This window comes from Molossus molossus, unplaced genomic scaffold (assembly GCF_014108415.1).
Source record: "Molossus molossus isolate mMolMol1 unplaced genomic scaffold, mMolMol1.p scaffold_m16_p_13, whole genome shotgun sequence".
NCBI lineage: Eukaryota > Metazoa > Chordata > Mammalia > Chiroptera > Molossidae > Molossus > Molossus molossus.
The window spans coordinates 33,916,575-34,028,361 of NW_023425348.1; the positions used below are offsets into that span (position 1 = coordinate 33,916,575).

Below are 111,787 nucleotides of genomic sequence, written 5' to 3' on the forward strand. Positions count from 1 at the left end.
ACCACAATGGGACCCCATTTCACATTCACCAGAATAGCTATAATTTAAAAAGATAGAAAATCAGTTGTGGTGAACATTGAAACCTCTACATCTGGCAGGACTTTTGTCTTCTAAACACAATGAGATTAAGGGAGATTTACGTCTGTCTTTTAAGTCTGCAATCTAACTCCCCAGCCTCTCACATAGTCCCAGAAGTCAGCAAGTATTTAGAACAGTGGAAGTCGTGGTTGTACCCCCCAGGTCCCTCTTCGAGTCTGAAACGCTCATTGCACCCTCTGCCAGGAGTACCATCAGCTGAAGGCTCACAGATGCGTCCTCCTTCCCTGGGAATTGTACTTGACCAGAGGAAGATGCTTCATCCAAGATTACACCCTCATCCCCACGGACAGCTTGCATTCGATGACTAGTTGATTGAAGACCAAAGGCCCAACCTCTTACCTCAATTGGGGACATCTCTAAATAGTCATCCCAGTTTCAGAGCTCCCTGCAAGACGGGCTGAGGCACTATTGCAACTATATGAATCAGCACTCGACTTCTGCCACATCCTGGTTTTCTTGCTCACTCACAGATGTTGTTGCGATGACTCCCCAGTAAACCCCCAAATGCAAATCTCTGATACAGTATCTGTTTTCTGAGACACTCATCTTGCAACACATGGAGGAAACTGGAGAAGCCTCTGGATTTTCCAATCTGTTGCACCACCCCACATGACCACCAAAAGCCTTGCTGGGTTTCTCTTTCTCTCCGTAGAGACCCTCTGAATGGACCAAGTCCAGGATCAGTAAATGCTGCCAGCGAACAAATGGCCACTCACCTCAGGAGAGCGCCTCCTCTCTGGAATTCCTCTTCACCTAGTCCTTGTTGCTTTTGTAGCTCTCCTGTGTCTTTAAACATAGGACTTTTTAAATGTATCTGTACTTTTCTGGTTGTTGCAGGGTGAGTGTTGGGCTTCCATGACCTACTACATCCTATCTAGAAATGGAAGCCTCTAAATATAGATTTTTAAAAATTCCAAATACATGAATATTAACTTGTCTGAACTTAATTGTAGTCAGAAAAGGTGTTTGTAGTATTCAAATATTTTTTAAAATTGTTTCCTTTATTGATTTTAGAAAGAGAGGAAGGGAGAGGGAGATAGAAACATCGATAAGAGAGAACATTAATTAGCCACCTCCTGTATACCCTCCATGGGGGATTGGGCCCACAACCTGGGCATGTGCCCTGACCGGGAATCGAACCAGCGTCCTCTTGTTACATGGGTTGATGCTCAACCACTGAGCTACAATGGTTGGGCTATTCAGATATTTTTTAATTTGCTGAAATTTTTATGGTTGTCTGTATAGTCAAATTCAAGAAAATATTTCATGTGCCCTGGCCAGTATGGCTCAGCAGTTAGAGCATCAGCCTGCGGTCCGGAGAGGCCCGGGTTTGGTTCCCGCTAAGGGCGCGTACCTTGGTTGCAGTTTGTCCCCGGCCCTGGCTGGGTGATGCGGGTGGCAGCCACTCAATGGTCTCTTTCACGTCGATGTTTCTCTCTCTCTCTCTCTCTCTCTCTCTCTCTCTCCCTCCCACTCTATCTGAACAAAAAATGGAAAAATGTCAGGTGAAGATAAAAAGAAATAATAGTATTTCATGTACTTTGAAAAGAACATGGATCCTCACTGTTGAATGCAATGCCCTTTTTGGGTTTGTGGGATCAAGCTTGTGCATTGCTCTTTTCAAATTTATGTTCTTACTGATTTCTGAGGTAGTAAAAATTCCTACCACTGTGGAAAACTCGTTCTTCTCTCCATATTTGTTTTATATATATATTGGACCAATGGTGTTGGATGAAAAAAGTTTAGAATTGTTATGACTTCCTGGTGAACTGAGACTTTAATTTTTTTTTATCTTTAGTAATGCCTTTGCTTCTACTTGTACTAATATTAACACAGCTGTACCATCTTCTGCATTTCATTATTTTTTTTAAATGTTTAAGCTCTTGTACCAGCTGGTGAATGTGAACAATGACAAATCAGTTCTCCTGCAGAACTGTATTTCCAGACAGAATGAATAGATGGTTAAACTGACATTAAACATATCCCCATTTTATCAATTATATAATAAAGTATAAAGTACCCAAGTATTACCTTAACATAGTTCAAAGAGCATGTGAAATGTCTGATCAGTTCATTGGAAGAAACCCACTTTTTTTTGGTTGGGAAGACAAGAAAAAATATCACATTTCAAACAAAAATAATAGTTAATAAACAACTTCTAACAGGTATAACAAAAGAAATACAAGATTTTCAGAAATTTTTAATTAAAACTCTTTTAGCTACAAAGCATCTCTACCTTTAAAAAATGTTTACTAAGCCCTGGCTGGTTGCCAGCTCAGGGCACATGCCTGGGTTTCAGGCTCCATCCCCAGGAGGGGTTGTGCAGGAGGCAGCCGATCAGTGTTTCTCTCTCCCTCCCTCCCCCTCTTCCTTAAGTCAATAAAAACATAGTTTTTAATTTACCAATATGAATTGTTATACACAGTCAGGCAGATAGAAAATATTTATTATGACATTATTCATTACAGATGAAGAAAAGATATCGTGTGTTTCACAAAGTCACAGGGGAGTGGCAGGGCTGGGTCAGCAGCACCCCCACAGCCAGAACAAAGCTGGATCCCATCCCCAGCCCCAGTGGCAGTGGGGTACCACGGGTATGGAGGGAAGACAGGAGGGGAGAACCTGTCTACATGAATTCAATAAGCGGCTAAAAAAGCAAGCTCCTCCCAAAAGCACCCAAACCGTGTAACACAATTTTTCAAACATTAAAAATATAAAAACTGGCTCCAGGAAACGCAGGTCCAAACTCTGGGGTCACACAAACAGCCGGGACCCCCGCAGGTACTTGTTCAGTGGCCACAGGTTGCTGTGGCCCACGTTGGAGGTGCTCCTCTGGCACTGCTTGCAGCGCTGGTACTTCTCACACTGGTCCAGCAGGAACAGCTTGTCTGCGGCCCTGGGGAGGGGTCAGGAGGAGCAGCCGTGAGCGCACGGTCCCGGAGTCCTTGCTCAGGGCCTGGCGTGGAAGCCAGGGCAGTGGAAGGGATGCAAAAGAAAAGTAATACCTGGACCCCCGCCCTCCAGGAGCTTACCACCCACCTGTCCTCTCCCACGTGCAGTCTCTCCCCCTCCACACTGCCACCTGCAGTTCACCCCAGCATGGCCTCTCCTGCTTCCAGTCCTCTGCCAGCTCCTCATTCCCCAGGAAATAAAAGGCTCAGGTGCCTGCACAGTACTGACCCGGCCCTCCTCCCCAGCCACGCCCCCCGAGACCCTCAGAGAACACAGGACTGGCCCAAGGTCACACAGCCAGCTGCATGTGCCTCAAAGCCCCCATGTTTGCTGCTTTGCCCTGAGGACGCACTGTTACCCGGCAGGCTCCCCAGAGACAGAGACCGAGAGGGAGATCAGGCCATCAAACTGCTGGTTGACAGTTAACACCGCAGCACGGTTAAGAGTACACTTGCAGTGAAACATCACAGGAGGCCAGGGACCTCTGGAGAGTTAGGGCAGGAGAGGGGAATGGAGACGAGGAGGACACAGGAGGCTCAAAACAGATGAAGAGAGGGACATGCCAGCTTCCCACTTCAATATCTGCTCTTGATCATGCAGGGCATGCCCAGTGTGTTGCCCTGTGCTACAAAAGTTTCTACATGGGTGAAATTCTGTAAAATGCAGCATCAAGGGCAGCCTTAAAATGAAAAGGCAATCTTGGCAGTAGGCAGGGGAAGGCCTACCTGGCTGGCCTTGGCAATGGTATGGAGCATCATGCGCTCACTGCAGACATCTGAACCTTGTGTTTGCTTTCGCCTTTTCTCTTTCAAACCAACCATTTCCTTCTTCCTGCCTGCTGCCTGCGGGCGTCCCTGCCCACACTTGACCTAAATCTTCAGGGCAGAGGTCTGCTCTCTTCCAAAACCCAGCTACAGTGATCCCTGTCCTTAATCTCTCTGCCTTTTACCTGCTTTCCCCAGCACTGAGGAGGTTTGAAGTCTCCAACTCCCCTTGCCCTTGCTCTTTCAAACAACCAAACACCCCCACTTCCCTTTGGAACCTATTTCCCATGTCATCCCTCATACTTCATTGTCACAAAATATGGGTTCTACTCATTACAAAAACAGGCCAAAAAAAAAAGGCCTTAAAAGAAAATCTAAACGAAAAAGGAGAGTTTCAGATCAAGACCCATTACAACAATTTTTTACCCATGATAACAGTTAGTTGATAATTGGCAATTTAAAATATTTTGGTAGCCCTGGCCAGTTTGGGTCAGCGGTTAGAGCGTCAGCCTGCGGTCTGGAGAGACCCGGGTTCAGTTCCCGCTAAGGGCATGTACTTCGGTTGCAGTTTGTCCCCGGCCCTGGTTGGTTGTGCGGGTGGCAGCCACTCGATGTGTCCCTTCACGTCGATGTTTCTCTCTCTCTCTCCCTTCCTCTCTCTCCCTCCCACTCTATCTGTACAAAAAATGGAAAAATATCCTCGGGTGAGGATAAAAAATAATAATAATAATAAAATATTTTGGTATATTTAGGTTTTTATAACATTTGATCGTATATAGGCTTGGGTATGTTTTTTTTTTCCCCCAAGTTTTTAACGTTCTATGAAATCATACCTTACATTGGTAAAGAGTTTTAATTTTTTAAGAGTAGTGCTTTTCCACCTCCTCATTTGATCCCCCAAAACACCTGTGTTAGCGAAGTCAGGCAGATGTCTACATTCCATCTTACACATAAGAAAATGCTAGCTGCCTCTCCAAAGTTAGTGTTAGTTTTCAAAGCCATGAGTGGAGTCCCTGAATCTAGATTGTAGAGAGATCGCTGCAGAGAGGGAACAGGGATACGATAGTACATTTCAGGAAGATGTTTTCGGTTGGTTCCATAGTGGGTTTCGTACTTTTCCAGTTGCCCATCTTACCCACAACCCCTGGACTCTGCCCGAAAATGATCATGCTGTAAGCCTTGGCTGTGTTCCGGTGGAAACTCAATCTCCCTATTTCCAAAGAGAATTCCCGCCCCCTCGCCCCAAGCCTCCCCACCCTCCCCCTAAAAAGAAAATAAAGCCACCCTGTGCAGAGGCAAGGATTCGGCCAGAGAGGGCAGCTGAGTGACACACGCCCAACAGTCTCCAATCCCATATTAGCAGCAGACGTGTCTCATACTCGGAGCAGCTTTTCTCACTGAACCCAGAATTCTCTTCTCTACGAAGTTCCACAGGCGGCCACTACTAACCAGCTGGAGTCGGCCCTTGAAACCTATTTGCCATCCCATGATTAGAGGAAAGTAAACAAGGAGCAGAGGGGATTTAATTTGCAAATAAAGAACATCTGGTTCAAATCAGGTATTACCGCTCGAAAGCCTTCTCCTCCAGGTCCCGCTGCCTCTTCATTTCAGCACTCCGTTCCCAGTCCTCCTGTAAGCTTTGGTTCATCCTGTTCACTCGCTCCAGCTCAGCATTCCTATCTGCCAGGTGCCTGGAGAGAACAGAATAGTCAGGTTCCCTTCACAATGCTGGGAAGGGCATGCACCAGCCTCGGGAGCCCATTCCTTTTATGGTAAATTAAACAAAAACCTTCTGGTTTTGCTCACTACTCTTTGAAATGTACTAAGAGACATGAACACTGGGGAAAAAAATAGCGAAACTCCTAGCTCTCAAATAATTGATGGGTTTAGGACCTTTCATCTTCAATCCTGGTTTAAGTTAGCAGGATTGAAACCTGTTTCCAATGAGCAAATTCAGCCTTTATAGCTATTGATTTCCTCTGAGGCTCTGAAGAATCATCTCAAATGGATTTCCAATACTTTATATTTTGTTCCTTTTATCCCAGCCTCTCGGCTGTCAGCAATCAGCCTACCAGTTGCTATAAGCATTTTACAAGATAAAGTAGACAGGTGTACAAAGGGGAAAAAGAAACAGAAGTGACTAGGCAAAAGAAAATGAAGTTGAGAAAATATCTAACATTGTAAAGAAAGTAAAGCAAAAAAAAAAAGGAGTGTTTGGTGAAGGTCAAATCTTCATAGAAGTGACTGCTGTATAATCTCTTCAAGAACTATGTTCCAATATTCCCAATGTTAAGTGCTTCTATTACAAGTCTCCAAATGTATAGTCATTGCTATCATGAATCACTTTAAATCTGGTTCAAACTATTTATATGTGTCTATTTCTTGCCAAACAAAAACGCTTACCATCAGCTTTCAATAAAGTCTAGAAGGGACTTCACTCTCTGTGACCTTGATTTAGCCTGCTCTCAAGGGCTTTGTGTTACAGGGAGCAACCACCACTAGGTGTCAGGACCCACCAATAAAAATCAATAATGTGCTCTGTGCTCATTCACTTTTCCTAACAGCATGGCCACATTTTCCTCTAACAAGCATTGGTTCAAGCACTCATAAAGATTAAATGAAATACACAGAAAGTACCAATGACTGTCACACGATGGGAGCTCAATAACTGAATGGTACTTACAATACGTATTTTTATAACCTTTTTTATAGCTATTTTAATTGTAGTAAAAAATACATAACATAAAATCAAGCATCGTAACACCACTTGTAAGTGTCCAGATATATAGTGTTAACTATATTAATATCATTATGCAACCAACATCCAGACACTTTTCACCGCATAAAAAATTGAAACTCGCCCTGGCCGGTTTGGCTCAGTGGTTAGAGCGTCCGCCTGCGGTCCGGAGAGACCCGGGTTCGGTTCCCGCTAAGGGCATGTACCTCGGTTGCAGTTTGTCCCCGGCCCTGGTTGGTCATGCGGGTGGCAGCCACTCGATGTGTCCCTTTCACATCGATGTTTCCCTCTCTCTCTCTTCCTCTCTCTCCCTCCCGCACTGTCTGTACAAAAAAATGGAAAAATGTCCTCCGAAAGAGGATTAAAAATAATAATAATAATTTAAAAAAAAAAAAGCCCTGGCCGGTTTGGCTCAGCAGTTAGAGCGTCGGCCTGCAGTCCGGAGAGACCCGGGTTCGGTTCCCGCTAAGGGCATGTACCTCGGTTGTAGTTTGTCCCCGGCCCTGGTTGGTCGTGCGGGTGGCAGCCACTCGATGTGTCCCTTTCACATCGATGTTTCTCTCTCTCTCTCTCCCTCCTGCTCTATCTGAACAAAGAATGAAAAAGTGTCCTCGGGTGAGGATAATTTAAAAAAAAAAATTGAAACTCTATACTCATTAACCAACTCCCCATTTCTCTCCCCCTCTGGCAACCACCATTCTACTTTGTTTTCAAGAATCTGACTACTCTGAATATCATCTATAAGTGACATCATATAGTATTTGTCTTTTTGTGACTGACTTATTTCACTTAGCCTAATGTCCTCAGGGTTTATCCATATTGTGACATCACAATTTCCTTCCTTTTTAAGGCTGAATAATATGCCATTGTATGTGTATAACTACATTTTGTTTATCCATTCATCTGTGGTTGACCATTTGGGTTACTTTCATTGCTCACCTATTGTAAATAATGCTGATATGAACAGAAGTGTGAAAATATCTCTTCAAGATTCTGCCTTCAGTTCTTTTGAATTCAAATCATATTATAATTCCACTTTCAGTTTTTTAAGGACTCGTCATACTGTTCTCCATGGTGGATGCACCATTTTAAATTCCCACAACAGTGCGTAGGGTTCCTATTTTTCCACACCCTTGCCAACACTTATCATGTTCTGGCTTTTTCATAGTTGCCATCCTAATGGGTGTGAGGTAGCCTCTCTCTCTCTATCTTGGTTTCCTTTATTTTTCCCCTTTACATCATATTTGCATTTTAGTGGTTTTGTTTACCACAAAGTAGACAGTTTTCTTCCTTTCTCATCTTTTGAATAGTTTAAAAGAAGTGCTTCTTAAATGTTTCACAGTGTGTGTGGTTGTAAGGAAAATCTGTAATTGTTCTTGATTTGTATATTTCACAAGGCAATCCAACCACAGATCTTATAATCCAAGATAAACAATAGCACATCTTATCTTTGCATTTATAAAAAATTATTATACTGTTCAGCAAATGTATAAATGTTTTCTTTTCATAAAGCCCTAGGAAAATTAAGATAGCCGTCTTATATGTATACATTATACTGATATACAGATACATCTTAAATAGTGAAATACTTTTTCCTACAGCTACGTAAGTGACTTGCAGGGGAAAACATGAACAATTTGCTAACTGCTTATTCCAGTCAGAACTGCCATAGAGATACATATATATGATTGGAATTAAATTTTTTAATTGTATAATATAAAACACATATTTTAAACCTTACCTTCCTACCTTGCCATCTTGTTCACTGGAGTGAAGAATCACTGTATCTGAGGTTCACATAAGTAAATATTCAACAAAACATGAACTATTTCTTATCTTGGAAAGGCAAAAGCTGAGTTAAGTGCTACATGACCTCTGTTTCAAACAGAGCAGACGACGAGAGCTGATGGTCGAACAAGGCTCACGGTGTACGATTCAGGGAATGTGGAAATTGTTTGTTAGTGAACAGCTAGCTCATTGTGGTTTTCATTTGCATTTCCCTAATAATAACATAGATATTATTCTGTTCTCCACATTAATGATGTTGAGCATCTTTTCATATGCTTTATGGCCATTATTATATTATCTTTGGAAAGATAGATTAAAAAGTTGGTTTAATTTAAATGCCTAGAAAGAAAATGAAGTAGGGTTCGAGGGGAGGCAACTAGTGTCCTCACAAGACTGCTGGTGGATGCAAACGGCTGCACCTTTTTTTTTACAAAGCGAACTGTGAGTACCTGGTAATATTGAAAGCGTTCCATATGCTTGATCTAGCAAGCCCAGTTTTAGAAATTTATCCAATAGGAACCAAAAAAAGTATAAATTATATGTAAAACCAGAACATATTGAAAATGTTTAAGGCAGCCTGGCTGGGTTGCTCAGTGATTGAGCATCCACCCATGCACCAGGAGGTCGCTGGTTTGATTCCTGGTTAGGGCACAGGCTCAGGTTGTGGGCTAAATCCCCAGTGGGGGGCATGCAGGAGGCAGCCAATCGATGTTCTCTCTCATCAATGTTTCTATCTCTCTGCCTTTCCCTTCTTCTCTCTATAATTGATTTTTTAAATGTTTTTTAAATAGAAATGTTGAAGGCAAAATTGTTATAGCAAAATATCTGGAAACAAAGTGAATGTTCATGAATAGTACAAAAGTAAAATTGCAATAATCTATATTATAGATAGTATTCTTTTATTAAATTAGAACAATGAATTTTATATATATGTACCAACATAAATATAAATTAATGACACATTATAAGATTAAAGCCCTGGCCGGTTTGGCTCAGCAGTTAGAGCATCAGCCTGTGGTCCAGAGAGACCAGGGTTTGGTCCCTGCTAAGGGCATGTACTTAGGTTGCAGTTTGTCCCCGGCCCTGGTTGGGTCGTGTGGGTGGCAACCACTCGATGTGTCCCTTTCACGTCGATGTTTCTCTCTCTCTCCCTCCCACTCTATCTGAACAAAATATGGAAAAATGCCCTCAGGTAAGGATTAAAAAAAAAGATTAAAGACAGGTTAGGTTGTAATGTATGAAAGCTCATAGGTATCACTTTCATTTACAAAAATGGAAGGAAAATCATATGTGCACATTGTTTTAATATATTTGTAAAAGATAGGAAAAAATATAAAAGTTTACATATTAACCTTAACACTGACTACTTGGACGGGAGAAATTATTAATATGTTTTTTTAATCTCTCCACCAATTAACATTTTAATTAGCATGAATTGTGGGTTTTTCCCCCAGATGGGGGGGGGGGAATCGACGGGAAAGGGACACATGGAGTGGCTGCCACCCACATGACCAACCAGGGCCGGGGACAAACTGCAACCAAGATGCGCGCCCTTAGCGGGAACCAAACCCGGGTCTCTCTGGACTGCAGGCCAACGCTCTAACCGCTGAACCAAACCGGCCAAGGCTATTATATTTTTTTAAAAACAAACACAGAAAAGATTTTTTAAAAAATAAAACAAGTAAAAACGACCTTAGCAAGCCTGTTGGAATTACACAGACTAAATGATCCCCGGGAAGCAAATGGCCTTCTATTTGCCGCACACAGCCCTGCGCTCACATCTTGATGAACCAGAGGGCGGGGAGTTGGGAGAGACGAGACGCGAGACAAACGGAGTAACAAGGGTCTGAGCTGCACAGAAAACAAGATCTGAGACCACGGAGACAGCCAAGCGAAGACCACGGTTCGTGTGTGTTCAGAGCTCTGCGGTTTCCACACGTGCTCCCACACGCGATCTCGTGACCCTCTTAGTAAGGACAGGCAGGGCAGCGGGGACTGTCCTCGTCTCTCAGGAGGAGAGGAGCCCTCCGAGACCGCGTGTGCAGTCCGGCTCAGGTCAGGCCGCTTGCGGGCCACAGGGTTCACCCTCCTAACTCCAAGCGGGGCAGACCAACTAGAGAAGCCAAGGGCTCAAAGCGGAGGAGGAAACTGCAATGATCCCTGCAACAAGTGCCGAGGGTCCCGGCACTGGCTGTGACAGCACGTGTGGAAAGGCAGACCACCATGGGACAAGAAGAGACAGAAGCTGTCCACAAGAACGATTTCATTTAATCCTCAACCACCCCTAACAACTGATAAGGAAACCAGTGCCCTAGGAGGTGTGTAACGTGCAATATCCCACCAGTGAAATGGCAGAACCACATCCATCCATCAGAACGGACTGGACGTGGTCTTGGAGACTCCAGGTATTCGTGCATGAGGGGAAAGGTCTGGAGAGGGGATGGGGCGATCCCAGGGAGGGCGGGGCAGCAAGGGTGCATGTGTGGGGCTTGAGGCAATAGCTACTTTTCAAGAAGTATAAAAATGTTTCAATATTTTAGCAAATAATATAGACATACAAATATATATTGTCCTGGGCAGATGCACAACTATCCCACATGTGACTTGACTCTCAAAGCCATGCATTTAACTACTCTTAGCTCTCTCTACTAAGCCAACCTCACCCTTGTCACTAGACACTCCTTCTTCAACCTACTGCTCTATTCCTATTTCCGTGTCTGAGCCTACCTGGTACTTAGAACATAAAGATCTTTGCATCATCCTACTGCACATTTATAAAATTTTAATAAAATAACTTCTCTTCTTGTGTGAGTACAACTGCCTTCTAAAAAGAGGAGATTCCTTTGGCCCTGGCTGGTTGCTCAGTGGTTAGAGCATGGGACCCATACACTGAAGGGTCACTGGTTTGGTTCCTGGTCAAGGGCACATACCTCAGTTGCAGGTTCAATCCCCAGCCCTGCTGCATGGATGTTTCTCTCTCTCTCTCTCTCTCTCTCTCTCTCTCTCTCTCTCAATCAATGGAAAAAAATATCCTCAGGAGAGGATTAACCCCCCCAAATTTTTTTCTTAAATAATGAAAAGAGGAGACTCCTTTGAAGAAAAGTCCATTTGGAACTCCTGAGCACTTTGATGATTTTATAAGACTCCCCATTGGTGGAATAACTAATTAGGCCTTTTAAGAAACTAAGTGGTGTTTGAATTTAAAGGTACTTGCACTGATATGGCATGAAGTCCTCCTCTGCCCAACTGGTCACCTTCATCACCCCTCCCCAGAAATCATCAGTACAGCTTTCTGTATGCTCAGTTCTTTGAGGGAAGGGGGTTTAGTGGGTTTACTTTGATAACTTTTCTTCATAGGGTGAATTGTGAGGATGAAATGAGATAAAGCATGTAATAAGCTTAGAACAATATTTTGCACATAGTAACTCCTCATTGTGTCCACTATTGTTATTGTGTGTCTGCTCTTGGGGGGGAGGGGTGGATCAGGGAGAGGAGGAAGGGAGGAGGAGGAATGATCTGGGGTCTCCTACTCTTTCTGTGTGTTCTGAAGCATCAGCAAATCCCGCCTCTGGTCCACCAGTTGGTCCAGGATGGCTTTCCTCTTGTGCTTAGCAGCTGTCTCCAGCTGGTGCTTCATGTAATTCTGTTCTCGCTTTCGCTTTTCTACCCACAGGTCATCCTCATTCTCACCAAAGATGGGCTCGAAAGAGTCTGGCTCAGATATGGGCAGCTGGGGGAATTTGTTCTTTATCTGAAACAGGGACACACATAATGCAGATTAGTTATACCAGGGAATAAACTTTATGCACAAGGCTGGAGCACAGTAAAATACCCAACACCTTACAGGAAGGAACAGGGGCCTCAAAACCACCAAAGGGATAACTCACATTACAGTATTCATACATATTTTTAGAATGCTATTGAAGCACTGCACATTTTTTTAATTTTTTAAAAATTTATCTTTATTGTAGAAAGTATTACAGATGTTCCCCTTTATCCCCAATTGTTTCCCTTCTCCCCACCCACCCCCACTTTACTGCACTATTGTCTGTGTCCACAGCTTATGCATATATGCACATAAATTCTCCGGTTTCTCTCTTCCTGCACCCCCCTTCCCTCTGACGTTCACCAGTCTGTTCCCTGCTTCTATGTCTCTGGATCTATTTTGTTCATCCGTTTATTTTGTTCATTAGATTCCACATATAAGTGAGAGCACCGCACAATTTTTAACTTAATAATGTTCCCTTACCTGTGCATCCAAAGCTCTCTTATAACACTCTGTTTCTTTCATCTTATCTTCTATATATTTGGCTCTTTGTGCAGCAAGTCTAGCAGTAAAGGATAAGAGAAGGTGGGGGCAGAGTTAGTTACTGAGTCTTTTTTAATACAGATTAACATCATCAAACATGTCTAATAAGTATTAATAGGAATAAGAGCCTGATAAGTAAAAAGTAATATTTTCCTACAGGAGCTTTCAGTTTTAAGAAAGAAAATCATAATTTAAATCCATATGCTAGTGGACAGTGTATTGAGCACAGGACAGACTAGACAGGTACAAGCAGGTGACCAACCATACTATACAAAGGCACTACTACTAAGACAGGCACTTTTCCTTGCCCCAAGCTTTAAAAAATTCTGATAGAAAAGGAGAAAGTGTCTATTCATTCTATAAAATGATTCATCATAAGATTCCTTTTAAAGAAAAGTGATCTTTCCTATTATAAATTATGATTCTTTTTATATGTAACGTCCAGGGAATGCACATGAGTATAACAGAACATTCACATTTTATGAGAATTTTTTGGTCCCAGAAATTAGTGTATTTGTTTTAGAACTCTCTCACTCTGGAGCGGCCTTCTTAATTGCTTTCCTAACCTCGGTAGCAGAAGCGTGGCCCCTTAGGCATGTTTGAATGTGGCCCTGATCCTATCCTGGGCCCCCGAGAATTCAAACGGGACTAGTCAGATTCCCTTGCCTGAAAATTTGGAATTGAGACTGACATTCATTCACATTTAAACTGGAATAAAGATAACTAAAGACAATGTCATTTAAGGAGCTGCGGGCGTGAGCAGAGGGAAAGCTTTTATGACATGGCCTTTAGTCCCATAGTTCCTGTCCTCAGGTTCCATGGGACATCCCTACACACTTCTAATAAAACCTCAGTTTTGCCTTGAGATCACCTGGGAAGAGCTGGGAGTGATGCCCCGCTCCAGACACGTCCCTTCTTCCATCTACCAGTATCAGTGATCACAAAACGAAACAGAGTGAGACTCTACAGTTAAAGTAATTATACATGGGCAATCATTACTGTAATGATCATTATACTAATATTGGGTTTTTCATTTTTCTAATGAAATGTTATGCTGGCAACTAGCTGGGTTAGTTTGCTCATTTGGTTACAGTTGTGCTAAACCACCAATGCTGAGTCAATCCCATAAGCTTCACATGAAGTTAGCTTCGCGTGAAAATTCCCGCTCCGTTTTCCGAGCGTGTCCAGCTACACTCACTCCTCTGTGAGCTGCACTTGCTCCAGGCGTTCCATCAGCTCTTTGTTTTCTCTCTGGTTTAGTTCCTTCTTCCGTCTATTATCCATTTGTTTCAGGAGACTTTGGAAATGTTCCTCTCTCTTTAAAGCCTTAATCTCAGGACTGAATGGCCGTTTATCAAATAGGAAGGATTTCTAGAATGAAAGAGAAGCAATCTATTTTTTCTAGAATACCAAAGAGCAACAAAGAATAAATGTAATTCAGGAGGCTAAAATTAATCAGGAAGTATTTATATTTCTAAATCCCCAATGTATTGACTAGCTAGTAACCCACAGAATAATAGGAATGTGCTTAAGGATAAATCCGAGCAGAACTGAACAAAGCCCAGTATCACAGAGAGAGATGAAAAAAAAAAAAGACTTCATGGAGTAGGTCCGGAGCCTGTACCTACAACACAGAGCAGGAAAGAAGAAGGGATTCTGAGAGTGCAAAAGCATGAGCAAGGACAGAGAAGAGGTGGGAAGAGGGAGGACTGAACACTCGCTCTGGGCCTGGCCATTCTAGACACTGAGGGTTCAACAGTGACCCCGAACGGAGACCCAGCCCTGCCCTCATGGAGCCTGCATCCTGGAGCAGGAAACAGACAGTGAGCGAGTAAACAATACATCAGATCATTTAAGGCCGTGACAAATGCTATGAAGCCCTTGTCATAGCGTGTGACTGGGTGGAAACAGAATTCAGTTGGTTGGTTATTAGGGAAAGCTTTTCAATGGAAATGATTTGAATCACCTTCATTGCAAATATCAGAAGACCTATGTCCCATACAGAAGGAACAGCGAGTGCAAAGACCCTAGTTGAAAACAAGCTTAGCCATGTTTAATATGCAGAAAGAAGGTCTATGTGGCGGAGGCATAGTGAGCAGGGGAAAGTAGAGGTAGATAGATCAAAGTTGGTTTATATTTTATTTTAATGCAATGGGAGCATTAGATACGCTTTGGTTAATCATTTTGAAAGGTCACTGTGTGGACAATAGGTTGTAGAAGGACAAGAAGGCTAATAGCAAGCCTGATTAGGGTGCGTATTGCAGAAGTTCAGCCTTATAGGGTGGTAACACTGAAGATGAAGAGATCTTAGATACATTTGGAAATAAAGGCAACTGGACTTGCAGACGCTTGGATATGGGGGGCAGAGGAGAAGGAATCTGGAATCAGGTGCATGGAACTGTTTGCATGGTGAGGTCACTTACTAAAATGGGAAAACTGAGAGAAGAACAGGTTGAGAAAGTGAATCAAGAATCAAAGTTCTGTTTTGGTCTTTTTAAGTTTAAGATGTTTACAGATATATCAAAGAAGAGATACTAACTAGGCAGTCATAAATATAATATGCAACGTATTAAGAGGTCACAGAGATCGTGCCTAAATCTCAAAAGCTCTGTGTTCTCCCTCCCTCCCTCCCTGCCACCCCTGCCTGGAAGGTTCTTGTTCCACTCAGGTCATCTCCTAACTCCAGTATACCAGGGAGTCTTGCCCAATCTCTGGTCTGGGTTAAATGACTCTTCTCTTTGTTCACTTAGTGCCATGTTCAAAGACTTACCAAAGCATTTAGTACACCACACTCTTGTCGCTCAATTTGAATCTGTCTCCCCCACTATCTTCTTTAGCAAGGAACCCTGTCTTACTCATCTTTGTATTCCTAGCCACCAGCACAGCAAGCACACAGAAATGCACTGATAAATGTTTGACGATGAATAAAGAAAACCGATTTTATTGGCTGTATATCCAGAGTGTCAGACTACCCCTAGATGGTAGGTAAAAGCAGAAGGATTCAGGCAGAAGTAAGGGTAGGCACATAATGATTAAAAACATTAAATCCATGACAGAGCAGGTAGTCCGCCTCCATCTGAAGCTGGGTTTCTCAAACTTTAATGTGCCCACAGATCACCTACGTATCTTACTCAAGTGTAGATTCCCATTCTGGAGGCCTGGGTGGGGACCTTAGATTCTGCATTTCCAACGAGCCATCAGGTGATGCTCGTTCTCTCTTTAGACTAGCTGTTCCTACCGCCCACCACAGCTCCCGGTGGGGAGTTTCCATCATGAACAAGCACTGCAGTGACTAATGGGACCTGCACTGGGAATGTGCAGTGTGGAGGCAGCACCACACCCCTCCCGCCCTGGAAGTGTAATCTCGCACAACCCACTCTGCCCCTCTGCCAGTTAAATCCTGCACTACAGTGTAAAAGAGAAAGGGGGCCAGACCCCAGACTGACAAGCTCCCGGGGGGGGGGGCACACGGCAGGCCTTACACACTCCGTGACCAAAAGGAACCACACAGGGTGATCTGACCACACATTCCTAACTGGGCAGGTCACATAGCAGGTAGTCACCTCCCAGACCTACACCTTCCTTAGCAAAGGCCAATTACCATAAGTGAGCTCTGTCCAGCGTCCTTCCGCGTCTAGGACAGCAAACCTTTGAAAGGCCAGAGGAACTTTCTTTTCCTGTTCCTCAAAGGCCCAGTGCTGGCCCCAGAGCACGAGACCATCAAACCCCACAGTGTTACCTTGTTACTTACATACCATCTTATGTATTTTAATTTTAATTAATTTAATTTAATAATCTAATTTTAATCTCTCTGTATGTTCATTGTTAGCTATCCTGTACCCACAAATGTAAAAGAGACATATGTTCCTCTATTTTGATGTTTTTTTTATCCAATCCCAGAGATTTACTCACTTTGCTTTCTCTCACCTCCTTAATCTACCACCAACGGATTTCATGTAACTTCCTTATGTTCTCTCCTTTGATTCTAACATAAAATAAACTGCAAAATTGCCCATTCTCCGGAGCATTTTCGCAATCCTTTGAGATTTTGCCCCCAGGCATGTCTTCAAAATTTTGATTCAAATAAACTCTTCTAACACTTTTCTATAGGCTGGACATTCTTTTGCTGACAACAGAGTGTGAACCCAAACTTCACACATGAGGCAGGTATTCACAATAAAAATTTTGAAAAGACTCACATAAAATTCAGGTTTCTCATTCTTGTGGATTCTCATAGCTTCAGCAACTCCAAGATTATAGGCAGCATTTTTTTGATTCTGTTCTCTACTAGCCAGATTTCTCATCTTCAAGGGGAAAAAACACATGGAAATACAGCCTTTAAAAAATGTAATTCTATTACATTAAAATAATCCAACCAAGGTAGAAACCTGCCTTTTGAAGGCAATGGGACTTTCCGATGTCTTCATAGATTTATAACAGTGGGTTGGAGACGGTTTTTAATCTCCAGTTCTTAGGCTTCAAGCAACCCCTCTACAGGGACCATAAGAAGGGATGGGTCTGGCTGGTATGGCTCAGTGGTTGAGCATCGACCCATGCACCAAGAGGTCGCCAGTTTGATTCCCAGTCAGGACACATGCCTAGGTTGTGGGCCCGCTCCCCAGTGGGGGGCATGCAGAAGGCGGCCAATCGATGATCTCTCTCATCGATGTTTCTATCTTTCTCTCCCTCTTCCTTTCTCTCTTTCTAAAATTAATAAAGAAAAAAAATTATTAAAAAAAAAAAAAGGGGGGATGGAAGATTCCATAAGTGCTTACCTGATATCACAAATGCAGGAAAGGGGAGAGGGTCAGTTATTGGAGACCACAGACCAATTATTGACAAATGCAAAAGTGTCATTCTGTCTTGATTTTTGAGAAAGGCCATGAATTTGAAGAAAAAAGCCTTGACCAGGATTGTATTTGACCAGAAATAAAAAATAAAGCCATATAAACCCACGAATTCCACCTTTAAAACTCAGTCCTTGTTGGGAGAAGAGGGGAATCAGTGACATGTGCAAACATTCAGCTGCTTGAATGTTCACCCCACTGTCATTTATTATCAGTGAAAAGTTGGACACAACCTAAGTTTAGTTCTTCAGTGTGTAAACAATTAAGTGTGTTACAGTACAGGCGTATGATAGAATATTTTAAATGGCATTTTATAATCATGTTCTACGGTCCCACATTCAATAAACACTTTCATCGAGGAGTTGAATTACCTGGTGTTTGAAGAAAGTCTCTTGATCTTTCAACATTTGATACTGCTGTAGGAGTCGCTCATCTTCTGTCTCTCTCCTCTTCCTCTCCTCACTGTAGTACAACGGGGAATTCCGCTGGGCCCGTTGCAAACAGACGTAACACATCTCCTACAACACCAAGTTTCACGACAAATTAAGTTTTACCTTTTCCTTTTTTCCTGCACAAGCTCTCCGAAGGCTGGGTGTATCAAAAAGCATGTGTTATAACAAGATATGTTAACCTTAATTAGCAAAATAAGATTTGCAGAGTGGGCCCCTATTCAAGAGGATTTACTGAACTCTCATTTGATCAGAAGTGCCTATAGCAAATGAAAATTAGTAAGAGATTTCTCAACCCTGTTTCTAACTAGTTGGTTGACTAGTAGAAAGATTGATCATGGCCCAATCACATATTACAGAGTGATTCCCAGACCTCTCACTGAGAAACAGAAGTCAGAGGAAGATTCTGACTGAGTTTTATTTGAAGACACTGTACCTGTCCTGCCTTATTGTGATCCCGGCAAGCAGTGGCTGGGGGAAATTTAGTTTTCATTTCATTGTCATTTTTCAGACACCGTGGAGATGATAAGCTATAAAAACAATGCAACATTAATTATTGTTTAATACAGTGTGACATCAAGAGCAATGAGAATTTTAGAGGCAAGTATAAATATAAAAGAAAGAATAAATAAATATCTGAATAGTTTTCTTCAAAGCATCTGTATGTATAGAGTTTAAGAGCCTATACTTTATGTCAGATAAATGTGGTGTTGACCAGATTTTTTTGCTTACAAACTAACTGGCATTAGACAAGCTGGTAGTCTTGCAAAGTCTCAGTAACCAGTTCTGTGAAATGGGGATAAACGTTGTTGATTCTACAAAAATGTATTGAGTGCTTACTATGCACATTGCTCTCAACATGAGAAATGCAGTGAAGAACAGCGCGCGCGCACGCACACACACACACACACACACACAGATCCTTGTCCCCATGGAATTAACATTCTGATGGGAACACACAGCCAGCCAATAAACAAGAAAAATAAGTAAACTATATAGTATTTTTTATGGTGATAAGTGCCATGCAATGCTGGAGAAATAGAGTATTAAACCATAAATACAATGGCCTGGGAAGTTCTCACCGAGAAAGGGACATTTGAGTAAATACCTGAAGGAAATGAGAAAAAAATAATGCAGCTACCTGATGAAAAGTGCATTCTAGGCAGAGCAAATGAGTGCAAAGACCTTGAAGTAGGGGCACACTGTGTTCAGTGCAGCTAGAGGGAGATCAGAGATCAGGCAGCATCCTGCAGGCCATAACAATGCCTTTGGCTTTTGTCCTGGGTGAAAACGGGATGCCACTGAGGGTGCAATGACCAGCATCAGCAAAGCTGTTGAGAAGACAGCAGCCCCTCATATTGTAGCTACTAGGAAGGCAATTTGACGCACATCTTTTTGAGGATAATCGTAATGGGCAGCAAAGGCTTAAAAAATGGTCTCCTCCCTTATCTCTGAAATTTCACTTTAACATTTTTATCCTATCCAATACTCAATGTGTGCAAGGAATTATGTGTAATTATATTTATCACAACATTATTTTAAAAAACTAAAACTCATCTAAATATCCATTAGGAGATTGGTTAAACAAAGGTGTAATCAATGAGATGATATGCAATCATTTGTTCATGTTTTAGAATATTTAAAGCCATGGGCGTCTTCACTACTTACTGTTCGGTGTATCAAAGTGTTACAAGTGTTCAGATTATCTCAGTTTTATTTAAAATGTGTATATATGCTGCAAATATAAATATATGTATATAATGGATATAAATTAAAATGAAAACTATAGTGGAATTGTGGGTGATTATTTAGCTCTCTTTTCTCATTTCTTTTTCAAAAATGTTATGATAAACATGTGTTACTTTAATAATCAGCACAAAAGACATTTGTTGGTCAACTTCTATGGGAAACCTTCACTAACAATCCCTAACAATTACTTTCCCCTCTGCAGTCTCTGTACTTGTTGGTTGTCTTCATCGCATATATTATTTCTTTGGTATCTAAGTAGGTTTGTATGTCTTTCATATGTCATATATCTCTGTATCTTCAGCGACTAGAAACTGCCTGGCACATGATAAAGCTCAGTGTTTTTTGGATTGAACTAAATTACAAAGTACTAGACATTGAACTTTCAATTATATTTCATAACAGTGAGATTATCCCACACAAGCATGCTAGGGTTTTGAACATGACTTTAATAACCCAGAAAGTACATACATTGCACACATGATAGCTGATACATTGTGACACATTCATAAATTGAAAGCTGACAGCACAGTACAAGGCACATACGTACTCAATAAATCCTTGGATATGATTGACTGATTTGAGATCTTAAAAAGAATCCTACTCAAAGGAAGAAGGAGAAAATAGAAAATTTTTGACAGAAGAAAAAGACACAGCCATCCTAAGTTGCAATACATTCATTCATTCACTCAAAAAACATGATTACTGAGTGCCAGCCACGTATGGCAAAACTGCTTTCCAATTTGATCTAAATGTGAAATGGTGTCATGGCATAATATCCAAGAGCTCAGAAAACAACAAGGGAAGTTTTCACAAATCCACCAAGAAAGTTAGATGTTCCCTCCTCTGTGCTATTTTGTTTCCACTTATGTCATAGCATTTAACCTACTGAATGTATTGCTCTTTGTATGTCTGTCTGTCTTTCCCACTAGATCATGAGCGCTGATTGTCTCTATTATCCCCATTACCTAGTATATAAATTGTACTCAAGAATACTGGATGAAGGAATGAATGAATACTTACTTAAGTTCCCTGCATCAAGAACAGACTCAATGCCTTGGCCAGTTTTGCTCAATGCTTAGAGCCTTGGCCTGTGGACCAAGGGGTCACAGGTTCAATTTATGGTCAAGGGTGGGTACCTGGGTTGCAGGTTCGATCCCCACCCAGGTCAGGGTCATGCAGGAGGCAATCAATCAATGTGTCTCTCTGACATCGATGTTTTTTTCTCTCTACCCCCCCCCCCCCCTTTCTTCCTCTCCCACTGTAAAAAAGGAAAATGGAAAAATATCCTCCAGGGAGAATTAACCAAAAAGAGAAAAGAAAAGACTCAAAACTATATTTAGTAAAGTGTAACAGAAAAAATGTCAATGCATTACCTTTTGGGTTTCATATTCTTCCCCCAACTCCCACTCTGCTCAAACCTGTTTGGCAAGTTGACCCCTTTCTCTTTGCCAGAGGGGATAGCTTTTCTATCTGGAAGTTTCTTCGGTGACAACCTCTCTGTAGAATGAATAAAAGTAAGTTTTCCTTTCTACTTTAAATGGGTGGTTTGTACTTAACACAGATTTTTAAACTTATAATTTTACCAGGGAAAATTTTCACATGAGATACACTTTATCTTTAATACATTTTATCTTTAAATTATTGTCCCTTGCCCTAGTGTGGTTTAAAAATACCGGGTAGGGCAAAAGTAAGTTTACAGTTGTGAGTACATGAAACACAGAGTTTATTCTTGTATTATTATTAATTATTATATTAGTTTCCATACAAACAACTGTAAACCTACTTTTGCCCCACCTGGTATACATTTTTTCTGTATACTTATTACATGCAAAGAACTGACTGGGCACTTTAGAAACTACTAGGAGTCAAGTCTTCACCCTTAAAGATCTTTCAATAAGTAGTTGGAGAAAAAAAGTAAGATACAAACACAAGATATAAGAACTCCCATTTGTGGAGGCCTTACTACAAGCCAACAGTGCTGAGAGCTTTATATACATTGCGTAAATAGCTACTCAGGACAATGAAGCAAACTGTCTAAATCCCAAACAAATAGTGCAGTCTTTAAGGTCTGACATGTTCAGGGAAGAGAGAAGCTACTTCAGAACCAGCGATGAGAGAAGTGTTCATGGGGCACAGGAGATGTGAAAAGTGTGCTAAGAGGTATATAGGATTGGGATGTGTTGTAAGATAAGGAAGGACATTCAAGGCAGGGGGAAAAGTGAACAAAAGCATGACATCAGGGGAGGGTAAGGCATGTTAGAAGAACATGACTAGACAATGTTGCTCAAAGGAGTCTGTTGGGAACAGTGGCAGATGAGGCTAAGAAATGGAAGCATGTGAATATTAGGCTAAGGGTTTATATGTTATCCTGTGGGCCACGTTACAAAGCCAGCATCTCCAAGCCAATGTTCACCCATTGATATGGGTTTTTTGGGTCCAATCAGCCTTTTTTGTTTCAATGTCAATTCGTTGTCAACATTTAAAATCAATAGATTTTAGGATCTCTGCTTCTCTTGAAAACTCAGAAAATTTGATGACACTTTCCACAAATCAACAATCTGATAAAGGAATGGTCCTCTATCATCTGGCAACCCCTGTGGATCCCTAGGACCCTTTTGAAAAGCCTTTGAAGTTCTAGTTTTTTGTTTTTTTTTTCATATGTTTCAACCAAAACAATGCATCACAACAGATTAAATGAAGGCACAGATATGAGAATCCACTATCTTCTATTCGGCCAGATATGAAAGATATAAAATTGCCATTCTTCATTTTTCATAAAAACTATTATTGATGCTAACATGTCTCCCTATCACGTTGTATCCATCCCACTTGATGCATTTATGTTACCTGCCTGGACCCTGTAGGCATCTGAGTTTTGACCCCTGTAAGCAATGGGGAGCCAGCAAAGAGATCATAGTCTAAGAGCCTGAGCCATAAAGTGCTTAAAATAAGATACGGATTCTAGGAATAAGAGATGTTTGAGAGAAGAAGACCGTGATTATTCATGAATCTAACTTCATTTGCTTTTGGAATAAGAGTTTCTAAGCAATATGGTTGGGCTCATTAAACAGTAAAAAGTGACAGATTAGACCACTGGCGTACCTCTGATGCCTTCTTTGTCTGTCCAGTTTTTTAACTTGCATGTCCTTGGTTTATTCTTCCCACCTTCTTCTACAATGGTCTCCATGGGTGGTTTGTTCTCCATCTCCTTGAGCTCAAGCCTAGGAATAAGCCAAGATGTTTGTCCACCTGGACCTGGAGAGGTAACTGTGTGGATCCTCAATTCTGAGAAGCAACCCAGCTAGCTTGCTGATTCTGAAATAAGCCCACTGCTCTCAAGGGGGTGAATGCTTTGGTTTGCTGAGTACAAATCAACTGCTCACTCTCTTTGAAGCTAAGTCTGAGAGCTGACCAGAACCTTCCCCCTCCACACTGAGGGCTCAAAATCAACTCTTATATAAATAAGTAGCTTTAAAGGCCTGGATTTACATTTTTGGTTTTGGTTTCAGTTTGAATTTGTCTGTCTTTACCAGTTCTGTAACCAGATGTCATAGGGATGATACAGTACAAGCTTGAAGGCAAGGATTCATGGCCTGGTAGGCAGAGTATGCCCAGAAATAACCATTACACCCCACCTTCTTTCTCCTCCCCATTTCTCCATCCTTTCACCGGGCAAAACTGAGGGACCTGCAAAGGCACAATGGGAGAAGGAGTCTGTTCAGTTTGTGTGAGTAGTTATAGATTTTCTTTGGTCTCAAGTGCAGAGTGTTGGGTTCAAGTCTGAGTAAATTTACCTCCAGTACATTCAGAGGCCAAACTTCAGGTCAATCAAACACCTATAATTATTGTGAGTATTTGTGTCCTTGTGTCCATTTCTAGGATTTCTAATTGCCCTTGACTCAATGATTTCCCTCCTGGAATGCGTCAGCCAAAATACCTCCAAGGGGACCCGAATTTGCCTTCCAAAATATAGACATAAAGTGACTTGGAACCCATTGACTTATTTTTAATGAGTAGGGCAATGCGGTGCAGTAGAAACAACACGGGGACAGTCAGGAGCCAGGCTTTATGTCTGGCATGGGCCCTGATTAGTTGTGTGGCCATTTCGTCTGCAAGACGAGGGGCTGACTAACGAATCTCTAAGGCCCGCTCTGGCCTGCACACTGCTTTTCTGAGTGTGTGTCACACAGTCCTGCCAAGAGGGAGCTGTTCCAAACCAAGAAACACATGTCACAGACTCGATGAAACACGAGAAAATAATATTCTGGGAAGCTGGTTGTTATTCCCCAAACTTTCTCCACCTGAAATGCACAGTAGTTAATAGCAGAGATATTAAGAACACGATTAAGAGCACACAATGAGTGAGCGATGGCCAGAATGGAAATAAAACCCAAGTCTCCTGACTCTCACTCCAGTGTTCTCAATATGTTCCACTTATTTAAAAAATTAAATAAAATTGTAATTAATTTTTGACCTCTATAGAATGGGTGAAATTATAATATATATCTGAAATAGTTGAAATGGAGATGAAATACAATAATATTTAGAAAGTGCTTTATAGTACCTGGCATCTAGTAAGGGCTTCATAGATGATAACTAGTACTATTATTCATTATTATTATCATTATATAATCATTGTCAGCAGCAGCCACCACAACACCTACCCCACTGCCATCTTGGGGTAAGGCTCTTACAAAAAGGAGCATGAGCTACGAAAGGTGGAGCATCACCGCCCAGTGAAAACAGCAGAGCTGCAAGGAAGCTGGTACCTGGAGGAGCCGAGGACCAAAGCACTGACCTCGGAAATGCAAGCACATTGTTAGGCTGCTCCCTGGGGTTCTCCCTGCTGGACAACACTGAGTCCACAGTGCCAGGCCGCTGGAAGACAGGGACAGAGAAGGGTTACACCGGAGCTGTGGAGCAGGACACAGACCAGTCAAAACTACAGGGTCTCTCAGGCAAGGCTGCCATGATCCTCTTTCCTGTTATTTTCATTTAGTGCTCAAAGTCTAGAGCTTAAAATCCAACGAGGAATGATCTCAGTTATCAAAATTGCCACCCTGGGGAGTCACATAACAACTGCAGCGAGGCTGCCTTTTCTCAAGCCCTTTCCTCTTTGGAAACTGCCTTCAGAGGGGTGGCTTCTTTGACACATCTTTCAGAGGACAGCCGATTATTAAAACTCTCAGGAAAATGAACAAAGGACTAATTCCACTCTTGACCCAGCTAACTCTAAAACTGGGCTATGGGTTTTAAAAGAAGAGTTTGGCCCTGGCCGATTTGGCTCAGCGGTTAGAGCGTCCGCCTGCGGTCCAGAGAGACCCGGGTTCGGTTCCCGCTAAGGGCATGTACCTCGGTTGCAGTTTGTCCCCGGCCCTGGTTGGTCGTGCGGGTGGCAGCCACTCGATGTGTCCCTTTCACATCGATGTTTCCCTCTCCTCTCTCTCTCTTCCTCTCTCTCCCTCCCACTCTATCTGTACAAAAAATGGAAAAATCTCCTCGGGTGAGGATAAAAAAATAAAAATAAAAAATAAAATAAAAAAAAAATAAAAGAAGAGTTTGGATTCAGGGGGAGTCATATTCAAACCCCCACACTGCTAACAGCTATGTAGCCCTAGACCCCAGATATCTGGGGATAATAATTGGGCCTAATTTATAGGATTTTTATGAAGTACTCTATGGAAGTGACCAGCACAGAGTAAGCACTCAACAAACAGCAGCTATTACAATTCTCCTTACATTATAAAATGATCACAGTATTACATTATACTAGTATAAAGTTATTCTTTCAGAATGATGATATAACTCACAACAGGCTTTGAAGGAATTCCCAGAAAGAGGTTTTTTAAATGTTATAAGCAAAAGCAACATCCCTGAAATAAGCAGACAGCTGACTCCCAAGGGAGCTACCAGAAGGCTAGTGCTCGGGTTCAGGAATAGGACATTTGGGGGAAAATAATCGCTCCCACCACTTTACAGTAGTTTCCCAGTGTGTGTTTTAAAGATGTTAACGAGTATTGGATTCACCTAAAGTTCCATGATTAAAGACATTCAGACAGGTCAAGAGGCTTCCTTCCAGCCAGACCTCTCAGATCCTATACCGTGCTCTGGCCATGAGGGGATACGTGCCGCAGCTCCCCATCCGCTGTGGCCTCCGAACCCTTTCTCAGAGAATGTCTCTCAGGACTCGTTCTTTAAGAAAACGCCCCTTAAAAAGTACATCTGAGAGTGCGGCAGGCCAATTAAAACGTGATCCTCTCCGTTACGCATCTATGGAGGCTACCGCGTTCTGTAGAACCCCTGAAGGTTGGAGATGGGCCAGTGCTTTGGCTTTGCTTCTGATTTTGCAGGTCCTGCCTTGTATGTTCATGGAAAAGAGAGGGTGGTAGCTGTGTGTGTTTCCACTTTCCACACACAGGCGTGGCATCCCTCTTAACAATCCGTGTGAAGCCAGATTGTGGAAAGACACTGAAGCCTCAACTACGCACAACTCCGGCTCCTAACCCTGCATTCCTGAGCGTCATGAAAGCAGCAAGTAAAGGGCAGATTTAGACCGTATTTATAGCCTTTCATTTTATAGACTTTTCCATTTAAAAGTCAGGCTTTTGCTCTAGGCAGACGCAGGATTATATAATATTTGCGATGATCCAATTCATTCACAAGAAATATGTCAGTTCCCAGAGGTGCCCCTAAAGCACTAAGCATTCAATTAGTCCTGTGGATTGACTATTTCGCTGCCTCCTGAAACCCTATACACAGCTCAACGTGAGGGCCACACCAGCACTTCATGGTGAACCATGATGGGGTCAACTATAAAATTTCTTCGCCAACATGGCAAATTAAAAGCTAAAGTTCCATCTGTATGACTCGAATTAGATTTCATTGTAGAGATTCATTAAAATAAAATAGTATAACCAGGAAAAAGAGTGATTAGAAAGTCTGGGCTTAAATTTCGTTCTACCACTTATCAGCAACCCGCCTTCAAGCTTCCCAAGCGACCTCTCAGCTCTCATTTTTCTCATTTGTAAAATCAGGATAGTGATTAATGCTGGTTTTATAACATTTTGGGACTCAAAATAACATATGTGGGAAAACTTTTTAAGCTATAAGATACCATAAAACATTCAGAATTGTAAGAGTTTTTTTATCCTATTTATATTTTTAGATAGTATTGACTCAAAACTTGGTTTCAAGTTATTTCACCCTTCTAACCTTTTTGTCAGAGTTATCATCTATACATAAGCACTTTTTTGTACTTGAAGTAATTGCCATTTAAAATATGTCAACCTGGATTTCCCCTAATGATGACACCCTTACGGGTGATTCAGAGCTATGCGGGGGAGAGGGTTGGGTGAAGAGAAATCTCCATTTACATTTGCTAGGGCTTTTGCCAGAGCCCCACTTCCATCCATTGTGCAAAGAAAGTCCCTGAAAAACCTCATCTTCACCCTGCCGTCTCTGATCACCAGGACCCCGATTCCTTTGAACGTAAACTCCACGTTTTGTTTGATGGAAATAGATCGTGACAAAAAAAGCAGCGTCTCCTTCACACATCCTTCCACTGTATCCCTGTGAAACAAACTCTCCAGGGAGATCACGACAAAATTAAGTGGAATAATTGGGATATCACCTAGAGAAGAAAAAGACAATTGGGGTGGAGGAAAGGAAGTGGAAATTACAACAAGGACACATGACATACACTTACAAATAATCTTCTGATTCTCAATGCTCAAAAACAGAATTGTCAATGTTCACAGAATTGTGAAGCATTTGGTTGTACCCAATGTAACATTATTCCTACAACTAACAACTCGTTACTAATAGATATTAATCGGGCCCTGGCTGGTTTGGCTCAGAGGTTGGAGCATCGGCTTGCGGACCAGAGTGTCCTGGAGTTTCCACTAGGGGCACATACCAAAAAAAAAAAAATAGATATTAATCGGTACAATTTCCCCTTTTTTTAAAATCCTCATCTGAGGACACTTTTGCATTTATCCTGAGATAGACAATGAGGGAGAGAGGAAGGAAGAGAGAGAGAGAGAAACATCCTTGTGAGAGAGACACAGAGTGGTTGCCACCCACACGGTCCAACCAAGCCTGGGACAAACCGCAACCGACGTACATGCCTTTAACAGGAACTGAACCTGGGACTCTCTGGTTTGCCGGCCAACGCTCTAACTGCTGAGCCAAACCGACCAGAGCCAATTTCCCTTAAAATGTAATCTTTTTTGCTCAAAATAAGAACAATTAGCTTTCTAAACAATACTCCAGAAACATTTTAGATTTTATCTGGGAGATACAGTAATAAATGTTTCTCATCATCAGAGGATTTTCTGAATTTTTCAGCCTCCTTATCTTTTAGAACATGCTACAGCAATATGTGTCTCTCCCCTCCCATTATCATACGATTTTAGACATCTTTTTTTTTCTTTACTGATTTTAGAGAGAGAGGAAGGGAGAGACATAGCAAAAACATGTCCAAAAGCAAACCCATTATTATATTTGCCACCACAACCTGCCTTTCCTGCTCCATGTCCTATGGCAGTTGATGGCATGAGTATCCATCTATTCTCCAAGAAATCTGAGTCATCCTAAATACCTTGCTATCTATTGCTACCCAATACTCCAATTGGTAACTGAATCTCATCAGTTTTACATCTGAAATGTCTCATGAATAGATTCCCTCATCTCCCCGACTGCCACTGCCTTCTCTCAGACTTTTACCATATTTCACTAAACTGCAATTAAAAAACCTATCTTCCTAAACTATAAACTGGACCAATCCAAATAATCGCCTGCTCAAACACTTCCAATGGCTCCTCAATGCCTACAGGATGAATTCCAAAGTCCTTCTCACACCATTCAAGGCCCCTCAACATTTGATGCCCACCGACCACTTTTGTTTTACCTCCCTCCACTTGCCTCCACAATCATATGCCCTGGTCACAAGGACACCTAAACAGGTTTAACTTTCCCCCTTATTCTTGAATCGTCCAGACTGTTCCTGAAATATCTTCCACAGCTTCTCTACCAACAAAGTCTAGTCGTCCTTTAAGATCTCCTCCTATGTCTTCTTCCTAAACCTCCCCAAGCAGAGTTAGGCAATGACCAATGCTGCACGTAACCATTTTGCACCATTTGCTTCTATCTCTCTCTCTCCATGCTGGATTCTGAGTTATTCAAAGCACGGACCATGTATTAATAATAATTTTTAAGAATCAATAATGTTTGATTAGAAACATAGTTAATTAATAATGAAGAATCATAACCCCAAAGCTAAACTGTGGACAGAATTGTTTTTATGAACTAATTCAGTCATACACGTTTAATTCTGAAATTTCCTCAACCTTGTGAAGATAATTATAGACCTAACCTACTTTTTTGGAGTACATTAGACACAAGCTGGAAAATAAGCTCTAATTCTAAGGCACAAATGTTTTTGCAAAAAAAAAAAAGAAGAAGAAAATTGGCTTTATTATTATTTCACTTTGTAGGCTTTTGATGAATTAAGATATTTCTTCTGTCATAAAACTGCAGGTGAAAATGGCTGAAACTATCAAACTCATCGGACTGAATATATGCACAATGAATTCTAAGTATAGTGTATGTTTTTTCAATATATAATTTTTTTTGGTGGAAAATTACTCTGAAATTTTTCAGGAACTTAACCTAAAGGTAAGTTTCAGTGTTTCGCCTGCCGACATCGTTGGTAGGCGGTCTCTCGTCATCCGCATATAGTCTGAAGCGGAAGGGGGTGATCAGAAGGGTCAAAAGAAACACAACCAGAAATCGGGGAGGAGAGCCCAAGGCCTGGAAGCAGCCAGGGCAGGTTCACCAAGTGCACGCAGCTGGCGTGTAAGTGTCCTGTGGCAAGCAGCGCGTCCGTTTTGTTGCCCACTAGACCTCAAGCACCTGGAACCAGGCCTCACACAGAGTTGGCCCTCAGTAAATATTAGCAGAAGGAAGGAAGAAGGGAAAGAAGAAGGGAAGGGAGGGAGGGACCGGGGAAGACTTTAGGGTGTGAGACATATACAAAGTATTCATTAACTTCTACTTCCAGGTGATTCTGGGAGGACATGCATGAAAGGGAACAGTGAAAGGCGGAAGGGCTCCGGGTGGAAAAGCAACAGGAGAGAGCGGAGGCGGAGCTCTGCTTTGAGAAAGCACTGAGCCAAGGCAGGGCTGCAGCTGGCTCACTGAGAAGTCCGAGAAGGGGCCTTGCAGACAGGACGGGGGCAAGCCGGGGATGAGCTGTCACTGCCCACTGCTACCAGGGTTGCTAGGCTCACGGGGACCCTTAGAGTTTAGGAGAGAAAAGTACGATGCACGCCTGAGAGGGAAGAAAGCCCCTACCTCTTTAACTCTTTATGGAATTATTAACTTTCTAAATTTCACATTTTACTCATTTAGATTATGTATATAATAGATACACAATTAGTGATCTTTTTCACAACCGATACTCCCAACCAGAGACCCTAATTACCTCACTCTACTTTGTAACCATTGTTAATTTTCTAGGGTTCTGAAATATAAGTAAAGCCTGAATCACACTGTGACATAGCTTTTATATAAATTCACCTTAATGTCACACCGGGTCTTCTCAAGCCTGCCTCCTTAAACTACCGAGGTTTAACATGGCCTGCAGGAAGACTGGGTATAAGTTTCTACCTTAGCCCCTCCCTCTGCCAAAGGTACCACGTGAAAAGTGAACACCAGCTGACCACGCTTTGCCCTTTCATTTTCATCCCCAGCCCAGTCACCCTGTGGGAAAATCTTAAATATTATATATATTTACCAGGAGTAAACACTTTGTTTTGTTTGAGTCCATGGAGCTGTACCAACTTTTCCGCCATGATAAAGACAGGCCTCTGAAACAGAATGAACCTGCTGTTTCCCACTTCAATTTTTTGTCTCATGAAAGTGAAAGTTCCAAGTCCTGGAATCTGAACCCCCTGTAAGGAAAAAGAGGGGGGAAAATAGCAACAATTCACTGAAGGAGTGAAGAAATATAATCCTTAGTACTGTTACCCAAAAAACATGAAGAGAAGTAACCTTAGCCCTTAAAGATTCAATGATCCTACAATCCTTTACAGCTACAGCATTTAGTAACTCTACATTTTCAATAAAATGTAATACATCAATCCATGATGCTTTTCTGCCAGCAGAAACCTTACCTCCATGTCATTCAGAAGCTGTGAGGACTAAGAAAACTTGTATGGATGTTATCACCACTCTTAATCTATATCTAAGATTACTCTAGTCCTAAACTGTGGGACATTTTTTAATATATGTTTTTATTAATTTTTTAGAGAGAGAAAGGGAGAGAGAGATAGAAACACTGATGTGAGAGGGAAACATCAATCGGCTGCCTCCTGCACACTCCCCTACTGGGGATGGAGCCCACAACCGTCAACCCAGGCATGTGCGCTGACCGGGAATCAAACCTCTCAGTCCATGTGGCAACACTCAATCTACTGAGCCACACCGGTCAGGCAACAGTGGGACATTTTAAATTTTAATCACTTGCCATTGGAGGGAGAGAATTTAAGGGTCATAAGAATTTCTGCTTTCCTGGTCCTTCTTTCAAATGTTCTGTCCCTTACTTGAAATCAGACAACCCACCACCCATGGCACACGCTGCAGGGTGGTGATCTCTGCCGATGGAGAGAAACAAGTACTTTGGGCTCTTAAACTGGGTCTCTGTCTCTCTGGAAATATCATACGTCAAGGTTTACAAACTCAAATGCCTACAGGGGCCAAGAAAGGATGCAAGTGAAGGAGTGGAGGTGTGCAGTCAGAGAATGTGATGGCCAGAGAGTGCATGCCCATCGAAAGGGGAAGCCCATTGCCAGCTCCAGCCAAGTGTCACACACACACAAATGAAAACTGGTAATGTCAAGTCTGATTTTTTGGAAAAAAAAAAAAATCCAAAACTTAATATAAATTCTCTCAGTTGTAAGTGGTAATGTCTAATTCAAATGATCAGACCAAACAAAATTGGTTTGAAGGATGAATTCAGCCCACGGGCTGTCATATTGGGACCTCTGGGTAGGGTATAAAAGTCCCACAACCTCCCAGCTCCCTCCAATCTTCACAAATCTCTGTCAGGAGGAAATAGTCCAGCCCTGAGAAAAGTTTCTCATTTTTGGCAAGTTGAGTTCAGTCCCTAACTGTCTTCTTATATTTCAATTAAAATCCATTCCCTAGAAAGAGACAAGACAAGAAGCATTACATTCTTCTTGAGCTAAGCCAGGAACTGTCAAATCACAGAAAAGCAGAATTCATCTAGTTGCTCTCCACACACACAAGCTGATCAGTGATATACTATGTATTCTAGAAGAGCAGAACTTACAAATGTCTACAAGTCGTAAGTATGAGCATCATAAAATCACAGGACGGAAAGTTAAACTGGGTGGCTCTGAAGTCAGCTTCCTGATCCCAGCAAAATTATATGAGACTAAAGTGGAAAGATTCTTTGGACTCCTACATTAAAAGTAAAATATGAATCCTACCTTGTGTAGGGATAGCTGCCGTTCTATAAATGCTGATACATGCTCCCAAATATTACAGACTTCTGCAATTCAAAAGAAACCAAAAATAATTTATTTAAGTACCTATATGTTAGTATCTTAGTGCTAATAAATAAAAGTAAATATTAAATGCAGAATCAAATAGCCATAACTCCCAGTTAATTATAATTAAAAAAATAATAATTATAATAAATTTCTGAAGAAAATCTTTCTAGAATAAAGGGAACTCTGTCACACATTTCTACTTATGCTATAAAATTAACCAAGTATAATCTACCCTTTTCTTGATGACCCATTCCACAAACAATTGTCTACTCTGTGCCATCTAATTGATGTGAACATCATTCTTATACCATTCTACAACACAGGAACAAAGCCAAGAGCCACTGTGCTGACTGGGTAGCTCAGGTGGTTAGAGCGTCATCCTGATATGCCAAGTTCAGGTTCGATCCCTGGTCAGGGCACAGATAAGAATTAACCAATGAGCCCGGCTGGTGTGGCTCAGCAGTTGAGTGTCAACCCATACAACAAAAGGTCGCCGGTTCCATTCCTGGTCAGGATACATGCCCAGGTTGTGGGCCCGATCTCATTGATGTTTCTATCTCTCTCTCTTTCTCCCTTTCTTTCTCTCTAAAATCAATAAAGGGGAAAAAAAATAAACAATCAACCAATGAGTGCATAAAAAAGTGGAACAACAAATCAATGTTTCTCTCTCTTAAATCAATAAATAAAAATAAACGAATAAAGCCAAGGGCTACTAAGGCATGAAAGGCTGTTGTCTGTACATTAACTTTCTATACTTTTATTTTTGCTTAAGTCTTGACTCTGCTCTTCATTCTCATTCGTCTCCATGAGACTACCAGCTGTCCCTTCTCTACTACCAGCCCTCTGCAGCTCCCCTGCCCAGTCCTAATTCACTGCTTCTGTTCGGCTGTGTTCTTGATGTCAACAAATATATTAATATTATGGCTAAAATAATAATTTTTAAAACCAGATCTTTGGGTAGGATTGCTTAGGGCTTTGGCTTTATTTTGAATCGGTGCATAGTCTTTGCACTGCCTGCTTTGAATGATCAGAGGGAGGCCTTCTCTGTTTATGTTCTTGATCTGAGCTGTGTTTGAAAAACACTCTGGTAGAAAAATGAGTTGTTGCCAATAACTAAAGTGTTGATGTATGATATGAAGCTATATGCTAGATGTAACTAACATTTGGAATACAGAACATTATGTCTGTGTTGACATCTCCATTCCAAACCTAATCATGTATATTAAAGATACTTTTCAATCAGGAACTCTTTGCAAATCAAGAGTATGTTTTGACTTCCGGTCAAGATGGCGGATAGGTAAACGCGGTATCGTGTCCTCCCACAACCACATCAAAGTTACAACTAAACTACAGAACAACCATCATTCAAAACCACCTGAAATCAAGCTGAATGGAAGTCCTACAACTATGGAATTAAAGCAGCAGCCACATCGAGACTGGTAGGAGGGGCGGAGGCGCGAGGGGCAGCGGCAGCGGCGCAACGGGTTGGTCCCACACCCACGTGTGGCGGATAAAAATCAGGAGGACACCTCGGCTGGGAAGGTCCTCTCTGAGGATTGAGGGGTCCCGATCCCACACCAGGTGCCCCGCTCAGGGTTCCAGTGCCAGGAAGAGAGTCCCCATAACTTCTGGCTGGAAAAACCAGCGGGAACTGAGGCTCAGGGAGGCTGAGGCGGCTGGAGCCCCAGGCAGCTCCTTAAAGGGCCCGCGCACGGACTTATCGGACTCTCTCCCTCTAGGCTTGGAGGGGAGGCAGCTCGAGGGGCACCAGAGACATACAGGGAAGAACTGAGCTGTTTGGCACTGGAGCGAGGGCTGGAGATGGGGCTTTCTCGGGGACAAACGTGCTGTAAGAGGCCTTTGTTACTTTGGTGAGCCCTTCCCTGGGGCCGCAGACAGCCGCCATATCTGAGACTCCAGCAACCTGGCTCACACTGGTAGCCCCGCCCTGGTGATTCCCTGAGGCCCTGCCCCACCCAACGTTCAGGTCCAACCAAGCTGTTGCCAGTTGCTTAACCATAGGATTGGCCTATCTTGGATCCTGCTTCAGGTTTTTCCTAAATTCTTTCAAACAAGCAGCATCTGGTCTCAGCTAGCCCCATACGGCTCGTTAAGTAATACACAGAAACAAACACAGGGAGGCAGCCAAAATGAGGAGACAAAGAAACAGGTCCCAAACGAAAGAACAGAACAAAACCCCAATAAAAGAACTAAGCGAAATGGAGATAAGCAACCTAACAGATGCTGAGTTCAAAATACTGCTTATAAGGATGCTCAATGAACTTAGTGAGAACCTCAGTGAACTTAGGGAGGGCCTCAAGAGCATAAAAAAGGACCAGTCAGAAATCATAGATGCACAGTTAGAATTGATGGAGGCATTAACTGAAATAAAGAATAATTTACACAGCTTCAATAATAGAGTACGTAAATCCAAGGAGCAAACCATCGATTTGGAATATAAGGAAGCAAAAAATGCCCAAACAGAACTGCAAAAAGAAAAAAGAATCCAAAGAAATGAGGAGAGTGTAAGGAGCCTCTGGGACAACTTCAAGCGTGCCAACATTCGCATCTTGGGAGTGCCAGAAGGAGAAGAGCGAGAACAAGAAATCGAAAACCTGTTTGAAACAATATTGGCAGAAAACTTTCCTAACTTGGTGAAGGAAACAGACATACAAGTCCAGGAAGCACAGAAAGTCCCAAACAAGATGAACCCCAAGAGGCCCACACCAAGACACATCATCATCAAAATGCAAAAGGTTCAAGACAAAGAGAGAATCTTAAAAGCAGCAAGAGAAAGGCAGCTAGTTACCTACAAGGGACTTCCCATAAGGCTGTCAGCTGATTTCTCAAAAGAAACTTTGAAGGCCAGAAGGGAGTGGCAAGAAATATTCAGAGTGATGAAAAGGAAGAACCTACAACCAAGATGACTCTATCCTGCAAAGCTGTCATTTAGAATCGATGGCCAGATAAAGACTTTCCCAGACAAGAAAATGTTAAAGGAGTTCATCACTACCAAACCGTTATTATATGAAATGATGAAGGGTCTTTTGAAGAAAAAGATAAAATGTATGAACAAACAAAATGGCAATGAATACATATCTATCGACAATGGAATCTACAAACAAAATGAACAGGTAGAACAGAAACATTCTCATAGATACAGAGAACATTGTTGGTTGCAAGATGGGAGCGGGGTTGGGGGAATGGGTGAAAAAGGTGAAGGGATTAAGAAGTACAAATTCATTGCTAGACCGACGAACCTCAAAGGGAAAGGGGTTGGGGGGTGGGAAGAAATAAACCAAAGAACTTATATACATAACCAATGGACACAGACAATAGTGTGGGAAAAGGCGGGAGTGGGGCGGGAGTGGGGAGGAGGGGGTCAATTGGGGAAAAATGTGGAATATCTGTAATACATTTTACATTCAACAATAAAGATTAAAAAAAAAAACCAACTGGTTACAATGTCCAGATCTTATTTGGATCCTATTTCAAACAATAAACTATAGCCCTGGCCGGTTTGGCTCAGTGGTTAGAGCGTCCGCCTGCAGTCCGGAGAGGCCCGGGTTCGGTTCCCGCTAAGGGCATGTACCTCGGTTGCAGTTTGTCCCCGGCCCTGGTTGGTCGTGCGGGTGGCAGCCACTCGATGTGTCCCTTTCACATCGATGTTTCCCTCTCTCTCTCTTCCTCTCTCTCCCTCCCACTCTGTCTGTACAAAAAATGGAAAAATGTCCTCGGATGAGGATTAAAAACAAAACAAAAAAAAAACAATAAACTATAAAAAAAATATATATTCATGAGATAATTGGAATAATTTCAACATTGGACATTTATGATATTAAAAATTATTTTCTGAGATTAAAAAAAAAAAGAGTATGTTTTAATTCTCAAATTGAAGATCAAGAACAGTGACATTTACCAGATTGCCACTTTGGGACAGAGATGCAATTGGTGGCAACAAAAGACCAATTTTTTTCCCCACTTTGGAAACTGCTTGGTTTATTGGTATCACTTTTTTTTCCCTGGTGGTTTAAACCACTACCTAAACCAGGGAAATTGTAGTCTTTAATTCCAGGATATCGGGGTTATACATATTTTTATTCATGTGCCAGAGAAGAAGCAGGTTAGGCCATGAGAAGTAGCAGTGACTCTCATGGGCATCTGAGAACAACTTGGGTGATGGAAACTCATTCACTCACCAAGGAAACGAGGGCTACACGCTTCATCGAGCTGAATGTCAAGATTCTGCCCTTTGCTCTGCACCATGGATACACAGTTTACTGTAGTCAGGTATTTCCTCTCTTCTTCCCACCCTATTGCTTTCCCCACTCCTCCCCATCGCCATGGAAAAAATAATTTTACTATTGGCTACTAAGAACCAAAGTCTTTTACCCAGTCCCAACTGTATACTGAATTAAAATCATCATGACCAAAAACATCATTAATTCATTAATGATGCAGAAACTCAGTATCCAGAGTTACACGGAGACCTTTCGAACTATAAAGTCAAAACTGTCAAGTCTTTCACCTAGACTTCTGATACGCAGCTCAAATTTCAGGAAAACAATCTACAGCAAAAGGAAATGATTTAATTAGGGTCAGGAGAAACGATATAGCCTGTAACCAAACCCTAGTGAAAAGACTTGACTGAGTTTAATTGGAAATTGGAGGATAGGCTCGCTTCATTTGGATGATACACTTGAGTCCACCGTGTTGCTTTACACTATAAAACCTCATAGGCAAGGTTACATAGGAGCAGAGTTTATTATTCTAAGCTGAAATTTGCTATTTCTCATTGAAGAAAAAGAAAAACAGGCAAATCATCCCTCTTAGATAGTTTTGGTCCCTGCAATTTAATTGGGATAGATTTGGAAATTTTACAGACTATGAGTTCTGATTTTTCTGGCATCCCAAAGTATCACAGAAGGCATCACTAAAGCTCAAAACAAAAAGCATTCTTCCAAACACCCAGTTTTTTTTATGATCATCTCACTTTCTTTACACAACCCCAAGACATCAAGGGCAACAAAAGTAGCTGTGTTTTTGCATGAACTCTGAGAAAGATCCGTTTTGGGGTGGTTGTTATAAGTCAAAATTTATTGAGCAATTACTTTGTGCTAGTCCTGGAGCTAAGTGCTGTATATATGTTATCTTGTTTAATCAAAGCCCTTAGCTGGCCCTTGCCCCTTATTTATTTATTTTTTTTAAAGCTTCTTTTTCTTATTGATTTTAGAGAGAGAGGAAGGGAGAGGGAGAGATAGAAACATCAATGAGAGAGAACATCGATTGGCCACCTCCTGCATGCCCCCCACTGGAGACCTGGCCCACAACCTGGGCATGTGCCCTGACCGGAATCGAGCTGGGAACCTCTAGGTGTATGGGTCCATGCTCAACCACTGAGCCACACCGGGCCCCGCCCCTTATTATGACAATAAAATTATCTCTGGGCATCCAGCCTGAGCCTGAGGTAATTACCAGCTGGTTGCCAACGTGACACGGCCACTGCAGGTGATAGAGAAGGAAGTCTTTCACTTGGCCCCCAACAAGCAGATAAAGGTTCAGTCCTGGGGCCCCCATCTCAAGTCGCTTACCCTCCTGACTCAGCGAGGGCAGTGTGGGCAACACATTCTTGCCCAGGTCCTGCAGCGAAGGGATGATGGTGTCCAGCATCTCCAGGCCCCAGTCGGCTCTTGCTGGGTCCTCAACGGTTTTTTTTCTTCCTCCCTTATCTGGAATTTATACAAGTGATTTCACCACCCTCCAGTCCCCTCTCACTGGGACTTTGACCCTTAAATTTAAAAATTACCAAATATTGACAAAGTTTCTTAAACGTTTTTTTCCCACTGTGCCTCCCCCTGCTCTGGCTCTCCCTGAGCGCCTTCCACCTCTGGAAACCTGAGAGCTCAAGGGCACCAGAACCAGACTGTCTCATCCAAGCACTGTGCACCCCGAGAGAGAGGCGGGGTGAGAAGTGAGCGGCAAGGAGGGACAGGCCGCAGGTAGGCCCCAGGGGTGGGAGGGGCGCGTTGCTCGGATGCAACAAAGGGTCGTCCCGTTGCTAGGGCCTCGGCCCCGCCCCCTAAGGTGGGCCCCCGGTGTCCCAGTGATTTCCTGGGCTCCAGACAGTGAGGTTGGGAAGTAACTTAACGTTTTTTAACCTTGTTTTTTCCTCCTCTCCTTAACCTGGGCAGCAAAGAGATTCGGTCACTTTTGTCATCATCTTATACAAATCCGGGAATACCTTCTGCCCCGAGGGATGGACATTTGAAGCTCCTGATTTGTTTGAGGGTTTAAATTACAGTTGGAATTTGTTTTTCAGGTTTGTTTTTTCCTGGGCTTCCCTCCTGGGAAATGGAGGGCTGGAGGATTGAGGAGGGAGCTGACTTTTTAAAAATTACAGTCATTTCTTTTCCTTCCCCCTACACTTTATGAATCTCATCCTGCAGAACTGTCTTCATACTCTCCCTGTGCTGCCAATGAATTATCACAAAGTGAACACGTGTAAACCCCACCAGGTCCAGAACCAGAGTTCTCTCAGTACCACAGAAACACACCTCATTCTTCCCTCTCCAGGCATTATGCCGAATAATACTAGAAATTTATTTTGCCTGTGTTTGAACTTTTGGGATCATATGTGTGTATTCTTTTGTGTGTGGCTCAACATTATGTTTGTGAGATTCCTCCATGGTTTCTGTAGTAGCAATTTGTTCATGTTCACTGTTGCATAGTATCCCTCTGTATGATTATGCCACACTTTCTTTATCCGTTCCATTGTTGAGGAGACATTTGAGTTGTTTCCACTTGGAGCTATCAAGAATAATGTTGCCCTAGCCAATTTGGCTCAGCGGTTGGAGTGTTGGCCTGTGAGTCCTAGGTTCAGTTCCCGCTAGGGGCACATACCAAAAAAAAAAAAGAATAATGTTGCTGCAAACATTCTTTTTTATTGAATTTATTGGGATGACATTGGTTAATAATATTATATAGGTTTCACATGTATAATTCTCTAATACATCATTTGTATATTGTATGTTCCATCCTAAGTCAAGTCTCCTTCCATCACCATTTATCCCCCGTTTACACTCTTCTACGTGACCCCATCCCTCTTTCCCTCTGATAATCACCATACTTTTGTCTGTGTCTATGAGTTTTTCTGCTTAATCCCTTCACCAGTGTCACCCAACCAACCCCCGCTGTACCCCCCCCCACACAGTCTGTATGTTTTCTTTATCAATGAGCCTGTTTCTATTTTGTTTATTTTGTTCATTAGATTCCACGTACAAGTGAGATCATATGGTATTTTTCTTCCTTTGACTGACTTATTTCACTTAGCTTAATACCCTCTAGGTCCATCTGTGCTGTCATGAAAAGTTAAGATTTCTTTCATTTTTATAACCCCATAATATTCCATTATGTAAATATACCACCACTTTTTTATCCACTCATCTACTGATGGACACTCGGGCTGCTTCCACATCCTGGCTATTGTAAATAATGCTGCTATGAACATAGGGGTGCATATATTCCTTCAAATCAGTGTTTCGGGTTTCTTTGGATATATTCCCAGAAGTGGAATCACTGGGTCATAAGGCAGTTCCATTTTTAACTTACTGAGTTATCCCCATACTGCTTTCCACAGTGGCTGCACCTGCGTGCATTCCCATCAACAGTGCACAAGAGTTCCCCTTTCTCCAACACTTGTTGTTTGTGAATTTATTAATACTAGCCATTCTGACAGGTTGTGAGGTCATATCTCATTGTGGTTTTAATTTGCATTTCTCTGCAAACATTCTTGAACAAAACTTTTGATGCACATATGCACTCATTTCTGGTGTGTATATAACTAGAAGTAGATCACTGGGTCATGGGAAATGCTGATTTTAACAGATAATGCTAAGCAGATTTCCAAAGTGCTTGGTTGTCACAATGGTGATGAGAGAGACAAACTTCTGGCACTTAGAAACCAGTGATGCTCAACAGCCCACAGGACAGATCCGCACAGTGAAGATTATTATTCCACCACATTCTGTACCATTTTTAACATCTCATCAGACTTCCATGTAAGAAAAAAGAAAAAGACTGCTTATAAGCCTAGAAAAAAATCCACTTTATGTATACATACAAAGATGTTTTTGCTCAATTTCAATATCGCTTAATTTACTAAGAATTCAAGTCCAAGTAAATTGAGGCAAGATTATGTGTTTTTTTTAAGGATTTATGAAAATTGTATCATCACAATCAATGAGGCTGGTGGCAACACAGCTGAACCAGGCCGCATTTGTGCTGTTACGTGCATTGTGATCCTCCCCATAAGCATGCGGTGGCTTCATTTGCCTTCCAGCAGTCACGCCTGTACATATACATATTAAAATATGTATTATTTTACTTACCTTTATTTTCCATATTATCTTAGACTATGACTTTATATTCATTATTATCCATAAACTTCATTTCAGGATAGTAAAAAGACATTACAAAATATTTGCTATTTTTAAAAAAATCACTGTGTCTAACAGGACTGAGAACCTCTGGGCTAAAACATCCCAAGCTCGCCCTGGCCGGTTTGGCTCAGTGGTTAGAGTGTCAGCCTGCGGTCCAGAGAGATCCGGGTTCAGTTCCCGCTAAGGGCACGTACCTCGGTTGCAGTTTGTCCCCGGCCCTGGTTGGTTGTGCGGGTGGCAGCCACTCGATGTGTCCCTTTCAGGTTGATGTTTCTCTCTCTCTCTCTCTCTCTCTCTCTTCCTCTCTCTCCCTCCCACTCTATCTGAACAAAAAATGGAAAAAAAACATCCCAAGCTCTATAACTCAGCCTCTTTATCTTGTCTACTAAGAAGATCAGAAATAAGTTTGGGACCTTTCTTAAGCTAGTTTCTTGGAAAAGTAATTTCCTCCTACTCTCCCTTTTACTGCCTGCCTTTGCCCTTTATTCTGTTGATGTTGTTTAGTTGGGAAGCACTTGTCCTTGCAGAGAAGGCTGTCTCAAATCCTTTGGGAAAATAAACAGAGACTATTGTCGAATGGATCAGCAGCAAGCAATGGGCAAAATACTGCCACACCAGCTAATTTTTAGTGGCAGTATCAGCATTATTGTTCTATCTTAAGATAATCATGAAATTGTAAAAATATGGTGATGATCCTTTTCGTCGCTAGAAAAGCTGTCTTCCATGTCAGAAGATGGCTATAAATGACAACTAGTTATTAGTGAAACGTAGATGTCGAAAGGAGGATCCACAGACAATCAAGACCAAGATCTTTCTTTCAAGTTCTTATTTTCCTTTCATCAAAGGTCTCCTGACAAAAGAGGCTGTGGAGATATATGTGACCCTGTATTTACTAGCAACTTCCAATGAGCTCTAAACATTCTATATCCTGAGCATATATATATGCTCAGTTAATAACAAGCTCAGGCTAATCATGTAATTCTGCTGCTAAGCATCTGCTCTTTGGCTAGAGCTGTATGAAGTCAAAGATATATGTAAATGAAGCATGGTCTGTAATGCTAAGTCTTAGAATTACTCATCAAACAGAAGTAGTTAAATTGTAAATCTGGCCCAGCTGGTGTGGCTCAATGGTTGAGCGGTGACCATGCACCCAGAGGTCACCAGTTCAATTCCCAGTCAGGGCACATGCCCAGGTTGTGGGCCCGATCCCCAGTGTGGGGCATCAGGAGGTGGCCAATGTTCTCTCTTATCAGTGTTTCCATCTCTCTCTCCCTCTCCCTTCCTCTTTCTCTAAAATCAATAAAGAAAAAAATTGTAAGTCTGTACTTTGGAATACATTTTTAAGAGTTTGCTTAAAAGAAAACTGTTTATCTCTATGCTGATATTTTAAAAGTTTCAAGATATATTAAGTGAAAGCCTTTTGCAGAATAGGTTTAATATGATCTCATTTGTTTCCAATATACATATATATGTAAATATATGTGCATATTCTTACATACGTTTGTGCCCTGGCCGGTTTGGCTCAGCGGTTAGAGCGTTGGCCTGCAGTCCAGGGAGACCCGGGTTCGATTCCCACTAAGGGCACGTACCTTGGTTGCAGTTTGTCCCCGGCCCTGGTTGGTCGTACGGGTGGCAGTCACTCAATGTGTCCCTTTCACGTCAATGTTTCTCTCTCTCTCTCTCTCTTCCCCTCCCACTCTATCTGAACAAAAAGTGGAAAAGTGTCCTTGAGTAAGGATAAAAAAAAATTTAAAAAAAGGACATTTCTTACATACGTTTGTAAATAAATACAGTATTTAAGGAAAGATAGGCCTCACCACCTCTGTTGCCGCCGCTCCGTCCCCTTGCTCGCTGGGCCGTGGCCACCCTAGGACTTTGAATATGTCGAGGATCGCCCTCAGCAGACTTGCCCAGGAGAGGAAAGCTTGGAGAAAAGACCACCCATTTGGTTTTGTGGCTGTTCCAACAAAAAACCCCAACAGCACGATGAACCTCATGAACTGGGAGTGCGCCCTTCCAGGGAAGAAAGGGACCCCTTGGGAAGGAGGCTTGTTTAAACTACAGACGCTGTTCAAAGACGACTATCCATCATCACCTCCGAAATGCAAATTTGAGCCACCATCATTTCACCTGGATGTGTACCCTTCAGGCACCTCGTGCCTGTCTGTCCTCGAGGAAGACGAGGCCTGCCGGCCAGCCATCACAACTAAGCAGACCTTGTTAGGAACAGGAGCTTCTAAATGAGCCAAATATCCAAGATCCAGCTCAAGCAGGGTCCTCCACAATTCACTGCCAAAACAGAGTGGAATATGAGACGAGGGTTTGAGCACAAGCCAAGAAGTTTGCCCCCTCATAAGCAGCGACCTGTGGCAACATCAAAAGGAAGGAATTGGTTTGGCAAGAACTCGTTTACAACATCTGCAGATCTGCCATTGCTACAATGACCAGTCACCTAGGGGGTGGGCGGGCGCCATTTCCCATTTCTGCCACTGGTCACAGTTCTCCACGTGCTGAATTGCCCAGTTTTTCATCCAGGGTCTCTTCCTTCAGTCTTCTGTATTTTTTATTGTTATGTAAAACTTGCTTTTATTTTGATATTGATGTCAACTGCTGTAAAATTATAAACTTGTATGCTTCTGTGAGTCCTCGAGGAGCTAGTTCCCTTTGCTGGGGTGCAGGCTGCTTCCCAGGGTCAGGGCTACAGCAGCCTCCAGCTGGCCACGGGAAGAAGAAACTGGCCTGCCCCTGCCCTCGCGCTCTGTCCTCTCTGCAGAACCCGGTTGTGTTGCTATGAGTCTCAGGTCCAAAGCCGGCCAGCCTCTTTCCGCATTACTTCCTTTGTGTTTACATGGCGTTCTGTCTGTGTTGCTGTTTAGAGTAAATAAACTACTTATATAAAGGTGAAAAAAAAAAAAGGAAAGATACACAAAAACTGTTAGCAGTGGTTATTTTGGGATGGTGTGAATTTATGTGTGGAGGTGGAGGAGTTCAGAGAATTTTTATGTTCAGTTGTCTCTTTTATTTACTGTTTACCAAAAGCATGTATTACTGTAATAGTATTTTAATGATAATTTAACAAAGACAGAGAGACAGAGAGAGGGACAGGCAGAGTGCAGGGATTAATGCGAGTACTAAAAGGAACAAATTGGGCCAACGTTTTCCTAAATACTTCAATGTACATACACTTTTCTACAAGCTCTGACTTGCCTTGCAAAACCCACATTGAATGAGCAGTCACTTTTACCCAGGCCCCAAAGTGTACACAATATTCAGTGGCTCATATTAAGGGCACTTAGAAACCTACTGAGAAAGAACATATTTGCAATGGTCTTGCTTTAATAATGCACAACACCAGAATAAATATTTGCCATAAATAATTTAACCCACATCTGTTGAGGATGTCATTTATGTCAAGCACTTTGCTATTTCTACACATGAGAAGTGCAATTCATTCACCATTGAACAAATATTTATTGAAGAAGGTTCTAAAACCAGGATTTGGTTCCAAAGTCAAAGCATAAATTAAAAATTGGATGTGGGCAAAATTACTGTAAGAAGGCACCATGTTGGAGACCCACATACCTCCTCTGGGTTCATAGACCCTCCAGCATTGAATCAGATAGATCACTTTCTTCAGGTGACATGTAATGAAGCAATTGACTTGCAGGTAGGAAACCAGCCTTGAAAAATTCAACCAAATAGTAGAATTGCACTCAGCACTGTGAGATGCTTGCACCGTGAGAGGTACTTGGGAACTGAGAGAGACTGAAACTATACCAGATGCATATCTTTTTTTTTTTTTTAATCCTCATCCGAGGACATTTTTCCATTTTTTGTACAGACAGAGTGGGAGGGAGAGAGAGGAAGAGAGAGAGAGGGAAACATCGATGTGAAAGGGACACATCGAGTGGCTGCCACCCGCACGACCAACCAGGGCCGGGGACAAGCTGCAACCAAGGTACATGCCCTTAGCGGGAACCGAACCCGGGCCTCTCCGGACCGCAGGTGGACGCTCTAACCGCTGAGCCAAACCAGCCAGGGCCAGATGCATATCTTTAATCCCTTGCTTACTCAAGGGCTTATGCAGAAGTGGACTTGTGGTTTTGTTTCATGTCAACTTAGCTAAGATAGGACTGCATTTCCCAGAATTCCCTTTCCTGTAGGGTTCTAGGTTAGGATCAGTTAAAAGAAATTTGTGTGAAATTTGGAAGACAGAATTAGCATATGAGTTTTATCCTCTGAAGATGACTGTAGGGCCGATGCTGATCTGCAGGCTCACAGTGTAAGCATGGGCCAGAAGCCTGGCTGCAGCTCACCAGCTCCCACCAGATCTCCTCCAGCTTCTCTGAATCCTCTAGTGGGGTACATGTTCAACACAGCGGCCAAAGGCACCACCTTATCCTGCAGGCCACTCGTACCACTGAAGTTGGCTGCAATGAGAGACAGACGCAGGTTCTAATTTGTCCTCACAAGTTCTAGTTGGTCCTTGTGGGTTCCAGCTTGTCCTGTTGCAATCTTTCCTTAATCTCCCCCATTCTGTAACCATCTTTCCTTCCTGACTGTTGGCCCTGCTGACTTTAAGCCCAACACCAGACAGAGGCCAGCGCCAGACACAGACTGCTTAACCAGCTCCTACAATTATGTAAGGGCTAATGCCTATAATAAATCCCATATTTTCTATCATTCATAGGATTCTGTTTCTCTGAACCTTAACTGATACAGGACTGAGGGTTAAAAGTAACGTATTTAAATTATTCTCTTGCATCTATAGTTAGACTTGATTTCACGTAAATTTAGTGCTATACTGCAACTCTATTGTAAAGATATACTATCAACTCAAGTTAGAGGCATGAAGACGATATAATGGGAATAGAAGGGGAGGGAGATTACTCCTGAGATGATTGGTCTGAATGCTAAGCGAAGAGGTTCTGGCTTTATTTGGAAGGTGGAGATGGTTGCTGAAGGCCTTGGAATACGAGGACGGCCCGATCACCCACAGAGCATTATGTTCTCCAGTATTGTATTAAAATGGGGTTTGCATCTCATTACATGGTATAAAAAATCCATGTGTTAGATGGCAGTCATAATCAGAGAAATTTCTGAGAGACATGAGGGGAAGCTACCAAATGACTAAAAGGACGAGTGCGAACTGGGGAAAGCTGGCCACAGGGTTATGAATGGGATTGGGAGTGACAGCTGTTTATAAACTTTCCATGGATGAAGCAGAAAAGATGTAACACCATTGAAAAAAGTAACTAATGTGACAAATGAGAATACTTTGAGACTAAGCTATGGAATGATCTCCCAAGGAAGAAATATAGGGAACCTCATTAAATCAGACTATTTCAACATAAACCATTTCAAGTAATAAACAGCCCATTGTCACCATTTTGCCTGGATTATCTGCAGGATGAAAGTCAGACAGTAGGACTTTTCCATGTTTCCTAGATGTGACCTCAATGAATAATAAATATAATAATGATACCCATGCACATAACATTATCTATTTATGACTAGAAAGTTAATATTTATATCATATTCATCTGATGTGCCCCTTTTATAAACAGTTTGCAATTTTATTCCATTTCACATATGCTAAAATAGAAAATTTGGCATTTGAAGACCTGAGTTCATACCCGATATTAGCATAATTTGTATGAGTGAAAGAAGACTAATATTTCTGAGCTTTAATTTTTATTGACAAGCTAGAAATAATGTTGATAAATGCTGACCGAGAAAATTCCAGTTTACTTAAAGAAGCAATGGGAAAAGTTAAAATGAGATTTTTTGGCTTCCAAAAATTCCAGACCTGCAGTAACTTGCCCATTATATTATACCATTCTGCATAGGCAAAACAAAATGTATATTCTGCCCTGGCTGGTTTGGCTCAACGGTTGAAGTGTTGGCCTGCGGACCAAATTTTCTATTTTAGCATATGTGAAATGGAATAAAATTGCAAACTGTTTATAAAAGGGGCACATCAGAGAGTCCCGGGTTCAGTTCCCGCTAGGGGCATGTACAAAAAAAACAAAACAAAAATGTATATTCTACAGAAAAAAGAATACCTCCTGACTGTATTTTTTAATATGTTTTTTATTGATTTTAGAGAGAGAAAAGGACAGAAACATCTATCAGCTGCCTCCTGCATGCCCCCTACTGGGGATTAGGCCTGTAACCTGGGTTTGTGCCCTAACCAGAAATCAAACCAGTGGCCTCTAGGTGCACAGGACTATATGTTCAAGCAACTGAGCCACACCGGCCAGAGAGACTACTCTTTTTTTTTTTTAATTAATAGAATTTTTTAAATTTTATTTTATTATTATTATTATTATTATTATTATTTTAGGTACGTGCCCCTAGCGGGAACCAAACCCAGGACTCTCTGTGCACAGGCCAACACTCCAACCACTGAGCGAAACCGGCCAGGGTGAGAGACTATTTCTTCAACGGAGACTACCAATAAACATTTTTTTTTTTTAATGAAATGTAGATGACTTTAGGCAATATGTCATAAGTTGGTCAGCCAACTCACCTCACACAATACACAAAGATTAACTTAAAGTGAATCATAGATCTAAATCTAAAAGTAAAAACTATAGCCCTGGCTGGTTTGGCTCAGCAGTTAGAGTGTGGGCCCGTGGACCACAGAGTCCTGGGTTCAGTTCCGGCTAAGGGCACATACCTTGGTTGCAGTTTGTCCCCAGCCCCTGTTGGGGTCGTGTGGGTGGCAACCAGTTGATATGTCTCTCTCATGTCAATGTTCCTCTCTCTCTCTTCCTCCCTCTCTCCCTCCGTCTCTATCTGAACAGGGGCCAGGGATGAACTGCAATGGAGGTACATGCCCTTAGCGGAACCGAACCGGGACTCTCTGGTCCAAGGGCCGACGCTCTAACCGCTGAGCCAAACCGGCCAGGGCTTAATTGATTTCTTTAGAGAGAAAGGAAGGGGGAGAGAGAGATAGAAACATCGATGTGAGAGAGAAACATCAATTGGCTGCCTCCTGCATACCCCCTACTAGGGACTGAACCCAAAACCTGTGTTTGTGCCCTGACAGGGAATGGACCTGGGACCTCTCAGTCCATGGGACAATGCTCACTTCACTGAGCCACACCTGCTGGGCAGACAGTTCATTTATCAAGTGGACAAAATATTTGAATGTTCATTTTACAAAAAAAGATATACAAGTGGCTAAGCAGGTGAAAAGATTCTCAACATCATTGGTTATTAGGAAAACATACTAAAACCACAACAGATACCACCTACAACATTAGAATAGCTACAGTTGAAAAGACTGATATACTAAGTGTCAATGAAGATGTGAAGTAATTGGAACATATATTCTGCAGGGGAGAATGTAAAGTGGTTTCATATACTTTGAAAAACTGGCAGTTTGTTTAAAAGCTAAATATACATCTACATATGGCCCACTCATTCCAGTTCCAAGTATTCAACTGAGAAAAATAAAAATATAATATTCATACAAAACGTTACACACAAATATTCATAGCACTTTATTCACAATAGCCAGAAATGTGAAATCACCCATATATATCCACAGAACGTAACACAATTTAGTAATGGAAAGGAATGAACTTCCTGATACAGGCAACAACATGGATGAACCACAAAATCATTATACTGACTGATAGAAACCAGACCTAAAGAACATTTACTATGTGACTCCATTTATATAAAATTCCAGAAAATGCAAACCAATTTAGAGTCACTTAAGCAAATCAGTGATTGGCTGGGCCCAGGATCAAAGGAGAGATGAACTGCAAAGGGAAATGAGAAATCTTTTGGGGATGAGAGAAATGTTCTGTATCTTGAGTGTGGTGGTAATTTTATAGGGTAAAGCAAGGTCAAAACTCATCAAAGTGTACTCTTTAAATGGGTTCAGTTTTGATGTACATAAAATTGATCTCAGTAAGACTCTTTTCAAAAGAAGAAACCCAGAGTTCTGGGGGGAAATGAGATTCAATAAATAATTCATAAGTAAACAAAAAAATAAAAAACTCATTTGGAGCCGTGGCCGGTTTGCCTCAGCTGTTAGAGCGTCGGCCTGCAGTCCGGAGAGACGCGGGTTCAGTTCCCATTAAGGGCATGTACCTCAGTTGCAGTTTGTCCCTGGCCCTGGTTGGGTCATGCAGGTGGCAACCACTCGATGTGTCCCCTTTCACGTCAATGTTTCTCTCTCTCTCTCTTTCTCCCACTCTATCTGAACAAAGTATCGAAAAATGTCCTCGGGTGAGGATAAAAAAAAAACTCATTTGGGGAATTTTTAACAGCAGACTGAAAACAGTGTATGACAGGATTAATGAACTTGAAGAAATTATCCAAACTGAACCTCAAAACAGAAATTGGGTAAAAGGAACGTAACAGAGCAAGAAAATGTGAGACAAATGAAATTCTAGGACTAGAGGGGAGAATAAGATATATTCATTTGAGAAACAATGGCTGAAAAGTGACCAAACTAATGGAAAACAAGAACCTGTCACACATCCTGAATGTAAACAAATAGGCTAAAACTAAAGGCGTAGCGAAAAGTATGCCATGCTAACACCAATGAAGAGAAAACTTGAGTGGTTACATTAATATCAGACAAATTAGGCTTCAAAGCAAAGAATCTTACCAAGATAAAGGTATCATTTTATAACAATAAAGGTTCAACTCATGAAGAAGACATAAAAATCCTAATTATTGCATCCTAATTATTCTACTATTACCTTTATGCTGTTAATAACAGAGCTTCAAAACACATGAAGTAAAAACTGGTGGGGATCACCAGTTGTCAATTTTCTTAAAGACATACCTATAGCTTATTATTTTTATGTGAACTTTTAATTCATCACTTAATATAAAATAATACATAATTTTGAAAATACATGCCCTGGCCAGTGTGGCTCAGTGGGTTGAGCATTATCTCATGCATTGAGGGGTTGTCAGTTCGATTCCTGGTCAGGGCATACACCTGGGTTTCGGATTCCATCCCCATTGAGGGGCATGCAGGAGGCAGCTGATCAATATTTCTCTCTCTCTCCCTCTCCCTTTCTCTCTCTCTAAAATCAATATAAAAAAATTTTTTTAAATTCATAATACATCATAACCAAGAGGGTTTTATTCCAGGAAAAGGATAGTTTAAAATTTTCAAATCCCATCAGTATAATTCACAACATTACCTGAGTAAAGAAATGGGGGAACGCATAATCATCTCAGTAAATAAAGAACGTACACTTACTAAAACGCACATTTTCAACTTAAGAAAAAAAAATCTCAACAAACTATAAATGAAAAAAAAGTTTCTTGATCTTGTAAAGGCTATCTAGTAGCCCTGGCCAGGTAGCTCAGTTGGTTAGAGTGTTGTTGCGGGTTTGATCCCGGATCAGAGCACGTACAAGAATCAAGCAATGAATGTATAAATAAGTGGAACAAGAAAACCTTAAAGAAGAATACTCTTGAAAGATTTATACTATCAGAGTCGAAGACTTACTATAAAGCTACAATAATTAAGACAGTGGGATATTATGCAAGAATAGATAAATAGACCAATGTACTAAAACAGAGTCCAGAAATACACCTCTACTTACAGAGTCACTTGGTTTATGACAAAAGTATCTCCATAGTTCAGCAAGAAAATAATAATCTTTTTTATTAAATGGTGTTTCAACTACTGCACATTCATAAGGGAAAAAGAGGTAAGCTCTACCTCATACCAAACTCAAAAATTAATCCAAAATAGATCAAAGACCTAAATTTGAAAGCTAAAATATAAAGTTCCTGAAGAAAACATAGGAGAGTAATTTCACAACTCTGGGGTAGGCACAGATTTCTAACCATGACAGAAAAAGTACTAACCTTAAAAGACAAACCTGATAAATTTGACTTCATTAAAATTGAGAATTTCTGTCTGGATGGTGTGGCTCAGTTGGTTCAGCATTGTTCCGTGCACTGAGGAAGCTGGTTGATTCTGGGTCAGGGTACATGGCTGGGTGGTGGGTTTGATCCCCTGTAGGGGGTGTGCAGGAGGCAGCTGATCAATGTTTCTCTCTCTCTCCCTCTCCTTTCTTCTCTCTCTAAAATAAATAAATACTTTTTTTTTTTTTTAATTGAGAACTTCTATTATCAAAACACATCAGTATGAAACTGAACAGGCAAATCACAAACTGGGAGAATGTATTTGCAATACATATATCTGAGAGATCAGATAAATGATTGTATTCATAATATATAATGTACTCTAGCTCTGGCCAGTTTGGCTCAGCGGTTAGAGCGTTGGCTTGCGGACCAGAGTCCAGGGTGCAGTTCCGCTAAGGGCATATACCTCGGTTGCAGTTTGTCCCTGGCCCCAGTTAGGGTCGTGTAGATGGCAACCAGCCAATGTGTCTCTCTCACATGGATGTTTCTCTCACTCTCTCTTCCCCTCCTCTCCCTCCTGCTCTATCTGAAGATAAATGCAAAAAAAATATTCTCGAGTGAGGATTAAAAAAAATACTCTACTGATCAAAAGGAAAGTTTTAATATGGGCAAAATATTTGAACAGGCACTTCTTAAAAAAAGGAAGCTAGACATACATCTATCTGCCTTATGATTTCAATTCCACTCCTAAGTATATCCTCTAAATAACATATCGAGTGCACACATCCGTGAAAACTTGTACAAGAATGTTTATAGCGGCTTTATTCCTAATAGCCAGAAACTGGCAACAGCTTAAACATTCAAAAACAGGTGAGTGGATAAACAAATTAGGACATATTTATACAACGGAACATGGCACAACAGTGAAAAAGGAAGAAACTGCTGATATGCACAACATAGATAAATCTCCAAAGTGTTATAGTGAGCAAAAGAAATGCAAGAGTACAAACTGTAAATTACATTTCTGTAAAGCCGGAGAACCGACAAACTAATTTATGTGATAGGAATCAGAAAACTTACCTCCGAGGGATAGAGTACCAACCGGGAGGTAACACAAATAATTTCCTTGGGGGCTGAAAATGTTCTACATCTTGACCCAGAGGGTGGTTACGCAAGATATACATCTATAAATAATACATACATGCCTCAGATTTATTTTACTATGTGTAAATTAAACTCTAATTTTTTTTGGTTAATCCTCACCCAAGGATATTTTTTCTGTTGATTTTTAGAGTGGAAGGGAGGGAGGAAGGGGGAGAGAGAGAGAAACATTGATGTGAGAGAGACATACCTATTTGCCACCTCCCGCATGTGCCCTGATCTGGCTGGAGATAGAACCTGCAACCCAGGTACATGCTCTTGACAGGGAATCAAACCCATGACCCTTTGGTCTGTGGTCTGATGCTCTAAGCACTGAGTCACACCGGCCAGGACTTAAACTCTAATTTTTAAAAAGTATGGACCAGTCATGTACATGTTATTTGGCACATTGCATGCACAGGCTTTGTGCAGCATACTCTTTGGTATCAGGACATTTAAAAATTAAACCTTCTTAATCCTATATAGGGACACAATATAGCGATAGTGGCTAAGAGTTTGGGTTTGAGAGTCAATCCTCCAACAAAATTTGTTAAGCTACTTATTATGTGCTAGGCTGTGTTCTGCACAGTGGGTAATAACAGCCAAGAGCCCGCTCTCAAGAGATCACAGCCTTGTGGGAGATATAGACAACAAAATATAAACAACGAACCTGGCTGGTGTGGCTCACTGGTTGAGCACCAAGAGATTGCTGGTTTGATTCCCAGTCAGGGCACATGCCTAAATTGTGGGCCCAATCCCCAATGCGGGGCATGCAGGAGGCAGCCAGTTGATGTTCTCTTTCATCCATGTTTCTATCTCTCTCCCTTCCTCTCTCTAAAATCAATAAAGAAAAAAAATATTTTTAAATAATAATAAGGCAGGACAATTGTATACAGAGTTAGGAAACTATTTTAAGTTTTTTTTTTTTTTTCCTCACCCGAGGACACTTTTCCCTTTTGTGTTCATAGAGTGGGAGGGAGGGAGAGAGAGAAACAGCGACATGAAAGGGACGCATCGAGTGGCTGCCTCCCGCATGACCCAACCAGAGTCGGGGACAAACTGCAACCGAGGTACATGCCCTTACCGGGAACTGAACCCCAGTCTCTCTAGACTGCAGGCCGACACTCTAACCGCTGAGCCAAACTGGCCAGGGTGAGGAAACTACTTTAGAGAGGCTTTGTTGAGGTTACATTTGAACAGAGACCTGAGTGATGTAAAAAAGCCAACCATGGAAAACTAAGCCCTAAGCCTTTACTTTTCTATTCTGGAAACTTTGGACAAGCTACTTTATTTATTTATTTCTCCGAGTCTTAGTTTCATCATTAGTAAAATGGAGATCATAGCTCCAGGCTGTATTAAGGATGAAATGAAATAACATGTAAAGTGCTAACACAGTCTCTTACATATCATAAAGACACAATAACAATTGCTTAAATCATAGAATAAGATACAAACAGAATGACTACTCAGTTCTTTTGGGTATGAGCTTTTTCAGTGTAGATGTTCCATAAACATTTGGGGTTCAGAGTATTTTAATGTAACACCTGTTTGCAATGAGTCTGTTCCAATACAGCTCTAGCACGGAAAAAGAAAGGACAAGAAAACAGGGAAGCTGGAGAACAGGATTTGGCTCATGAAAGCAGTGAGAATTCCAGAGGATAGAATCAGTAGTAATTGTAAATAGACAGCTCACTTTTCCAAGTTCAGGTCCTAGGATACAAAATTCAGATGAACCAGATAACAGGCTAAGTAATTAAATAGCCAGAGTTTAATCTAAACTCATGCGTACATATTTCACACCTCTGTTCATCCTATTTCCTCTGCCTAGAATACTCTCCACGTTCCCATTTCCCAATCTACCATCCGCAATTCTTAAAAGGCACTGTGCTTTCTTAAGCCTTCTACCTCTTTGATGGTTCTTTAAGTGGAATTCCCTCCTAATTTATTATCTTGTCCTTGTGCTCTGAGAAGGCAAGCGGGATACAGAAGATCCCTTATCTCGTAGTGCGAAGACCCCGCCCCTGGGTCCTGTGAGACGGTCCAGGTGCAGCCCCTTAGGCAGTGCGGCGACCCCACCCTTGGCTTTTGTAATGTAATTCCCGTACATTCCCCAAGGCCTAAACTACAGAGGAACTTGAAGGCCACCAAATGCCCCGAGGCTTATCATGTATAAAAGGTGGCTGGAACCCAGGCTCGGGGCTCAGCCTTTGGAGGTGACTCCGCTGAGGCAGAACTGATGCGCATGCAACAGTCCTTTTCTAGTCCTCCGAGTGCGCTGCAGTCTGTCTTTTTCCGCCGACTGAATTTCTGCCTCAGTACCCAAGCCTCAGCTGTTATTAGGAAACCTTGCTCTCCCTGTTTGTACCTGGAGGTTAGGCGTCCCTTATCTGGGCTCACATTTCTCATCTCCAATAGGAGCTCAATCTCTCTGGAATGATTGTTACACAAAAGCACTTTGTAGACAGCGAGTGTTTGGGAGCTCCCCCAGGATCCAGGTCACTGCGTACATTAAGGCACCATCTGGTGGTGAGAGGACGACTCTACCTGTAGGTCAACCAGACGAGCTCCCAGAGGGCTTTCCAGATCACGTCGTGAGGACTTGTACGTAGATGTAATTGTAAGAACCAGGCGGTGCTGAGTAACCGGAAGGCTGCAGGTTTATTGAGGGAAAGATCTGCAGGGCTACCTCTAAGGAGAAAATAGCAACCGGCTCCTCCAGACTAAGGATTTTTAAATTTAGGGCTGGGGTGAGTGGTCTGTCAGCTGAGTCGTGGTTGTCCTTGATTGGTCGGGGCTGGGGGGAAGGGGGGTCTCCTGAAACTTGTTTTTCTTGTGGAGCGACCGTTTGCAGTTTGGGGTGGTTACGGTGGTTCCATCATCCTGTTCCGCCTGACTGGAGTGATGGGTTTTGGTTTCCTGGAATGAGAGGCTTAGGGGAAGGTTAACCGATAAGAGGCTTGAGGCATCAATATGAAAGTACAAGATTTAAGAGGCTCGGGGCAGTAATATGGAAGTTAGAGCTAGCAGTAATTATTGCCAAAAGATTTTTCTTGAGGAAATGTTTCCTGCTCTTTCACCTACTCCCATTTTTTTCACCCTCCTCCCTATTTCTTCCCATTCTTTCTAAATCCCTTTCTCCTGCATTTCAACTGGTCCATTAAAAACACAGTTCTGGTTGGCATTTGTTTCGTTTCGGCTGCCCTAAGAACATCAAGATTTCCTTTTGGAAGTTACACATCCAGACTGTGTGATCTCGGCGGGGCAGTAATGCCAGGTGACCACATTCCATTACCAAAACTGAAGAAAACAGAGCCTACCCTCTTCGACTCAGCAGGTCCTGGGCCCAGGCACGTGACCCAAGCTCAGTTCTCAGATACTCTCTTGGGCCCATTCTGTTGAGCCAGTGACATAGAGAAAACAGGAAAGTCTGAAATACAGTGATACCTCGGTTCTCGAACATAATTCGTTCCAGGAGGACGGTCGAGAACCGAATTGTTCGAGAACCGAAGCAATGAAACCAATAGGAAAGCGGACTCCACAAAGCGTGACTCTCTCTCTGCACTCACACTGATGACGCAAGCAAGGCGCGCTGGGCCCAATGAACGCCATTCGGCTCATCTCGGAAGTTCGAGTTCCAAATATTTGTTTGGATTCCGAGACAAAAGTTTCTCGAATCTCCATTTGGTCGAAAACCGAGGCGTTCGAGAACCGAGGTATCACTGTATATGCACCGCAGGGATGGCGTGCTCTCCTCACTGTCCGGCTTTATGAGGATTACCTGATTCTTCACACCCAGCCCTCCACAGCCCTCTTGATTCCTGCCCATTTCCAAGTCTGATTCTCCCAGTTCCCGTTGCTGTGTGAGCTTCCTAGTACTCTTCCAATAACTCCCTCCCCCTTAAGTTAGCCCAAATCAGTATCTGTGGTCTTGTCCGCTTACACGTTTGTAAAACAAATAAGCATCAGACTAGAGTGGTGGCACAAAATGAGGCCACCCATCCTCCCACCTCATTGTCAGGCAATGAACTTGATTACAAACACTTAAATCCTAGCTGTAGTCAGTCAGGTGGTGGATTAAGCAGAGCCCTGTCCTTTGAAATGAAAATGAGAAAAAGAAAAGGGCAAATGTCCACAGGAAGATTAGACATTTCTAATGTAGATTAGATTGGGCAGTCCTGAAAACTAATCCTCATAATAGCACACTAATTTGAGGTATTTTAGGAGAAAAGCAGCTGTGGCTGGGAAGCACTCGATGGACTCCCGCTGCTCTCCCCTTTACAGAACCTCTCTCCCCTCGGAGACAAATGGGGGAGGGGTAGAAAGAACACGTACATACACCCAGCAGTTATATCATACAAGAGAATTTATGAGACCCGAAAGAAACTAGAGGCTAAAACTTCTTTATTCTGTGGACTGAAGTCTCTTACCCAAAAGAAAAACATGGAGAATCTCTCCTGAGATAGACTATACCTGATGGCTTATGCAGTGAGGTCCTCTGCTCTTGAGCAAGGCAGGGAAGAGTTAACTAGACCAAAGGCCAAATGCTTTCTCCCTGAATATCTTTGGAACACTCATTTAACAGCTTGAATGTCTAGTATGTATGCAGAGAAAAGAACCTATTGGAACAGGAAAACAGAACCCTACTCATTGGCTGCTAAGAGCTTATCAAGTATTTCTTTCATTGAACATAATTTTGGTGTATCTAAAAAGCCACAGTAGCCCAGCTGGTATGGCTCAGTGGTTGAGCGTCGACCGGTGCACCAACAGGTCGCCAGTTCGATTCCCGGTCAGGGCACATGCCCAAGTTGTGGGCCAAATCCCCAGTGGGGGTAATGCAGGAAACGGCCAATTGATATTTCTATCTCTCTCTGTCTAAAATCAATTTAAAAAAATCTTTTTAAGTGATAAAATCGATAAAAAAAAAAAAACTCACAACATTTTAAATATAAATAAATACAAAGCCACTGCCAAACCCAAGGTAGAGATTTTCTCCTATGTTATATTCTGGGAGTTTATAGTCTTGCATTTTATATTTAGGTCTATAATCTATTTAGGTTGATGTTAGTGAAGGGTGTAAGGTCTGTGTCTAGGTTCATTTTTTGCATATAGATGTCCAGTTGTTCCAGCACGACTTGTTGATGAGACTATCTTTGCTCCACCTTTGCTTCTCCGTCAAAAATCAGTTGACTGTACTTATGAGGGTCTATATTTCTGGGCTCTCTAGTCTGTTTCACTGATCTATTTGTCTATTATTTTGCCAATTACACTGCCTTGATTATTGTAGCTTTAGAGTAACTTGAAATTGAGCACCAGTCCTCCAACTTTGTTCTCCTTCCATATTGAATTGGTTCTTCTTGGCCTCTCCAAATGAAATTCAGAATGTTTGTTGATATCCACAAACTAACTTGCTGGGATTTTAATGGGATTGCATTAAATCTTGACAAAATTGCATCTTACTATCCATAAACATGGAGTATCTCTCCATTTATTTAATTCTTTGACTTCTTTCCTCAGAGTTTTATAGTTTTCCTCATATAGATATTATACATTTATGTTGGATTTATACCTAAGTATTTCATTTGCGGTGCTAATGTAAACAGTAATGTGTTTTTAATTTCAAATTCCTCTTGCTCATTGCTAGTATACAGGAAAATGGTTGACTTATGTAGTCTTGTATTATGCAACCTTGTTCTGATCACTTAGGAGTTTGTCAATTCTTTCAGATTTTCTACATAGATGACCATGTCATCTGCAAAGAGTTTTATTTCTTCCTTACCATCAGCATGCCTTTTATTTCCTTTTCTTGTCTTAAGGCATTAACTAGGACTTCCAGTACGATATTGAAAAGGAGTGGTGAGAGAGAACATCCTTGCTTTGTTCTTGATCTTAGTAGAAACGCTTCTTCTAGTTTCTTACAATTATGTATGATACCACTATAGGATTTTTGTAAATGTTCTTTATCAGGTTGACGCCCTGGCCAGTTTGGCTCAGCGGTTAGAGCGTCGGCCTGCGGTCCTGAGAGACCGGGTTCGGTTCCCGCTAAGGGCGCGTACCTCGGTTGCAGTCTGTCCCCGGCCCTGGTCGGTAGTGCGGGTGGCAGCCACTCGATGTGTTCCTTTCACATCGATGTTTCTCTCTCTCTCTCTCTGTTCTCTCTCCCCCTCCCACTCTACCTGAACAAAAAAAAAAAATAGAATGTTCCAGTCTATTCAGTCTGATGAGACTTTTCACCATGAGTGTTGGATTTTGTCAAATGCTTTTTCTGCATCTATTGCTATAATCATGTGGCTTTTCTTTAGCCTGTTGATGTGATGCATTACATTAACTGGTTTTCAAGTTTTGAACCAGCCTTGCATACCTGGAATAAATTCTACTTGGTTGCAGTGTATAATTCTTCTCTATACATTTTCTGATTCAATTTGCTAATATTTAGAGAATTTTTGCATCTGTGTTCATGAGAGATATATTGGTCTGTATGAAGTTTCCATCTCTCTCCCTTCCTTTCTCTCTCAAGTCAATAAAGAAAAAATAAATTTAAAAAAACACAAAACTTTCCAGCTGTTTTTGCAGACCAGTAGAATCTGTTTAATTCTACTATATAAGATTAAATAACCGTTCCTTGAAATTCCTGAGATAATTTCCTCCCAGATATCTCTTCTGATTTTTGAATTTTCCTCATATCCTTTGTCTCAATCTTCATTCTTATAAAAACGACCTTACTCTAGGTCTACAAAATGCTTCTGCTATAATCATTGCAGCACTCACTGTCCCAGAACCAAGCGCACCAGAGGAGGGAATAAATGCTGGAGCTACTCTCCCTGCATGAGTCATTTTCTCCAAAGATTTTCCAGACTTCCATGCAGGAACTAAACTCTGAGAATGCGCCCACTTAACGGAAACAATCATTGGTTCATTTCTGTTATAATTAAATATACTTATATTCCTAATAGTATATGTATCTCACCAGGGATTACTGATGTCAACACCAGGCTTTCATCCACCTCCTAAACCTAAACACATCTGTATAAAATAATGAAAAAGTGCTCACTCAAAGCCATTTTCATGTAGTGGTTTTTTGTTTTTTAATTTTTATTGTTGATCATGTCATGTTTTCTTGAGAAGGCTAACCAGAGACTTCCAAAATAAAGCTGATATTGGCTACTCAGGAGGACTCTCGAAAGAAATAACTGACTCTCTTTATGTACACTGTGCAAGACTACCTACTCCAATGGCCAAGAATAACACAACTAGAAGAAGTGGTTCAAATTTTGAATCACTCTCTGCTGTGGGAGCCCAACAAACCAGTTTACATTCACTGCCCAGGATGATCATAAACAATCACATAGTATTTTATTTCCTCTCAGTAAGTCAAGGGGCAATTTGTATTTAATTAACGCTTCCTGTTGTAGCTTTATAGAGAAAACTGGACACACGAAAAGTCTTTGACTAGTCTAAAGAAAATTAGAATAGACCTAGCTGGACTTTGGGACATGTTTCTGTAGCTAGGTTCCTGGCTTTGCATTCCAGTAAAATGAACAATCATTCTGGCCTGGCCAGTTTGGCTCAGCAGTTAGAGCGTCGGCCTGTGGACCAGACAGTCCTGGGTTCGGTTCCTACTAAGGGCACATACCTCAGTTGTCCCTGGCCCCAGTTGGGGTCATGTGGGTGACAACCACTCAATGTGTCTCTCTCACATCAATGTTTCTCTCTCTCTCTCTTCTTCCTTCCCCTGTCCCTCCTGCTCTATCTGAGGATAAATGCAAAAATGTCCTTAGGTGAGGATAAAACATAATAATCATTCCACTTCTACTAATTTACTTACAGTTGGTTGATGCATTCTGTGTAATCTTAAACACGCCTGTGTAGCCACTGTCAAGCCACATCAATGATCAACCAGTATTAGCATGAAAATTTGAAACTAAGACTACCACTGAATACCTGATACACAATCACAACCCAGTAAATAACAATACAAATCTGAATTGATCATAACTCCAGATGATAATGGTCTATCCTTGAATTTAGGCTGAAGAGAATTTAGGCTGAAGAAAGACCAGAAGGGGACAGAGAATTGAAAAATAAAGTACACTGAAAGAGAAACTACAATTTGCAGAACTATACAACTTACAAAATATGTAAGTCTACCAAACTTGAACAACACAAAAGTAACCTACCTCACACTCTTAACACCAGCTCAATCAGATGCATGTTTCAAAACTACAAACTGATCTAACAATAATTCTGCATAGATTCAGGTGTTCTTAAAGACAGTGCCTATACCAGCAATTCTCTACTTTCCAAATTTTCACCAATGCCTGCCAAGAAAATCCAAAACAAACTCCAGGCCCCAAACTCCTATATTTACCCTTCCTTTGGAGACACCACACAATTCTTCTTGATATATACTCCTTTGGTACAGCAAGCTAAAACCTAGCTGTGATGATAGATGAGATCCTGCTGGGTTTTGGTCAATGGGAGTTACCAGCGTAAATGAATCAAGAGTTCCCTTTTGAATGAGACACAACAGCTTTATCTTCATACTCAAGATAATGAATCCTATATTCTTTACACAAATCCTAACAATATTAAATAAAACCTCATCAGTATTAATCATGGCAATTAAAAAAAAATTTTTTTTTTCCTTTATTGATTTTGGAGAGAGGAAAGGAGAGGGAGAGACAGAAACATCGATGAGAGAGAACATCGACTGGCTGCCTCTTGCATGTCCCCCCAACTGGGGATTTGGCCCACAACCTGAGCATGGGTCCTGACCGGGAATCGAACTGGCAACCTCTTGGTGCATGAGTTGATGCTCAACCGCTGAGCCACACTGGCCGGACAATCATGGCAATTTTGTTAAATAAATATAAATGTATAAATTTGCAGATATAAAAACTGACAGCCACCTATATTAACTGAAGAAAACCTGTAATCTTAAACAATACTAACTGAAAATTATTTCTTCGTATGTAAAAGTATATATTTAATGTTTTCAAATCCCCACCCCCAATTTTGTTTTTTGTTTTTGGTATGTGCCCCTAGCAGGAACCGAATCCGGGACTCTTTGGTCCGCAGGCTGACGCTCCAACCGCTGAGCCAAACCGGCCAGGGACCCCCAACTTTGATATAGTTGATTTTAAGTTAACTATTCTAACAAATTAGAATAAAAATAAATCAGATGATCAATGCAATGGCATTGGGGGATACTATGGCTGTGAATATGCTTTTTTTTTTTCTTTATTGATTTTAGAGGGAGATACAGAAACATTGACTGGCCACACCTACATGCCCCTCACTGGGGATTTGGCCCACAACCTGGACATGTGCCCTGACCAGGAATCAAACTGGTGACCTCTTGGTTTGTGGGTCGGCACTCAACCACTGAGCCACACCAGCCGGGCTATACTTTATTTCTAAGTAAAAAAAAAAAAAAAATCATAGCCAAAACAAAATGTTTTACCTCTGAATAACATTTTAAGCTTAAAGGGAAAAAGTCATTAATGAGAAACATATTTTCATTTTTCAATGTCTTTAATTTTTTTATAAAGATTTTAATTAAGCTTCACAGTTACTAAGCAGTTTTTAAACTTAGGTTTCATGATTCTTTTGATTTCATGCTTTTAAATGGAGTCATTTATCTTCAAAACATGACAAATTTAAAAGTCCATTACAAATTATTTTATTCAAATTATGTTTTCCAAAAGAGAGGGTTCTGTGCTAGTCGTCTCTGAAAGTTTTCATACCTATAAAAGAAAAAACATATTTACAAGAAAATTAAAATAGAATATTTCATAATTTGCCAAATGACTTATCAAAAAGCTAACAGTTTTACATGTCATTTCTAAAAAGCCAAGATAAAAAGCTAATATGTTAATCTGAAAGTTTAACTATTAATTTATAAAACAATAGCAATCATAAAGATTTAAGTATAACTGGCTTCTATCAAAAAGCACAAACCATATTAAATTGTATTGTCTATCTTCTGCAAATCTGAAAGCTAGAGGGACTTAAGGGAGGATAGAAATCAAATCTAACTTCTCTTTCCTCATTTCAGATAAGTAGATGAGAGTAATTGTTCAAGGTCATATAGCTGCTCTGTAACAAAGCTCAAACCTAACAAAGCTCAAACATTTCAGTGCTTTCCACATTACAGCATGCTATCACTTCTCAATGAACTCTCCTTATGTGTTCCCCCCCACTGGAATGCTCAAAGTGAAAAGAAATACCTAGAAAACAGAAACATGGGGAGTTGGGGAAATATATTTATTAATCATTCATGTACAGGATGCAGTATAAACCACCCTGATGCCCCATACATATTTATTTTAGGTCAAGACTTTCTAAACATAAAAAAGTTTTGCTTGATATTTCAAGCCTCAAGTATGGTACTTATAATTCAAAATATAAAAAAATTTATACTCCTTAATTGTGGTCTCTAAAACACAGGCAACTGTATTTTCCTGTCTTTATAAATTCAAAATGGCTATTATATAAGAATTTTTAGAGTAAGAGCTATTCCTAATATAAATTCTATAGCACATACTTTGTAATGGCATGCAAATGTTAATGTATGATGTCCACAATAAAAGAATAAGTTTAAATGTCAAAGAAAAAATACATTCACAGGCAAAAAATATATATGGTTACTAAAATCCTTAATATTAGAGATAGAAAATGCCCCATACCATTTCAGAACCACATTTGCTGGAATGAACATTTCAGATGGATTTGGTGTCATCTGGGCCTGAGAGATAGCAAATGATGAAGCAAAATTGTAGAAGTTGTCCAACATCTTTTGTGTGAACTGAAAAGTTAATAATGAATATATTAGTGTGTTACTCTACATAGTCCACTTGGACCTTATTATTTTAAATTTAAGATGTCCCCATATTAACTCAGTTTTAAGGACTGAGTTCTAAGACAGTCTAATGCTGAAAGTTAAGGGAGGTCATAAAGTGACATTACGGCACAAAATCATAACAATCTGCCTTTAGTACTCTCTTTACATCTCAAAAAATTTCTGTTATCAAATATTTTATGTTCCTGACATTCATTTTTGGGATAAAAAACAAGAAAAATGCTTTTCCTTCAAAATATTTTCTTTTATCTCCACCTCTATATCAATTGTGCTTTATCTCCTCAAATATTATCCTCCTCAAACCAACCTATTTTCTCAGTAACCACGTCAAAAAAGTCTTTTTCTTGCCAGAAAGATAAAACTTAAATATAATAAAGGAACACTATTCCATGTCCTACATTTCCTGACCTGTTTCTTCTCATTGACCCTCAAATGGGCAAACCCACTAACATCCTTCACGTCTGGGTTTAAGCACTAAGCCTAAAAGTAAATGAACTACGAAAGATATACTACCTTCAATTCACTCAAAAATAATCTTCCCAACATTGCTTTCTCAGAAACACAAAACTAGCCAATAAAGCTCCTGCTGTCTCTCTTCTAAGGCTCCTGCTACCCCTTTCCCATACGAAAGGAAATATCTTATTAGAATTTTTGTTTGTTTAATAGTATCAAGATAATTTAATCCAAGAGAATCTACCATTAAGGTACTTGAATTAATATTAGAGTCCACTAAGATCACTAAAAGATCAGTATTGGTGTGTGTGGGGGGGGGGGAGGCACCTGATCAACAGCAACCCTCCACACTAGCAACAAAAATTTTTTAATGTTAACTTTAAAATAATCCAATTCAGAATAGAAATAAAGTCTTTAAAATACCTACCAAAAAAAAAGGAGCTAACAAGCTCATAATAAGACTAGTGTAAAATATTCTACAACTCTCTTGGGGAAAAAAAGAAGGGAAGAAAAGAGCCTATATACCATGTTGTGGAAAGATAAAACATGTTCAGAGATGGGAAGATAACATAATTAGTAATGGCAGCAATTCTCCCCAAATCAAATCTATAAATTCAATGTTATTTCCAACTAAATTTCAACAAGACTTTTCATGGAACTCAACAAGATGATACTAAAATTATTGTGAAGACTATTTAAGCCTATTTTGATGATTAGAAGGGACTTGGCCTACTAAACATTAGGACTTTTACTGACAAAGGGTCAGGCAGATAAACTGAAATAAAAGAGAGAGCCAAGAAACAAACCTAAGCATATGTGACAACACGATATATAACAATGATGCTATTATTTAGAGTAAAAATAGAAAAACAAAAACTGGACTAGCCATTTAATGGGACTAGGACAACTATTTTTACATAGAGGAAAATGTATTTACCTTCCCATACCATCCATACACAAACACAATTCAAAACGTAAAACATGAAAGCTTTAAGAATTATAACAGAAGAATTATAGCAATAACATCTCCACATTTATCAGGGTAGAAAAAAATTTCTCAAATACAAAAAAAAATTTACAACAAAAACTGATAAATCTGTCTACATAAAAATATATTATGTCTGTTTGGAAAAGAAACTATAAAATGTATTAAAAGATAAGCAACATGCTAGAAGAAATTTGCAACAATATAACAAAATATTATTATCCTGAACACATAAAGGCCAAATCTAAGAAACACTTAAAAAGTGCCCACAAATAACAACAGAAAATTGAGCAAAATATATAAATATTCAATTCTTATAAAAGAAAATACAAATGCAGACCAACTTCACTCGCAGGCAAGAAATACACACCAAAACAATAGTTATATTCTAATTTCACCCATCAGTTGGGTAAAAAATTTTGAGGTCTAATAAATATTAGTGAGAATGTAAAACATTTATCAATATGGAAATTAAAAAACCAACTATGGCTCATTCATTCAAAGGCATACTATACAACAAATAAAAACAAACTAGATGTCTTCCATGTATTAACACAGATTAATTTTTAAAATAATGTTAATGTTGAGTGAACAATAATAACAAGTTGTAAAAGTCTGTGCAGGCCCTGGCCAGTTTGGCTCAGCGGTTAGAGCGTCGGCCTGCGGTCTGGAGACACCAGGGTTCGGTTCCTGCTAAGGGCACGTACCTCGGTTGCAGTTTGTCCCCGGCCCTGATTGGGTAGTGTGTGTGGGTGGCGACCACTCGATGTGTCCCTTTTGCATCGATGTTTCTTTCTTTCTCTCTCTCTCTCTCTCTCCCTTTCACTCTATCTGAACAAAATATCAAAAATGTCCTCGGGTGAGGATAAAAAAAAAAAGTCAGTGCAGTATAACATTTACATACATTTTAAAAATATATACAAGAGTAAATCAACAAGAAGAAAAAACAGAGGAGCTAGAAAACAATGGATTCAACACAGAAGATCAATAAAAGGAATTTCTACAGTAATGGTGAAAGAAAATTATACCTTGACAACAGATACACAAGCGATGAATAGTCAACAGTAGAACAAAACAAAAACAGAGTTCCAAAAATCCTGTTTCTAAGACAAATTTTAAATTGCTACATTTAAATGTACGGAATGGGTCCAGCTGGTGTGGCTTAGTGGACTGAGTGTTGTCCCATGGACTGAGAGGTTCCAGTTCAATTCCCGGTCAGGGACACATGTTCGGAATGTGGGCTCGATCCCCGATGGGGGACATGCAGGAGGCAGCTGATTGATGTTTCTCTCTCTCGCTCGCTCTAAAAAATCAATAAAAACATATTTAACAAAATACTTGGCAGAGTTTGGACATAAAGTAGATACAAAAATAGAAATCCATGAAAGGAAAAAATACAGCAATTATTGACCAGGAAAAATGAAGTTACAAAAAAAAGGTAATCATAGCACTACACATGGCTCAGTTCTGAAAAATATCTAATCATAATATTGAAAATCCTGAATATTAATTTAACAAAAATCTGTATTAGAAAAGTAGAGAGAAAAGATGTCCGTGTATATATATATATCAAGACGCAGAGAGCAAAATCATGTAAGTTGATGGAAACACCTATAACAAAAGTTAATAAAGAACAGATTAAGGCCCTGGCCAGTTTGGCTCAGCGGTTAGAGCGTTGGCCTTGTGGTCCGGAGAGAACCGGGTTCGGTTCCCACTAAGGGCACGTACCTTGGTTGCAGTTTGTCCCCGGCCCTGGTTGGGTCGTGTGGGTGGCAACCACTCGATGTGTCGCTTTCACGTCGATGTTTCTCTCTCTCTCTCTCTCCCTCTCACTCTATCTGAACAAAATATCAAAAAAATGTCCTCGGGTGAGGATAAAAAACAAACAAACAAACAAAAAGAACAGATTAAGTTTTTCTGACATATTGAAGAAAAGATAGAAAAAATAGGTGAGCCCTGGCCAGTTTGGCTCAGCAGTTGAGCGTCAGCCTGCGGACCAGAGAGTACCGGTTCAGTTCCCACTAGGGGCAAGTACCACCAACAAAAAAAAAAAAGAAAAGAAAAGAAAACATAGGTGAAAAAAATAAGGGGGGGAAGTTAAAGTGATTGCTTCTGAGGAGCAGAGTAAGAGCAGAATCTAGGAGGTTTAACAGAGGACAGCTGTTTTACATGTTACAACTATTTGACTTTTCAAACTATGTACTTGTACTACTGATAAAAATAAAATGAGGTGTTACCTCAAAAAATTAAAAATTGAACTACCATTTGACCCAGTGATCCCGCTTCTAGGAATATACCCTAAGAAGCCTGAAACACCAATCAGGAAGAATATATGTACCCCCATGTTCATAGCAGCACTATTTACAATAGATAAGATCTGGAAACAACCCAAGTGTCCATCAGTAGACAAATGGATAAAAAAGCTGTGGTACATATACACAATGGAGTACTATGCAGCTGTAAGAAAGAAAGATCTCTTATCCTTCGAGACGACATGGAGGGACCTGGAAAGTATTATCCTAAGTGAAATAAGCCAAGCAGAAAAAGACAAATACCACATGATCTCACTTATATACGGAATATAATGAACATAACAGTCTGAGGAATACGGTAGACCCAGAAACATGGAAGTAGGGCACAGACTGACATCCCTCAGAAGAGGGGGTGGGGGAGTGGGAAGAGATAAACCACAGAACTTATATGCATGTATGCATGACCAATGGACATGGACAACTAAGCCGGGGACGGGAGGTGGGGTGGGGTGGGGAGGGGGGTGCCAATGGGGTAAAAAAGGAGAAATATCTGTAACAAAAAAATAAATAAATAATTTAAATAAATAAATAAATAAAATGAGAATAACTTGAGTATAAATTAGACAAAGTAAAAATCCAGGTGGAAGTCTTCATCTATATCCCACTATAAAGAGAGCTCTATAATGACAGGTCTTATTTTGTCTACCCATTTTTATTTATTTGTGCTTAGAAAATGCCTGGTACACAATAAATATTTATGGAATGTACTTCACTGTATACTTAATCTATTTCATAATACAATGTTTAATAAAAAATACATATGTGCACTCAGTGGTTAGAGTGTCAGCTGGAAGACCAAAGGGTCCCAGGTTTGATTCCCAGTCAAGGGCATGTAAATGGGTTACAGGTTCATCTCACCCCAGTTGGGGTTGTTCAGGAAGTAAACAACTGATATGTCTCTCACACTGATGTTTCTCTCTCTCTTTCCCTCCTCCCTCCCTTTCACTCTATCTAAAAAAATCAATGGCCCGGCCAGAGTGTCTCAGTGGATTAAGCATTACCCATGGACTGAGAGGTCGTGGTTTGATTCCCGGTCAGGGCACATGCCCAGGTTGTGGGCTCGATAATAATAAATGAATTAAAATATATTTTAAAATAATAATAAATCAATGGAAAAATATTCTCAGGTGAGGATTAACAACAACAAAGCAAAACAAAAAAATACAAATGCCTGCCCTGGCCAGTTTGGCTCAGCGGTTAGAGCATCGGCCTGTGGTCCAGGGAGACCCGGGTTCAGTTCCTGCTAAGGGCACATACCTCGGTTGCAGTTTGTCCCCGGCCCTGGTTGGGTCGTGCGGGTGGCAACCACTCGATGTGTCCCTTTCACGTCACTGTTTCTCTCTTTCTCTCTCCCTCCCACTCTGTCTGAACAAAATATAGAAAAGTGTCCTTGGGTGAGGATTAAAAAAAATACAAATGCTTTATAAAAAGCTCAAATACAGTAGTCCCATCTTACAGGGGATAAGTTCCAAGACCCCCAGTGGAGACCTGAAACTGCAGATAGTATTGAACCCTATATAGACTATGTTTTTTCCTATACACACATATTTGATAAAGTTTAATTCAAAAATTAGGCAATTTCACAAATAGAATATTCATTCTTACCATAGATCTTAGCAACCTCAGCATGTGATTTTTTTCTGTCCTTATTAAATTGAGAACTTTCACCATTTCACTTAAAAGAAGCACTGTATGACTTCCCTTTGGCATATCCAAATTTCTGGCATCATTACTCTTGCACTCTGGGGCATTACGTAAAATAAGGATTACTGAAACACAAGCACTGGGATGCTGAGTCAATCTGATAACCAAGACAGCAATATACAGCATGGATAAGCTGCTCGACAAAGGGATGATTCATGTCCCGAGAGAGACAAAATGGAACAGTGAGAGATTTCCTCATGCTATTTTAAATTTATGAACTTTTTTTTCCTGAAATTTCCCATTTAATATTTTTAAGCCAAAGCTGACTGAAGGTAAATGAAACTGTGGAAAACAAAACTACAGATAAGGAGGACTACTTATTTTATAAATATAGAGAGTAAAATGTCTTCTTGCCCCTCTCCAGGGATAAAATCATTTTAGTGTCCATTTTCCAAACATTTTTCGACTACAGTCTATATGAGACACTTTAAGTGACATTTTAAAACTTTTTTTTCAGCATAGTTTATTAAACAAAATTTTTTTTTAATTTAAGATTCAGACTCTTAATTAAAGCCCATTCTCAAGAGATCATATGACAAGCCTGACTTCAAATTCATGGCCACAAACCTCAAAAGTGTGCTGCCCAGCAAACTCATAAGGTTCCCCTAGTCCACTTACTCCCTCTCCTAGAGGACTAATTTAATAATCTGTTTAATTTATATTTCCAATATTTCCTTTACCTTCAGTCTTAGCTGATGACCTTGCTTCCTATTTCACTGAGCAAAGAGGAAAAAAAATCAAGAGAGAACTTGTACAAGTTCTCACCATATTTACCAACATACTACATCGGTACCCACATATCCATTACTATAAATACTGGCTATTATCCTCACTAAACTGAACCTCTCCAAATGTGCTCCCATTTCCTACTCAAGGACACCACTTCTGCAATTCTCTCTGCTCTCCTGCATCATCAGTTTTTCTCTCTCTAATGCTTCATTCCTATCAAACATGATGTAGTATTTCACATGAAAGACAAGAAAAAAAATCCTTGTTCCCACAGCCCTCTCAATCAACCAAACCATTATCTGTTGTCCTTTATAACAACACCCTCAAGAGTCACTCATTTTCACTGTTTCTATTTCTTCCTCTTCAATTCACTCAAACTCACTCTAAACTCTCCCTCCAACTCTATGACTTGACTTCTACCTGCTGAATCTTATGGTTATTTCTTAGTCCTGACCTTACTTGACCCACCAGCAGTGTGATACTATTGATCACTTTTTCCTTCTTAAAAAAATCTTTTGCCCAGCTGGTGTGGCTCGGCGGTCGAGCGTCAACCCATGCACCAAGAGGTCACCGGTTTGATTCCCAAGTTGTGGGTCTGATCCCCAGTGGGGTGGTATGCAGAAAGTAGCCAATCGATATTCTCTATCATCGATGTTTCTATCTCTCTCTCCCTCAATAAAGAAAAAATAAAATGAAATAAAACAAACAAAAAAAAAAACAGTCTTCATTTGGCTTCTAAAACACCACTCTTTGGGCCTCCTCCTACTTCAGGCTGCTCCTTTTCTTTTGTTTCTCATCATCTCTGAAGCTTCCCAACTTTGAAATGGCCCTGAGCTGCAGTCACTGGCCAACTTTTCTATTTATAGTTACTTCTCTAGTGATCACACCTGCTCTGCAACTTTAAATGCCATCTCTGTACTGATGAGTCCCAAATGTTGATCTCTATCCCAGACCTCTCTCTGAACTCTAGACTTGTCATCTGCGCAGTTGGATATCTAACAGACATCCCAAACATAGTACGGCCAAAATCCAATTCCTGATTCCACTCCCAGCCCATACTTGTTCTTTTCATAGTATTTCTGTGTTCCATTCCTCAAGCCAACGTCTTTGGGGCAATAATTTAATGTTTCCCTATACTTAGACCTCTCATGTGACCCCTACCATGAAACACTACTGGCTCTATCTTCAAATTATCTCCAGAAATCAACTACTTTTCTTTTCTTCTTCTTCTTTTTTTATCCTCACCCAAGGACATTTTTCCATTTTTTGCACAGATAGAGTGGGAGGGAGAGAGAGGAAGAGAGAGAGAGAGAGAGAGAGAGAAACATCGACGTGAAAGGGACACATCGAGTGGCTGCCACCCACACCACCAACCAGGGCCGGGGACAAACGGCAACCAAGGTACGTGCCCTTAGTGGGAACTGAACCCGGGTCTCTCTGGACCGCAGGCCGATGCTCTAACCGCTGAGCCAAACCGGCCAGGGCGAACTACTTTTCAACACCTCCACTTCCACTACCCCCTGGTTCTAGTCATTATGGTCTTTCATATCAATTTTTCACAAGAGCTTCCTAACTGATCTTCCTCCTTGCATCTTTGCCTCACTACAGTTTCCAACGATGCAAAAGTGATCCTTTAAAAATGTAAGTTAGGTCATATTACTCTTCTGCTCAAAATTGTCTTTCTTATATTTTCTCCTCCAAACAGAATATAAGCCAAAGCCCTTACAAAAGGTAATGAGGTCCCATATGATTTATCCTCCAGCCACCTCCGTCATAATCTCCAACCTCATCTTCCATGTCTCACTTTTGCTCACATTACTCTAGTAACAAGGACCTTCATGTTATTTCTCAAACATAACAGATTTCTACCTCAGGGCCTTTGTACAAGCTATACCTCTGCCTAGATCCTCCTCCCCTTTGTCATACAGAGGTTAAGTCAACTCATAGCCCTGGCCGGTTTGGCCCAGCGGTTGGAGCGTCGACCTGCGGTCCAGAGAGACCCAGGTTTGGTTTCCGCTAAGGGCACGTACCTCGGTTGCAGTTTGTCCCCGCCCCTGGTTGGTGGTGTGGGTGGCAGCCACTCAATGTGTCCCTTTCACATCAATGTTTCTCTCTCTCTCCCTCTCTCTCCCTCCCACTCTATCTGAATAAAAAATGGAAAAATGTCCTCGGGTGAGGATAAAAAAAAAGTCAACTCATAGAATTCTACCCCTTTAAGTTCTGTGAGGACAAGGATCTTGCTTATCAGGTTCACAACTGTATACCCACAATCTAGCATACTAATTGTGAGAGGAAAAGAGAAAAACTTATAATTAAGCCTATTTTTATCACTATAAATCATGTCTCATAAAAGCACTTACAAATTTTAAAATACCTATAGAGCAGTGATTCTCAACCTTCCTAATGCCACGACCCTTTAATACAGTTCCTCATGTTGTGGTGACCCCCAACCATAAAATTATTTTTGTTGCTACTTCATAACTGTAATTTTGCTACTGTTATAACTTAGGTGACCCCTGTGAAAGGGTCATTTGACCCCTAAAGGGGTCACGACACACAGGTTGAGAACCACTGCTATAGAGGAAGCAGACAAACTAAAAATACCCATGGAAGCCAATAACATATGTCATATACAGGATGGAGCAAAAGCAGGTTTACAATTGTTCATATGGAAAAGAACACAATAATCAATAAATAATAATACAAGAATAAACTGTGCTTTGCATACTCACAACAATAAACCTACTTTGCCCCACTCTGTATGTTTATCTTCATTTTTATGTCTTCTACCATCAGGCTAATTTTTAAAGTATAGAATATCATTTAATTATTTTAGAAAATAATAAAATGTGCATTGCAGTACCTGGGTGAATGAATCAACTGAGGATACAGCAGCATTACCTACAGGAGTCTGCTGAGCCAGACTGTCCAATAATTCCACTGAAATTCCAATCTGAGCAACAGATGGAGTTCGGACAATATTCATGGCTCCGAAAGGGTGTTGGCTTCCTTCTCCTGAAAGAAATAAACAAGTGCCACATATTTCAAGTTTAACTTGTATCCCATTCAAATTCCTTTGTAAATATATAAAGAGCATCTACATGCTCAAAAAAGTTCTGCCACGTGAAAGTTTGTCTCTTTTCAGATAAATGTAAAAAGCTACTTAGCTTTTACCTTGGAAACAAAAAATAAGAAAACTAAAATATTCCCTAACAGATAAACAGCTGTTACTTTTCTAAAACTTATTAAAATTACTGCAGCTTATTGAAATTATTTTATTTTGTTAAAATATTGTGATTACATTTCCATTAGAAATAAACAGAATGAGAGAAAAAAAATGAATGAGCATTAATTAGATAAACAATTCTCAATGCTAACTCTGAGGAAATATTTTTAAAGAGTTTAAGAATTAGTTTTAACATTTGCTGATTATTCCATTAAATTGCCATTATTACTAATAAATAACATGGCATATTTTACTAAATGTCATGATCACCCCACTCAATACCTGATAATCTGTTATCAAATAGACAACAAAGAAATTTACGGCTTATTCATGAAAGATGTTTAATAAAATGTATAGTATACTATTGTTAGGTAGAATGTTCTATGCAAGTCTTTTAGGTCCAGTTGGCTTATAGTGTTGTTCAAGTCTTCTATTTCCTTAATAATCTTCTATTTAGTTGTTCTATGCATTACTGAAAGTAGGGTATTGAAGTTTCCAACTATTTAATGCTTATCTGTTTCTCCCTAATTCTGTCAGTTTTTGCTTCATGTATTTTATTGCTCTGTTAGATACATACAATTTTATAATTGTTAGATCTTTTCTATGGATTGAACCTTTTATCATTATATAATATCCTTCTTGTAACTCCCATAACAATTTTTGTCTTAAGACTTTTTAGGCTTATTTTAGTACAGCCACACCAGCTCCCTTTTGGCTTCTGTTTGCATATATCTTTTCTTAATACTTTACTTTCACAATAATATGTATCCTTAAATTAATAGATAGATCATGTTTATTTATGCAGTCTGCAAATCACTACCTTTTAATTGGAAAGTTTAATTTTATGTTAAATAGATACTTACTAGTATACTATTTTATTTTATTTTTTTAAATCCTCACTCAAGGATATTATTCCATTGATTTTGTTAGACAGAGTGAGGGTAGGGAGGGAGAAAATGAAACATCAATGTGAGAGAGACACATCGATTGGTTGCCTCCCAGACGACCCCAACCCGGGCTGGGATCAAACCCAAGCCTCTTTGGTCCTCGGGCCAATGCTCAAATGGCTGAGCCAAACTGGCCAGAACTATTATATTAAGGTGACACTGGTTCACAAAATCATACAGGTTTCATGGGTACAACTCAAAAAAATGTCACCTGAACACTATATTCTGCGGCCATCTACCAAAGCAACATTTAGGTGCAGTTGGCTTATAGTGTTGTTCAAGTCTTCTATTTCCTAGACATTTATCTACCCCCTTTGCCCACCTCTACTTACCCCCACCCTCCTTTCTCCCTGGCTATCACCACACTATAGTCCGTGTCTATGTTATATACGTGTTTTTCTGCTTAATCCCTTCACCTGCTTTCATCCAGCCTCCCATACCACCTCTCCTCTGACAGCTGTCACTCTCTTCCATTTATCCATGCCTCTGTTTCTATTTTGTCAGTTTATTTTGTTCATTATATTCCACATATAAGTAAGACCAAAAGGTATTTGTTTTTTTCTGACTGGCTTATATCACTTAGCATAATAATCTCTAAATCCATCCATGCTGTAGTAAAAGATAAGATTACCTTCTTTTTCACCACCAAATAGTATTCCATTGTGTATATGTACCACAGCTTTTTTTATCCACTCATCTACTGATGGGCACACTTGGGCTATTTCCAGATCTTGGCTATTATAAATTATGCTGCAATGAACATATGGATGCATATATTATTTCAAATTATTGTTTCAGGTTTCTTCAAATATATTCCCAGAAGAGGGATCACTGGGTCAAAAGGCAGTTTCACTGTTAATTTTTTCAGGAAACTCCATACTGTTTTCCACATTCGCATTCTCACTGACAGTGCACAAGGGTTCCCTTTTCTCCACATCCTTGCCAGCACTTGTTTGTTTGTTTACTTCTGGTTCTTTTTCTGGCAACTGCATTGTCAAAATGCAATACTTGAAACTTGGAAACTTTGAAACTTTTAAGGGCTCATTCGTTGAAGAAAGGATGGCCATCTTCTCTGACTCATAATTTGCAAAACATTGTCACTTTTAGATTAATAAACATTATTTAAAATAATCATCAACTGCCCTGGCCAGTTTGGCTCAGCAGTTAGAGCGTCGGCCTGCGGTCCGGAGAGACCTGGGTTCGGTTTCCGCTAAGGGCACGTACCTCGATTGCAGTTTGTCCCCGGCCATGGTTGGGTCGTGTGGGTGGCAACCACTCAATGTGTCTCTTTCACGTCAATGTTTCTCTCTCTCTCTCCCTTCCACTATATCTGAACAAAATATCAAAAAATGTCCTCGAGTGAGGATTAAAACAAACAAACAAAAAAATCATCAACTAATTTTTTACTTCTACATCAAATGCCTTTGTATAAATACCCACTTTCAGCAATGTCCACTTACAAATTGTATCAAGTCAATTTTGGAGCACAAACATAAGAGATGAAAGAATATATCCTTTTACCACATGTCCAAAATTTTGTCACAAAATATTGTACGATTACTTCCTGGTCCTTAGAAATATACTGTTCAGTCATCAATTATTTTAGTTTGCGAAAAATCAAAGAGATCACCACTTGAAAATTCACAATCTGAGATTTTGCTTCTATGATCAACTTCACTATCATCACTAGAGCATAAAATGCTATTTTCTTCTTTGTATTCATCTTCTGATTCATACAATAACTGTGAAATTCAATCTTCTGTCAATTCTCTTAGCTATTATGAACAAAATATGAAAAATTATGAATGCCCAACTCTGTTCAATAAAAGTGAAAAACAGACAATGAAGATGGTGTTCTCCAGTCTCCTTTTGTATTTCTTGAAAGAGATGGCACAATCCTCTGGACAATACAATATGAAATATGGGATAATGCAATGGCAAACTAAGGTACACAGGCTAAATCTGACCTACTTATGTATGACTGGGGAGCTAATAAAAATGATTTTTATACTTTTAAGGGTTGTTTAAAGAACATGACACAGAGGCCATTATGGGGCCCACACAACACAAAATATTTACTGTCTTACCCTGTACTAAAATGTTGGCCAACCTCTGCTCTAGCTAAGTAATTTGTCTTCCTCCCTGTTTCTTATTATTTCAACCGTTTTTTATCTGCACAGTTGAGAATAACTAATGAATAATGATGAAATAATTCTATGGATGAAACAGCAAGATGTAGGAAAAATAAGATCAATAATATCCCCAAATGCATCAGAATTATAAATAAAATTGTCTGGTAGACCCATATGGTAATTGCAAGATATAAAATGCGTTTTTAAAATATCTAAGTAAATGTTCTCTCTATTCTTTGGAAGACCTATACAAGAAAACAAAACCCGCCCTGGCCAGTTTGGCTCAGCGGTTAGAGCGTCGGCCCACGGACCAATGAGTCGTGGGTTCGATTCCAGCCAAGGGCACGTACCTCAGTTGTGGTTCATCACCAGCCCTGGTTGGGGTCGTGCAGAAGGCAACCAGTCGATGTGTCCCTCTCACATAGAGGTTTTTCTCATTCTCTTTCCCTCCCACTCTATCTGAAGATAAATGAAAAAATGTCCTCAGGTGAGGATTAAAAAAAAAAAAGAACAAAACCTATGAAGTATCAATCTTTCTAAGAGTTATAGTGCCCCCAAAAATCAACTGAAAAACTAAAGTGAGCCCAGCCAGTGTGGCTCGGTGGTTGAGCATCGACCCATGCACCAAGAGGTTGCCGGTTCGATTCCCTGTCAGGGCACATGCCCAGGTTGTGGGCCTGATAACCAGTGGGGGGCATGCAGGAGGCAGCCAGTCGATGTTCTCTTTCATCGATGTTTCTCTCCCTCTCCTTTCCTCTATCTCTCAAAATCAATAAAGGAAAAAAAAAAGAATAAACTGCTTCATGTACTCATAACTATAAACCTACTTTTGCCTCACCCTGTATTTGTAAAACCTCTTTGCTTATTTCTCTTGATATCCTGACAAGCCTGAAATGACATTTTTCATATACTAAGAGCTATGTGACTCTCAAAGGTTTATCAACAATATTTTAAACCACGTAAAATGATTTAATTATTTGACATCATAATATGTCTAGAATTTGGATGTCTGGAATGTATTTGTTTTTTGTTGTTGTTGTTTTTGGGTTTTTTTTAATCCTCACCCGAGGATATTTTTCCATTTTTTGTACAGATAGAGTGGGAGGGAGAGAGAGGAAGGGAGAGAGAGAGAGAAACATCGACGTGAAGGGACACATCGAGTGGCTGCCACCCGCACGACCAACCAGGGCCGGGGACAAACTGCAACCGAAGTACGTGCCCTTAGCGGGAACTGAACCCGGGTCTCTCTGGACTGCAGGCCGACACTCTAACCGCTGAGCCAAACTGGCCAGGGCTGGAATGTATTTGAAGAAGCTGTATTTTCCAAGTAATTTGGATGTCTGAAATCTATTTAAAGAAACCATATTTTCCAAGTATCTAAAGTCCATCACTGTGTTCTATACACTCTAAAAACCATAAAAGGTACAAAGAGTCCCTATTCTCAAGGAGCTTCCTTCCACTCTAATAGGACAGTAACAGTCACTTAACCTCTCTGCACAGGTTTCATTATCTGGGTGATTTTTAAGATCCCTCTTAGAGCTGTCTTTCTATGATTTTATAAAAATATAATAACCAGTCCTGGCCAGTTTGACTCAGCGGTTAGAGCATCGGCCTGAAGACGAGAGGATCAAGGGTTGGATTCCTGGTCAATGGTATGTACCTCAGTGGTGGGTTTAATCCCCAGCCCCAGTTAGGATCGTGCAAGAGACAACCAATTAATGTGTCTCTCTCACATCGATGTTTCTCTCTCTTTCTCCCCTTCCCTACCTCCCACTCTATCTAAAAAAAACAAAAACAATAGGAAGGTATCCTGGGGTGAGGGGAAAAAAACAGGTCTATCAAGCCCCAAAGTTGATGCTCATTACAGTTCATTTTCCTATCTGTTTCTACCAAATTCTATGGTATAAACTCTTAACTGATTTTAATTCATTAATTACTTTACAATAAGCCATCCAAGAAAGCAAGTCAAGCCCTGGCCGGTTTTGCTCAGTGGTTAGAGCGTCGGCGTGCGGTCCGGAGAGACCTGGGTTTGGTTCCCGCTAAGGGCACATGCCTCGGTTGCAGTTTGTTCCGGCCCTGGTTGAGTCGTGTGGGTGGCAACCACTCAATGTGTTTCTTTCTCTCTCTCTCTCCCTCCCACTCTATCTGAACAAAATATTGAAAAATGTCCTTGGGTGAGGATAAAAAAAAAAAAAAGAAAGCAAGTCAAGAAATGTCAGGAAGTAAAAGGTTCCCATTCTGGCTCACTAGCTTCACTTCATGTCAACAGATTAACAGTACATCTTGAGCTATTTTTTTTTTTTTTTTTGTCCTTTCTAATCCCCTTGACAAGCTCAACCCATTTTTAAAATGAAAACTTGAATAAACTTAAAAGTATCTTTCTAGTAACTAAGCTAAATGAAATGAGAGACCATATATTCATATATAGAGTGAAAGCAATGACATTAAAATATGACTGTATTTCAAAAAAGAATAGAGCAGAATTATTAAAAAAAAAAATTCAAATGATGATTTAACATTCTTTAAAAATTGCTCTTTGATATACCCTAAGAAGCCTGAAACACCAATCAGAAAAAATATATGTACCCCCATGTTCGCAGCAGCACTATTTACAATAGCTAAGATCTGGAAACAGCCCAAATGTCCATCAGTAGACGAATGGATAAAAAAGCCATGGTACATATACACAATGGAGCTGTACAAAAGATCTCTTATCCTTTGAGACAACATGGAGGGACCTGGAGAGTATTATCCTAAGCAAAACAAGCCAAACAGAGAAAGACAAGTATCATATGATCTTGCTTATTTGTGGAATATAATGAACATAACAGTCTGAGGAATGGGGTAGTCCCAGAGACATGGAAGTGGGGTACAGATTGACAATCCTCAAAAGAGGGGGTGGTGGGGGAGAGATAAACTACAGAACTTATATGCATGTATGCATGAACAATGGACATGGACAACAAAGCTGGGGACAGGGCGGGGAGGGAGGGGGAGAAGGAATCAGTGAGGGGAAAAAAAGAAACATCTGTAACAAAAATTAATTAATTAATTAATTTTTAAAAATCCTCTTTGGTGCTAAGACTTTTTTCATGGGTATTTTTTTTTTTTTTATGCTCACCTAAGGACATTTTTTGCATTTATCTTCAGATAGAGAGGGAGGGAGGGAAGGAGAGAGAGAGAAAATACTAACTAGTCTTTTCTCGTAACAGGAATATTCTACACTGCTCTACCACATTCCATTACTCTACATTATTCACATGAATATATAATCCCTCTTTCTGTAGACCACAGGTGATTTGATCAACTATTTCTTATTCTTCTATTATGTACAATCACATATTAAAGTGCTACAGACATAATAAAAATGTTAAGTTCCATATAAGTGTTATTATATTTGATCTAATGTCCTGCTCTTCCAATCTTGACCTCTTCTGTTTCCCATCTGCACATAATTCTCCACTGCAGATGTCACTGGAATTCTCCCTGACTGAGGTATTGCGCCATTTCCTCATTGTCTCTTGAAACACTTTACATTTAATTAGTTAACCTACAGAGAAAAAGAAGGTTGTTTTTTTTATAATCCTCACCCAAGAACATTTTTCCATTTTTTGTTCAGATAGAGTGGGAGGGAGAGAGAGGGAGACAGAGAGAGAAACATCAATGTGAAAGGGACACATCGAGTAGCTGCTACCCGCACGACACAGCCAGAACCGGGGACAAACTGCAACCGACGTACATGCCCTTAGCAGGAACCGAATCCAGGTCTCTCCAGACCACAGGCCAACGCTCTAATCGCTGAGCCAAACCGGCCAGGGCGAGAAAAGGAAGGTTTTAGGTTGAACTTTGTGTGTATAAAAAAGTATGTAGATGTGGCTTTAACAAACTCTTTGAATAGTATATAAACTCTGTAAATATCCACCTTTGACAAACATGCCCATAAATATGCATAAACAAGTATAAATTCTTTCAGTTACATATTTTTGGTAGAAAACTGTTTCCATCTTCCAATTCCAGAATCAAAATTGTAAACCTTAATTTAAAAGATATTGTACTCATCCATCCAGCTGGTATGGCTTAGTGGTTGAGCACAGACCCATGCATCAAGAGGTCGCCAGTTCGATTCCCGGTCAGGGCACATGCCCAGGTGTGGGCCCAATCCCCAATGGGGGGCATGCAGGAGGCAGCCAATCGATGTTCTCTCTCATCGATGTTTCCATCTATCTCTCTCTCTAAACATTAAAGAAAAAATTTTTTTTAAAGATATTGTACTCATGATGTTCCTTATATATCATGTTCTAAAACTGCATAAAGTTAACATCACATGACATTTCATAATTCATAGTTGTTACAGGTTTTATCAGATGTTTAAGTAATTATAAGTAGACACCAGCACTCAGTTGACCTACTATATGAAAGTTGAGTATTCTTATGCATCTTACAATTTAATGATATAACTAACAATAGATAGTGATTTCAGAAGCCAGGTAAGATATTTTTATTACTATTATCATAATTAGTATTATTTTTAAATACATTTTATTGGTTTTTTAAAAAATATTTTTCTTTATTGACTTTAGAGAGAGAGGAAGGTAGAGGGAGATAGAAACATTGATGAGAGAGAACTTGACTAGCTGCCTCCTGCATTGGGGATCAGGCCCACAACCTGGTCAATGCTCAACTACTGAGCCACACCAGCCAGGCTCAGGTAACATTTTTTTTCCCTCTATTGATTTTAGAGAGAGAGGAAGGGAGAGGGGGAGAGAGAGAGAGAGAGATAGAAACATCGATGAGAGCCCTGGCCAGTTTGGCTCAGCAGTTGAGCGTCGGCCTGAGGACCAGAGAATCCCGGATTCGGTTCCCGCTAGGGGCATGTACCTCCAAAGAAAAAAAAAAAGAAACATCAATGAGAGGGAACACTGATTGGCTGCCTCCTGCATGCCTGGGGATTTGGCCCACAACTTGGGCATGTGTCCTGACCGGGAATTGAACTGGTGACCTCTTAGTGCATGGGTCGGTGCTCAACCACTGAGCCATAACAGCCAGACTCAGGTAAGATATTTTAAGAAAAAATTTCAAAAAGCATTGTCAGATCTTAAAATATCTCTTTCTCCCTCTCCCTTCCTCTCTAAAGTCAATAAAGAAAAAAAAAAAAGTTACAGTGTTGATCTCTGGTACAAAGATGATGAGAATGAAGTTAAGTATCTTTAATCCAAAACAAATCACCAAGGTGTGACTTCTGCCTTAAGATTGTTGTCATTATATTCAGAATTTCACTAAGTAAATTGACATAGCAAGGAAAACTGAAGATGAAGCCCTATAAAAATGATCAAATCCAGGGTCATAATTGTTGAAAATAGATGTTTATTAACATTAATTCACAGTACATTGTGAAAAGTTATAATGCATCATTAACCGATCATAATCCCCAGAGGAACCACTAAAAAACTAATTTAAAAGAAAAATTAGAATTTTAAAAAATATCAATCCTAAAGAAGGCCACCTCAAAAAGGGAAAAAGAAACAATTGATAAAAATTTTAAAATAACCATATCAATAACAGTAAATATTTATAGACTAAGCATTTCATTTAAAAGCCAGAGACTGTAAGAAGTTAAAAAGAGGAAGCACCTAACTGTATACTGTTTATAAGAGACACACAGATTTATGTCAAAAGTAAAAATACAGAAAAAATATAGAATGTGAACATTAATCAGAAGAAAGCTGGAGAAGCTATATAAATTTTAGACGAAGTTGACTTCAACTCAAGAGCATTACCAGAGATAAAGGGCATTTCATACTGATGAAAAGGCCAATTCATCAATTTTACCCACTCATAAAATAGGAGGAAACAATTGCTATGCCTTTTATTACTTATCTTCACATGCTCAAAGAAAGCTTGGGCAATGCAATAAAGCAATAAAAAGAAATAAAAGACATAAAAAGTAGAAGGAAAGAAGTAAAAAACTTTTCCACAGACATGATTATATATATAAAAAATATCTTAGGAAACTGCTAGAACTAATAATGGAGTTTAGCAAGATATTCTATACAGTATGTTACCTTTCCTTCATCCTTCAGGATACAGTCAATATACAAAAATCAATTGTTTGACAACACCAAATGCTGGCAAGTATGTGGAACAACAGAAACTCTCATACATTGCTGGTAGAAATGCAAAATGGTACAGCCACTCTGGAAGACAGCTTGGCAGTTTCTTATAAAACTAAACATACTCTTACCCTTTGATCCAGCAATTGTACTCCTTTGGGTAAAATACATTTACCCAAAAGAGCTGAAAGACTTCTGTGCACACAAAACCTACACATGGATGTTTATAGCAGGTTTATTCATAATTGCCAAAATTTGAAAGCAACCAAGATCTCCCTCAGTAGATGAGTGGATAAACTATGGTATATCTAGACAATGGAATATTAGTCAGCACTAAAAAGAAATGAGCTATCAAGTCATGAAAAGACAATGGAAGAAACTTAAATGCATATTACTAAATGAAAGAAGCCAATCTGAAAAGGCTTCATAACTGCATGATGCCAACTATATGACACTCTTGAAAAGGCAAAACTATGGAGTCAAAGCAAAATATAAATCAGTGGCTGCTGGCAGTACAGATAGTGTGGGGCAGTGAACAGGCAGAGCACAGAGAATTATTAGGGCAGTGAAAATACTCTATGATATTATAATTATATATATCATTATACATTTGTCCAAACCCACAGAATGTAAAACAGCAAGAGTGAACCTTAAGGTAAACTGTGGACTTTGGGCGATTATGATGTGTCATTGCAGGTTCACCCTTGGTTAAAAAAAAAAAAAAAAAATGTACCATTCTGGTAAATGATATTGATAATAAGAGGGGCTATGCATATATGGGGGCAGGGATATAAAGGAAATTTATGTACCCTCTTCTCAATTTTGTTGTAAACCTAAAACTGCTCTAAAAAAAATAAAGTCTTAAATAATCAGTTGTACTCCTATGTAGTAGCAACAAAGAACTGATAATATAAAGTATGTTCAGAGATTTTGGGGGGAAAAAGCCAAAATTCCCAATAAGAAATAAGTAATCAAACCATAATTTGTCAACAAAATACTATACCAGTAAAAAAAAAAAAAAAAAAAAAAGACAGTTTGCTCTACATCAATGTTTCGGAAACTCATGTCACCTTTTCTTCTTAAATAAAAATAAAAATCTCATCTTCAATTCCTACTTCAGCCCATCTGAAGATCAAAATGTTTCTGTCACTCTCTTTACTTGGTTAATAGTAAAGGAGGGAAAAAAAAGAAGGGAAAACTAAACATTTAATACTTTTTTTACACATCAAAATTTCATAACTCATTGTGAAATAATGAATGAACATGGTAGAAACCAGCAGTTACAAACATGTGAACTATATATACATATAAAACAATGGAAAGGAATTTGAATGTAGTTTTCTCCTTAAACTTACTTTGGGAAAGAAAAAGACCTACTAACTTAAAATACTAAACTAAAAATGAGTGTCTAGATCCTAATCCCTGCTCTATTTTAGAAACACTCTAACTTTCTAGATCTCAAGAGTCTCAACAGTAAAATTAAGGATTAGAGTGAATTATTTTTCAGGCCTTCCATTCTAATATTCCATGGTTTACTGTTAGCGTACTTGGCAAGAATATGCTCTATTATTTTTTTGTTTTGTTTTTCTAATCTTCACCAGAGGACATGCTTGGGCGAGGGGGAGGGGGGACATCATTGTTAGAGAGAAACATCAGTCAGTTGCCTTCCATAGGCACTCCAACTGGGGATCAAACCCACAACCCAAGTATGTGCCCTGACCGGGAATCAAACTGGCAATCCTTCGGTATACAGGATGATGCTCAACCAAGCCACTCCAGTCCAGCCGGGCTGCTCTATTAGTTTTTTATATAGTACCATGTACACTGTACCTTTATTATGACTTTCTAAAAACTGCCATGACAATCATGATCGAGTATCCACATTCAGTACCCTTTCTGCAGGCCTCCTATAACGTTTGTTTTAAAGGACATATTAATCCAGGAATTCAGTTCCACTTCTAGGAGTTTCTTCTACAGAAATACAGTGCTAGAAAATATGTACAAAGATATATGTAAGAATATTTATTGTAGCATTGCTAGCAAAACAATTTAAAAAATGGAAACAACCCAAATTTCCATCAAAAGGTATTTGTTAAATAAAGTATGGTATTAACAAACAATATAAAACTATTTGAGAGAGAGAGATATACATACTGCCTAAAAGTCAGCAAACTTCTTCTCTGAGCAAAATATTCAATTTCTGACATCTAACCTCTTGAAAACCAGAGACTGATAATACCTACCTCTAAATGTTGTTTTTAAAGATTAAATAGATAATACACCTAAAAGCCTACCACAGTGTACTGCACAGATACTCCATGTTACCTTTCCTTCATCCCTCAATCATCACAATATCTTCCTGATTTCTCCAGCTCTATCTCAACAAGACTCCCCAAGCCATCCCAGACAGCGATTTTCCTAAAATAATATTTTAAATATCATTATCTTGTTCAAATATTTACCTACCAGGAAAAAAAAATTAAACCTCATATTGCTTGACCATCAGACAAATAGCTCCACTTTCTCTTTAAAACCTCACCCCACCCCATATACCTTCCAAATGAGAGCCTATCATGCCACCTTTAAAAGTCTCCTCCTCGCCCTGGCCAGTTTGGCTCAGCGGTTAGAGCGTCGGCCTGCGGTCCGGAGAGACTCAGGTTCCCGCTAAGGGCACGTACTTCGGTTGCAGTTTGTCCCTGGCCCTGGTTGGTCGTGCGGGTGGCAGCCACTCGATGTGTCCCTTCACGTCGATGTTTCTCTCTCTCTTCCTTCCTCTCTCTCCCTCCCACTCTATCTGTACAAAAAATGGAAAAATATCCTCGGGTGAGGATAAAAAAATAAAAAAATAAAAAGTCTCCTCCTCACTGTCACTTGAAGGTACAGTGCATACTTTTATTATTTTGATCATCTCCAAAAGCAATTCCCATCCTCCCACTTCCATCGCATCCAAACCTATTCATACTTCAAGTTCATGTTCCAGTCTAATCTTCCACAGTGCCATTTTCAGTGATCTCAGCTCTAATCTGTTTCCTTTTAACACCATCTTGGAATGATTTTAACATTCAAACACACATACAAGATCCTAATGAAAGCAATCATCGATCTGAAAAGTATGTGCTAAGAATGAAAAAGTGGCCCTGGCCAGTTTGGCTCAGCAATTAGAGCATCGGCCTGCAGACCAATGATGAGTCACGGTTTGGCTCAGCAATTAGAGCATCGGCCTGCAGACCAATGAGTCACGGGTTCAATTCTGGCCAAGGGCACGTATCTTGGTTGTGGTTCGTTCCGGCCCTGGTCAGGGTTGTGCAGAAGGCAGCCAGTCGATGTGTCTCTCTCACATGGATGTTTCTCTCTCTCTCTCTCTCTCTCTCTCTCTCTCTCTCTCTCTCTCTCTCTCTCTCCTCCCTCACACTCTATCTGAAGAAAAATAGAAAAATACCCTTGGGTGAGGATAAAAAAAAAAAAAAATACTAATAATGGCAACATCTATCATATTAAAAAAAGAAAAAAGAAATAGTGGCCCGAGCCAGGTAGCTTAGCTGGTTAGAGCATTGTCCTGATATGCCAAGGTTGCAGGTTCAATACCCCAGGGCACATACAAAAATCAACCAATAAAATCATAAATAAGTGAAACAGCAAACTGATGTTTCTCCCTCTGTCTCTGTCACTGTCTCTTCCCCTCCCTCTCTCTCTAAAATCAACATTTAAAAAAGGATGAAGTAGTCTGGCCAGTGTGGCCCACTGGCTGGCTGAGCGTCAACCCACGCACCAAGAGGCTGCTGGTTTGATTCCTAGTCAGGGCACATGCCCAGGTTGTAAGCCAGATTCCCAGTGAGGGGCATCCAGGAGGCGGCCAATCAATGTTCTCTCTCTGATGTTACTATCTTTCTCTCCCTTTCCCTTCTTCTCTCTCTAAAATCAACAAAGAAAAATTTTTAAAAATAAATAAAATGTCAATGGAAAATATCCTTGGGTGAGGATTAACAAAAAATAAACAAACAAATCAAGGTATAGCAAAAGACCTATAGCTACCCACTTTTTTATTTTATTTTTTTTATTCCTCACCTGAGGATATCTTTACTTTAATCTTCAGATAGATCTGGAGGGAGAGAGGGAGGAAGAGAGAGAGAAACATCAATGTGAGAGAGGCACATCGATTGGTTGCCACCTGCAGAATCCCAACCGGGGCCGGGGATGAACAGCAACCAAAATACGTGCCCTTGGCCGGAAACAATCCCAGGACTTGCTGGTCCATGGGGGACGCTCTTACCGCTGAGCCATATCAGCCAAGGCTACCCACTTTCTAAAATAGAAGATCCAGCCCTGGCCGGTTTGGCTCAGCGATAGAGCATCGGCCTGTGGTCCAGAGAGACCCGGGTTCGGTTTCCGCTAAGGGCGCATACCTCGGATGCAGTTTGTCCCCGACCCAAGTTGGTCGTGCGGGTGGCAGCCACCCGATGTGTCCTTCACGTTGATGTTGCTCTCTCTCTCTCTTACTCTCTCTCCCTCCCACTCTATCTGAACAAAAAATAAATAAATAAATAAAATAGAAGATCCATACAAACACACTTTAATTTTGTCAATCCTTTCATGTGCTAATTTGAGTTTGCCTACAGTTCATATGAAGCAAAGATCTCTCTACATAAAACTGCCTGCCAGTAGTTACTAATTTTTACTAAATGGTTGGTTAAATGTCTCTTCTACATTATAAAGACCAAGGGCAATATCTAAAGACAAATAATAAGAGGTTCAGTTATACTTCTCAAATTCTCTAACCACCACATTTTATCTCCTAAGCTTGTGCCTTTATTAGGAATTCTATTTCCCACACTGGGGGAGAAGAAAGGAAATTTCTTTTGTTTCTTAATATCAAACCCTTCCTTTTATATTTTCTTTTTAAATATGTTTTTACTGATTTTAGAGGGAGAAGGAGAGAGAGAGAGAGAAACCTAGATTGGTTGCCTCCCGCATGCACCCTGCATGTGCAGACGGGCAATAGAACCTGCGACCCTTCATTGCATGAGACAGCACTCAACCAACTGAACCACACTGGCCAGGGCCTTCCATTTATATTTTCAAGTTGAGTCCTATCCTAGTTCTTACCCATCACCCAGGTTGTTCCAGCATCAGCCAAAGCACGTATTTATCGTAACTCCTTTTCAGAACCCAAAAGTCACAAAGAATTTTCTCTCAAACAAAATAACTCACAGTAACTAGTTTCAAGACCCCCATACCAACTGCAATTCTCCCAACAGCGCTCTCTTGATCTTCCTTAACCAATACTGTGCGTGAAAGTTAGGAAAACTGTTCATCATCCAGCAGAGAACTGCAAATGCTGCCAACGTTTCTAAACATGAAATCTGCTTCACCTAAACTTCTACCCACCCTACTCCCATAAAATTCCACTAGATTTGTTACTTAATAAATTCTCAGTTCTATCACAACTGCCTAAGTTACTTCAGAGTGTCGCTCTCCCACCCTAATGTGCTTGTTAGTTAGATTTGCTCAATAGAACTTGTAAAGGGCACCTCAAAGGTTCAAAAATATTCATCTGGCCCTGGCCGGTTTGGCTCAGCGGTTGGTGCATCGGCCTGCGGTACAGAGAGACCCGGGTTCGGTTCCCGCTAAGGGCACGTACCTAGGTTGCAGTTTGTCCCCGGCCCTGGTTGGTCGTGTGGGTGGCAGCCACTCAATGTGTCCCTTCACATCGATGTTTCTCTCTCTCTCTCTCTTCTTCACTCTCCCTCCCGCTCTATCTGAACAAAAACTGGAAAAAATGTCCTTGGGTGAGGATAAAAAAAAAAAAATATTCATCTGTTAAGTCCATCTATTCAGATGATATTTGAGAATATTTTCCCCGAGGATATTTTTCCATTGATTTTCAGATAGAGTGGAAGGGAGGGAGGGAAAGAGAGAAACATCCATTGGTGAGAGAGACACATCGATTGGTTGCCTCCCACACAGGGCTGGGGATTACACCTGCAACCCAGGTACGTGCCCTTGACTGGAAATCAAACCCGAGACTCTTCGGTCTGCGGGCCAATGCTTTAATGACTGAGCTAAGCAGGCCAGGGCCCATCTATTTTTATATTTTAAAAAATACACCATTCCCTAATACAAATAACAAGTCTAATCTTCTACATAAATTAAGAAGAATTTTAATATAACATCTAAAAAGTGCTTTCCCAAAACATACTATGAAAAAAATATATTTAACAGTATCTACCAGCCCTGGCCGGTTTGGCTCAGCGGTTAAAGCGTTGGCCTGCGGTCCAGAGAGACCCGGGTTCGGTTCCCGCTAAGGGCATGTACCTCGGTTGCAGTTTGTCCCTGGCCCTGGTTGGGTCATGTGGGTGGCAGCCACTCGATGTGTCCCTTTCACATCGATGTTTCTCTCTCTCTCTCCTTCCCACTCTATCTGTACAAAAAATGGAAAAATGTCCCCGGGTGAGGATAGAAAAAAACAGCATCTACCATTCGTTTAATGTTGATATGCACTAAGTATTTTAAGCTGCTTTATTTCTCTTTAATAAAGCATGTAATGTATCCATTATAAACACTACATTCAAATTTTGTTTTCATAGAATAAAGCTATCAATAACCATGTTATAATGAAAATGATGAGAAACAATTTATTTTTAAAAGTCAGGAAAATAGCCTGGCCAGTGTGGCTCAGTGGTTGAGTGTCGATCCATGCATCATGAGGTCGCCAGTTCGATTCCCGGTCAGAGCACACATGCCCAGATTGTGGGCCCGATCCCCAGTGGGGAGCATGCAGGAGGTGGCCAATCAATGTTCTCTCTCTCCCTTCCTCTATGTCTCTAAAATCAATAAAGAAAATAATTTTAAAAAAAAAAAGGCAGGAGAATAAAAGAACTAGTCATTATCATAATGGAAATAAAACCATTATCCCATACTAGATCAAGTATTACTCTGGGATTAGGGTTTGGACTGTTTTATCTAACTCTACAGCAGAAAACATCTCAGAGTAAGTATCATTGTTAAAGTTTTGGTTAGAGCAATTTGATGAACTCATTTTTGATTGCTGAATATTTTCCAGATTGGATGAATGCTGAACTTTTTCCAGATTGGATGAATTATCTTATGATCATAGAATGCACCCACTTCTAACCCCTAACCTTTTCAGTGTAACAAGAGAAAAGGGAAACGACAAAGACAATGCAAAAAAGACAGGAGAAAGCACTTTTCACTATTCCCAAAGCATCTCCTGCAGGGCATATAGTGATGATCATCCATAAAAAAGAGATGTTGTATCACTTTCCCAACTCAAAATGTTGGCAGATCTAGGGCAAAGCAAGAGAAGGTGCGGTGGGGACGATTAAACTGACAATTTAATTGGTATGTCTCCAAAAACTCATTAGTTAGGAGTTTGGTCTACTGGCTGGTAGCCAATATTAACCTTAATCAGTGTGTATGAGTTTGGGTACAAAATAAACCTACACTTTCCAACTGTGTAAAGGTCAACAGCTGACTGACTACTAGCCTGCTGCTATACAAACAAATCAACCACTTTATATTTAAGGCGCTGCTATCATGTTCCACAGGATCCTCAAACTCAAAGCAAAAACATTTCTCTCTTCCCCCAAATTAGTTGCTCCTCTTCCTGTATTGCTTATTACTATTTACCAGTGTCCATCTAATCTACTAGCATGTTTTCAACTAGTGATTTATGGTTTAAAAAAATCATGGCATCTAATTCCATTTCTTTCTTTCCCTTTTAAATCAATACAAGAATACTCACAAATATTCATTTATGTACGCTTATAATAAATATTCATTTGTATATGTTTATATTTTACTTTAAAATACAGCATTTTAAGAGCTCCCTAAAGAAAATGAGGTGAACATGCTTGATAATAGATGTAGAAAAACGTGTCATAACTTCACCTTTTCAACAAATGGTACTGGAAAAGTTTGATACCCACTGGCAAATTTAAATAAATAAAATTGAACTTCAATCCATACTCTGCAGTAAAAATTCACATTGGATCCTAGACATAAATGTAAAATCTAAAACTAAAAAAACTTCTAGGATAAAACCTTTGTGACCTTGCATTAAGCAAAAATTTCTTACAACACCAAAAGCACAATCTAGAAAACAACAAATTGAAAAACTGGACTTCATCAAAATTAAAAACTTCCAAAGATACTGTTAAAAGACAGCCCTAGCCCTGGCCGGTTTGGCTCAGTGGTTAGAGCGTTGGCCTGCGGTCCTGAGAGACCCGAGTTCAGTTCCTGCTAAGGGCATATACCTCGGTTGCAGTTTGTCCCCGGCCCTGCGGGAGGCAGCCACTCGATGTGTCCCTTTCCTGTCGATGTTTCTCTCTCTTTTTCTTCCTCTTTCCCTCCCACTCTATCTGAACAAAAAATGGAAAAATGTCCTCGGGTGAGGATTAAAAAAAAAAAAAAACCCACAAAAGACAAGCCAGCCCTGGCCAGTTTGGCTCAGCAGTTAAGCACCGGCCTGCAGACCAGAGAGTCCCAAGTTCAGTTCCAGCTAGGGGCACGTACCACCCAAAAAAAAAAAAAAAGACAAGCCAGCTCTCGGGTCCTCGCTTCCAAGATGACCAAGAAAAGAAGGAACCACGGTCGTGCCCAAAAAGGCCGCGGCCATATGCAGCCTATTCGTTGCACCAACTGCACCCCATGCGTGCCCAAGGACAAGGCCATTAAGAAGTTCGTCATTCGAAACATAGTAGAGGCCTCCAGCATTAGGGACATTTCCGAAGCAAGTGTCTTCGATGCCTATGTGCTTCCCAAGCACCTTTATTTTATGAGCCCAAACTGGAAACTATATTACTGTGTGAGCTGTCCCATTCACAGCAAGGTAGTCAGGAATCGTTCTTGTGAAGCCCGGAAGGACCAAACACCCCCACCTCGGTTTAGACCTGCGGGTGCTGCCCCATGACCTCCACCAAAGCCCATGTAAGAAGCTAAGTTCTTAATGACTAAAGAAAAGTTCTCCGGAAAAAAATAAATGGAAATTGTACTTTGAAAATAAAAAAGACAAGCCAAAGACCAGAAAAAAATATTTTCAAATCCTATCTTATAAAGAACTTGTACTGGGAATATATATAGAACTCTCAAAACCCAGTAAGAAAACAACCCAATTTTAAAAACAGGCAAAAGATTTTAACAGACACTTCACCAAGGAAGATATATAGACAGCAAATAAGGACATGAAAAAAAAGCTCAATATTATCAGTCATTAGGGAAATGCAAATTTAAAATACAACGGGAGACCACTACACACCTAGTATAATGCCTAAAACTAACCAAACAAGTGTTGGCAAGGACGTGGAGGAATTAGAACCTTCATGAATTGCTGATTTAAACGTAAAATGGAATAACCATATTGCAAAATAGTTTGTCAGTTTCTTAAAAAGTTATATATACAAGTACCATATGATCCAGCCACTGCACTCCTAGGTATTTACCCAAGAGAAATGGAAACATATGTCCATACAAAGATGAACACAAATGTTCCTGGCACCTTTATTTTATGAGCCCAAACTGGAAACAATATATATGTCCATCAACTGGTAAATGGATAAACAAGTTGTGGTGGAACTGCCCAACAATAAAAAGGAATGAATTAGCCTGGCTGGTGTGGCTCAGTGGTTGAGCATCAACCCACACACCAAGAAGTTGCCAGTTTGATTCCCAGTCAGGGTACATGCCCAGGTTGTGGGCCAAATTCCCAGTGGGGGACATACAGGAGGCAGCCAATCAATGCCCTGTCTCACCAATATTTTTATCTCTTCCTCTTCCTTCCTCTCTCTAAAATCAATAAAGAAAAAAATTAAAAAAAAAAAAAAAAAAAGGAATGAGTTACTGGTAGATAGAATATGATTCTAAAATAATTATGCTGAGTGAAAAAAGGCAGCCAAAAAAAGGGTATATATTGAATTTCATTTATATCAAACTCTAGAAAATGCTAAGTATTTTATAGTGACAGAACGATTAGTAGTTGGCAAGGGTAAAGGAGGAGATAGGAGAAGAGATTACAAAGGAACCCTAGGAAACGTTTAGGGGTGATAGATATGTTCATTATCTTGACTGTGATGATGGTTTTACAGGTGCATACATATATTAAGATTTTCAAACTGTATACTTTAAATATTTTCAGTTTATTCAATTATAACTCAATAAAGCTGTTAAAATTGTTTAAAAAAACAAAAAACAAAAACAAAGGATAAGTCATGAAATATCAGTATCTGCCAAAAAAAGTAAACTGATTAATGAAAATTAGGTCCAATGGATCTTGACGGTATACCAATGGTTGGAACACATCAATATAAATACACACACACACACACATCCATTATTTCATAATTCTTTTTAAAAAACTGATTACTTCTGAAGGTTAGAAATCAACTCACTTTTTTCAATATTGGTATATAAAGAAAAAGAATTAAGCATTTATTCTGCCTTTTCTTAAGGACTCTACTCCTGGGTAACCAAACAGTAGATATCCAAGTGTCTCTTTACAGCTAACAAATAAAATGACAGAATTGGAATATTATAATTTTGAACCCCTAATGAATTAACAAATCTAGGCATTGCATGTAAATGGCTGCTAATTTGACAAAAAGAGAGATAACTATAGGTGTAGTTCCTAATCAAAGAATACACACTACCTATATTAAGCCTCACCCAAAATTCTTAAAATAAATTAGAATGAAAACTCTAAATCAAACCTCTAAATCCAACTAACTTACTGAAAATAGAGAATACAGAATACATTAAATCTTTTTTATAAACAACAATACAAGGACCTTACAAAGACGCTGAATGAAAGTAGTTAAAAATTTTAAAATGTATAAAAATAAAACTGCTGAGCCCTGGCCAGTTTTCTCAGTGGTTAGAGCATCGGCCTACGGTCCAGAGACCCGGGTTTGGTTCCCGCTAAGGGCACGTACCTCAGTTGCAGTCTGTCCTTCGCTCTGGTTGGGTCTTGTGGGAGGCAGCCACTCGATGTGTCTCTTTCACATCAATGTTTCTCTCTCTCTCTCTTCCTCTCTCTCCCTCCCACTCTTTCTGAACCAAAAATGGAAAAATGTCCTCGGGTGAGGATAAAAAAAAAAAAAAAACCAACTGCTGAGATCACTGGAAATCTGAACACTGATTATATAATCAATACTAAGGAATTATTGTTTGTTTTTAGGTGTGATGACATATAATAGTGATGTTTTTTTTTTAAACCTGGTCTTTTATGGACACATATTAATACATTTACAGATTACATTTTGTGATTCTGGAATCTGCTTCCAAATAACATAAGAATGTGGAAATATAAATGAAAAACATTATCCATGAGTAGGCTATTTCTGAATTTGGATTTGGTCTGCTTTTGTATATGCTTGAATTTTCTATAATGAAAAGTTTTTTAAAATAAGATACTTTGTTGAATTTACCTTGTGACTTTTTTATGTACATAGATGTAAAAGTCCAAAATTAAAAAAAACTGACTTAGGCCAAATTTCCTCTCTCAGATTGTCCATGTCCTTTTTGATATGATGGTTATATTAGTTTCAAAATATAAACTGGTTAACTTTGCCTCTTTTCTTATTGTCTGACAGTTTGTAAAAGATAAGAACAATTTGTTTCATAAGGCTTTAGTTGAACTTTATAAAAACTGTTTGGGCCTAATAACTGCTTGTGGAAGGGAGAGGTATATATATATTTTTTATTTTATTTTATTTTATTTTATCCTCACCCGAGGACATTTTTTGTTCAGATAGAGAGGGAGGGAGAGAGAGGAAGAGAGAGAGAGAGAAACATTGACGTGAAGGGACACATCGAGTGGCTGCCACCCGCACGACCAACCAGGGCCGGGGACAAACTGCAACCGAGGTACGTGCCCTTAGCGGGAACCGAACCCGGGTCTCTCGGGACCGCAGGCCAACGCTCTAACCGCTGAGCCAAACCGGCCAGGTCGAGAGGTATATTTTTAATTACTGATTTGAACTTTTTTACTGGTATCTATTCAGGATTTTAAAATTTATTGTTTAGTCAGTTTTCAGTATATTTTGTTGAAAAATAGGCAATTTTATCCGTTCCTTTATCATTCTCAAATATATTGGCATAAAATTCCTCATAAACGTTAATCTCTACTATAGTTACATCACCATTTTTACATTTTTGTTTTTCAAGCTCACCCAAGGATACTTTTTTCCCTTTTTATCTTCAGATAGAGTGGGGAAGAGAAAAAGAGAAACGTCAACGTGAGAGAGACACATCGACTGGTTGCCTCCTGCACGACTTCAGCCAGGGCCAGGGACCGAATTGCAACCAAGGTATGTGCTCTTGACCAGAATCGAACCCACGGCCAGGCCCCTTTTAGTCCCCGGGCCAATGCTCTACCACTGAGCCAAACCGGCCAGGGTCCCATTTTAACATTTTTTTAAAAAAAAATTTTAATTGATTTTTAGAGAGAGAGGAAGGGAGAGGAAAAGAGAGAGCGCAACATTGATCAGCTGCCTCCTACACATCCCCTACCAGGGATCATGCCTGAAACCCTGGGCATATGCCTGCACCAGCAAACTTTCGGTGCATGAGACAACACAACCAACTGAGCCACACCAGCCACAGCAATTTTTACATTTTTATTATTTACTTTTTTTCCTTTACTGATTTTAGAGAGAGAAGAAGGGAGAGGGAGAGAGAGACAGAAACATCAATGAGAGAGAATATCAGCTGGCTGCCTCCTACATACCCCGCACTGGGGATCCAGCCCACAACCTCAACATGTGTCCTCACTAGGAATCGAACTGGCGACCTCTTGATGCATGGGTTGACACTCAACCACTGATCCACACCAGCTGGGCCAATTTTTACATTTTTTTTTTATCCTCACCCGAGAACAGTTTTCCATTTTTTGTTCAGGTAGAGTGGGAGGGGGAGAGAGGAACAGAGAGAGAGAGAGAAACATGGATTTGAAAGGGACACATCGAGTGGCTGCCACCCGCACGACCAACCAGGGCCAAGGACAAACTGCAACCCAGGTACGCGCCCTTAGCGGGAACCGAACCCGGGTCTCTCTGGACCACAAGCCAACGCTCTAACCGCTGATCCAAACCGGCCAGGGCCAATTTTTACATTTTTAGTAACATTATTTGTGCCTTCTTTTTCCTCAATACATCTTTTCAGTAGTTCATCATTAGTCTTTTCAAAGAATCAGATTTTTATTTCATTAAGCCCCTATGTTGTTTCTTTGCTTTCTGTCATTAATTTTTATCCCTAGTATTATTATTTTCTTCTGCTTTCTTTGAGTTACTTAAGTTAAATACTTAGCTCACTCATTCCAATCTCTCTTTTAAATTTATGTATTTAAGCCTATGAGTCTCTCTCTTTAGCTCTACTTTACCTGCATTCAAAGGGTTTGATGTGTGATGGGAATTTTTTTGTTTATTTGTTTTGGTTTCTGTAGTTTATTTTCCATGATCATTTCTTCTACAACCCATGAATTCTTTTTATATTTCTAAATATGACAATGTTTTATCTTTTGATTTGTAATTATATTGCATTGTGGGTTGTATAATGATTGCCATTTCCTGCAGTGTGCTTTGTGACTTGATATGTGACATTTCATAAATGTTCTGTGTACTTAAAAATGTATACAGTATGGGGCAAAAGTAGGTTTACAGTTGTTTGTATGGAAAATAATACAATAAGTAATAATTCAAGAATAAACTGTTTCAAGTAGTCACAACTATAAATCTACTTTTGTCCCACCCTGTACGACCTAATTATCAGCTGCAGAGTTCTATAAACATCCATCAGCTCAAGCCTGTTAACTCATTTATTCAAATATTCCTTCTTTACTAATAATCTACTTGATACATTAATTATCAAGACGTCTATTAAAATTTTAAGGCTGTTCATTTATCATTGTCAATATTTTTTCTTTATATATTTGATATTACATATAAACACAAATTCATGACATTTAACTTTTCCCAGAAATATTTAAATCTTCCTAGTGAATTATCTCATTCCTAGTGAATAATTCTCTTAATTCTTGATAATGCTTTTGCCTTATTCTAAGTTTTCTTTAGATACTTATGACAGCTTTTTGGGGGGAATTCCCTATGTTACAATGTTTTAGACCCATTACTCATAAAGAGCAATACAATTATTTGTTTGTTACCTTTAAAAAAAAAAATCCCAGCCCTGGCCAGTTTGGCTCAGCAGTTACTCTCAGCCCTCAAACTAAAGAGTCTTGGGTTCAATTCCTGTCAAGGGCATGTACTTCAGTTGCGGTTCAGTCCTGGCTCTGGTAGGGGTCGTGCGGGAGGCAACCAATCGATGTGTCTCTCTCACGTGGAGGTCTTTCTCTCCCTCCCGCTCTATCTGAAGATAAATGGAAAAATATCATCAGGTGAGGATTTTTTAAAAAAATCCCAGCCCGGCTGGTGTGACTCAGTGGTTGAGTGTCGGCCCATACACTGAGAGGGTGCTGGTTCGATTGCCAGGAAAGGCACATGCCCAGGTTGTGGGTTTGAACCCCAGTATGGTGGGGTGCAGGAGGCAGTCAATCAATGTTTCTCTCTCAATGATGTTTCTGTCTCTCCCCCTCCATTCCTCTCTAAAAATCAAATAAAAACACTTAAAAAAAACAGCTTTTAAAAATCCCATCCTGCCCTGGCCAGTTTGGCTCAGCAGTTAGAGCGTCGGCCTACAGTCCAGAGAGACCTGGGTTCGGTTCCCGCTAAGGGCGCCGTAGCTCAGTTGCAGTTTGTCCCCGGCCCTGGTTGGTCGTGCAGGTGGCAGCCACTCGATGTGTCCCTTCACATCGATGTTTCTCTCTCTCTCTCCCTTCCTCTCTCTCCCTCCCATTCTATCTGTACAAAAAATGGAAAAATATCCTCGGGTGAGAATTAAAAAGATAAAAAAAGAAAAAATAATAATAAAAATAAAAATAAATCATTTAAAAAAAAAAAAAAAGCCCTGGCCAGTTTGGCTCAGCGGTTAGAGCGTCGGCCTGCGGTCCGGAGAGACCCGGGTTCGGTTCCCGCTAAGGGCACGTACTTCGGTTGCAGTTTGTCCCCGGCCCTGGTTGGTCATGCGGGTGACAGCCACTCGATGTGTCCCTTCACGTCGATGTTTCTCTCTCTCTCTCCCTTCCTCTCCCTCCCTCCCACTCTATCTGTACAAAAAATGGAAAAATATCCTCGGGTGAGGATAAAAAAAAAAACAAAAAAACTCATCCTACGGTCTCCATGTTTTCTCTGGTAAATTTAGTCTGTTTACATTTATTTATTTCTTGTTAATCTTCACCTGAGGATATTTTTCCATTGATTTTTTAGACAGAGTGGAAGAGAAGAAGGAAGGGAGAAAGGGAGAGAGAGAGAGAGTGGGAGTGAGAGAAACATCAATGTGAGAGAAACATCAATGTGAGAGAGACACATTGATTGGTTGCCTCCTGCACAATTGAACCTGCAACCAGGTACATGCCCTTGACTGGGAATCAAACCTGCTCTCACTGCTGAGCCTAACCTGCCAGGGCTACATTTATTTTGATAACTGATATAGTTGAAATTATTTCTATCACCTTATTTTGTTTTTAATGTATTATGCTTCTTCCTCCCTCCCCATTTTTTTCTTCTTTTTTTTAGTTTTCCTTAACATTTTTTTTTCTTTTCTTTTTTTATCCTCACCCGAGGACATTTTTTGATATTTTGTTCAGATAGAGTGGGAGGGAGAGAGAGAGAGAGAAACATCGACGTGAAAGGGACACATCGAGTGGCTGCCACCCACACAACCCAACCAGGGCCGGGGACAAACTGCAACCAAGGTACGTGCCCTTAGCGGGAACCGAACCCGGGTCTCTCCGGACCGCAGGCCAACGCTCTAACCGCTGAGCCAAACCGGCCAGGGCTAGTTTTCCTTAACATTTTAACAGAACTACAGTATTATTATTCTTTCTAAACAATAGGACCTCTAAAGAAAGGTTTAACTCAGATCACTACCCCTCCTTGTCACATACACTACTTTCTAGTACAGTATTTAATTCTGTGCTTTATTTATTTATTGTGTTGTTTTATAAAATCAGGTTGTCCACCCGGCTGGTGTGGCTCAGTGGTTAGGCACTGATCCACGCACCAAGCAATAGTCAGTTCGATTCCTGGTCAGGGCACATGCCTAGGCTATAGGCTAAAATCCCCAGTGTGGGGCATGCAGGAGGCGGCCAACTTATGTTCTCTCTCATTGAAGTTTCTGTTTCTCTCTCCCTCTCCCTTCCTCTCTAAAATCAATAGAGAATAAAAAAAAAATTTTTTATTAATGAGAACAATAAAATAAAATAAAATCTGGTTGTCCAAATTTGTCTACATGTTTACCAATTTATTTGCTAACTTTGTGTTTTGCACCCTCTTCTACATTCTGGGTTCAATTTCCTCCTTTAAGTACAAATACCTTCAGTAATTCTTTCAGTAGTGATCTATTATCTCCATGTGAAAAACATTTATTTCTCCTTCATTTTAAAATGACAGTTTTTGGAGTTATTTTATTTTTCCTTGGCACTATGAGGATAGTAACCTATTGGTTTTTTACCTCTATTCATGCTCTTGATAGATCTGCTAAATTGACTAATTGCTGTTCAGTTATAACTTGTCTTCTCTCTCTGGTTCCTTTATTACTTTCTCTTCGTTTTTAATGTTCAATAATTTCACTAGAATGTATTACATTACTATTTATATTTTTTCTACTTATAGACTGTCTATTTAGGATTTTTAGGCACAGCCACAGAGAACAAAAAAGTGATTTGAGATGAACTATTTTCTTAATTTTCACAAAGATCATTTAGAATACCATGAGATATGAAAAAGAGGCATTAATTTATTATATACCCTAGAGCAGTGGTTTATTATATACCCTAGAGCAGTGGTTCTCAAACTTTAGCATGCAACACAAACACCTAGGAAACTCATTTACAAACAGACAACTGGACTCCACCCACAGTTTCTGATTCAGTACATCTGGGATCCTACTAAGAACATACATTTTCAATAAATTCCCAGGCACTGCTAATGCTGATGCTGCCGATTAGGGAATCAGGCTTTAAGAACAACTGCCTTAGGGATTAGGGAAAATTACCTCATGGAACACTCATTTTAGATGTCCTGCATCTAAAATCTAGAGATTAGTATTTGTCATCAATTCTAAACAATTTTAGCTCTAAATATTGCTCTCTCCCATTTCTTCCTATATAATTTCACTATATAAAATAATAGCAGCTAACAGTCCATCATCTAGCCAGTTTATTCTCCACACAGTCCTCAGACTAAAAAAAGAATTTGATCATATCATTCCCCTACCCAAAACTGTTCACTGGCTCCTCCATACCTACAGGAGCAGTTCCTTATGGGTAGAGATACATGGATGGGCTTCAGAGTACTAGCAAAATTATTAGTGTTTCTATTACAATACACACACTTTTTCATAATACTATCAAATAAGTCTGTGGCCCTGACCAGTTTGGCTCAGCGGTTAGAGTGCTGGCCCACACACCAATGAGTCTCGGGTTCGATTACAGTCAAGGGCACATTACCTCGGTTGCCATTCATCCCCAGCCCTGATTGGGGTTGTGTAGGAGGCAACCACTCGATGTGTCCCTCTCATGTCGATGTTTCTCTCTTTCTCTCTCTCTTCCTTTCTCTCTCTCTTCCTCTCTCCCCCTCCCACTTTACCTGAACTCAAGGAAAAATATCCTTAGGTGAGGATTAAAAAAATAAAGATATAAGTCTGTGATCTAAGCATGGTAATACATGCTGACCTGCCTGCCGGTGTGGCTCAGTGGATTGAGCATTGTCCCACATGGACTGAGAGGTTCCGGTTCAAATCCCAAAATCCCAATCAGGGTAGAATCCAGGGTTGTGGGCTCCATCCCCAGTAGGGGGCATACAGGAGGCATCCGACTGATCTCTCTCTCCCTTCCTCTCTCTCTAAAAAATCAATAAAAACATATTTTAAAAAATTAAAAACTGCTGACCTATTGAAGTCAAATTAGTGTGATACATAAAGCTTTTCACTATCCATGCCTGCCTATTCCTACCTTTATATACCCTGCCTGTGCCATTCTGAGCACATCATGCTTTCAAACTTTCATCAGTATATCTGTTTTTCTTCCACCTAGAAAGGAAGGCCCAAAAGGCCTCTCATAGGCCTGACAGACTCCTCCTTATCTTCCCAAGGTGTCCAATATCACCTCTTCCAGGAAACCGTTCCTAACCTACATAAGAGTTCATTGCTCTCTTTCCTACTCTTTCTTAGCACTTTGTACAAACATTCACTATTATTTTACACCCTTCTAATTATTGATCTACAGACCTATCTTCCTTTATAAGAATGTGAGTTATCTCAAGCAAGAATGTAATTATTATCTTTAAATCCCCACAGTAGATACCCAGATGTTTGTTAAATCAATAAATATGTTGCCTGAATATTTTTTTTTTCTTTTTTTTTTTTAAATTTATTTTATTTATTTGGGGAGCGGGAGGGAGGGCGGCAGGGAGGGTGGAGAGGAAGAGGGGGAAGGCAGGGGAGGGAGAAAAGAGGAGAGAATGGATGGGGGAGGGGAGGGGAGGGATGAGAGTCTATTTTTTTCCTTAGACTCTATAGATAATCTCTAGGAGAATTTATATTTATATTCCAATAATTTTCCACATCTATTTTCATCTAGATGTTCAAGAGAACCAGAGTTTCAATGGAAGTAAATAGTACCTAGTTTTATTCTCACATTTCTTCACAAAATAACTCAAGAGAATCAAAGCAAGGATTATGTCCCTGTAAGGTCTAAAACTGGCAACGCCAATACAACCAACAGACACTGAAGGCAGGCATAATCAAGTCGAAGAGTTGAGACATCTTCATAGAAAAAAATGACTCTCATTTTATATCCTATACGAGTCTACTTGATTTATGTTTATTTAAAACATAGATGTACATATTACAAATTATGACAAGATTCCTCTCATTATGTATTAAAACATCCACTAATTCAGGAAAACCCCGTTACAGTAGTATATACCATACAAAGAGAACAACAGTGATTTCTCCAGGGGCAGAGAACGGAAGTATGAGGAGGTAAGATCTTTCACTTACTATTTTTCAAATGTTTCAGGATTACCTAATTTTTTAAAATGTTATATATTATGTTAGCAACCAGAAAAATATAATGTTTTTTAAAAGCCATATTCTGTTATGCTATTTAAGAAAAAAGTTTAATTATGAAACTATTTCAATATATTATTCTTACCAGATTTAAGACCTGAAATTTTGAAGATGGCACTCGGTTTCCCATTCGTGACAAATCCCAGGAGTTGCCATACTGGCATTCCACTTGAATCAGGATAGGAAAAGTAGACAGATCCTCCCATCCCCTCAGGAAATGGGATTGTTCCCAGCATAAAAACCACAACATGGTTGATATTTTCATAATCAGGCAAGTCAAAAACAAATTTATCTTCTGCCACTTGCTGTGCAGCTGTTTGCACCTAGAAAATAGGAAACTTGTCTTAGTGCAATAGTTTGATGAGTTTTTATAATCCACATAGCAGCGATTTTCAACTTTTTTATCTCATGGCACACATAAACTAATTACTAAAATTCTGCAGCACAGCAAAAAATATTTTTTGCCAATCTGACAAAAAAAATAGGTATAATTTTAATTCGTTCGCACAGGATGGCTATTGTTGTGTTGGCTATTTTTTTATTTGACAGTTTAAGGAAAAAGAGGTCAGTGCCCCTGACTAAATAATCAGGTATTTCATGTTTTAAAAATTCTTACAGTATACTGGTTGAAAATCACTGCCTTACAGTATTGCTGTAAGCTATTACCAAGTATAGTCAATTATAGTCATTATACCAAGTATAACACTAGGTTAATCTGAGACTCTAATTATGGAATTACCAAATATATCATATAGAATGTTAAAATTAATAGTGAATCCTATTAAAACACAAGATGTGCCTTGGCTGGTTTGGCTCAGCAGTTAGTGTTGACCTGCAGACCAGAGAGGCCCAGGTTCAATTCCCGCAAAGGGCACGTACCTCGGTTGCAGTTCATCAGTGGCCTTGGTTGGGGTCATGTGGGTGGCAACCACTCGATTTGTCTCTCTCACGTCGATGTTTCTCTCTCTCTCTCTCTTCCTCCCTCTCTCCCTCAAGATAAATACAAAAAATGTCCTTTGGGTGAGGATAACGTAACAACAACAACAAAAAAAACATGGGATGTAAAGTACTGCAAAGGGAATATAGTAAATGAGATGTAAAGTGCTGAAAAGGGAATATAGTAAATAATACTGTAATAACTGTAATACTGTGTCACTATGTTGTACCCCTGAAATATAATACTCTATGTCATCTGTAATCAAAAACTTAAAAATATTATTTAAAAAAACATAGAGAATCCAAAAATACTTAGCATGAAAATGATTTGATTAATCTTTTTAAAAATTAATTAATTTTTTTTAAAAAGCCCTGGCCGCTTTGGCTCAGCGGCTGGAGTGTCGACCTGCGGTCCAGAGTCCTGGGTTTGGGTCCCGCTAGGGGCACGTACCAAAAAATAAAATAAAAATATATATAGCTAAATTATTCCAGAAGTCCCCTGAAAGGATTTTACTTACAAATATAAATCACTATAGCTATAGCTTCAGAATGTTACAAAAATGAAAAGTTGTTCAAAACACACCACCCAACCTTGTTCTTGTTTGAACCTCAGGCAATTAGCCCTGAGCAGGTAGCTCAGTTGGTTAGAGCATCAGCTGGATATGCCAAGGTTTTGGGTTCAATCCCTGATCAGGGCACATAAAGAATCAACCAATAGCCCCTGGCCAGTGTGGCTCAATTGGCTGGGCATCCTCCCATGCACCAAAAGGTCACTGGTTCAATTCCCAGTCAGGGCACATGTTCAGGTTTCGGGATATAAGGGGTGTGCAGGAGGCAGCTGAATCAATGTTCTGCTCTGACATAGATGTTTCTCTCTCTGGCTCTCCCTCCCTTCCATTCCACTCTATCTGAAAATCAATAGGAAAATATCCTCAGGAGAGGATTAACAAAAAAAAAAAAGAGAGAAAGAAAATAATGTAGTCAAGTTTTGAGGTGTTGCTAGGTGTATTTGACCTTCATTTGGATTAACATGTTAATACTCCAGAATTGGAGTCCACTGCCTCCCCCATTCTTGTTTGGAGGGAGAACCTCTACTGGATATTCATTACAGTGGTGTCAGATAAATAAACAGGTATTGCTATAACTAAATTTTCTTCCAAATTAGTTGACAACACGAGAGATACATGGATTTCATATGGCCTTTTTATTCTTTTTTTTTTTTTGAAGTCCAAATAAGAGCCGTTTATTAGCCAGCCAGCATCTGATTCCGAACACCCCTGTGACAGTCTTCCGAATCAGCCTTATTCTTTAAGAAAACATACATTTGCCCTGGCCGGGTTGGCTCAGTTGTTGGAGCATCGGCCTGCAGACCAGAGACTCCCTGGTTCAGTTCCCGCTACGGGCACGTACCAAAAAGAAAAAGAAAAAAACATACATTTTTCTCAAAGTCACTAATTAACGACACTTATTTATCCGAGTCCAACACTCATCCCAGGCCGGTCCTTTCATTTTTCCTATCAAGAACGAGACGGGGCAACGTTATCTCACCAGTATTACCAATTATCACCTCCCCAAAAGAGGCCTCCAGATCAGTCAAGAGACAGACAAACTTTTTGAGGCCAGTCATCTCCAATTTATCTTCGTGATTCCTTAGTGTACTGAACATAATACACTATGAAAAACATTCAACAAAGGAGCGGCAACATTGAACAAAGTAGGGAGAAAAAAGTAAGCAAAGGAACTCCAGGTGGAAGGAGTAAGGTGTGACATAGTCTCTAGGCGGTTTCTAAGGAGGCAAGTAAAATACACCTTCCAGATTATTGTTGAACAAGTTCAGGCGCTGGACTCATTTAAGTCTAATATTCTGCCAAGTGAGATTATCATCTCTTCTGACGAATAAGGAAACTCGCTGCTCACAGCTTCTTCCAGAGTCATCTCAGATTTGGCTCACAGTGAAGTTTCAGGCGTTTCTACCAGTTTCTATCATTACCTTAAGCATATTTTCCTGAGGGCCCTTCCAAATGGCCCCACCTTAACCTTGGAGCTACAGACTAGGTTCCGATGCCGCACTCACATCTCACTCCCTGGGCTCGGGCGAGCGCGTACGCTGCCGAGCAAGCGTCAGTTCCTCAACTGCAAAGGATCGAGCGGCAATAACCATCTCGCAAGTTGTGAGGGTTACGGCTGAACTGGAGACACGCGCTGGACCGAAGGCTAAAATGACGAGAAGAGGACCAAAGGCGTGTGTCCCCGGGGGGACTGCACTCTCGATAAACGGCAGCTGACGTGTGACCGCTGACTGAGCAGAGCGGGGCACAGCCGAACGCACGCCAGGGTCCCCCACCACTCCACGCTCCCAGCCGGAAAGGAGGCAGGAGGGGTCTTCCCGCATCCTCGAGCCCAAGCGCCTCCCGCTTCCGGAGCCTCGCCCTCCGCGTCCTGCCCCCTCCCCTGCTGACCCCGCCGGCCCCATCCTCACCAGCCTCCCCGCCACCAAGCAGCCAAACATGGCGGCGGCGGCTCCGCTCAGCCGGCGGGGACCCGAAGCCGGCGACTAGAAGTCCTGGGGACACTACGCCAGGGGAGCCCAAGAACCTTCCAGAACATGCAGCAGGATGTTGGCCGCACCGCTACATAGCCGCTATGCCAGCGGCGGGAACGCCCCGTGCCCCGTGACCTCTGACCCACCCTTCCTAACCAGCGCGCCGCTCTGGCGGCAAGTACTTCCGGGGCTTACCCCCAGCCGCCCCAATTAAGAGAGAAAGACGGATTGGAGCCCGCAGGAAACTACGAGTCCCAGAGAGCCCTGCGTGGGCTTCCGGGAAGGGCACCAAGGGTATTTACCTGCTGGGATTGATGGTCCGGACTCCAAATTTCCGAATCCAATGCTCAGAGGAGGTGATCCTCACATTGCGCGTTTACAGTCATCACTTTCCTAGCTCCTTGCAAAAGCCCTGTAAGGTAGGCATTAGGAGCTCTCTTTTGCGGTCGAGGAAATTGCCGAGAGGGACCAGCCCCAAATCTTTACACAGCACTAAGTAGTGGGGCCTGAATCCAAGTGCTGATCCAAATTGGCGTCCTTCCTGCTACACAGTAGCCCAGTACTAATTTTTTAACCGGCTGTTTTGTACTCACTGGCAGCTTTTTTTTTTTTTTTTTTTTTTTTGTCATTCTAGCTCCCCCACTTATTTGCTGTAAAACTGTAAGCAAGTTATATATTTGGACTTTAATGTCCCCATTTGTAAAATAATATTAATTGTACTTCTCTCGGGTTGCTGTGAGGATTAAATGAATTAACATACGCACAAAACACTTAAAAAGAGCCTGGCAGTGCCTAATGAATGGGAGTTTTATTGTAAAATGCCTTCTATTTTTCGGTAGCATTTTCAGAAAAGGTTCATAGGAAATAAATAATCAAAACAATTGGCATCAAGTACTGATTGCTATTGATACTCATTCTCCCTTTCAGAACTCAGTTCCCTTTCCTCTTGTATAGGAAAGTAGGATATTACCTCTGGGAGGGTCTCTGTCCAACTGGAAATATCTGAGCTTAGTCAACCAGTGATCAGCATGTCCATCCTCCCAACCCCAGGTTATATGTGAATCAGTGTTTGGAACAGTCCTCTGGCTTCCACTCAGGCTCTGGAACTTGGACCACCTAGCTTATCTCAGATACTCCTTTGAGATAGCCAAGCCAAAGATGAAGAGATAGAAGACAATCTTTCCACCCATGTCTCCAACCTTCTACTTAAGGAGACCCAGAACCTTCAGAATAAAAAGGCCATTCATGATGAGACCGTATCATGAGAGACAGACAAACTGACTGTATAGTCGTTGTCTAGTTAACCTAATACTTCCATGCCTCCATTTCCCCATCTGTAAAATGCAATAATAATAGTATCTATATCATAAGGTTGTTAGGAAGGTTTTTACACGTAAAGTACTAAATAGTAGCCAGAATATAGCTTAATAAAATATGAGCACTTAGCATTATTACCTTTCCTAAATATTTTCCAGGGTTCATACCCACCTTGTACCCTGTGAAATAATAATAAATAAATACATAGGTCTCTGTCCCTGTTTTTGACGCAGGGCTCCTGAAACACTTGTAAAGTCACAATGATAAGAGCACTAGGAGCATCTTTTGTTCTAATAAGATGACTCGGGGTGGTCTCTTGGGTGGATCCTAGATGGAGTCTGGTCACCAAAAGGCCACGCCATGATTAGAAGCATAGAATTTTCAGCACCAACCCCCATTTTCCAGAGAGGGAAGAAAGGCTGGAAATTGAGTTAATTGATCATGCCTATGGAAGGAAGCCTTCATAAAATCCCAGTAGTATGGGGTTTGGAGAGATTCCAGGTTGATGAACACATCCATGAACCAGATGGGTGATGCACCCCCAACTCCAAAAGGACAGAAGCTCATGCACTCGGGACCCTCCAACACATGGCCCTATGTATCCCTTCATCTGACTAATCATCTATATCCTTTAATAAACTGGTAAATATAAGGAAGTGTTTCCCTGAGTTCTATGAGCTGTTCTAGTAAATAATTGAATTCAAGCAGGAGGAGGTCATAGGAACCTCTGATTTGTAGCCCTGTTGGACAGAAGTTGTAAGTAACTTAGGGACCTAATACTTGCAATTGGCATCTGAAGTAGAGGGCAGTCTCGTGGGGCTGTCCCCTTAACTTGTGACATCCCATGCTGTCTCCAGGTAGATAGAGTTAGAATTGAGTTAAATTATAGGACAACCAGCTGGTGTCACAGAATTGTTTGGTATGGGAAAAACCCCACACATCTGGTGTCACAAGTGTGGTGAATGTGGCAGTAGCAAGAGTACAGGAAAGCTTGGCAGGTGTGGCTCAATTGTTGAGCGTCGACCCATGTACCAAGAGGTGACCAGTTCAATTCCTGGTCAGGGCGCATGCCCAGGTTGTGAGTCTGATCCCAGTGTGGGGCATGCAGGAGGTGTCCAGGCGATGTTCTCTCTCATCAATGTTTCTATCTCTCTCTCCCTCTCCCTTCCTCTCTCTCCAAAATCAATAAAGGGAAAAAATGTTAAAAAAAAAAGAAAGAAAGAAAAAAGAATTTCAGCAAGGTTGCAGGATATAAGATCAATGTACAAAATTCGATTGTATTTCAATTGTATTTCTAAATACTTGAAATTAATAATCCAAAAATGAAATTAAGAAGACAATTCCAGCCCCGGCAGGTTAGGCTCAGCAGTTAGAACATCAGCCTGCGGTCCAGAGAGACCCGGGTTCGGTTCCTGCTAAGGGCATGTACCTCGGTTGCAGTTTGTCCCCGGCCCTGGTTGGGTCGTGCGGGAAGCAGCCGCTCGATGTGTCCCTTTCACATCGATGTTTCTCTCTCTCTCTCTTCCTCTCTCTCCCTCCCACTCTATCTAAAAAAATAAATAAAATAAAACGAAGAAGACAATTCCATTTACAATAGCACCAAAAATAATAAAATCATAGGAATACATTTATTTTTTTTATTTATTTTTATTTTTTTTATTAATTTATTTTTTTTTGATACGGATGTTTCTCCTTTTTCCCCACTGATTCCACCCTCCCTCTCCCTCCCCACCCTGTCCCTAGCTTTGTTGTCCATGTCCATTGTTCATGCATACATGCATGTAAGTTCTGTGGTTTATCTCTCCTCCACCACCCCCTCTTCTAGGGATTGTCAGTCTTTACCCCACTTCCACGTCTCTGGGACTACCCCATTTCATAGGAATAAATGTTTTTAAAGTATAAAATATACTAAGAAAACTATAAAATGTTATAAGAAATTAAAGATCTAGCCCTGGCCGGTTTGGCTCTGCAGTTAGAGCATCAGCCCATGGACCAGAGGGACCCAGGTTCGGTTCTCGCTAAGGGCACGTACCTCGGTTGCAGTTTGTCCCCGGCCCTGGTTGGTTGTGTGGGTGGCAACCACTCGATGTGTCCCTTTCATGTCAATGTTTCTCTCTCTCTCCCTCCCACTCAATCTGAAAAAAAAAAAGGAAAAATGTCCTCGGGTGAGGAATAAAAAAAAATTTATAAGGAATTCCAAGAGACCAAGGCCAAAACAATCTTGCGGAGTGGGTGGGGGAGGAGGGGCAAACTCCAAGAATTAACACTTATCATTTTCAAAACTTATTGCAAAATGATCTAAACAAATTTGAGCCCTAGCCCGTTTGGCTCAATGGTTAGAGCGTCGGCCTGTGGACCAATAAATCCTGGTTCAATTCCAGCCAAGGGCACATACCTTCATTGCAGTTGCCGGGGGCAACCAGTGGATGTGTCTCTCTCATGTTGATGTTTCTCTCTCTCTCTCCCTTTCTCTCCCTCTCTCTCCCTCCCACTCTATCTGAAAATAAATGGAAAAACATCCTCGGGTGAAGATTTAAAAATGAATAAATAAATAAATTTGAGATGTTTTACTATGCAGCAACAGCTAACTTCTATGTAGTTCCTTCACAATATGTGTTTTTATTTATTAATTTTCCTTCCCTATAACAGATACTGGCAGTTAACTATTTAATATCCATTGCCCCACTCTTCCTTGTTAACAGAACTCCAATTTTGTTCAGGAATCCACCCTCCTTCAGGAGACTCAGAAGCCCCAGAGGAAGCCCCTGCTTAGTCTCATCAACAATTTTCCATTCCATTTGCAGTGATTGGTTTAGGATCAGCCCCAAAGCCCAATTCTGGTCAATGAAACCTGAGAGGAAAAGTCTGCTGGGGTATTCTGGGAAAGGTTTCTTGGTCTTAAGAAAGTCACGTGAAGGAATGATCATTTTCTCTGTCTGTACATTGACACATCTGAAAGTGACACCTGGAATTGTAGCAACCAACTCAAAACTTGAAAGAGAACAGCCTGAGAAAAAAGTTAGCACAACCAGGAGGGCAGAGCAAAGAGATGAAAAACAACTTGAGTCTTTTTAATGTCTTGTGTGGTTGAACCAACCAGCCCTGGACCTATCCTACCTCTGTACTTTTACGGTTATGCAAGATAATATGTTTCTGTTGCCTAAGCCAATATTAATTGGCTGTTCTTAAAGCTGATGTTATAATTAACACAATTTTCACTAGAATATAAGCTCCAAGAAAGCAGGGAATGTTTACCATTATATTTCCAGTGCCTAGCCCAGTATCTACCCCCTAGTAAGCATTTAATAGTTATTTACTGAATGAATGAAAGTATATTATATCAATAATCATGTATTACATTTGTAGTTGACACTTGATCTAATTAGGGAACCTGACTACTCTTGACTGTGAGACTTTCAAGAATAGGACTCTGTCGCCCTGGCCGGTTTGGCTCAGCGGTTGGAGCATCGGCCTGCGGTACAGAGAGACCCAGGTTTGGTTCCCGCTAAGGGCACGTACGTCAGTTGCAGTTTGTCCCCGGCCCTGGTTGGTCGTGAGGGTGGCAGCCACTCGATGTGTCCCTTCACATCGATGTTTCTCTCTCTCTCTCTTCCTCTCTCTCCCTCCTGCTCTATCTGAACAAAAAATGGAAAAATGTCCTCGGGTGAGGATAAAATAAAAAAAAAAAAGAATAGGACTCTGTCTTTGCTTCCCAGTACCCAACATCTAGTACATCTCTTCACAAAATTTGTTGAATAAATGTTCTATGTCACAGAGTTCTGCTAAGTCTCCAGCAGGGGCTGCACACAAACAGGTGTTCTGGGCTCTAGGAATTCTCCTTTATCAGCTCATCAGCCTCTCTGCTACCTTTCCCTCCGTCGTCCCCACTTGGAGCCAAAGACCACAGCAATGCCTATGGGGAGCTGAGGAGAGGGACTTTTCCATTTTTAGAACCTCAGTGTCTCTGTCCTGTCCCAGCTTGCACCTGTTAGAGAGGGCTGAGAACATGCTTCAGTCATCAGAGGAAGTTCTCTTTAGGTCAGAGTCAAGCAAATGTTTTCTGCAAGCGATTAAAAGTAAATAGTTTAGGCTTTCTAGGCCATAAGGCCTCTGTCCTGTCATGCCTTGTAATACCAAGGACTGTGGAATCAACCAGGCATGGAGCCTACTCTACCTCTGTCCTTCTGGTTAAGTGAGATAATATATGTATTCTTCATTGCTTAAGCCAATTATAGCTGGCTTTATTACTTATAGCTGAAGATATAATTAACATAACCCCATAACAAAAACATAAATTTCAAGAGAACAGGAAACTTAGTAAGTATATAAGTAAAATAATAAGTAATGGGTGTGGCTATGTTCCAAAAACTTTATTAACAGCTGTCCAGGTTTGGCTAAACTCTGTTTTAGGTACACAAGGCACTGCCTAAAGCAGTGGTTTTCAAAATTTTAAGGTTCATCAAAATCACGTGAAGGACGTGTTAAAACACTAATGGCTGGCTGCCTCACCTGAATTTCTGATTCAGTAGGTCTAAGGCCTAATGATTTTAATTTCTAAGAAGTTAGGGTTGTCAAATAAAATACATAATGTCCCACAGATCTTACATTTGAATTTCAAATAAATGGTGAATCATTTTTAATTATAAGTATGTCCCAAGTATTTCATTATTTATCTGAAATTCAAATTTAATTAGGCATCTTTTTTTTTTTTTGTCTTTATTTTTTATTTATTTATTTATTTGATATTTTGTTCAGATAGAGTGGAGAGAGAGAGAGAGAGAGAAACATCGATGTGAAAGGGACACATTGAGCGATTGCCACCCTCACGACCCAACCAGGGCCGAGGACAAACTGCAACCGAGGTACGTGCCCTTAGCGGGAACCGAACCCCGGTCTCTCTGGACCGCAGGCCGTCGCTCCAACCGCTGAGCCAAACTGGCCAGGGCTAATTTGGCATCTTATATTTTATTTGCTAAGTCTGGCAGCCCTAAACAAGTTCCCAGGTGATGCTGATGCTGCTGGTGCAGGAACCACACTTTGAGAAGCAGGGCCTATATAATCTCATGTACAAAAGAACTTTGCTAGTTCAGAGGTCTAAATTAGATACTTTAAATATGCATTACTTTCCAACAGTTATTTATTTATTGTACCCCTATGATGTGTCAGCTGTTTTCTAGGCTCCAGAGACAAAGCTAGGACTAAGGTTGTTTGGGCCCCTTCTATCAGAGCTGACATTTGGGAGTTGTCTGGGGGTAGATATGAATGGGCATTCATCCCAGGAGTTGCTGTACTGCATGCTGTCAGGTATTTACTTAAGACACATAAACTGTGTTGTATATTACTATGGTTATAAACATGGACCTTGAAGTTAGAAATTAGTTCATATCTCAGCCCTGCCACTTATGACATTGGACAAGTTATTTTAAAACTTAGGCCTCAGATTCCTCATCTGTAAAATGGGGATAATAACTGTACTTCCTGGGGTTGTTGAATAATAAATAAAATAACTTAAATAAGGAACTTAGCACAGTACATGGTAGGGAGTAAAATAGTATTTAAGTATAGCTATTACTATTGAAAATTCAGCCCTGGCCAGTTTGGCTCAGCGGTTAGAGCGTCGGCCTGCGGTCCGGAGAGACCCGGGTTCGGTTCCCGCTAAGGGCACGTACTTCGGTTGCAGTTTGTCCCCGGCCCTGGTTGGTCATGCGGCTGGCAGCCACTCGATGTGTCCCTTCACGTCGATGTTTCTCACTCTCTCTCCCTTCCTCTCTCTCCCTCCCACTCTATCTGTACAAAAAATGGAAAAATATCCTCAGGTGAGGATAAAAAAAAAAAAAGAAAAAAAAAAAAAGAAAATTCATTGGTTCTCAAAGTGTGGTTCCGAGGCCAGCAGCACTAAGGGACCTATGGACATGTTAAAATGCAAATTATCTGGCCCCACCCCAAACCTGCTGAATCAGACACCTTGGGATGGGGCACAGCAATGTGTGATTTAACAAGTCATCGAGACGATTCTAGTGCATGTTACAATTTGGAAAACACCGCTAAAGAAAATGTACGAGGTGAGGCTGTGTGTGTGCTGTGGGCTAAGAATATTAAGGTCAATAAGGTACAAATCTTCTCTGTTTCCCCAGGACAGCTCCACATAAAGGAGTAGGCCTAGTGGTGTTCACCTCTGTATACACACACATGCACATGTGTGTGCACATGTGTGCAATCCATACTGCCTGAAACTCATCAGAAATTCATTTAAGCAGACTCCTTAGCTTATTTTTTGCTCATTCAACATTTCATTGAATACCTACTATGAACTAGTATGTTAAACATTGGGATTCAAAAAATAAGGAACAGCCTTCACCAGTTTGGCTCAGCAGTAAGAGTGTTGGCCTGTGGACCAAAGGGTCTCAGGTTTGATTCCTAGTCAAGGGCAGGTACCTGGGTTGCAGGTTCAATCCCCAGAGTCAGGGTTATGTGGGAGGCAATTAATCAATGTGTCTCTCTCACATCGATGTTTCTCTTCCTCTCTCTTCCTCTCCCCATCCCTCCCTCCCTCCTTTTCACTCTAAAAAAATCAATAGAAAAGTATCTTTGGGGGAGGATTAAAAAAATAATAATATAAGGAATGGCTTCAAGAGCC

At 40.5% G+C, this 111,787-nt stretch overlaps 3 protein-coding genes, 1 long non-coding RNA gene and 1 pseudogene across 6 annotated transcripts; 2 read left to right on the forward strand and 3 right to left on the reverse strand.

The window, feature by feature from the left end:
* Window positions 1-2,853: 2,853 nt before the first annotated feature.
* Window positions 2,854-37,939, reverse strand: CCDC81 (coiled-coil domain containing 81). 2 transcript variants are annotated; one of them, XM_036259765.1, is made up of 15 exons: window positions 37,861-37,939; window positions 32,207-32,268; window positions 30,490-30,646; window positions 27,068-27,324; window positions 24,493-24,572; window positions 22,797-22,915; window positions 21,068-21,191; window positions 18,382-18,475; window positions 17,868-18,014; window positions 16,849-16,953; window positions 13,848-14,020; window positions 12,590-12,668; window positions 11,871-12,091; window positions 5,381-5,506; window positions 2,854-2,995 (listed from the first exon to the last, which is right to left on the reverse strand). In XM_036259765.1, the coding sequence occupies exons 1-15, from the start codon at window positions 37,937-37,939 to the stop codon at window positions 2,854-2,856; spliced, it is 1,965 nt and encodes a 654-aa protein (XP_036115658.1). The 2 variants fall into 2 exon arrangements, with proteins under 2 accessions (XP_036115658.1, XP_036115659.1); XM_036259766.1 differs by lacking the exon at window positions 27,068-27,324 and having other exon boundaries at window positions 30,503-30,646.
* Window positions 37,940-42,573: 4,634 nt separating this feature from the next.
* LOC118628786 lies at window positions 42,574-43,063 on the forward strand (annotated as a pseudogene).
* Window positions 43,064-61,243: 18,180 nt separating this feature from the next.
* On the reverse strand, window positions 61,244-104,006 carry HIKESHI (heat shock protein nuclear import factor hikeshi). 2 transcript variants are annotated; one of them, XM_036258399.1, is made up of 5 exons: window positions 103,771-103,981; window positions 100,441-100,678; window positions 71,649-71,758; window positions 62,388-62,506; window positions 61,244-61,445 (listed from the first exon to the last, which is right to left on the reverse strand). In XM_036258399.1, the coding sequence occupies exons 1-5, from the start codon at window positions 103,798-103,800 to the stop codon at window positions 61,391-61,393; spliced, it is 552 nt and encodes a 183-aa protein (XP_036114292.1). In that variant the 5' UTR covers window positions 103,801-103,981; the 3' UTR covers window positions 61,244-61,390. The 2 variants fall into 2 exon arrangements, with proteins under 2 accessions (XP_036114292.1, XP_036114291.1); XM_036258398.1 differs by having other exon boundaries at window positions 61,366-61,445; window positions 71,607-71,758; window positions 103,771-104,006.
* Window positions 73,620-83,576, reverse strand: LOC118628958. The gene is made up of 3 exons (XR_004959328.1): window positions 83,484-83,576; window positions 82,989-83,145; window positions 73,620-73,666 (listed from the first exon to the last, which is right to left on the reverse strand). It is a non-coding gene; the product is annotated as an uncharacterized LOC118628958 (long non-coding RNA).
* On the forward strand, window positions 89,743-90,093 carry LOC118627901 (40S ribosomal protein S26-like). The gene has a single exon (XM_036258401.1). It carries the CDS (start codon window positions 89,743-89,745, stop codon window positions 90,085-90,087), a length of 345 nt encoding a protein of 114 aa, XP_036114294.1. The 3' UTR covers window positions 90,088-90,093.
* Window positions 104,007-111,787: the final 7,781 nt, after the last annotated feature.

What these genes read in the sequence shown, in the direction of transcription:
- LOC118627901 (XM_036258401.1), top strand. Translation starts at nt 89,743, where the DNA reads ATGACCAAGAAAAGAAGGAACCACGGTCGTGCCCAAAAAGGCCGCGGC.
- CCDC81 (XM_036259765.1), bottom strand. Translation starts at nt 37,939, where the DNA reads ATGCTGGACACCATCATCCCTTCGCTGCAGGACCTGGGCAAGAATGTG. An exon ending in AATGTGCTTGCATTTCCGAG is followed by an intron (nt 22,916 to 24,492) that starts GTCAGTGCTTTG and finishes GCTTATTCCTAG; the next exon opens with GCTTGAGCTCAAGGAGATGG. An exon ending in AGACAAAGAAGGCATCAGAG is followed by an intron (nt 21,192 to 22,796) that starts GTACGCCAGTGG and finishes TTCATTCTACAG; the next exon opens with AGAGGTTGTCACCGAAGAAA.
- HIKESHI (XM_036258398.1), bottom strand. Translation starts at nt 103,800, where the DNA reads ATGTTTGGCTGCTTGGTGGCGGGGAGGCTG. An exon ending in AATTTCAGGTCTTAAATCTG is followed by an intron (nt 71,759 to 100,440) that starts GTAAGAATAATA and finishes TATTTCTTTCAG; the next exon opens with GAGAAGGAAGCCAACACCCT. An exon ending in CAGTTGATTCATTCACCCAG is followed by an intron (nt 62,507 to 71,606) that starts GTACTGCAATGC and finishes TTAACTTTTCAG; the next exon opens with TTCACACAAAAGATGTTGGA.